The sequence below is a fragment of the Balaenoptera musculus genome, chromosome 4 (assembly GCF_009873245.2).
Source record: "Balaenoptera musculus isolate JJ_BM4_2016_0621 chromosome 4, mBalMus1.pri.v3, whole genome shotgun sequence".
Lineage (NCBI taxonomy): Eukaryota > Metazoa > Chordata > Mammalia > Artiodactyla > Balaenopteridae > Balaenoptera > Balaenoptera musculus.
In genome coordinates, this window is record NC_045788.1 from 67,168,475 (window position 1) to 67,290,370 (window position 121,896).

Below are 121,896 nucleotides of genomic sequence, written 5' to 3' on the forward strand. Positions count from 1 at the left end.
CTCTCAGCTTTTCACTAACTGTATGATGTTAGCGGTGGATTTGTCATAAATGCCCTTTATTATGTTGAGATATGTTCTCTCTATATCCATTTGGACTAGAATTTTTGTCATGAATGGATGTAGAATTTTATCAAATGATTTTTTTTTACAACTATTGAAATGGTCATATAATTTTTATCCTTCCTTTTGATAACATGGTGTATGACTGATCGATTTGTGGATCTTGAACCATCCTTGCATCCCTAATAAATCCCACTCGATCATGGTATATGATCTTTTTAATATATTTTTGAATTCTATTTGCTAATTTTTCTAAGGATTTTTACATCTATATTCATTGGCGATATTGGTCTGTAATTTGCTTTTTTTGTAGTGTCTTTGTCTGGTTTTGGTATCAGGGTAATGGTAGCTTTGTAGAATGAATTTGCAAGCATTCTGTCCTCTTCAATTTTTGGAATAGTTTGACATGTTAGCTTTTCCTTATATGTTTGGTAGAATTCACCTGTGAAGCCATCAGGTTCTGACCTTTGGTTTGCTGGGAGATTTTTTTTTAATTCTAAATTCAGTTTCACTACTACTGATCAGTCTGTTCTGATTGTCTATTTCTTCCTGGTTCAGTCTTGGAAGATTGTATGTTTCTATAAATTTATCCATTTCTTCTAGGTTGTCCAATTTATTGGTATATAACTTTTCATAGTCTCTTATGACTTTATGCATCTCTTTAATATTGGCTGTTATTTCTACTTTTTCATTTCTTATTCTATTTATTTGCATCCGCTCTCTTTATTTCTTGATGAGCCTGGCTAAAAGCTTACCAATTTTGTTTATCTTTTCAAAAAACTAGACCTTGGTTTCACTGACCTTTTTTATTGCTTTTTTGGGGGTCTGTATTTCATTTATTTTCTCTCTAATCTTTATTATTTCCTTCTTTTTTCCCTCAAGGTGTGCTACCAGCTATGACCTTGGTGGAAGGTGGGACTGGAGAGTCTAGAGCCAGAACCAGGTAGGAGCTAGGACTTCTCTTCTGCTTAGTGTCAACACTACCTTATTGGGGGTGGGATTGGGTCCCAAGTTGCTGGAGTAGAAGCCCTGAGGATCTAGTCTGAGCTGTTTCTGTTCCCACTAAGTGTGTTCTCTTTCAGCTCCCAGCACCAGCACCCTCACCCCAGAGGTGAGCAGCGCTGGAGCAAGAGGGCTTGGAGTGGACACCTGGTGTGGGCCAGGGTGTGCATTGCAGTGGTCCCAGCACACCAGTTAGAGTTCCAGACCAATCCTGATCTGCTGCCTTCATGAGCACCAGTAATGGTTGCCCTTGCCCCACTCAGATGCTGTGCTGAGTCCAAACCGGCTTTGTCCCCCTCAACTGCATTCTCTCCTCGGCTGTGGCAGCCTTTACCCTAGTGTGGAGCTGCACTGAGGAGCAAGAGGGGTTGGAGAGGGCTCTAGTCCTGGGCTGGGGTGCACGCTGGGATGGTTGCAGGAAACCAGCTAGAGTCCTGGGCAGTTTTAATCTGCTCCCCCCAGCCTGTTTCTGGAGTAATCAAGTGTGTGTGCACTCCTCATGAATGGAATCTAGACTTCTTACAGTCCACATGTCAGTCCACTGGTTTTCAAACCAGATAAGGGGACTCAGGCTCCGGGTCTCTGACCTATGTGGTTCAAACTGCTCATTCCCCAGGCAGGATCTCTGAGCCTGTGTCATCCTCCTTCTCTTCTGTGTCCCTTACTAGGGGCAAAGGTCCTGACATGATCACTTTTCTTCCCTTCCTACCTGATTCTGTGTGGATCTTTCTTACAGCCTTGGATGTGTAAAAGTCTTTCTGATAGTCTCCAGTTTGTTTCAGTGAGAATTGCTCCACATGTAGATGTATTTTTGATGTGTTCGTTGGAGGAGGTTAACTCTGCATCCTCTTATTCTGCCATCTTGGTCTCCTCCCCTATACATATCTTCTTAAACCATACTTAATCTCCAAAAAAGATAATAACAAAGTCATAGTATCACCTTACATGATACAGCTATCTTGCATACAACTGAAAATGCACTAATATTTTCTCCAGAGGAGGAAGTAAAATCCTTGACTGATGTTTACTCTTCTCCTGCTATCCCATAATTTAAATACTATGATTTAAAATTAACAATACTTAAATGCTGATAGAAAGTCAATAAATCTTACGTTATATGGTAAGGAAATATGAGAGGAAAGAAAACAAGGCTATTTGCTTAATATATGTATAAATACAAACAAAACTTATTCATAACAAATTAGGAGGAAATACTCATGATAGTTATAGTCATTATTTCTGATGCTAGTCACATGGTCACAACTGGTATTTATAAATAACTTCTTCTACTACCCATTCTGTATTTCCTTTACCTTCAGCAAATACCTCAGCTGGTTATGGTCCTTTATGTGGCAGTGTGACCCAAACCTTCATTTCCAAAGGATCTGGTAGTTCTTCCTGGATTATGTTGTTGTGCTTTTCCATTGACCTTAATCACAGGGCATGTTAATACTAAGAGATGCCCTAACGGATCTCCTGTATTTCAGACATACTTTTCCTTACCTCCATTGTGGAGTAGTAGCCCAACTTCTCCTTGATAGTCAGGATCACAGGCAGAATAAATATCTGGCCAAGGAACATCAAGTAGCTGTGACACAAAAACTGCTCACTGCTGGTGGCTGTCAAACCCACCAAATCATAAACTTTAGCAGCCCAAGCAGCAATTATTTATAAAAATGGAAGGGTTACATCTTAGATCAGCCTTAAGCAGTTCCAAAGGGCATAAGTGAGCTGGAAACATAAGTGTCTCAGACTTCCATGTCACCCAGCACAGTCTCAAAACATACCACTCACACAGCTCACAACTGTGGTCTCATGGGGTGATTCTTTATGACCAGCTTAGGAGAAGAAGAAAATAACCCAGACTTGGTCCATGGATAGTTCAGCCTGGTGTTTTAGTTTGGGCCCCAAATGGGCTGCGGTTACAGTACAGCCCACTCAGAGGAAGGCTTGAAAGACAGTAGTGATGAGAAAATTCAAACAGTAGAGAGGGCTTTGGTCAGTATTATTCATCACCCAATTTTGTTGAGAGACATGTGACTCAAAACAAAGATATACAGGAATGCATAGGCAGTGGTGAATGACTTGGTTAATTGGCTGGAGGCATGTAAGGAACAAAATTGGCAGTTTAGGGACAAGGATGTCTAAGGAAGTAGAATGTGAGTGGACATATGGGAATGGACACAAAATAAGAGGAATTTACCATATGTTAACCAGGTATGGAGGATGACTGGTCCAATAGATTATAAACCAACTTCTATGCTTGCTGAATAGACTCATGAATGGAGTAGCCATGATGACAGAGATGGAGACTACCTCTGGACCGAATAGCATGGGTTCCCTTCTCACTGAAGTTGATCTAGCTAATGCCCCAGCTAAATGTCCATCCTATCCAGAAACAGATTCTAATGCTGAATCCCTGATATGATACCATACTTTGATGAAACCAAACAGATACTTGATGGTAATTTGATAACACTGTGCCCTTCTTATCCTGACAAGGGCAATAATTTGTCTTGAGCAGAGTGACACATATTCCAAATACGTGTTTACCTTTTTTCTTTAACAGCAGTATCTCAGTCAGCATAATATGCAAGGGCTCACAGAGTGATGTATAGAATGGGATCCCACATATTGTCTCCTCAGACCAAGAGACCCTTTTAATGGCAAAAGAAGCATGATGATGGGAACATGGCAAATAAATCCTCTGATGTTACCATATATTGAATCATTTGGAGGCTGCTGACCTGACAGAGCATGGAAATGCCCATTTAAGGCACATCTGCAATATCAGTTTGGAGATGATACCCCTTAATGGGGACACTATCCTTCAGAAAGCAGTACCTTTATCCTAAACCAATGGCCATATATGGTGCTATGTCCCGTATTATTCAATGAGTTCAGAAACCAAGAGATGGAGGAAGGTGTGACTTCATTTCACAGTCACTCCAGGGCCCGACTGAGAGAATTTGTGTTTTCCATTTGCTCAACTTAAGACCCTGTGGACCTAGAGGTCCTATTTCCCAGAAGAGGGATGCTTTCACTCAAAGACACTGCAAAAGTCTCACTAAACTTAAGCCATGGCTGACAGCTGATCACTTAGAGTTTTTCAAATTGACCAGCAAACAAAGAAAGGAGTTACCATACTGGCACAATTGTATACACTTGGGTATTTTAACCTGATGATCCTAAGGAGATATGGTTGTTGTTACTTAATAGGAGCATGGAGGAATATGTTTAGTACTTAGGTTAACTACAGGATATTTCTTGGTACTTCCATGCCTAACCTAATTATAAATGAACAAGTACAGCAATCATTGCCTGGTAAAGGTATGGTAATGATGGTATCAAGCCTCTCAGCGATGAGAGTCTGAATCATCTCACCAAACAAGCTACTGAGGCCATCTGAAGTTCTAGGTGAGAATAAGAGGAATTTAGAAGGAGAAGGAGAAGGAGATGATAAGTATCATTTACAAATTTAAAATCAATTGAGTAAAGAAGGCTGCAATTCACCCTACTAATACTTCTTTTACAAGTTTTTCCAGAAATTTAGACCAACCCAAGTTCTACAATCTATGTTCTGAAGTGTCCTATGGGATTAGATTGAACCTAAACCTCTCCTGAAATCACATTTTTGCTTAATTTCATCTTTTGCCTTTTCTCACTCTCCTTCCTCCCTTACAGATTTCACCTCAGAACTTCCTCAAAGATCACTTGCACAAGACTACCTGTCTTATGCTCTACTTCTAGGTTACCTGATCCAAATCAATTGGGTGTGGCAACAACTGCTTTCCTCAACCTAGGGCCACAATCTCATCTGGAAGTCCTTTCCTGTAGCTACAGATCTCTTGCCTGGTTTTGGTAAAGGCCCTCTCCCTTTTCCCTTTTAGAATGCCTTGTGGTAGTGTCTTTCTCTTGTTGAGAGTCCTGAGGTCTTTACCATTCCTTTGACCTTGCTCATATCTTTGAAAACGGTCCCTTCATTTAAATCTTCTCCATTGCCCCATTTGTGTGTGACACTGATTTCCCATCACAGTCCTGACTAATAAAGTAGGGACAAGCACGGAGTGATCTGATCAGATTAACATTTAGAAAGATCAATTTGGCAGCAGTGTAGAAGAGAGTATAAGAAAGGCAAGTCCAGCTGCAGAGAGATTATTTAGTGGGTGATTGTAATAATCCAGAAAATAATTGAAAATGTTTAAATGTCAATATCCATGGAGATAGCATATTGGGGGTAAATTTGAGAGATAAGTAAGCAGTAAAATTTAAGGATTAAAATATCCTAACATCCTGAGAGAAATAAAATTACATATGATGTCTTATGAATTCATTAAACAATGATTGTGTTACTACTTCAAATACATTTACTCTTACCCTGTAAGACTTGTGGTCTGGATGGAGACTCATTCCTAATTTGGTAGTTATTGTAAAAGGCAAAACAAAGTAAATGTTATACTAGAGTTATAAGCAAAAGACTTTGAAGGCACATAATAAGGAATAGCCATCACTCTAAGGTTATAAAGTACAGAATTACCTAATTTCTTTAACTAAATATATGTCTTCAAAGAAATTGCTACATTACCCAAACATCTCTGATTAATTTCTTAAAGTCTTCAAAAGGACATACGTGGATTTTTAGGCATTCATTTCCCAGGGGGAATATTTAACTACCTTAATCATATTCACTGCTACTATTAAAAGAATTACAAAGAAATGCCTATTAAATATTATTTAAACTGTCATTAGCATTTGATGAGTTTAATGTGCATATAAATTGCTAACTCTAAATTTTCATATAAGTATAGTGGAGTAGGGACTAATGTCTATAATATGTATATAGACTTCATAATTAAACATGCTGGATACTTTATTCCTTATTATATATAATATATATGTGAAAATATATTAAAATAATATAATATATTAAAATTGTGTATGATTATATAATTTTAGCCCAAATTTTTATTTTGGCAAAACATTCAGAACTGAATAACTAAATAACCCCTTTCTCCTCCAGACACAAACAAAAATGTGAAAATGTAAAAAATACAGTAAGTCCCCTACGTATGAACAAGTTCCATTCCAAGAGGGCATTTATAAGTCCAATTTGTTAGTAGGCCCAACAAATTTAGCCTAGGTACCCAACTAAAACAATTGGCTATATATTACTGTAATATAATAGATTTATAATACTTTTCACACAAATAATACATAAATAAACACAAAATAATGAAAACACGTTTAATCTTACAGTACAGTACCTTGAAAAGTACAGTAGTACAGTACAACAGCTGGCATACAGGGGCTGGCATCGAGTGAACAGGCAAGAAGAGCTACTGACTGGAGGAGGGAGAGGAGGTGGGAGATGGTAGAGCTGAAGGATCGTCAGCAATAGGAGATGGAGGGCAAGCTGCAATTTCACTCACGCCTGACGTTGATGGCACAGGTTCTCGTTCCTTGCTGGATTCAATTCTATCTACCCTCTTGAAAAAACAATCCAGTGATGTCTGGGTAGTAGCTCTTTTTTTCTCATCATAGATGACACGGTAGCACTGGATTGCATTCTGAACGGCTGCTGCAACCTTTGTGTACCATTCTTCGTTCAGGTCCTGTGCCTCAAAACTAACAGTGCCTCCTCAAGTAAAGAAAATCCCCTTGTCATTTCCTGCATCATGAATCTCTTCGGTTCTTCAGCTACTTCTTCTTCCTCTTGTCTCTCTTTGTCCTTTTTCTGGGCTTCCAATTCCATCAGGCCTTCATTAGTAAGCTCCTCGTGTTGCACAGCAAGGAGTTCAGTGAAAGCGTCCTCTTGCAGATCTATCTCCAGCTTCCTGCTGAGGGTCACTAAGTTGCTGAAGACTTCTTTGGACTCCTCATCCACCTTCTCAAATACACGGAAACCGTGAATAAACTGCAGGCAAAGCTTCTTCTAAACCCTGTTCATGGTGATGGCTGTAACCTCATGCCAAGCAAAGTCAATGTTTTTTATGGCTTTGTCAATGTTATAGTCCTTCCAAAATTGTCACAAGGTTGTTCCCAGTTCATCACTCACCTTTGCTGCCTGACAAGAAATGTGATGTAAATAATATTTCTTGAAAGTCGCTGTAACTCCCTGGTCCATAAGTTGGATAAGCAACGTAGTATTTGGTGGCAGATGCACTACTTTGATGTTGGGATGAAAGTCGTCCATGAATGGGGGGTGGCCTGGAGCATTGTCGAGCAGCAAAAGAATGTTGAATGGGATGTCCTTCTCCAAGCAATATTTCTCCACCTCCTGGATAAAGTGGTGGAAAAACCAGTCCTGGAAAACGGCCTGTGTAACCCAGACTTTGGGGTTACTCTTCCACACAACTGGGAGAGAGCCCTTGGCTATGTTTTGAAGGGCTCTTGGGTTCTCTGAATGATAAACTAAGCGGGGCTTCAGCTTCATATTACCGGAAACATTGCCACCAAACAACAGTTAGCCTATCCTTTGCTGCTTTATAGCCTGGCATCAACTTTTCCTCCTTCCTGATGTAATTTTGGTCTGGCATCCTCTTCCAGTACAGTCCTGCCTCATCTACATTAAAAATCTGCTCGGGTAAATAAGTGCCTTCATCAATAATTTCTGAGAGCACGCTGCGGGGGCTGCCCCAGCTGCCGCCGACCCTGCCGCATTTCTGTCTATGGTTTCTCCCTAGAGCTTTGCCATCGGGGTTAGCTGCTGCGGCTCCGTCCGCCCCGTGTGGCAGCGACATGGAGGAATTCGATTCTGAAGACTTCTCCACCTCGGAGGAGGACGAAGACTGCGTGCCATTGGGTGGAGAGTATAGTGAAGATGATGTAACTGAATTAGTGAAGGAAGATGAAGTGGATGGTGAAGAGCAGACACAGAAAACCAAAGGGAGAAAAAGAAAGGCTCAGAGCATTCCAGCCAGGAAGAGAAAACAAGGCAGCCTCTCATTAGAAGAGGATGAGGGGGACGCCAACGAGGAATCCGGAGGAAGTAGTAGCGAGGGGGAAGATGCAGCTGCAGAGCAAGAAAAAGGCATTGAGTCAGAGGATGCAAGGAAAAAGAAGGAAGATGAACTATGGGCCAGCTTCCTCAATGACGTAAGACTAAAATCAAAAGTGCCTCCGTGTACACAAGTTAAAAGAGGAGAGGAGGCTGAAGAGACAAGTTCAAGTAAATTGTTGGTCAGAGCAGAAGAGCTAGAGAAACCTAAAGACACAGAAAAAGTTTAAATCACCAAGGTGTTTGATTTTGCTGGTGAAGAAGTCAGGGTGGCTAAGGAAGTGGATGCTACATTAAAAAAAGCCAAATCCTTCTTCAAGCAAAATGAGAAAGAAAAAACCCCAGGCTAATGTCCCTTCAGCTCTGCCGTCACTTCCTGCCGGGTCAGGGTTAAAAAAGATCAAGGGGCACGAGCAGCCTTTTGGGGAAAATAGGAGCCAAGAAGCAGAAGATGAGCACCCTAGAGAAGTCCGAGCTGGACTGGGAGGGCTTCAAGGAGGAAGAGGGCATTGGCGAAGCACTAGCCAGCCACAATCGAGGGAAGGAGGGGTACATTGAACGGAAAGCTTTTCTAGACCGAGTGGATCACAGGCAGTTTGAAATCGAGTGAGAGCTCAGGCTGAGCAAAATGAAACCCTGATGTGATGAGGAACCTACAGCAGCTTAATCCTGTTTACAATGTGAGCTTTTTGTGCGTCTATGAAATGCTTCCCGTGTTTCCCATTGATTGTTTCCCAGCAAGGTCTTTTTTTCTACATTGAATTTCTGTCTTTGTATCTTGATCTCATGTGATTTCATTCATTTTACCTTTAATCTTTGTCTTTTAAAAAATAAAAATAAAAAAGTATAGGTTGGTCTTGTGGGGGGAAAAAAAAAAAATTCTCAGAGCATTTCAGGAAATTCCCGGGCAGCTACTGTACCTGCACTTGCTGCCTCACCGCTTACTTTTACATTGTGAAGGTTGGCTCTAGCCTTGAACTGATGAAACCAGCCATGGCTGGCATTAAAAGCCCTCTGATTCTTGGCCATGTTTCTTCTTCAAGCTTCATAAAGGCTTTTGGCTTTCTCTTGAATCAGCATTAAGCTGAGAGGGACTCAGTGCTGATGCTGATTCTGCACCCACACACTGAGAAGCTTCTCCATCTCCTCCATCACTTTTCCACACTTCTTCACTATTATCATTGGCGCAGCAGACTTCACATATTCCATGATCTTGTCCTTGTTCTTTAGAGTTGTACTGATGGTTGAACGATTCATGTTATAAGAGTGAGTGACGTTTACTGTTTTTTCACCTCGCTCCACTATCTCAATTATTCTCACTTTTGTTTCCATCGTTATCACTTGGCGCTTCTTAGCAGTACCACCTACATCACTGCTGCTTTTGTGCTTGCTTCCGGACATCCTGGGCTTGAAGTAAAGATACTGTACTCTCTACAGTACTGTACAGTAAAGTACACAAAAGCACAACCACTTGTAGAGGATGCACGCATGTGACAATGTATGCCAGACACATGAACTAACTTATGTGATTGGACATGAGAACGCATGTTCGCATCTTTCAAATTTTGCAACTTGAAGGTTTGTATGTAGGGAACTTACTGTATGTAAAGATTTCAGAGGACAGTGTGGCCAGAGTATAGGGTATATGAGGATAAATATTTGGAGAAAGGGTTGTAAAAGTAGGCTGAGACCAAGCTATAAAAAGTCATCTTATCCGTGTTAGGAATTTGGTTGGGATTTAATAACTGATTGGACATTGGCAGAGGAGGGTCAGGTAACTATGAGTTTTCCAGATTGGTTGATTGAGTAGATATAAGTCTATCTACCCAGAAGTATAAGTAGAGTGAATAGGAAGACTGGGCTTTTACTCAGAGAAAAGTATAGGAAAAATAGGCAGAATTCCAGGATAGAGGAAGAGTTAACACTGGAATTTGTGGATTTAGGGTGTAAAGGAATCTGACTAAAGACACTTCCTCCCCACCCTGATACACACAGTGCTGCTCTGTTATCTGTGTTAAACTGCACTGTTGGTTCCTAGTTCTTGTTGTCTTATCAATCTGATGACATCCAGGGAGATAGACAGTTGGCGAGAGCTATTAGGGGCAGGTAGGCAGGCAGGATTTGGGCTTGGATGGATACTATTAGATAACAGGTCTTTCATAAATTCTCTGTTCCTTCTGCGGTGTATCTCAATTTAGGGAATTTGTCTTCTCTTCCTTCCTGGATCACACACTTGTTGCACTTCAGGAATTTAATTTATCCTCCCTTAGTTACACATCCTCTGCCTGCACTTAAGGAATTTGAGTTCCTGCCTATCAGTTTTGAATCACCCTATTTGGCAATCTTGGAGTCATTTGAACATATTCTCATCTCATCACTATTATTTCTATCCTCTGTAAACAAGTCTAGTGTTTTCCCCAGGTTCATTCCTTCAGTTGCATTATCTCTTATTCATTTATTTTTTAAAGGTCCCGCATCCATCTCTCTTAGTATAAGCAGCATAATGCTGTGGAAGAACTCTTTGGAGAGGAAAAGGAACACTGGTTCTAGTTTTGCCATTGATGGCTATTCAGCTTTAGGCAAATGCTTTACCTCATTCAGCTTCTGGATCATAAAATACAGGAAGGTGCTAAAATAAATGTGCTTCGGAGGCTTCCTATTCACAAAATTCTATGACTCGCAGTTTGTCCTAGGTGGCCTGAGAGCCTACCCATCTGTTCTCCCTTTGTGGGCTACGATTGTATCTTTATTATTGTATTTATGGCATTGTAATTAAATAATCTTATTCATTTATTTATGTAATATATATTTATTGAATTACTGCTGACTATACGCCAGATACTGGCAAGCACAAAGAAGAGAACAGTTGTGGTCAGTCCTTTTAGAGTTTACAGGGTAGCTAGGAATGTGATATGATGATATATGACTTGATGAAAGTAGCAGAAGATAAAAGTACAGAATATTAAGGGATTCAAGAGAGATCTCTCCTAATCAGGAAAGCCTCCCTTAAAGGACTTTATGCAGAGTCCTAGAGGAGGAGAAAGGAAAGGGAAGAATGCTCCAGACAGAAGGAATAGCATGTTAGAATGCTTGGAGATGGGAGAGCACAAGGGTTTCAAAGAAGGTCAGTATAGTTGGAGAAGAACGAATGAAGGAGAGAGAAGTATACAGAAGCGATCGTCTGGTCAGGTTTTGTTCAGGGCATTTTGAGCTGTCTTAAGGTTTTAGATTCTATCCTGTGGGCAATAGAAAGCCTCTGAAAAGTTTAAAGTAGGAATGTGCCCTAATCATATTTACATTTTGTGTTTCAATCTGGATTCATAATGATAATGAAAATAAAATAATAACTAATTTTTTTGCATGCTTACTGTAGGCACGGCTATAAATTCTTTACAGAAATTGTCCTACTTAATCCTCACAGTAACTGTATTAGTTTCCTAGGGCTGCTGTAACAAATTGCAGCAAACTGAGTGACTTAGAGTAACAGAATTTTTTCACAGTTCTGGAGTCCAGAAGTCTGAAATCAGGATGTCTCCTAGGTCATGCTCTCTCTGAAGGCTCTGGGGTAGAATACTTCCTTGTTTCTTCCTATCTTCTAGTGGTTGCCAGCAATCCTTGGCATTCCTTGACTTATAGATTTATCATTGCAATCTCTGCCTTCATCTTTACATGGCATTCTTCCCTATGTCTCACATTTTCTTCCCTCTGTCTCTGTCTCTGTGTCCAAATTTCCCTCTTCTTATAAGGATACCAGTCATTGGATCAGGGCCCATCCTAGTGCAGTATGACTCCATTTTAACTTGACTACATCTGCAAAGACTCTATTTCCAAATGATTACGTTCTGAGGTTATGGGTAAACATCATTTTGGGGGGACACAAACCTACCACAATAGCATTAAGAGGTTAACCCAGGTTGAGATGTGAGGAAACATAGGAGCAAATGACTGGCATTTATAGAGGTTAGATTAATTAATGGAACCTTTTATTATTGTTGTTGTTATTAATATTACTTCTTGTTTTTTTTTTAAGTGAAAAACGTGCATTAGCAGGTCTGGGCTGAGGACTATCTGTTGCTAGGGAGAAATAGGTATAAAATAAATGGAAATGAAATAATAATCAAGAAACACACTGTATACACAATTAATGCAAATATAAGTAGTCAAATAAATCACAAAGATGTAAGATTATTTCACCTATTAGCCATCTAAAGTGAAAGGTGATATTTGATCCCAGGGTGAAGTAACCTGGCCTTGGTGTTATAGAGACACTGGGGATTGATTTTTCTTTTGATGATGGAAAAATTCAAGAGCATTTAGGTTAAACCAGGCCATCATTTCCCAAGGAAATCAGAATGTCAGAGAGAGGTCTAGCAAGTGCAGCAAAATGTTTTTCCCTGGCTTGAATTATCCCAGTAATTATATACAGTCTACATTTTGCTTAGGTTGAGGGCACACACGTAATTAATGGTCTTAATTTGATAGTGATTACAATTTGGATCATGCTTTACTCAACATTATTTGACTGAAACTGGAGGGCAACTGAAGGTGGTTTTTTTGTTTGTTTGTTTTTAAGGAAAATAACTTAATAAAACTTAAAAGGGGAAAGGAGTTCAGGATTGCTTCTTTCTAATGTCAAACATAATTAAAAATTTTTAAAGAATAAGGAAGGATTACTGAGGGAATTAGTTTTCTTTTTCAAAACACTGTGCCTAGCACATAAATTTTCAATAAGTATGCTGTATTTAATTGTACTGGAATATTTCAGAAACAGGATACAGCATTGGAATCATCTTAATGTAGGTCTGCCCTATATACCTAAGTAGAAGGATGAATGAGATGATCATTCAAGATCATTTCCAGCTTTAGGAATATTTATAACACTATTTTGGAATGTTTAATACAACTGTAAATTCCACTTTCTAGTAAAGTGCTGTTTGAATTACTTATTTCAGACAGAGCTAATCAGGTTAACTTCTAATCATGTAATTAGAAATCAAATTAGCTATGGCTGGGAAAAGTTGGACAAAAAAATTTCTGTATTTGTTTTTTTTTTTCTTTTTTGGGGGCTTATTAGTATAAGTCAAAGCTACAATTCTGGGACATCAAAAAGACCTTGAAATGTTGCTGTTGCCTCAGAAGAGTTTGGGACCCCCAGTGAGCATTTCTTAGAGTTTATCAGGGTTCTGTTGCTTTCCTCATATTAACTCCTCCAGGTAATGAGTAGATCATTGGTTTTAAGCAGTTACAATAGTGCTAAGTTATTTCATATTTTACTCTCCTCTTTTTTCTGTCCTTCATTCTGCCCTTCAGAAATAGGTGTCACACAGACCTGAATGTGACAGCATCTCAGTAAGTAGAAGTTGTGTGTCCTTGGGAAAGGACCTTGACCCCAACTTAATCTTAATTTCCTCCCCAATTCCTAATAAACTACTAAGCCCATAGTAAATACTCAATAATATTTGTTGAATAAATGATTTTGTGAAATGGAATCAACAGTGTATTCACCCCAAATAATTATTATGAGTATTAATACAAAGTCACTGAGACTGCCACACACTTGTGAATCCTGTATGTTGCTAATTATTATATTATTAACTATATTAATGATAGGACTGTGCTACCTTCATTCACAATTCAGTTTGAATGACCTAGTGTGAATAATCTACTCCAATAACCTCTTAACCTCTCCCTGTTTTCTGTCTCTTCTCTTTAACCCTTACTTTCCACAATAATACCAAAAGTTATTTTTTTAATATAAATTTTATTATGACAAGTCCATGACCTGGAGCCTCTAATAGCTCCCATTTTTTTAATGGAAATGGCCTTCAAACTCCTAACAGTAAGAAAACCAAAAACAACAGAAAACTAAAGCTCATACCCCCGAAATATGTATATTTAATTATTTATTTATTATAGCCATGAACCACTAAGTTGTCATACTACTTACATTATAAAACCTAAAAATAAACCTTAAAAAAATTGTGATCATGATTAAAAGGTTTTGCTGATCATAGTGGCTCTGTTTTAATATTCAAGCTACCATATACACTTAGGAAAAGTCCATATTAATAATTGAGATATCAGATTGTCCTCTTAATACATATATATATAATTTTTTTTTTCTTTTCTGACCTTGCTAGACCTGCTTGAAATTACAGTTTTATTCATAAAGTTGCTGACAGAGATCTGGTTCTAGTATTAAAAGTGACAACCCTGCCCTTCTCATGGAGTTGGCCTCTTTGTACATGATTAGTCTTACCTTTAATTCATGGTTTCTGTGTTCATTTCCTATGGTTACTGTAAAAAATTACCACAAACTCGGTGGCTTAAAAGAACAAGAATGTATTTTCTTACAACTATGGAGGCTAGATGTTTGAAATTAGTTTCACTGGGCTGAAAACAAGGTGTTGGCAGGGCTGCATTCCCTCTGCAGTCATCCTCCAGAGGACGATCCTTCCGTTGCCTCTTCTAACTTCTGGTGGCTGCAGGGATTACTTGGTCTGTGACCACATCACTCCAATTTCTGCCTTCATAATTACATTGCCTTCTCTTCTATCTCTATCAAGTTTCCCTCTATCTCTCTTTTATTAGGATGCATGTGATTGCATTTAGGGCCTGGATAATCTACCCATCTCAAGATCCTTAATTTAATCATAGCTGCAAAGTCCCTTTTTGTAATATAAGATAACATTCACAGGTTTCAGGGATTGGGACATAGATATCTTGCGTAAGGGAGCATTATTCAATCTACCACAGTTTCTCTGCAGAAATGTTTAATAAACCTGGGTAGGCAGAATTCTGCAATGGCTCTCAAAATTCCCACTCCCTGGTGTATATGTCTTGTATGAGTCCCTCCCCTTTAGTGTGGGTGGTGCTGTGATAGGATGGATTTCATTCCTATCATTATGTTATGTTATATATGGCAAAATGGATTTTGAAGATGCGATTCAGGTCCCAAATCAGTTTATTTTGAGTTAATCAAAAGGAGGACTATCTGGGTGGCTCCAGCTTAATCAGGCAGAAGCCCTTACAAAGGAAGAAATTTGAAACATGAGAGAGATTTTTCTCTTCCTGGTGTTGGAAAAGGTGGAAGCCATTGTGAGTTCTACAGCCAAAAGGAAGTAAATTCTGCCAACAACTTGAATGAGCTTGGAAGAGGATGGAAAGTCTCAGGTAGGATGGAAGCTCCAGTCACCACTTTGATTGCAAACATATGAGACCTGAGCAAAGAATCCAGCTGACCCATGCCAGACTCCTGACCAATGAAAACTGAGATAATAAATCGGTGTTCTTTTAAGCCACTTAATTTGTGGTACATTGTTAGTCAGAAACAGAAAATAGTAATAGAATAGCAGTACAAGGCCACTTAGCCTTTTCTGAGAATGAGATTAGCTAAACCTAGACAAAATTGTCCACTGATAGGAACCCATGTAAACTGCCACATGTGACTGTACTCTCAATGAGAATAAAGGAGAGGAAGTGCCATTGTCAATCTCTCAGCCGTGTGGGCCTCCCAATTTATTCATCTTAGGATACTTTGTTTAACATGTATTTGACATATAACTGGTGGACAAGTTGAGTATCTGGCTAACAGTATCTGAAATTATCACCATGACATTTAAGGACCTCTACAGTGTGGTGTCAACTATGTTTTGATTCCTCTCCCTCAGTCCACCTCTCATCCTCTTGGTCCATTTGTTAAATGATGCTGGAACACTCACTGCTCTCCCAATGCACAGTTCTGTTTTCCACGTTTTTTAAAACTGTATTTCAACAGCTTCACTATGAATGCCCTGTTTCTCTTCACTTGCTAAACTCTCTTTCATTATTCAAGTTCCAGCTCAAGTACAACCTCTTTAGGAATCCTTTTCCACCAAATACCATATTTGGTAGAGCTAAAATTTGTCATTGTCCATTAGGCCTTTGCACATATCTTGAGTATAACACTCATATTACAGTATTATAGTTCATTTTTATTGCATTTATTGCTAAATTGTGAATGTCTTGAGGCCAAGAACTGCATTTTGTCAATGTCTCATTTCCCTATGGTGGTGGGCATCTCCCTTCTGAAAATAGAACATCCTTTTCCTCGGGAAGCACTTCTTTCTCCATGTGTTTTGTGTTGACCATCATGGTTTTCTTGCCCCATGTTGGCAAGACAGGTGGACCAATCATCATAACTTGATGTCTGAGCCAAAGACTGGGATGGCACAAGACATAAACTGGGCCATTACAAGCCCTTCCTACTTTGTAAAAATGATTCCAATAGGGAAGAGTTCTCTTCTCTTTGTAAGATTGTGGAGAATGGAAGACTAGAACCACCTGAAACCATAAGCTGGGTCTTGTGGAGTTTCTTTCATTAAAGGATGAAGCCAATAGGTAGGAGAAGTAAAGAGAAGAGATGGGAAATCCTAAAGGACCCTGAATGGGGATGTCCCTGAGACTAGATCTAGCCCTGCCTTTTCAGATATCCCTACCTTTTTATATTAGCTCATAAAGTCTTCTTTTTTTGCTCAGGGCAAGTGGGTTTCTATATACTTTACAGAGTTCTGCTTAATACTTCTAGAGTACCTAACAAGTAGACTGGCTCACAGACTATGCACACAGTAGTTGTTCAATAAATAAACATTATTCTAAAGATTTTTAATTTTTTGTTGTGTGTGTGGGGGCACTATTATATTTACCTGAAGAAAAGAGATTAAAAGAATCTCAAACATACATGAAACATTAAAAAGTTATTGTTAGAACTCCATTGTGTTGGCCTTACTCTTGCATACAACAAAGCCTCCTAGTAATCTGGCCTCTGTTTCTTATACCATCATTACACACTTTCAGAGGTAATTAAATGTCTATGATGAGTAGGGATTACCATGGCTAGACTTAGACTCATTTGCTTTTTTTTTTTTTTAAACATCTTTATTGAAGTATAATTGCCTTACAATGGTGTGTTAGCTTCTGCTTTATAACAAAGTGAATCAGTTATACATATACAATATGTTCCCATTTCTCTTCCCTCTTGCATCTCCCTCCCTCCCACCCTCCCCATCCCACCCCTCTAGGTGGTCACAAAGCACCGAGCTGATCTTCCTGTGCTATGCGGCTGCTTCCCACTAGCTATCTATTTTACATTTGGTAGTGTATATATGTCCATGACACTCTCTTACCCTGTCACATCTCACCCCACCCCCTCCCCATATCCTCAAGTCCATTCTCTAGTAGGTCTGTGTCTTTATTCCCGTCTTGCCACTAGGTTCTTCACGGCTTTTTTTTTTTTTCCTTAGATTCCGTATATATGTGTTAGCATACTGTATTTGTTTTTCTCTTTCTGACTTACTTCACTCTGTATGACAGACTCTAACTCCATCCACCTCATTACAAATACCTCCATTTCATTTCTTTTTATGGCTGAGTAATATTCCATTGTATATATGTGCCACATCTTCTTTATCCATTCATCTGTCGATGGACATTTAGGTTGCTTCCATGTCCTGGCTATTGTAAATAGAGCTGCAATGAACATTGTGGTACATGACACTTTTTGACCTATGGTTTTCTCAGGGTATATGCCCAGTAGTGGGATTGCTGGGTTGTATGGTAGTTCTATTTGTAGTTTTTTAAGGAACCTCCATACTGTTCTCCATAGTGGCTGTATCAATTTACATTCCCACCAACAGTGCAAGAGTGTTCCCTTTCCTCCACACCCTCTCCAGCATTTATTGTTTCTAGATTTTTTGATGATGGCCATTCTGACCGGTGTGAGATGATATCTCATTGTAGTTTTGATTTGCATTTCTCTAATGATTAATGATGTTGAGCATTCTTTCATGTGTCTGTAGGCCATCTGTATATCTTCTTTGGAGAAATGTCTATTTAGGTCTTCTGCCCATTTTTGGATTGGGTTGTTCGTTTTTTTGTTATTGAGCTGCATGAGCTGGTTGTAAATCTTGGAGATTAATCCTTTGTCAGTTGCTTCATTTGCAAATATTTTCTCCCATTCTGATGGTTGTCTTTTGGTCTTGTTTATGGTTTCCTTTGCTGTGCAAAAGCTTTTAAGTTTCATTAGGTCCCATTTGTTTATTTGTGTTCTTATTTCCATTTCTCTGGGAGCTGGGTCAAAAAGAATCTTGCTGTGATGTATGTCATAGAGTGTTCTGCCTATGTTTTCCTCTAAGAGTTGGATAGTGTCTGCCCTTCCACTTAGGTCTTTAATCCATTTTGAGTTTATTTTTGTGCATGGTGTCAGGGAGTGTTCTAATTTCATACTTTTACATGTACCTGTCCAATTTTCCCAGCACCACTTATTGAAGAGGCTGTCTTTTCTCCACTGTATATGCTTGCCTCCTTTATCAAAGATAATGTGACCATATGTGTGTGGGTTTATCTCTGGGCTTTCTATCCTGTTCCATTGATCTATATTTCTGTTTTTGTGCCAGTACCAAACTGTCTTGATTACTGAAGCTTTGTAATATAGTCTGAAGTCAGGGAGCCTGATTCCCCCAGCTCCATTTTTCGTTCTCAAGATTGCTTTGGCTATTCGGGGTCTTTTGTGTTTCCATACAAATTGTGAAATTTTTTGTTCTAGTTCTGTGAAAAATGCCAGTGGTAGTTTGATAGGGATTGCATTGAATCTGTAGATTGCTTTGGGTAGTAGAGTCATTTTCACAATGTTGATTCTTCCAATCCAGGAACATGGTCTATCTCTCCATCTATTTGTATCATCTTTAATTTCTTTCATCAGTGTCTTATAATTTTCTGCATACAGGTCTTTTGTCTCCTTAGGTAGGTTTATTCCTAGATATTTTATTCTTTTTGTTGCAATGGTAAACGGGAGTGTTTTCTTAATTTCACTTTCAGATTTTTCGTCATTAGTGTATAGAAATGCAAGAGATTTCTGTGCATTAATTTTGTGTCCTGCTACTTTACCAAATTCATTGATTAGCTCTAGGAGTTTTCTGGTAGCATCTTTAGGATTCTCTATGTATAGTATCATGTCATCTGCAAATAGTGACAGCTTTACTTCTTCTTTTCCGATTTGGATTCCTTTTATTTCTTTGTCTTCTCTGATTGCTGTGGCTAACACTTCCAAAACTATGTTGAATAATAGTGGTGAGAGTGAGCAACCTTGTCTTGTTCCTGATCTTAGTGGAAATGGTTTCAGTTTTTCACCATTGAGGACAATGTTGGCTGTGGGTTTGTCATATATGGCCTTTATTATGTTGAGGAAAGTTCCCTCTATGCCTACTTTCTGCAGGGCTTTTATCATAAATGGGTGTTGAATTTTGTCGAAAGCTTTCTCTGCATCTATTGAGATGATCATATGGTTTTTCTCCTTCAATTTGTTAATATGGTGTATCATATTGATTGATTTGCATATATTGAAGAATCCTTGCATTCCTGGGATAAACCCCACTTGATCATGGTGTATGATCCTTTTAATGTGTTGTTGGATTCTGTTTGCTAGTATTTTGTTGAGGATTTTTGCATCTATGTTCATCAGTGATATTGGCCTGTAGTTTTCTTTCTTTGTGACATCTTTGTCTGGTTTTGGTATCAGGGTGATGGTGGCCTCGTAGAATGAGTTTGGGAGTGTTCCTCCCTCTGCAATATTTTGGAAGAGTTTGAGAAGGATAGGTGTTAGCTCTTCTCTAAATGTTTGATAGAATTCACCTGTGAAGCCATCTGGTCCTGGGCTTTTGTTTGTTGGAAGGTTTTTAATCACAGTTTCAATTTCAGTGCTTGTGATTGGTCTGTTCATATTTTCTATTTCTTCCTGGTTCAGTCTCGGCAGTTTGTGCATTTCTAAGAATCTGTCCATTTCTTCCAGGTTGTCCATTTTATTGGCATAGAGTTGCTTGTAGTAATCTCTCATTATCTTTTGTATTTCTGCAGTGTCAGTGGTTACTTCTCCTTTTTCATTTCTAATTCTATTGATTTGAGTCTTCTCCCTTTTTCTCTTGATGAGTCTGGTTAATGGTTTATCAATTTTGTTTATCTTCTCAAAGAACCAGCTTTTAGTTTCATTGATTTTTGCTATTGTTTCCTTCATTTCTTTTTCATTTATTTCTGACCTGATCTTTATAATTTCTTTCCTTCTGCTGGCTTTGGGGTTTTTTTGTTCTTCTTTCTCTAATTGCTTTAGGTGCAAGGTTAGGTTGTTTATTCGAGATGTTTCCTGTTTCTTGAGGTAGGCTTGTATTGCTATAAACTTCCCTCTTAGCACTGCTTTTGCTGCGTCCCATAGGTTTTGGGTCGTCGTATCTCCATTGTCATTTGTTTCTAGGTATTTTTTGATTTCCCCTTTGATTTCTTCAGTGATCACTTCGTTATTAAGTAGTGTATTGTGTAGCCTCCATGTGTTTGTATTTTTTACAGATCTTTTCCTGTAATTGATATCTAGTCTCATAGCATTGTGGTCGGAAAAGATACTTGATACTATTTCAATTTTCTTAAATTTCCCAAGGCTTGATTTGTGACCCAAGATATGATCTATCCTGGAGAATGTTCCATGCGCACTTGAGAAAAATGTGTGTTCTGTTGTTTTTGGGTGGAATGTCCTATAAATATCAATTAAGTCCATCTTGTTTAATGTATCATTTAAAGCTTGTGTTTCCTTATTTATTTTCATTTTGGATGATCTGTCCATTGGTGAAAGTGGGGTGTTAAAGTCCCCTACTATGATTGTGTTGCTGTCAATTTCCCCTTTTATGGCTGTTAGCATTTGCCTTATGTATTGAGGTGCTCCTATGTTGGGTGCATAAATATTTACAATTGTTATACCTTCCTCTTGGATCGATCCCTTGATCATTATATAGTGGCCTTCTTTGTCTCTTGTAATAGACTTTATTTTAAGGTCTATTTTGTCTGATATGAGAATTGCTACTCCAGCTTTCTTTTGATTTCCATTTGCATGGAATATCTTTTTCCATCCCCTCACTTTCAGTCTGTATGTGTCTCTAGGTCTGAAGTGGGTCTCTTGTAGACAGCATATATATGGGTCTTGTTTTTGTATCCATTCAGCCAGCCTGTGTCTTTTGGTGGGAGCATTTAATCCATTTACATTCAAGGTAATTATCGATATGTATATTCCTATTCCCATTTTCTTAAATGTTTTGGGTTTGTTATTGTAGGTGTTTTCCTTCTCTTGTGTTTCTTGCCTAGAGAAGTTCCTTTAGCATTTGTTGTAAAGCTGGTTTGGTGGTGCTGAACTCTCTCAGCTTTTGCTTGTCTGTAAAGGTTTTAATTTCTCCATCGAATCTGAATGAGATCCTTGCTGGGTAGAGTAATCTTGGTTGTAGGTTTTTCTCCTTCATCACTTTAAGTATATCCTGCCACTCCCTTCTGGCTTGCAGAGTTTCTGCTGAAAGATCAGATGTTAACCTTATGGGGATTCCCTTGTGTGTTATTTGTTTTTTTTCCCTTGCTGCCTTTAATATGTTTTCCTTATATTTAATTTTTGACAGTTTGATTAATATGTGTCTTGGCGTGTTTCTCCTTGGGTTTATCCTGTATGGGACTCTCTGTGCTTCCAGGACTTGATTAACGATTTCCTTTCCCATATTAGGGAAGTTTTCAACTATAATCTCTTCAAATATTTTCTCAGTCCCTTTCTTTTTCTCTTCTTCTTCTGGGACCCCTATAATTCGAATGTTGGTGCGTTTAATGTTGTCCCAGAGGTCTCTGAGACTGTCCTCAGTTCTTTTCATTCTTTTTTCTTTATCCTGCTCTACAGTAGTTATTTCCACCATTTTATCTTCCAGGTCACTTATCCTTTCTTCTGCCTCAGTTATTCTGCTATTGATCCCATCTAGAGTATTTTTAATTTCATTTATTGTGTGTTTCATCATTGCTTGGTTCCTCTTTAGTTCTTCTACGTCCTTGTTAAATGTTTCTTGCATTTTGTCTATTCTATTTCCAAGATTTTGGATCATCCTTACTATCATTATTCTGAATTCTTTTTCAGGTAGACTACCTATTTCCTCTTCATTTGTTAAGTCTAGTGTGTTTTGACCCTGCTCCTTCATCTGCTGTGTGTTTTTCTGTCGTCTCATTTTGCTTATCTTGCTGTGTTTGGGGTCTCCTTATCACAGGTTGCAGGTTCGTAGTTCCCGTTGTTTTTGGTATCTGTCCCCAGTGGCTAAGGTTGGTTCAGTGGGTTGTGTAGGTTTCCTGGTGGAGGGAACTAGTGCCTGAGCTCTGGTGGATGAGGCTGGATCTTGTGTTTCTGGTGGACACGTCCACGTCTGGTGGTGTATTTTGGGGTGTCTGTGGCCTTATTATGATTTTAGGCAGCCTCTCTGCTAATGGATGGGGCTGTGTTCCTGTCTTGCTAGTTGTTTGGCATAGGGTGTTCAGCACTGTAGCTTGCTGGTCATTGAGTGATGCTGGGTCTTGATGTTGAGATGGAGATCTCTGAGAGATTTTTGCCGTTTGGTATTACGTGGAGCTGGGAGGTCTCTTGTGGACCAGTGTCCTGAAGTTGGCTCTCCCACCTCCGAGGTACGGCCCTGATGCCTGGCTGAAGCACCAAGAGCCTTTTGTCCACACGGCTCAGAGTAAAAGGGAGAAAAAATAGAAAGAAAGAAAGAAAGAGGCTATAATATAGTGAAGTAAACTAAAGCTATTATAAAGCAAAGCTATACAGACAAAATCTCCCCCAGAAGCATATACATATACACTCACAAAAAAAAAAGGAAAAGGGGAAAAATTAATATATCCTGCTCCCAAAGTCCACCTCCTGAATTTGGGATGATTCGTTGTCTATTCAGGTATTCAACAGATGCAGGCACATCAAGTTGTTTGTGGAGTTTTAATCCGCTTCTTCTGAGGCTGCTGGGAGAGATTTCCCCTCCTCTTCTCTGTTCGCACAGCTCCTGGGGATCAGCTTTGGATTTGGACCCGCCTCTGCGTGTAGGTCGCCTGAGGGCGTCTGTTCCCCGCCCAGACAGGACGGGGTTAAAGGAGCAGCTGCTTCGGGGGCTCTGGCTCACCCAGGCCGCGGGGAGGGAGGGGTACAGAGGAGGCGGGGCGAGCCTGCGGCGTCAGAGGCCGGCATGACGTTGCAGCAGCCTGAGGTGCGCAGTGCGTTCTCCCGGGTAAGTTGTCCCTGGCTCATGGGACCCTGGCAGTGGCGGGCTGCACCAGCTCCCGGGAGGGGCGGCGCGGAGAGTGACCTGTGCTCGCACACAGGCTTTTTGGTGGCGGCAGCAGCAGCCCCAGCGTCTCACGCCCGTCTCTGGGGTCCGCGCTGATAGCTGCGGCTCGCGCCAGTCTCTGGAGTTCGTTTAGGCGGCGCTCTGAATCCCCTCTCCTTGCGCGCCGCGAAACAAAGAGGCAAGAAAAAGTCTCTTGCTTCTTCGGCAGCTTGCAGACTTTTTCCCGGTCTCCCTCCCAGCCAGCCGTGGTGCGCTAACCCCTTCAGGCTGTGTTCACGCCGCCAACCCCAGTCCTCTCCCTGCGATCCAACCGAAGCCTGAGCCTCCGCTCCCAGCCCCGCCCGCCCCGCCGGGGGAGCAGACAAGCCTCTCGGGCTGGTGAGCGCTGCTCGGCGCCGAGCCTCTGTGCGGGAATCTCTCTGTTTCTCCCTCTGCGCCCCTGTTGCTGTGGGATCCGCGCTGTTAGCCGCGGCTCGCGCCCGTCTCTGAAGTTCGTTTAGGCGGCGCTCTGAATCCCCTCTCCTTGCGCACCAGGAAACAGGGAAGAAAAAGTCTCTTGCCTCTTCGGCAGCTGCAGACTTTTTCCCGGACTCCCTCCCGGCTAGCTGTGGTGCACTAACCCCTTCAGGCTGTGTTCTCGCTGCCAACCCCAGTCCTCTCCCTGCGATCTGACCGAAGCCCGAGCCTCAGCTCCCAGCCCCGCCCGCCCCGGCCGCTGAGCAGACAAGCCTCTCGGGCTGGTGAGTGCTGGTCAGCGCCGAGCCTCCGTGCGGGAAGTGCGGGAATCTCTCCGCTTTGCCCTCCACACCCCTGTGGCTGCGCTCTCCTCCGTGGCTCCGAAGCTTCCCCCCTCTGCCACCCGCAGTCTCTGCCCGCGAAGGGGCTTCCTAGTGCGTGGAAATCTTTCCTCCTTCACAGCTCCCTCCCACTGGTGCAGGTGCCGTCCCTATTCTTTTGTCTCTGTTATTTCTTTTTTCTTTTGCCCTACCCAAGTACGGGGGGAGTTTCTTGCCTTTTGGGAGGTCTGACGTTTTCTGCCAGCGTTCAGTGGGTGTTCTGTAGGAGCAGTTCCACGTGTAGATGTATTTCTACTGTATCTGTGGGAAGGAAGGTGATCTCCGCGTCTTACCCTTCTGCCATCTTCTCTCTATATTCTTACTAAGAAACATTTATCTTATCACACATGGTGAATGATTACTTGTACTACCTGAAGTTCTGCCTACTAGGAGGATTTCTCCTCCCTGCTGTTTTTAGTGCTGTCCTGAATAAGGCTGAAATGTGAAATGATCCACTTTTGGTTCTCAGCACATGTTGAGTCAAACTATCTGTGAATGAAACTTGTCCTTTTTCCCTCTTCCTTCATCCAGCCAGATATAAGGAAGCCCTATGTGAACATACTTTTGGCTCAGAGACAGGTACCAGTATTACAGTGATATATGGGTTGGGAGTCCAGACCACCTGTTCATGTAGCTCTGGCCCTGTTCATGCCATCCTGGATGTACCTCTTCGGTCTAACAATAAATTGCTGTGGACATACATGCCTGATCTTATGACTTTGTGGTTCTGATAGGATATAGTTCATGATGGGTAGCTCTCACTAAATGTCTTTTTGTTGTCCCACGGATAGATACTCTATCTCTACCAGGCCCCAGTAACACAACAGGGACTATTTTCCAAATGCTGTTTACTTGCATGGCCTTTTACCAGAACTTGCTCCATAAATCTAGGGATTTATATGTTATTCTCCTATTGGAACTTGCCATACTTCCAGTAACATAAAGGTTTGCTTGTTCATATGGCTCAAGTGATAAGACTGCCTTCACTAGAGTCTAAATTAGTAACAGAACCCTTTATGATCTGGGCCCTCTCAAAGCTGGCAGACTTGCATATCATTTGGTAAATGAGACAGAATATATTGTCTTCAAAGAGGGCTGCTCAGTGTTTTTTGTTTGTTTGTTTCTGTGAGAGAAGCCTTAGCATGTCTTGCACTAGAGAGTCCCTCAAAACTTCACTGGTGTGGCAGGCCTCTGGATATTTTTAGATGTTCTCATTGGGACCTTGTCTCTCATTTCTCTCCTTTAGCCAATGGGTGCTGGTCTTGAGAACTGGCTCAGATCTGGAAACTAGGACTTTTATTAGGACAGTTGCTCCCAGCCTTCTATTTATCCATCCTTGATTCATTTGGTTGTATAAATTAAGCAACACAGTTTTGGCTATCCAATTATCTTGTGCCTGAGAACACCATGGTCTATTAACCATCTTCGTAGGTGTGCACATCTCTCACCTCCCCTGGCTGCCACTTTGACCTTCACGATAATTACATGTCTTTGATTCGGATGGTGAGTTGCCACCACTGGCCTATGTTCTTTGGGAATCCTCATTATTCTGTAACTGCCTCTCCTGTCATCAGTTTTGATCTACTGATGACAGCCATGACTGATCTTTTCAACCATGCTGATGCCCCACTCATTCTTTATTATATTGGTAAATGGAACATCTTTTGGGCTTTTCCATAGAAAATAATTGGGTGGTGGGCTTCCAGCCTTAGGTAGTATAACTATTCTGGCATACTCATGTCTTTTTTTTTTTTTTTAATTAATTAATTATTTATTTATTTATTTATTTATTTATGGATGTGTTGGGTCTTCGTTTCTGTGCGAGGGCTTTCTCTAGTTGCGGCAAGTGGGGGCCACTCTTCATCGCGGTGCGCGGGCCTCTCACTATCGCGGCCTCTCTTGTTGCGGAGCACAGGCTCCAGACGTGCAGGCTCAGTATTTGTGGCTCACGGGCCTAGTTGCTCCGCAGCATGTGGGATCTTCCCAGACCAGGGCTCGAACCCATGTCCCCTGCATTGGCAGGCAGATTCTCAACCACTGCGCCACCAGGGAAGCCCCATACTCATGTCTTTAAGCCACTTGATATCTCCTGCCACCATCCTCCATGAGAGTTCTAGTATTTTTACTTCACCTAATATGAGCCATTTCTCTCCTCAAGCTTCTTAGAGTCATTCTAGAAGGTTGTTAGTACTGTCTTCTAGAGTCCTTGGTCGAGCATTAAATCCTGCATCATGGAAGAGTGATCCCATATCAATCAATCTTCCTTACAGAGCTTTGAGTTCTGCCCACCCTCTTTCACTTTGCACTCTTAGGACCTCATCCTCTACATACTCTCCCACCTCCTGTCACTGTATTTTGGCTAAATCCAGTAATTTCTTCAGCATTGTGTCTCATTCCTCCCTTATGTGGCCCAGTTCTTCCTAACCATGTTATGTTGTTACTTAACCCTAATTACTGGTCTAGAGGAGAAGTGTTGGTATATTCAAAGGTGGGGGGGGGGGAGGTATGTATTGCCTTGCAAGGCAGAAGCCTCTACATAATTCTCAAGTAGGGGGAAACTAGTCTACAACTTGGAGGAGTGGGGCACTCTTACAGGCCCAGAACATTCAGGTTGAGTTCTTCCAGTTCATAAACTCAGTTATTCCCATTCCAAATCTAAGGATCCTACTCCATCCCAATCAGAGCTCTGATCTTGGCATAGCAGACTTTCCAGGCAGCAGTTCAATACTTTTTGGAGCTCTTGAGTTCTGGTTTGCTCCCTTCAGCTATGAGAGGTGAGAGTCTTTGTATATATTGCCTCTGAATTGTACTTTAAGTTGGTAATTTAAATAGGTAATTTATCACCTTTGGCTTTTTGTTGTTTTTCTTCACATGTATGGCATATTGTACCATCAGGGTATTCCATTCCAACATTATGCCATCCAAGTTAATCACCAGTGAAAGTTTTAACAATTTCACTATTATAGTATGACAATAACTATAAGTACTCCACCAGCAGGTAATCTGGCTTCTAAAATCCCATTTTAAAATCTGTTTTTTAGTCCCACTCTGAATACTAGTGGTCTTAAGTCAAATTCCCTGGGAATGAGGATTCAGAGATGGAGACTAGGAATCAGATTTACCGAGACATACTCATTGGAACATACCTGTGAGTGGTGAGGGGAGAAGATTGGACAGAGGGAGAAGTTGAATTGTGATGCAGTTGCAGCAAGGACTTGGCTAATCTCATAGGGAAATCTTGACTTGGGATGACCAGAGTTGTCCCAAATTTGGGAAAGGGGCCATGAATTTGTTTCCCTACATTCCAAGACGTAAGCTGCTTTCAAGGAGGGAGTACGTGCTTGGGTGAGAAGTTCCCTATAACTGAGAGCAATACTGGAAGAGGGGCTTAGTTAGCTATGATTCAGCAGTATCCAACACTCCCAGAATCTTAATGGAGTGAGTGCTTTATTTTTTAGGGAGGTTTGGGCAACATACCACAGCTTCCACTATATTTGATATGGCATGAGCTGGGGCCTCCAAAACTAAGAATGTCTGAAGATTACAAAAACTTTAAAATTGCTCCGGGGCAGGAAGTGGGAGTGTTCAAGGAACAAGATAAATGAAAACATTCAAAATGTTCATTTCAACCCAAGATTTGAAACCATGAGTTATTTCTAAATCCTTTTTATTGTAAGTGAAGACTATCTTTCATATTCTGCTTCTTTTTGAGTAGGGAGATTAATTTTTTATTCTGAAAGAAAAGTTTTTTTCTTCTTTGTTTTATGACGGGGTAATATATTCTGTCCTGATAACTACAAACATTTGCATTTGACAATGGATATAAAAAGTGCAGAGTGAAACTGTAGAGTGGGATAGAAAGCAGGATAATATATATCATTATTACTTCCATGAAACAATCCTTCTATCCTGTGAGCTTCTGGAAAATTGGTGATGCCTAGGACTTGAAACTATAGGCATAAATTATCTTCCCTCAAGAATTTACTCACACTCCAGCTGAAACCTATCAACTAGTGAATTTGGCCCATGAACTAGAGACTCAGAACTACTATTCTAGTGTGAATTTCTCCAGTGGGGACTTTCACTACACACTTGTTGACTAATCAATGAGTATACAACATATTAGGATTAGAGGGGGATCAAGGTGAAAATTTTCTCCAAGTGTCCAATTAATTTTTGCCAAAGAGAATTCCATAGAAAACAGGGCCCACAGAATATTTTGTTTTAAAAAAGTTTTATTATCCAAAAAGAAACACGTTAGTTTTGTGTTGTTGCCTGAACTCTTCTGGTCACAGACTCCACTTTTTTGTGAAACTCCTTATAATCCATTAGAATTAGTGCTCCATGGGAACACAATGAGGTGTTCCCACGAGGTGTTAGGGAAGTGGATACTGCTCCTGGTTGCAGAGTGGTACATGGATGGGGTAGCCGGCCTCCAAAATAGCCAGCCTCCAAAATAGCTCCCCCATCCTGGTATTCACACCCTGTGTAGTCCCCTCCCACATTTTACAAGTCTGACTGGTAAAATTTGGCAGAATTGATGGTATTTTTGAGATTAGGTCATAAAAATGACTGCAGCTTCCTTCCTGGGAGCACACTCTCTCTTTTTCTCTTCCTGACCACTAGTCTGTGGGAAGTCAGCTGTCGTGTCTTGAACACACTAGGCAGCCAATGGATACACCCCTATCATGAAGATCTGAAGTAATCAGCCAATAATCAGTGAGGACCTAGGGCCTGCCAACAATAGTGGAGTGGAAGCAGAGTTCTAAACTTATTGTGATAACCATTTCATGATGTATGTAAGTCAAATCATTATGCTGTACACCTGAAACTTAGTGCTATAAGTCAATTATATCTCAATAAAACTGGAAGAAATGTAAGTATATATATATATATATATATATATATGATGGATATATTTTAGATTATTTTAATTGAGAGAGTGGTTTACTTATCTAGATTTTCTACTTTTTCTACAATGAACATTCCCTGAATAATAAAAATGATAGAATAATCAAATTTCACCAATCTTTCACTTCATGTTCCTTTATGAACATTTATTTCTCAAGTCTAAAAGATCTCTTATGTATCCTATATACATTTACTGAGCAACTATTATAAAATCAGACCTACACACAATTTCATTTGAATCTCATAATGGCTTCGTGAGTGAGTCAGTTAAAAGATATACTGGACCTGGGACCTTAGTGGTAATCGCCAGATAGAAAAAAAAAAGGTATGGCCAGGTAGAATGGACCTGTAGAATAGACCTGCCTTTAGCCTGGTCTCTCAAAGGCAGTTAATATCTGGATATGGTGTCTGAATTAGAGAGTGGCATATGGAAGCAGGATTTGCTACTCAGTAGACAAATGGGGTGAACAACAGAGTTATGTCGAAGGGAATTCATCTGTTAAGAAACAAGACTCAAGACAGCATAATCCAGAGAAAGCGAAAGGAGAGCTAATCAGGTTGTTAAGCTCTATGACCAGGTGTTTGAGATCCAGAGAATCAGGATATTTTATAAGACTAGTCTTTATGCTCTAATAATACATTATAAGCTAAGATGCTTGTTAAGGTTTAAAGGCATAGTCTTTGCCTGTGTATACACTGAGATATTTCTTTTGGTAGCAAGTTGACAGAAAACCCAAATCAAATTAGTTTAAACAACGAAAGTGTTTGGTTGGCTTGTATAAGTGAAAAGATATAGAGGAATGATGGAAACACAAGCATTTTTTAAAAATCACAGTTCTGGGTATGTCTCCACAATTCTTTATGTTCTACCCTCTTCAGAATGACAGCTTTGTCCTCCAGGTGGCTTTCCTCATCCTGGCAGAATGGATCCAACATTTACATATGCACGTTTTACCATCTAAGAGACAGGAGACTCTCCATGTACTGGAATCCCCACTAAGAATCTTGAAAGTCACCCCAAATGCACTAACTTAGATCAAATGCCCACCATTCTATCACTGTGGCAAGATGAATGAAATGCACTGATTGGATTAGTTTAAATTATTACGTTAGGTATCTAATGTTGTATTACAAATTATCCCCAAATTTAGCAGACTGGAATAACAAACATTTGTTTCCATGGGTCAGGAACACAGGGTCAGCTTAGTTGGGTGTTTCTGATTCAGAATTGGTCAGGGCTGCAGTCTCATTTGGAGGCACAACTGTATATATACAGGAATATTACTCAGCCATAAAAAACAGAAGGAAATCTTGCCATTTGTGTTAACATTGATGGACCTAGAAGGTATTATACTAAAAAGGAACTATTGACTGTTTAAATTTTGGAGTAAATTATCCTAGCCTTTTTCTTACAGAAACTGAACTCAGTAGGTGCAAAATAAATTATTGATTTGCTAATTAATGGATAAGACACTGGATTATTCTGTCCAATTCAACTGGCAGCTGAGATTTTGCCCACTCCTGAACCCTAGTTCCAAGTTAGGCACCCAGACATCTGCCCTCACTTTCTGCCATTCTTCTTGGTTCTATATGTTGCCAGACTCCAGACTCTCTGACACTGGAGCCTACATGCCTGCTGCCCCAGGTGGTTGAATATCTGCCTGGCTGGGCTGCTTCCTGTCCATGGCTACCACGATCTTTTTTTCTGTCTTCTACCTCCTGTGCTGTTTACCTTCATATCTCAGTGGGCTTAGTGTGGCTCTGAGTACCTGCTCTAACATGAAGTATGTCTCATCTCTGGGTCCCAGGCCCTACCTCCTAGCTTTCCTCATTTCCTACTTAGCTCACATCCTGGCAGGACTTACTGTACTTGAAGTCTGGTTAATGATAGATCTTTAATTTTGACAGCATTTGAAGGTTTTTTGTTTTTTGTTTTTCCCAACCTATAGAATTGAAAAGCTTTGCAAAAAGAAACAGGGTTCACTTTCAGCCAAAGGGCTCATCACCAGATCCTTTCAGAATTGACACCCAGCTCTTTCAAGCCCCCTTGAACCTTGGGCCAGTTAGTAACACTCTCTGAACCTCAGTTTCCTCAAAAGCAAGTGGAATTAAAGAGCTAGCATTTGTGGAAATACATAATATGGCCCTTGGCACCTAACAATTACATGCAAATTAGCTCTCTATTCCTTTTCTTAAACAGAAACACAAAGGCTTGGGAATTGGCAAAGACCTACCTTAGTTATCAAGGTCTTCGTAATGCAGGTGGCTTGTTTCTGATCTGTGTATCTGATCTACTTGCCAGGGCCTGCTTCTCAGGCTCCTATTCCTGACTATTAGCATTAGCCTTTGACCGCTCACCTCTGGTATTTTTGGCTGCCTTTCATTCCTTATTGTATATGCTGATATCTGCCCAGTTCTCAAAATGCAGCCCCTTTTTGTTTCTTCTGCCTCCAGTCCCTGACATAACTAACCCTACTCTGTCCCTTTTCCCTGTTTGACATATGTAGGGTTTAGGAAATTCAAATTAGAATAAGACTTTTACGGAGCTGAGAGTTCCCTTCCCTTCCTCCCCTTGCTTTGAAGATGAGTCTAAAGGCAGTGAAATAATTTTCTTAAAATAATGAATATATGTCTGAGTCAGAGCTGAAACTTGGGTCTTGCAGAGTCTTTGTCAATTGAGTCATTCACCTTGCTCCTTGTTCCTTATCCATAACTTACTTCCAACTCAAGGGTGTCACTGAGACTATTAGCTAACAAATTCTTACTTCATACCTATGACAGTAGAAACATTTTATTAGTGATTCCATAAACCATACAGGCAAAGAACATGTATTTTTAAGAGTGACTCATTTATGAAAAAGAAATATGTTCCCTGGTTCCTAGTCTGCTTGGCAAGCTTGAGTAGAGAAACTTTGAATTCATTCTGTTTTTTAACAAAAGTCTTAAAAGAGACTCTTCTTTTTTGAAACTTCTTTAGTACGAGGAATGTATATGCCTCAAATATAGCTGTAACACATGGTATTTAACTAACTTACATTACCCCAAGTGATGCTATTATGCTCAAGGTAGACTGTGAGCTCCTAGAAAACATTCTGTTAGTCATCTTTGATTATCCAATATCTAATGCAGTGCTCAGGCAACAATTTTGTTTGTTTTTTTTTTTATGAATAAATTTCTCAGAGTCTGGCAATGATGTAGAAAATCTATGACTGGTTCTTCAGAACCAATCAATGACATAGAAAATATATGACAGTTCAGAATGTGCCCATACTTTTATAAATAGAAGGCAGTCATAGTACTGTTTTTATAGTCTAGTTAGAGATCCAAGAGATCCTTATACATAGTTACCCTGCAATTAAAAAGCTCTTCTTGCTTGTTAGGAAACTCCTGACTCCCCTTTTCTTCCACTTTTGTAAGGAGAAACTTCCCAGGGGTTATCTCGGGTGCTTCTCATCTCTTATACTTGATGACAGTAAGAGGAGGGATTTTAGGCAGCAGAATTTGAGCTTGTTAGTTTATATCTTATGTAAGCATAGAACTCAGACACAGAAAGGTTCTATAGAGATCAAAATGCAGATCAAGAAACTCCAGATACCGAGAATCTATATTGATGTACCATGAGAGAGGTAGGACCATCCATCACTGGAAGCAACAATAAGAGTTTCTCCATTTTCCCTCAACATTGAAAATAGCCTGTGTGTGTGGGGGGGGGGTGGTGGTGGTGGTGGTGGTGGTTTCCCCTGAGACAGTCAGAGGTCCTTAATGTGTACAGGGTCAAACATGTAAGTTTTCAACAAGTTCCATGAACTGCTTTAGATCTGAAAAAGTTCAGTTTCTGAAGGATGCTATTGAAAGGAGTGGCAAGCTGACTGTTTACTTCCCACTCCTCCTTCCCTTTCTAATACCATGAAACACTCAATTCCCTAACACTTTGCAGGACTGGACTCACAGTTGGCCATCTGTTTGGAAAACAATCTTCTTGTGGTTGAACCTAGTACGTGCAGCATATGCAGTTCAGCATGTAAGATTCATGAGTTCTCGCCCACATCCAGACACCAACTTATCTAGCTAGATCCAGGCACATCATTTGTTAGAATTAATTTTTCAGTTGACACCTATTTAAAAAAAATTCAACAATACCAGTTATTAAACAGAAAAGAGTCTTTTTTGTTGTTTAAAAAAAACTCTGAAGGCTACAATACCTAAAAGAAGATTCTAAAAAGTTTATACATACTATATGCTGAGTTTTAATCTATATTTGCTCTAATTTTAAGTCTATTTAATAAGAATATAACCAAAGAGTAATTAGGTCTATCATTGTATGTGGCATCTTCAAATTCAAAGTAGCAGAGTAGGGAACAGTTAAATAAGTTTAAATGGCATTAGATTTATAGGTCTATGGTTTATATCTGAACCATGTTTCATTATAAAAAGGGGTATATGTTTGCAAACCTCTCAAAGATCTCTTGTGTGTTATTGTGAAGTACTATATTTCTGTTTTTCTCCTCCCTACACCTACCCCTCTTATTTTTATATATTCAGAAGGAATGTCCAAACTCCAGTTTAGTGAATTACACTTTAGGATAAATGGTAAGCAGTCCTACCTTTTCCTTTCACATATAATTCTGGAAGATCAAATAAATGATGTTTGCTTAAAAACTTACTGACAGCATTTTTGCAAATGTTAACTGACCAAGGGGATTTAGGCTATTTTATTTTGTTTTGAAGACTTAGCATGTAATTTTGCTTCACCCTCTGGGCTCTTTGGAATGTCAGGGTTATGAGTATAGCCTCATTATAGGTCTGAGTTGGGTCAGACCGGAGAAAACCCTTAGCCATGCAGGACCTCAGCTGAAGGGAGACCCCCATGATGGGAGTAAGAGAAAATGCTTCAGACATGGATGTGGCTCATTAAGGAAGAAACCAGTTTGTTTTGTGTTGTAACCCAGTTACAGTTGAGAGATTTAGACATGTCTGCTTAAAGAGGATGGCAGAAGTTTCAAAGAACAGAGTGTAATGGTACTACTTGAAATTATGGACATAAATTGAGCCAGATATTCTTTCATGCATTCATTCATTAATTATTTATCTGTTTATTCAACATTTGCAGTTGATTCCCTTCAAGAGTCTACCCTCTACCCAACAAGATATTTGTGAGTTAATCCAAAGTAAGTGATTCAGGGGTTTTCTATTTTTAGACGATTCAGCTTCTCCAACTCAAATGTTACCTTCCCCTGGTCATGTTCCTTCTCTAAACCTTGTCCATTCTTCACTCTTTCCTTAGCTTAGCTCTTTCATTTAAAAAATACTTGATTAGTTACCTAGTTCCAAAATTATGTCTCTGTTGTCTCAGTATCTTGATTTCAGATTTTCACATCTGGAACAGTAAGTCCGGTAACCACCTCCTTCACTTTGTCAAGCATCACAACCATTCTCATTTACTGTTTTACTGACAGGTCCTGCTTGGCATAGCTTGGAACTGAAGGAACATTGGTGTTGGCTGGTTGAGGCACAATTTGCAAACTAATCCACACTGCCTTCAGAATAAATTTTTCCAAAACCATCTATTACAGATTTATTTATTATTAAGAATCTTGTCTCTTTGGAAGAGCTTCAAGATGGTAGAGGAGTAAGACATGGAGATCACCTTCGTCCTCACAAATACATCAAAAATACATCTACATGTGGAACAACTCCTACAGAACACCTACTGAACGCTGACAGAAGACCTCAGACTTCCCAAAAGGCAAGAAACTACCCACGTACCTGGCTAGGGCAAAAGAAAAAAGAAAAAACAGAGACAAAAGAATAGGGATGGGATCTGCACCTCTGGGAGGGAACTGTGAAGGAGGAAAAATTTCCACACACTAAGGAACCACTTCACTGGTAGAAATGGGAGGTAGGCGGGGGGGAAGCTTTGGAGCCACAGAGGAGAGCCCAGCAACAGGGGTGCAGAGGGCAAAATGGAGAGATTCCCACACAGAGGAAGGGTACCGACCAGCACTCACCAGCCCGAGAGGCTTGTCTGTTCCCCCGCCGGGGCGGGCGGGGGCTGGGAGCTGAGGCTCGGGCTTCAGCGGTCAGATCGCAGGGAGAAGCCTGGGGTTAGCGGCGTGAACACAGCCTGAGGGGGCTAGTGTGCCACCGCTAGCCGGGAGGGAGTCTGGGAAAAGGTCTGGAACTGCCTAAGAGGCAAGAGTCCATTGTTTCGGGGTGCGCGAGGAGAGGGGATTCAGAGCACCGCCTAAACGAGCTCCAGAGATGGGCGCGAGCCGCGGCTATCAGCGCGGACCCCAGAGACGGGCATAAGACGCTAAGGCTGCTGCTGCCGCCACCAAGAAGCCTGTGTGCGAGCACAGGTCACTATCCACACCTCCCCTCCCGGGAGCCTGTGCAGCCCGCCGCTGCCAGGGTCCCATGATCTGGGGACAACTTCCGAGGGAGAACACAGGGTGCACCTCAGGCAGGTACAACGTCATGTTGGCCTCTGCCGCCGCAGGCTCACCCCGCATCCGTACCCCTCCCTCCCCCCGGCCTGAGTGAGCCAGAGCCCCCGAAGCAGCTGCTCCTTTAACCCCGTCCTGTGTGAGCAAAGAACAGACGCCCTCAGGCGACCTACATGCAGAGGCGGGGCCAACTCCAAAGCTGAACCCCGGGAGCTGTGAGAACAAAGAAGAGAAAGGGAAATTTCTCCCAGCAGCCTCAGGAGCAGCAGATGAAATCCCCACAGTAAACTTGATGTGCATCTGTGGAACACCTGAATAGACAATGAATCATCCCAAAATTCAGACGGTGGACTTTGGAAGCAAGGGTAGACTTGGGATTTGCTGTATGCAACAGATTACTTTCTGATTTTTATGTTTATCTTAGTATAGTTTTTAGCACTTGTTATCATTGGTGGATTTGTTTATTGGTTTGGTTGGTCTATTCCTTTTAATTTTTTAATTAATTTTTAATTTTTTTATTTTAATACTATAGTTTTGTAATTTTTTAATAACTTTATTTTATTTTATTTATTTTCTTTGTTTCTTTTATTTTTCTTGCTTTTCTTCTGAGCCATGTGGCTGACAGGGTCTTGGTGCTCTGGCCAGGTGTCAGGCCTGAGCCTCTGAGGTGGAGAGCTGAGTTCAGGACATTGGACCACCAGAGACATCCCAGTCCCACATAATATCAATTGGTGAGAGCTCTCCCAGAGATCTCCGTCTCAACACTAAAAGACCCAGCTCCACTTAGAGACCACGAAGCTCCAGTGCTGGACACCCCATGCCAAACAACAACCAAGACAGGAACACAACCCCATCCATTAGCAGAGAGGCTGCCTAAAATCAAAATAAAATCACAAACAGCCCAGAACACACCACCTGACACACATCAGAAAGACAAGATCCAGCCTCATTCACCAGAACACAGGCACCAGTCTCCTCCACCAGGAAGCCTACACAACCCACTGAACCAACCTTACCAACTGGGGCAGACACCAAAAACAACAGGAAAACAGGAACTACGAACCTGCAGCCTGCAAAAAGGAGACCCCAAGACAATAAGTTAAGCAAAATGAGAAGACAGAGAAATATGCAGCAGAAGAAAGAACAAAGTAAAAAACCACCAGATCAAACAAATGAAGAGGAAATAGGCAGTCTACCTGAAAAAGAATTGAGAGTAATGATAGTAAAGATGATCCAAAATCTTGGAAATAGAATGGAGAAAATACAAGAAACGTTTAACAAGGACTTACAAGAACTAAAGAGCAAACAAACAATGATGAACAACACAATAAATGAAATAAAAAATTCTCTAGAAGAAATCAATATCAGAATAACTGAGGCAGAAGAACGGATAAGTGACCTGGAAGATAAAATAGTGTAAATAACTACTGCAGAGCAGAATAAAGAAAAAAGAATGAAAAGAATTGAGGACAGACTCAGAGACCTCTGAGACAACATTAAATGCACCAACATTCGAATTATAGGGGTCCCAGTAGAAGAGGAGAAAAAGAAAGGAACTAAGAAAATATTTGAAGAGAATATAGTTGAAAACTTCCCTAATATGGGAAAGGAAATAATCAAACAAGTCCAGGAAGTGCAGAGAGTCCCATAAAGGGTAAATCCAAGGAGAAACATGCCAAGGCATGCATTAATCAAACTAACAAAAATTAAATACAAAGAAAAAATATTAAAAGCAGCAAGGGAAAAACAACAAATAACATAAAAGTGAATCCCCATAAGGTTAATAGCTGATCTTTCAGCAGAAACTCTGCAAGCCAGAAGGGTGTGGCAGGACATATTTAAAGTGATGAAAGGGAAAAACCTACAACCAAGATTACTCTACCCACCAAGGATCTCATTCGGATTCGATGGAGAAATGAAAACCTTTACAGACAAGCAAAAGCTAAGAGAATTCAGCACCATCAAACCAGCTTTACAACAAATCCTAAAGGAACTTCTCTAGGCAGGAAACACAAGAGAAGGAAAAGACCTACAATAACAAAAACAAAACAATTAAGAAAATATGAAAAGGAACATACATGTTGATAATTACCTTAAATGTAAAAGGATTAAATGCTCCAACCAAAAGACCTAAACTGGCTGAATGGATACAAAAACAAGACCCATATATATGCTGTCTACAAGAGACCCACTTCAGACCTAGGAACACATACAGACTGAAAGTGAAGGGATGGAAAAAACATATTCCATGCAAATGGGAATCAAAAGAAAGCTGGAGTAGCAATTCTCATATCACACAAAATAAACTTTAAAATAAAGACTATTTCAAGAGACAAAGAAGGACACTGCATAATGATCAAGGGATCAATCCTAGAAGAAGATATAAAAATTGTAAAAATTTATGCACCCAACATAGGAGCACCTCAATACCTCAATTAGCACCTAATTGCCTCAATTAGGCAAATGCTAACAGCAAACAAAGGGGAAATAGACAGTAACACAGTCATTGTAGGGGAGTTTAATGCCCCACTTTCACCAATGGGCAGATCATCCAAAATGAAAATAAATAAGGAAACACAAGCTTTAAATGATACATTAAACAAGATGGACTTAACTGACATTTATAGGACATTCTATCCAAAAACAACAGAATACACTTTGTTCTCAAGTGCTCATGGAACATTCTCCAGGATAGATCATATCTTGGGTCACAAATCAAGCCCTGGTAAATTTAAGAAAATTGAAATAGTATCAATTATCTTTTCTGACCACAATGCTTTGAGATTAGATATAAATTACAGGAAAAAAATGTAAAAAATACAAACACATGGAGACTAAACAATACACAGCTAAGTAACCAAGAGATCACTGAAGAAATCATAGAGGAAATCAGAAAATACCTAGAAACAAATGACAATGAAAACACAATGACCCAAAAACTATGAGATGCAGCAGAAGCAGTTCTAAGAGGGAAGTTTATAGCAATACAATCTTACCTCAAGAAACAAGAAAAATCTCAAATAAACAACCTAACCTTACACTTAAAGCTATTAGAGAAAGAAGAGCAAAAAAATCCCTAAAGTTAGCAGAAGGAAAGAAATCATAAAGATCAGATCAGAAATAAGTGAATAATAACTGAAGGAAATGATAACAAACATCAATAAAACTAAAAGCTGGTTCTTTGAGAAGATAAACAAAATTGATAAACACTTAGCCAGACTCATCAAGAAAAAAAGGGAGAAGACTCAGATCAACAGAATTAGAAATAAAAAAGGAGAAGTAACAGCTGACACGGCAGAAATACAAAGGATCATGAGAGATTGCTACAAGCAACTATATGCCAATAAAATGGACAACCTGGAAAAAATAGACAAATTCTTAGAAAAGCACAACCTTCAAAGACTGAACCAGGAAGAAATAGAAAATATAAACAGACCAATCACATGCACTGACATTGAAACTGTGATTAAAAATCTTCCAACAAACAAAAGCCCAGGACTAGATGGCTTCACAGGCAAATTCTATCAAACATTTAGAGAAGAGCTAACACCTATCCCTCTCAAACTCTTCCAAAATACAGCAGAGGGAGAAACTCTCTCAAAATCGTTCTACGAGGTCACCATCACCCTGATACGAAAACAATACAAAGATGTCACAGAAAAAGAAAACTACAGGCCAGTACACTGATGAACATACGTGCAAAAATCCTCAACAAAATACTAGCAAACAGAATCCAACAGCACATTAAAAGGATCATACAGATGATCAAGTGGGGTTTATCCCAGGAATGCAAGAATTCCTCAATATATGCAAATCAATCAATGTGATAAACCATATTAACAAATTGAAGGATAAAAACCATATGATCATTTCAATAGATGCAGAAAAAGCTTTCGACAAAATTCAACACCCATTTATGATAAAGACCCTCCAGAAAGTAGGCATAGAGGGAACTTACCTCAACATAATAAAGGCCATATATGACAAACCCACAGCCAACATTGCTCTTAATGGTGAAAAATGAAACCATTTCCACTAAGATCAGGAACAAGACAAGGTTGCTCACCCTCACCACTATTATTGAACATAGTTTTGGAAGTTTTAGCCACAGCAATCAGAGAAGAAAAAGAAGTAAAAGGAATCCAAATTCGTAAAGAAGAAGTAAAACTGTTACTGTTTGCAGATGACATGATAGTATACATAGAGTATTCTAAAGATGCTACTAGAAAACTCATAGAGCTAATCAATGAATCTGGTAAAGTAGCAGGATACAAAATTAATGCACAGAAATCTCTTGCATTCCTATACACTAATGATGAAAAATCTGAAAGGGAAATTAAGGAAACACTCGCATTTACCATTGCAACAAAAAGAATAAAATACCTAGGAATAAACCTACCTAAGGAGAAAAAAGACCTGTATGCAGAAAACTATAAGACACTGATGAAAGAAATTAAAGATGATACAAACAGATGGAGAGATATACCACTTTCTTGGACTGGAAGAATCAACATTTTGAAAATAACTATACTACCCAAAGCAATCTACAGATACAATGCAATCCTTATCAAACTACCAATGGCATTTTCCACAGAACTAGAACAAAAAAATTCACAATTGGTATGGAAACACAAAAGACCCCGAATAGCAAAAGCAATCTTGAGAAAGAAAAACGGAGCTGGAGGAATCAGGCTCCCTGACTTCAGACTGTACTACAAAGCTACAGTAATCAATGGTACTGGCACAAAAACAGAAATATAGATCAATGGAACAGGATAGAAAGCCCAGAGATAAACCAACACACATATGGTCACCTTATTTTTGATAAAGGAGGCAAGAATATACAGTGGAGAAAAGACAGCCTCTTCAATAAGTGGTGCTGGGAAAACTGGACAGCTACATGTAAAAGAAAGAAATTAGAACACTTCCTAACACCATACACAAAAATAAACTCAAAATGGATTAAAGACCTAAATATAAAGCCAGACACTATAAAGCTCTTAGAGGAAAACATAGGCAGAACTCTCTATGACATAAATCACAGCAAGATCCTTTTCGACCCACCTCCTAGAGAAATGGAAATAAAAACAAAATAACAGATGGGACCTAATGAAACTTAAATGCTTTTGCACAGCAAAGGAAACCATAAACAAGACAAAAAGACAACCCTCAGAATGGGAGAATATATTTGCAAATGAAGCAACTGACGAAGGTTTAATGTTCACAATATACAAGCAGCTCATACAGCTCAATATCAATAAAACAAACAACCCAATCCAAAAATGGGCAGAAGATCTAAACAGACATTTCTTCAAAGAAGATATACAGATTGCCAACAAACACATGAAAGGATGCTCAACATCACTAATCATTAGAGAAATGCAAATCAAAACTACAATGAGGTATCACCTTACACCTGTCAGAATGGCCATCATCAAAAAATCTACAAACTGTAAACGCTGGAGAGGGTGCGGAGAAAAGGGAACCCTCTTGTGCTGTTGTTGGGTATGTAAACTGATACAGCCACTATGGAGAACAGTATGGAGGTTCCTTAAAATACTAAAAATAGAACTACCATACGACCCAGCAATCCCACTACTGGCGTATACCCAGGGACAACCATAATTCAAAAAGAGTCATGTACCACAATGTTCATTGCAGCACTATTTACAGTAGCCAGGACATGGAAGCAACCTAAGTGTCCATCAACAGATGAATGGATAAAGAAGATGTGGCACATATATACAATGGAATATTACTCAGCCATAAAAAGAAACAAGTTCTTGGTAGTGAGGTGGATGGACCTAGAGTCTGTCATACAGAGTGAAGTAAGTCAGAAAGGGAAAAAGAAATACCATGTGCTAACACATATATGTGGAATCTAAAAAAAAAAAAAAAATGGTTCTGAAGAACCTAGGGGCAAGAGAGGAATAAAGACACAGACGTAGAGAATGGACTAGAGGACACGGGGAGGGGGAAGGGTAAGCCGGGATGAAGTGAGAGAGTGGCATGGACATATATACACTACTAAATGTAAAATAGATAGCTAGTGGGAAGCAGCTGCATAGCACAGGGAGATCAGCTCGGTGCTTTGTGACCACCTAGAGGGGTGGAATAGGGAGGGTGGGAGGGAGACACAAGAGGGAGGGGATATGGGGATGTATGTATACGTATAGCTGATTCACTTTGTTATACAGCAGAAACTAACACACCATTGTAAAGCAATTATACTCCAATAAAGATGTTAAAAAAGAAAAAAATAATGTTGTGTCATTGTACTCTTGTACAGATTATGTCCTACTCCAAAGGTCTGAAACCTCATCTCTCTTCTTGTTGGAGATGTGTGTGTGTGTGTGTGTGTGTGTGTTATACATATATATATATGCATACATATACATATGCATAATATATAGATATCACATTGATATGAGTGTGGTCCTCATAAAGCTTGGGAATCAAAAGCTTTGCATATGAGATCAACTTAAGATTATTGGATGTATTTCTGCGTGTTATATGTTATGTGATCATAAGGATTTTATTTACTCTGGGAATATGAAAGATTAGAAACCTAAAGAAATTAAAATTTTGGTATAATTCAACAAGTATGGATAGTGTATATTGATGATTGCTTAAAGAGTCACAAAATTGAAAAAGACTTAGTCTCTGACATCTGGGGTTCAGAATTCAGAGGGATCCATGCACAAATACATAAATATAAATCAGGCTATAAAGTGTTACAAGAGAAAAAGAAATAAAAATATCTGCCATAGTAATATACAGCAAGGAGAGATTAACTTTAACTAAGAGAATCTGAAAAGGTTATCAGAAAATAATGGTGTAGATATGCTCATGTATAGCCAGAGGAAACAATTTGAGCAAAGATGCTGATGATTTGCCCACTTCATTTATTCATCCAGTGTTTATTACTGATCTAATGCCAGCTAGCATTAGAGAAATGGAAGGCATGTCTCTGCTGATAAAGAGCTCTTAACCTGTTAGGGAGGAGAGACACAGACAATAACAGTCTGATGTAAAGGGGAAGTTATCTATGGCAGTAAATTCCCGGAATCTCTGGGAGATATTTAAGAATTTATGATGTTTGGAAATCACAATCTCTGCGGGTATCTACTTTTTGGTAACCACACCCCAGGTGATTCTGGTGAACAAACAGGTTTTAGAGTCAACCAGCTATGAGGTAATGAAACCTGAGTCCAGAAGGAGGCAGAGGAGTTAGTTAAGTGGTGAGGAGAGGGGAAGGGCAAGGATCTTCCAGGCAGAGGGAAAAGCTTTTTCCAGATGCTGGAGAGATAGTCATTGGTTCAAAGGAACATCACTGCATGTTAGAAGTCATAACAGGTGAATCTAGAGAAGCAGAGAAGGGTCAGATTGAGAAAGATCTTGCATGCTATGTTAAACACTTTGTATTTTATCCTTAGAGTGATGGGAATCTTTAAAAGGGTAATGGGGAGCAATGTGGTAAAGGAGGCATGAAGGAATTACTCCTAATGCATTTGATCCCCAAAGAATTTTTTTCACTAATGTTTGAATTTTGTAGTTGGAACATTTCACTAAAATGGAGGAATCACATGATTGGTCTCCTTCTACCATAAGAGTTTCCACTCTTGGGCTCCATTTTGGGCTTTATCAATTTTAGTTAGTTTTATCTCTGTAAATCAGTTTAGCTTAGCAGAATTTAGTTGGTCCCAGGTTAAAAAAACAAAACCCAAACCAACTTTTTGCTCTTCTGTTTTAATGACTCCTTAGATATGCAAGTAAATTATAGTTACTAGTGTGTATTCTATGTGTGTAATTAATAATCATGATATGCTGTAATATCTCAGTATGTTCTAATTAATGATGTCCGATCACAAAAAATTCCAATAAATTGAATTCTTAAGCACTTGCTATAAACAAGATATCTGTGCAATACTGCAGGTGATAAGAGGATGAGGAGGTGCCCTCCATGGCCTTATGAATCTCTCAGGCACTATGTAAAGTGTGAAGTGGAGGGGTTTTGGGTCTAATCAATCTCAGTATCAATTGAGTCACCTAGGATAAGATATTTTCCTGGAGCCTCAGTTTCCTCATCTGTTAATCCAAGGTAGTTTTCCAATTTTAACCATGGGTTTCCAGTGACCTAGTAGAAAAAGGTATGGTGATAAAGCAATGTGGAAGTCTATAGTGCATAGTGATATCAGGACCACCTTCCCTGGCGTCAGGCAGACCTGGGTTTGGATCCTGGCTCCATTATTTGCTAGTTGTGAAAACTGGGATAAGTTACAATATCACCCTAATCATCTGTTTCCTTATCCGTAAAGTATATGTTTATAATAAAACTACCTCTTATGATTGTTGGGAGAATGTAAAAAGATAACACTCAAAAATCAATTAGCTTAGTCCATAGCATGTAATAAGCACTCAATAAATGTTATACAAGCTAAGAGTTAATACTGATTCAAAGGAGAGATTACATAAAAATAGGAGCCTTGCAAAGCACTGAAACAATGATAACATTTGAGAAGATCCTGGAATATGGAAGAGCATCTCAGCAGGTAGGTTTGGGATACAAGAGTGAGAAGAGGCAAGAGTGGGAGGAGAAAGTTTTCCTGAAGGAGGGTAGAACTTCACAGTGTTTCTACACGTACATAAAACAGGACATGAAGTACAATGGAGCTTTCCACCCTTCATGAGTGATGTCACTGCCTCCCTGAGGGCAGATTGGTTGAAACTATTTCACTGATAAATTCAAACAAGTAAAATGACATGCTTCGTAGTTTCAGCAGAGAGCTTTCATCCTACCAGGATGGTAATCCAAATATCACGAGAGCCAGGTCCTGATTCTTTCCTATTCAGTGGTGGTTAGGATGGATCTTACATCTGACTCCTGCTTTAGGATTAAGGAGTCAGAATGTTGGACAGGTAACAGGTGGAGTGGAACTGTCCCTGAACACTTGCCAGGTTTAAGTGGGTCTGCTGTCCTCGGGAGGACTTCCATTTCCCTGACTTACCTCCATTGGCTTTTATAGTTTCCATTGGCTGCTTGCCTCTGCTCCACTTTGGTTGCCTTGGATCCAAACCCTGATTTTGCCACCTTCCAGCTCCATCAGGTTGGGTAAGTAATTAAACAAACGATCCTTATTTTCCTCTTCTGTATGTGTGATATGATGCCTCTCCAATTGTGTCTTTAATACAAAATGAAATAATACAAATGAAAATGCCTATAAACTCCAATTAAATATGATTAAAATTAGGAATGTTGATACAGAGTTTTTTCATAAATTCTTTAAGCACTGGTATATAGACCTTTTTGCTCATTTGATGCATAAGTAGAGAAATATACTTGATTTTTTGTTTTAAGCCTCGGTTATATAGATTGGCTATCTACAATGATCAAATTACTGGACAGTTGTTAAAGGACCTTTTTAACATTTATTTTATTATTTTATTTATTTTGTTTTACAATATTGTGTTAATTTCTGCCGCATAGCAAAGTGATTCTGTTATACATATGTATACATTCTTTTTCATATTCTTTTCCATTATGGTTTATCACAGGATATTGAAAATAGTTCCCTGTGCTATACAGTAGGATTAAATGTCCTTTATTTTCATGTAATACAAGCTAAGAAAATCTAAAATGTACCTTTGACTGAAACCAAGTATATGGAATTCCAGCCCAATATTTTCTATTAAAATGCCCTGCATCTAGAACATAAGATACATTCCAAATAAGCTATATTATAACTCCGCCACTTTGAAGGACCTCTTTAGAATACTCATGGTAAATTTATAGCTTTATCTCACAGAAAAACATCAAATATCTATTAAGAGCCTAAATACTATTGAATATCTTTCCTCCCCTAGAATATTTTGTTCTTTGATGTGTTTCTAGTGCCTAGCATGATGCCTGGCACATGGAACTTATTCATTCACTCAACACGTCTTTATTGGAACCTAGCATTCAATAAAGCTACTCACATAGTTCCTACTTCTATGGGGCTTAAAATTTTAAACAAACAAATAAACATCCCCAGCACGTGAGCTTCTACAATGATGCCATCACTGTACTCGATATTGTGGAGCATTTAAAGTACAGGCAAAAAATGAAATAAAATAAAAAAGGATTCCTGCTTGCTTATTGGTGCTTGTCACAAACTCATTTCTCAATAATGTGATGCACATTCACACACCTCTCTCTTTGCTCAAGGTGTTTCCCTTGTCTGTTCCCTTCCTTTATGTTTAGCGAATTATTATCACTTAAGAACCAAATCAGCCATTTTCTTTTCCATGAAGGTTTTTGTAATGATTGCCTAGAGATATCAATCACTCCATCATTTATGCTCCTAAAACATTTTTCAAAAACATATATTTCAATACAAGATCGATCGATCTATCTATCTATCTATCATCTATCTATCTATCTCTTCATCTCTTCTCCCAATCAACTGCAAACTTCTTGAATGGTGTTTTATTAATATTTGGATATGAAGTAACTAACCCTGTGCCTGACACATACTTTCTACTTGGTGAATTTTGTTTGTTTGTTTGTTAAACATCATCTGGAGACATCAAACTAATGTATAGAAAACTTGAAATGATGGCATGCTAAACTATGTGGTCATTGATCACATGTCAAACAGTCAGAAAGGTGAGTGAGCTAGAGATATCATATAAGGCTTTGTGAAGTTAATATTCATCCCTTGGTTGATGATTAGGATTATAATAAATGGTGAGAAAAATAAAAAGCATTCCATCCAGAAGAGATAGCATAAACATATGTTAAGAGACAGAAGTAACCAGAGGTTTAGAAAGAAACTGCACAATGTCTAGAATGGAAACTCTGTTGAGAAGGACTGAATGAGCAAAGAGAGGTGATATATAATCTTCTTATTAGATGTGTATTAGGGTTCTCCAGAGAAATAAACACACACACACACACACACACACACACACACACACACACTTGATTATGGAGGTGGGCAAATCAAATCCCAAGATCTGCATGGTGAGTAGGCAAGACCCAGGTGACCCAGGAGAACTAGATACAAAGTGCACAGGTCTGAAAACCAGGAAGGCCAATGGTGTAGTTCTCATTTTAAGGTTGGCAGGCTCTAGACCCAAGTTCAGTTTCAATTCAAGGCTGAAGGGAGGAAAAAATCCAAATGCCAGTTCTAAGGCAGTCCAGCAGGAAGAATTCTCTCTTATTCAAGGAAAGGTCAGACCTTTTGTTCTACTCAGGCCTTCAATGGATTGGACGAGGCCCACTCACATTAGGGAGGGCAATCTGCTTGACTTAGAGTACTGATTTACATGTTAATCTCACCCAAAACACCCTCACAGAAATACCCGGTTATCTTGACCAAATATCTGGTCACCCTCTAGCTCAATCAGCTTGACACAGAAAGTTAACTATCACAAGATGTATAGAGGAAACATTAGAAAGATAATTTTCATCCAGCATTATTAGTAAGAGGCTTTATGAAAAAGACATCTTTAAGGATATATAGGTTTGGGATAAGTGGACTTTGGGTTTTATTGGGGGTCATTCCTGATGACAAAGCAGCATGAACAAAGGTATAATTCAGGAAATGATAGGGTATTCGTGGTTCAGGCAATGGTCACCTACATGGAGCATCAGTGAGGATACAGGAAGGGAGTGGCAAAATGACTCATCCTTACCTCTTCTCCCCTCAACAGTCAAGACCTTTGAGTTTCTGTTCTCTTCTCATTCCCTCCTGCTTTTCCAGCTCAAAGTTGACTGTGAAAATACTGCTGGAAAAAATTATGAAGATTTACAAAAATTAGGATGGTGGATTTTTTATAAATTAGTAAAATTTTAGCTCACCTGCCAAGGAATCAGAGGGACAATCAAGCCTTGGAGTTCCTTCCCCTTGGTGGGCAGAAGGAAATAGATCTTGCAAATTAACTGATACAAAGTAGGGTCCCCAGGACCAGAGCTGCAGAGGATGCAATGGAGGTTATTCAGATTGGCCAGGAAGGTGAGAATGAGCTACGCCTTAGGGAGCACCAAAGGTAAAAGCTAGGGAATACAGTCAACTCCCCAAGTCCAAGGGGTCAGTGCTGGGATTTAAATGACAGATAAACTACAAAGGCTCTGGATCCAGGAAGACAGGGCAGTGGTACAGGGTGATGTGCAGCAAAGTGCAAGGGACAGAGTGAAGAGGGAGGACCCGAAATAGTTTCCTAAAATATAATTAGTCGACTAGAACTTGTTTTTATTAGCTTTCCCCACACTTGGTTGGTAGCAGATCTTCTGGTTTAAAGACTAAGGATTAGGGCAGTTAGGAATGAATTTTATAAGTCGTAGTAAAAAGGGAGGCTACCTGACCTGTCTGCTACTTGACCACTCTCGCTCTCTTGTCCAAAACCTTCAGTGGCTCTCAACAAATAGCATGTTAATCCACGCTCCTTAATCTAGGATTGAGGATCTTCTGCAATGTGACTGTAACTTGCCACTCCCACTTTCTTTTCCTCTACTGTCCTAAACATATACTTAACTCTCTGCACAGCAGAGCACTCAGGGCTTATTCATCATATAATTTGTCCTTCTGCCTCTAGGCCCTTTATACTATTATTTTTATCACTGATGTCATCTAGCACCAGTGTATTGAATGAAACCCCAAATTAGTCATCTATTGTCTTAGATAGGGACTTTGTGCAATTTTCATTCCAAATGAGCTGAGTTAAGAATACATCAATTGGGCTTCCCTGGTGGCGCAGTGGTTGAGAATCTGCCTGCCAATGCAGGGGACACGGGTTCGAGCCCTGGTCTGGGAAGATCCCATATGCCCCGGATCGACTAGGCCCGTGACCCACAATTGCTGAGCCTGCGCGTCTGGAGCCTGTGCTCCGCAACAAGAGAGGCTGCGATAGTGAGAGGCCCGCGCACCGCGATGAAGAGTGGCCCCCACTTGCCGCAACTAGAGAAAGCCCTCGCACAGAAACGAAGACCCAACACAGCCATAAATAAATAAATAAATTTTTAAAAAATTAAAAAAAAAAAAAGAATACATCAATTAAGCCAACTGGATTGTAAAGGTGAGCACAAGGGCAATGATAAGGACACAACCTGATAGTTTATAAGAGCATCTCCTACAATTTCAATATTTTCCTGCTCAACGTGGACTAAGTATACACTGAACATTCACCATTCATATAGCCTTCATAATTTACAAAGAAGAACTGAAACTGACTCCCTAAGTGAATGCTTAAATATGCGGAGAGAAAAGAAGAAGAAGGAAATGCAAAATGGTGAGGAAAAAAATCACAATTGTCAAGTGAATGCGCTTGAGTCAAATGAAGAAAGTTCAATTTGTGAAATAAACCCTGATTCTGATAGATTTATTTAATACTAATTTAATAATGAACATAAGGATATATATGGAACAGTGCAGGCCATTCAAGAGAAAAGTTTCATGTTAGAATGGCTTCATGAGTTACCTGTTAACTCAAAGAGAATAACATGCTAACCTTTGATACCAGGTTTATTACATCGCAGTTCCCCTAGAGCACCCTTGATAGCTTAATCATACTGTACCATGATGAAAATCTTGTTTTTCAAGGTGAAGTAAGTTACAGAATGAGTAATGATACATACATTGCTGCTGAAGTTGAGGTGTGATTTTTGACGAATGATTCACTGAGTCATCGTTAATGTTTGCTTAAGAAAGACTCAAATTCTGTGTAAGGTAAGAGATAAATTAGGAACACAAGTTTTCCTGGACCCCATGCTCTCCAAGCATTCTCCAAATCAGAGTACAATTATCCCATCATGAACTGATTCATGAACCCTCTGCCAATGGTAATCCTTTCTCTGTTTGAACAGCTCCAGTATCAAGAAACCCATCAGACCAGACCACTTCCCTTTCAGTCAGTTCTGATTTTTGGAAATTCTTCCTGAATTGAACACAACTTTGCCTTTCTGTGCTTTTACAATATTTTCTAGTTATGTTTTCTGAAGGCTCCTAGGAAGATTATTATTCCTTTCCCATTTGACAACACTTCCATTATTTAAAACCCACTGTCGTGTTTACTATCTCCTTTATTTAGATTTAAAATACCCTCTTCTTCCCAACTTCCTTCAGTTATACTTAATATGAGATAGCTGCCAATCTCCTCACTAACTTCACTAACTGGAACCTTCTCCTCTAGGTGGGCTCCAGCCTTTCTTAAATGATGGTACTCAGGAGTAAACTCAGTGAATCCAGGTGTGGTCTAGCCAGGATGAGCACTAGAGTTTCAGTCTAACACTAAATGAGTGTGTGTAGAGGTTTTTCCATTGAAACCATTTTAGTCCCAGTTTTGACTGAAGTCACTAGACAGTAAATACCACACTCCCCAAGCAGGAGCTGCAAAAGAGGTGTCTTAGAACCAGTTTTGCAACTCTTAGTGGGCCAGCTATCTCCACCCTGCCCACTCTTCCCCATCCCTCGACAAAAAAAGACAAAGTTATCTCCAAGAAAAGAGATGAATGTTAGGAGAGCTTTTTGGAGACTGACATGTATTGAGTCCCACTTCCCTGGCACCATAGAGGAGAATGATAGTTCTAATACCTTACTTTAAGCCCAGAGAAAGGAGTTCCAACTCGTCTACACTGAAAGCCTGGCATTTGTTCCCTGGACCTGGAGAGACATAATGGACTGCTATTCGTCTGGGGCCCAAGAAATCTAAAGGACAGAGACCGTGGCAGGCGCGTTGCTATGAGGGAGGTCTGCACGAAGGAGGACTGGCTACAAAGGGCTTGGCCTCTGTACACTAGTACAGATGTTTACATAACTGGAATGAGGCTGTGTCTTTGTGCCTTGAAATGACCAGAAGAATTTATACTACCTAAGAATGACAGAAATGTCATGGGACCTACCCTAGATTTCATCCTAGAGGCAGGGGAAGAAATGGCCCAAAAACGAATGGATTTGAAAGGATCATGGGAGAGAAAAATGAAATTTCTTCATGGTTACACCTTTTGTTTCCTCTGTGTTCAATTGACTAAGTTGTTTTACTATGTATCTATGTATGTATCTATGACGTCTATGTGTATGTACATATATGCATACATCACGTATACATACCTATACACACGTGTATATATATTGATATATATATATATATGGCACATATGTAGAAGAGCAAGATTGTAACATAAAAATAATAATAGCTATAATTTATTGATTGTTTATTATGTTCCAGGCACTGTATTAAGACCTCTACAAATGTTATTTATTTTTCACAGCCATCTTAGACAGAATTTGTCATTTTCATTTTATTGAGCCAGCTATTAATTAAGTAGCAAGTTGTGTGCCCAAGAGCTCACGTATGTTAAGTGGCTTAGTCTGAACTTGGGTCTGCCTGACTCTGAGGTCCAAACATTTTAACCACTGGTTTATTTTGCCCTTAGTTATAGGCAGTATGGCCTTTGACAACAACAAATGATTTTATTATGTACTTTTTTTCCAGTGAACATTGGGAAATTAAAAAGGAGTGAGAAGATTATTCATAAGATGTGGTATAAATCAGCTTATTCCTCCTAAGGACGTATAATGAACATAGAAGGAACAGTGTGTGACCCTAACAGAAACAACAGTTAGCACAAAAACAACTTGCTGTTTTTCTCAACTGAAAATGCAGAGCTACTTCCACCTGCAGGCCAAAGGGACAACTGCAGTATTTATCCAGCTGAGCAGAGACCGACAGTTAGGGTGCTGGACCGAGGGCACCACTCACTTCATCACCAGGTGGCTCTAATTCTTCAACCAGGTGTAATGCATGTACTGGGTGAGTGGGAACACAGTGCTAACGAATCGACCACGATGTCTTAGGAATCCTGCAGAATGAAAAGCTCTGGAGCTGCAAAGATGACTGAGCCACTTCTGCCAGCCCAGTATTTATCCTGGGGGACCCTGGATGATTCAGAAAGAGCAAGCCCACCTTTACTATCTCTTCTGTCGAACATGGGGGCTTTGAGGATTAAATGAAATTCATCACCTAGTTGTTGAGAGCCTACTATAGGCCAGGCAGAATTTTAAGCATTTGGGGTACCTTGATGAATAAAATAAAGCTGTCTGTCTTCATGGAGCTTAGATGAGATAATGTATTTGAGAATATTTGATAAACACTACTGGGTCACATGCAGAGGGATGATTGTCCTTTGTGTTTATACTATAATGGGAATCCCTGCATCTTTTTTTTTTCTTTTTAACATCCTTATTGGAGTATAATTGCTTTACAATGGTGTTTTAGTTTCTGCATTATAACAAAGTGAATCAGTTATACATATATATATGTTCCCATATCTCTTCCCTCCTGCATCTCCCTCCCTCCCACCCTCCCTATCCCTGCATGTTTTTAAGCAATGTGCCTGTGTACTACTATTGGAAGTCATACTATCACTTGAGACTGTACTCAGGGTTGCCTGAACGGAGCTCTTCACTTCCTCTCATGTGCTGGGCTCTGGTCTACTCACTGTAGCTTCTCAAGGACAGGGACCAGGTCTTCCATATTCTATTTTCTCTGTGTCTCCAGGACCTAGCATAGTGCTGGTCAGAGTAGGCTATAGGTATATGTGTACTGAGTGGAATGGAGCTAAAGTAGGATTGAGTAGATAAAGCTAAGTATTGGAATCTAGAGCATGGGCAGAAAGAAGAATTGATTTAATTACATAGGCTCATGAATGTTTTTTTGTTTTTGTTTTATTGAAGTATAGTTAATTTACAATGTTGTGTTAGTTTCAAGTGTACAGCAAAGTGATTCAGTTATATATATATATATATATATATATATATATATATATATATACACACACACACACACACATATATATACATATATATAATTTCTTTTTTCAGATTCTTTTCCATCATAGTTATTATAAGATACTGAGTATAGTTCGCTGTGCTATATAGTTGGTCCTTGTTGTTTACCTATTTTACATATAATAGTGTGTATTTGTTAATCCCAAATGCCTATTTAACCCGTCCCCTGTCCCACTATCCCCTTTGGTAACCATAAGTTTGTTTTCTAGACTCGTGAATGGTTTATTCTGCATGTGCACCTCCGTGCTCACAGCTCCCAACACATTTGTCTCCTCCTTTGAAGTGCACTCACACTCCACCCACGGAGTCCTTCTTACTCATCGGTTAGTCTGCATGTCTCTCCTTTCTTGGATCGCCTATCATATTATGGCCTCACCCACAGAAATGGACCCTTAAGCATGCTTGTCTTACGTTATTCTCTAAAAGTGCTATACTTTGATTCAGGAACAGCTCTATAGTCACATTAATAGTCTTCCAATCCTTAACCACATAAGACGTCCAGTACAATTTGGGGAATGAAATAAATTAAGGTACAGCCTATATATTTCCTGTGAAGGAATCTCTGATTTCCAGAGATATATGTGTACTGGTGTGTGTTTGCATGCATAGTGTATGCATGGTGCTCAGTGATTTTTTCCTTTACTTCACCTTCTTCATTAAGTCCTGATATTTGGATTTGGGACCTGTTATGGTACTAATTAGGGAAGACTTTGGTACCAAAGATGTAATTCTGGTGTCCCCCTCCTGCAGCTTTGTCTGTGAGCTATAGTATATGAGTCTGTAAAGTAATATGCTGGTTTTAATGCTGATTTTTCTTCTCTTCTTCTTAGTCTCTCAAAGCATGGTCCTCTGGTTCAGAATCAGAATTTTATACAAGACATTTACAAAATGTGAACTCTTGACTTCCGTTCCCAATTTCCCGAATCCAGATCTCTGAGGGTGGACCTCCCAAGTCTGCATTTATAACAAGTGGCTTTGGAGATTCCATTGTGCACTCAAGTTTAAGAACCATTGCCCTGGGGTGCACTCTTAGCAGGAAAAGTACATTGTGGAAGGTCCCTGGGTGGCAAGCTAGCAGCCAAGTCCAGGACTTTTCCTGTAATGGGCATGTGCTTTTGGAATTGGTTTCCCTCCCAGATCAACAGAGCATGAGCATTTTAGATTTTAGGGCACAGGGACAGATTCGCTTTGACTCACCGAAGCAGCATGTGTGTGTTGTAGCTGCCTTACACCATAGGTAGTTCCATTCTTTGAATGAGTACTTTAAGAAATAAGTGTTCTTTTCCCCAATTGTTAAGTGAAATAAGTCAAATAGAATAAATAAAATTAAAAGCAATTGTAATGCCGCTCACAAACTAATGATAATTACTGATAACGTATATACTTTATCTATGGCAGTAAATAGACATATTCCACATATGGTTTTACAAATGATTTTACATTTATATTTACAGTTTATACTTTTGAACACAAATCAATTAAAATTAGAAAACAACAAATTTTAGTCACAAAAGTTTATTATTTTAATATAGACTTGAAGGATGTTTTATCAATACTGATCTTAGTCTTTTACCGTAAATATTATGACTGAATCATTATTAAGTGGCAAAAAGTAATCCCTTCCTGAGCTGTCACTAAAATAACTTTCTTAGTAGATGATTCTTCCCAGAGTAATGACCTATTTCTAATCCTTTTCCCTTGTTCCTCTTTCTCTTTCTCTCTCAATCTCTCTCTCTCCCTCTGCCTTTCTCATTCCCTGTCTTGCATTAAGAACCATGTAAAATATTTTTTATTATCACTTAAAAATCTGTATTTTAGTGTAGAGAGGTCTATCTGATAATGATTAAATGAGGGTATGTATGCTGTTTTAAGTATTTTTTTTTTTAATTCTACTGGTTATGGAATATTTATACTCAATAAGGCTACCCATTCGGGTGTAGGTAAAACTCTAGTTGCCCCTGCTATATCACAGACTTAAAAAAATCCTTTTATTCTAGAATAAACAGTTTCTTTTTCAAGCATATTTTCAAACATTGGTTCATGGGGGAAAAGTAATCATATAGGGAATTCTTGGCCATGTTAATATTTACCATTTAGCTACTTTTGTCAGACACTGTTCTAAGTGATTTACAGACACAGTATCATTTAATTTTCCCAAACATTTCATGATGTCTGTTTGTATTAATATCCCCATTTTACAGAAACCACAGCCCAAGTACCTTCAGCCTGTAAGCTTCAGAGCAAGGATTTATACCCAGAGCTCTTTGGGTTAAAATGCGCACTCTTTCCCACTGAATGATGTCGAAAGGTTAGGAGCCATGGCTCTACCTGGGGCCCAGGTGCTTGGAAACCCTTTATGGGCTGTTCTGCCCAGCACTTTGGAATGCAAACTCCCTTGAGCAAGCCCTTGTTAGCATAGTTTCACCAGTGGCCTGTCTGTCTAAGGTAGTCAGCGAATATTAAAATAGTCCTAATAATAAAAGCACTCAGTCAACCATATAGACCCCTTACTGAGGGGAGGAGGAGAATAGCTCACTTTCTCTGGAGGGCCTGAGAAAGATCAGTTTACAGGCGTCAGCATGGGGTGTGACCCTTCTTCCTTCTCTCCATCTTGACGCTGGCACGTGCCTCTGGTGACCATCATCTCACATTAGCCCACGGTCTGGGCAGAAAACATTACCGGGGCTCCTTTTCTCCCCCACCCAAAACATTCTCAGTCCTTTCACTGACCTGGCTTCTGATTGGAGGCTCGTTGCTTCAGATAATGACCTCCAGGACCCCTCTGTGGGTTACAGCCTGTTCGTATTACTCTTACCGCAGCTTAAGACTCCTGCAGTGGGGAGTAAGGAAAAGGAAAAGACCAGCATTTTCAACATCCCCAGGTACCAGAAGCACAGAAGACTGACGGCATTCCAGCTACCTGCATGGGTCCAGGGCTGACAGCTGCCCATGTGTCCCTTGCAGACAGGCTGTTCGTTAAGATGAGGGATCTTTTTCAGTATGTCGCCTGCTTCTTTGCATTTTTCTCTACTGGGTTCTTGGTTGTGGCCACCTGGACAGACTGTTGGACGGTGAATGCAGATGACTCCCTGGAGGTAAGAAGTCAGCAGCTTCTTTTACTGACCCGAGCCTGTCCAACTTTTCTCTAAGCCCCACTGGCCCATTACATTCACTAGGACTAAGATAGTAATAATAGCCAACATGGTTGGACTTGCTTCTTACTTACTATTTACTGAGTCTTTACATTATTAGCTTATTTAATCCTGACAGCTCATCTATGAGGTAGGCATTGCTGTTATCCCATTTTACAGATGAGATAACTGAATAAGCCCTTTTTTCATAAAGGTAAATTTACACAAGCGTAGTTATATAAGCTTTCCAGAAATTCACCTCTTCCATTGCTGCATATACCAAATTGAATAACATTCCATTAACATCCTTTCTCACAAACAGAAATTTGCTAATCTTGAAGACAGCATTAAAAGTAGTATGATAGACTTTCTTAAGGAGTGATCATCTAAATGATGATCAAGTGATCAAACTCAAGTCATATAAAACCTACCCAATTACTGTGCAATGGAGAAATGTCATTGTAAGGAGTTTCCAAGTAGGAGAAAACATTCTGTGGGAAACCAAGTTTTTCCAGTGTGTCCCAAAGTACAGGAGACAGATATGGGTTTAAGAAACCCTCTTTTAAAAATGAGTTGCTCTTGGGAACCTACTGTTCATGTACAAGATGAGTGAGTGGTTCATATTTGAAAATTTTATTTTTCTCACTGGAGAAGCTCTGAAAGAAGTAATTTTCAAATTTAGAATTATTTTCTGTGGTTATAGGAATCTGAGAGAGGTAAAACTAAGTAAAAATCAATTCTTCAGACTCAGCAACTATTCATTTGTAAGGTTTCAAAAAGTGTAGGTGAGAAAAAGAAAGAATATATCAGGAACTCACTGAGAATATACAGCAACTCACTATGTTCTCCTATGTACATCCTGAATGGAACAATTTACTCTAGCAAATGCTATACCTTTATGAAGTTTAAGAAAGATACCTGAGGGCAAGTTTTTATATTTTTTCTTCTAATTTTATTTATTAAACTCCCAAGTTGGAGTTTCGAATGGAAAGTAATAATCTTTTATTTTTCTGTGTATTATTTTTGTGTTTTATTTTTTTCTTGCTTTTAAATTTCCTCTGACTCTTACATGGTATTTCAAAACCAAGAGAGTTTTAAGTACTTCTTTAGCACTAGAAAATTATTTTTCTGAAAATTGTGATAGAATTGAAATACTGTAAAGGATGTCTGCTATATGTTAGTCCAGTGATGCATTATCTGGCCATGCACATAAGTGGTGAATGAAAAAAACAAACCCAAACTGTCCTTTGAACAGTACTCAGAAAAGTGCAGATAGAAATGTTCTACTGCCATTAGCTTGCTAGAATATGGGCTGCGAGTAGTAGGTGATGAATACAGAAATATGTTGGACTTTAGCTCACTTAAAATTATGTTTTTAAAAACATGTGAAATCTCATCTAAAAGCATTCTTAAAATATTTTCCAAAACAATTTGAAAATCTTTCTCCTTAAGCTGATGGAACTGCTAACTTCATTTGATAAGAAATGAAAGTTTAGAAAGGGTCAGACCTTGCTGAGGCAGATTGGGAGTTCTGGTATTTAAAGTGCCTTCTTGCTTTCATCTCAGTACATACAACCAATCTGCCATCTGTTCTTTGCCAAGAACACTTCTAGGTAAAATGAGTGGAATGAGTAGTCTAGTTTATTCACCTTGAGTAAATCCTTGCTAACCTCAGACTATAGTTAATAGTTCTTAGCTTCTTTCATATTTCCCATACTTGAGATGTATTGCAATAAATCTTCCCCAAGAAGCCTCCCCATGAAAAGAAGAACCCTTTAGTCATTTGTAGATACGTGGATGGATCTAGAGACTGTCATATAGAGTGAAGTAAGTCAGAAAGAGAAAAACAAATTTTGAATATTAACGCATATATGTGGAACCTAGAAAAATGGTACAGATGGACCGGTTTGCAGGGCAGAAATAGAGACACAGATGTAGAGAACAAACGTTTGGACACCAAGGGGGCAAGGGAGGGTGGTATGAATTGGGAGATTGGGATTGACATATATACACCAATATATATAAAATAGATAACTAATAAGAACCTGCTGTATAAAAAATAAATAATATTCTAAAATTAAAAATAAAAAGAACAACCCTTTAACAAATGAGGCCCCCTTCTCTCCAACAGTCTCTTTATTTGCCAGTATTTTTAAAGGGACATGGATCTCTCATAACAATTACTCCTTCAGTTGGCAGATAAAGTCATAATATTATCCATAAATGTCAAGGTTCTGATACTCACTGACTCAATTTTACTGTTCTGTCTCTTTGCTTCCTTCCTTGTGTATATATCGTCATTGGTCCATATTAACAGCTCACTTTAAACAACTACTGGACAAAAATTGACAAAATAAAAGGGCTTTTAAAAAAAAGCATACCCATAGAAAATTTAAACAAAAAGGAATATAATGAATTTTTCGCTTTGTTAATCTTTGAAAGTGATGTAGGCATCAGTGTTGGAAAATGGATTCTGTAGTTCAGTTCAACGTAACAAACAAGAAATGTATGTCATTTCAAAGGTGCCGTGCTAATCCTCCAAGGGGAGTCAAAGCTAAAGCAAGAGCCATTCCTGCCTTTCATGAGCACACGTTTAGGGAGGAACAAAGATGCACATGAAACTCTAATAAAGGGTGTAGGCCAATTCATATCTGAGAAAGAAATGAACAAAGTGCCACTGGAGGAAAGAAGAGAGAACGATTATTTCCTGTCAGGGACATTGAGACAGGCCTCAAGGAGGAAAAGACATTTGAACAAAGCGTCAAAAAAGATGCCAAGGATTTCAAAAGGTAGAAATGGCAGCAGAGGTCTTCCAAGAGAGAGGACAAATAACAAAACTACAGGCTAAAGGTGAGTAACAGGGAGTAAGAAGCAGATAGAGCTCAGATATCCTTTTGCCTTGCTAGAGAATACTCAAAATACTACAAAATAGTATTGGGCCTCATTTATACCTGTCTTGAAGAGGAAAGTTCTTTGCGTTAAGTAAAAACATTAGAAAAAAGAAATAGCACACGGATTTGTGCACAGCCCCAAGTCAGGGACCAGGGGTCCTGAGCTACCATGCTGCCCCTGTCATTCTTGATTCATGTGTGGCTTGGGGAAGACTGATGTGTGAAGAGAACTTGGGTTTTGAAATTATTCCAGCCTGTGTTCGCATCTTAACTGTCTTCTATTGAGCAGTCTCAGCTCGTGTCTTTGGCTCAGTTTCCTCAATTATAAAATGAAGTTGAACTCAGTTGTTTTAAGGTCCTTTTTAGTCCTCCATTCTCTAACATCAGAACTCCTTGACTATGACTATTTCTAGAGACATGACTATGTCTTCTAGAGAGATGGCCAGCCGCTGGAGGACTGATGGCATCTAGAGCCTCCCTAGAAATTTCCACTAGGAAATCTAGTTTGAACAGTCTTCATTTTTCTGTTAACTTTATATGCTCTTTCTTCCTATTCCTCACTCTACTTCTCTCCTTACTTCTTTTCTCCCTTCCTTTCTTCTTTCCTCCCTGCCTCTTTCCTCTTTCTTCTTCTTCCTCTTCTCCCTTCCTTCTCCCCTTCTCCCTTTTCCTCCCTTTTAAAAAACCTTTTATCCCCCACTTCTCTTTTATTCTTCTTTTTCTCCCCCCACCTTTCTCCTTTTTCTCTTTATCTCTCTTTTTTGTGCTCCCTTTTTTTTTCTTTTCTTTCTATAATCTTTCATTCCACAAATGCTCTTTGATACCTACTATCTACTTGGTATTGTGGTGGGTACAGGTTATGAAGGAGGAAGAAACTTGGATCTTCCTTAGGTTTCTCCCAGCATATTGGGGGAGACAGACAGGTAAACTGATAGTATGATATGACCAGTGCTATGATTACAGATAACTCTGAGTGGCCAGCTCACTCAATCGTGTATAATCAGTGAAGGTTACCCAGAAGAAATAGATAAACTAGGCTTGAAGAACAAGTGAAAGGGGCAGAAAAAGTAGAGAGTATTGCACGCACAGGACATGATATAGGCAGAGATCTAGGTATGAGAGTGCTGTATGTTTATCACTTTGGACATATTGGAAAAAGTTTCCAACATAGGGAGGAGAATATAGGGGCTGGATCATTGAGGGCTTGTGTTCATGTAAAATATAGATCTTATACCATAGACAAGGGTGGTTCACTGTAAGCAAACATATATGTGTGTTTTAGAAAGAGCAATCATTCTGGCTAATGTGGGGAATGATTAGAAAGGATAAAATGAATTATAGGGAGATCAGCTAGGCAGCTTTTCCCATAAAACAGGAGGAGAACATTGATGGTCTGAACTAGTGTGGCAGCAAACTTAAAAAGGGTACAAATGAACTTGTTTACAAAACAGAAGTAGAGTCACAGATGTAGAAAACAAACTTATGGTTACCAGGGGATAAGCAGGGAGGGATAAATTGGGAGACTGGGATTGACATATACACACTACTATGTATAAAATAGACAACTAATAGGAACCTACTGTATAGCACAGGGAACTCTACTCAATACTCTGTAACAGCCTGTATGGGAAAACAATCTGAAAAGAGTAGATATATGTATGTGTATAACTGATTCACTTTGCTGTACATCTGAAACTAATACAACATTGTAAATCAACTATAATTCAATAAAAAAATTTTAAAAAGGCATAAAAAGGCATAATATGGGAAACTAAAGAACTCAAATTGATGAGATTAATAATTGATTGCATGTGGGGAAAGAAGACTGATGGAGAAGGAGAAGTAAAATTTGAAATCTACTCTACTGTTTCGGGGTAATTGGAGGAAGGTTGGAGCCACTCACCTAGAGCTTAAATGGAGGAAAATTAGTCTCTATACAGAAGTCATTAAGCAGCAATATCCCTGGACCATGCCACTATTTTTTTCTTACTTAGATTGTTGCACAGCACCTTGAGGGGGCCAGGAAGGGAATGCTTTTCAGTGTGGATGTTTACAGGTTGAACTTGATGTTACAGGGACCTGAGATTAAATCCCACCCTGCCAGGCAGTAGCTGTGTGAATTTAGACAGATGTTTAAGTTGTGTAAAACTGCATTTCCTCTTCTATAAAGGGAGAGTAACAATATGCACATGGTAAGTGTCTTGTGAGGGTTAAATGAGCCTGTGTATCTAGTTTACTGCAGTACCAGTCAAATACAAATCAGTCAATAAATGTTAGATATATTATCGTCTATTTGCAGTTTATTGTTCTGTTTTTGTTCTGGAGGAGGAGATGACATTTTGTACAATGTTCACTGAAGGGAGAAATATGAGATTTAAGTTTTGTTCCTATTTTCTGTATTGATTCTCTTGGACAAATTTTGTTTACTTCTCTGAGCTGTTGTTTTTTTCCATTTTTACACTTATGACTGTTCCCTTTTTGTCTAACCAGGAGAATAAGGCAGAGAATAGAGACAAAATAGCATAAGTTATATATTAAATACATTTTAAAAGAAAATAAATTATGAATTAATAACATAAATATGCTAATAACATCATAAAATGTGTAATTCTTCATTATCCACAGTAAAATAGAAAAGTAGCTTCTTCACAAAGTTACTGGTCTCTCAATTATCAGAAAGAAAAAAATGTTTTAACAAGTTTATTTCATTTTTCAGTTCAACTTTTGTTAATTATTTACTGAGAATTTGTCATGTACCAAGCACTGTTATGATTAAAATTTTATGACCTCAAATGAAAGGTAATCCACATTTGGATTTATTTTATCTTCATTACTAGGTTCTCCCCTGGGATTTCTATTTTAATTAATGATGCTACAATTCTTTCATACATAAATATTGAAATTATTAGAGCTAGCATGTACTCTGATTATCTATACACTTGCTTTGCTTTCCAACTGATTTTAAACTCCTTTAGCAGACATTTGAGCCTAGAAATATTCTTTAATTCACCTCATGGTCTCCTACAGCTCCTAGCACCCCCTTCTACATAATGGGAACTCAGGATGCATTTGTTAATATGAAGTGAATGGGTACCTATTATGATACTTGACATACTTACTAAAAGAGTGAATAAATGAGTGAAATATAATGTGACGTGATATTTGGAAATCTCACGTTGAACACTAAATAAGAAGTATCTCTGTAGAAAGACCATCACTTTTTCTTAGGGAAGATCTTTCATCTTGCTGCAGTTTAAATTTTTTCAAGATATGGATTTGGTCTCTCTTTTTAATCAGATAGGAAAAAAGAGCCAATCCCCTGAGATGTATAATAAAGTTGGTGAAGAGTGTATTCCTACCTAGAAAATATAGCTTTTCTTCCTGGTGCTTCAAAGAGGGAAAGAAATGAAGAAAAGGAGAGAGAGAAAAGGAAATTAATATTTTGTAATAATTCACTCAACGTAAATTGTGATCTCTGACACTGGCCAGTAATCTTTGCAAAGTTGTGATTCCATACTTTCATAAGGAAAACATTCTAAAATGATTAAATGTATGACTTAAATTAAATAATAAATATTAAAATTGAAATATTTATATAGTCATATATGTAAATTAGGTAATATGGCCATGAAGGCCACAAACATTATCTTAATACTTACTAGGTTTGCATTATCCCATTCTTGCCATTTATACCTTTAGCCAGTGCTCCATAGCTAAGCAAGAAGAGTTAAACCAAATATATTTTAGCAAATAAACTCACGGTACATAAATGGAGTAAAAAAGAAAGGTGACATCTATTATATTTATTTTAATCTTGCTTTCTCATCCTTATAAATACCTGTCTTGAGTTCTTTTAGGCCCTGGGATAGTGAGAAAAAGAAAAGAAAATGTAAAAATTAAAAGTTCAGAACTCTAGTATGAGAAAATTCAAATGCTTTTTTGTTCAAAGTGAAAATGTTTCATGTTTTAGGAGTAAAACATTATTTACTATAGTATTATTAAAACTTTTGCACCCCAATAAATATATTCAATTAAGTACTGGAAACAAGTAAGTTGCATCTTCAACATTAAAGTACACTAGCACAGGGATGGTAAAGTGATGTGAAAACTATAAATCTCTATTTTATGCATATGCAAGGTGGTTTTTAAAAGAATATATCTTCATGACTTATCCCATTTTTCTTTTGGCTAATGATTATTCTTCCTATATATATTACATTTACACATAAATCCCAATGCATATGCATTTGTAACATAATGCATAGTGACAAAGAAAAATCTTGTTTAATTGTGGTCAACCAAGAAAAAACATTTGCTAAGCCTGCTGTGTATAATTACTATATATATTGGGTTGGCCAAACGGTTGGTTCGTTTTTTTTCCATAAGATGGCTCTAGTAGCACTTAGTTGTCTTTTAAATTCATTCAAAACAATTTTGTTAGATTGTATGTGACAGCTGTCATATCAGCATGCATTTAAAAAAGATCAAAATTGGTGAATTTTTGTGTAGCCATTTTAATATTGAAGACGGAAGAAGAAAAGCAACGTTTTCAGCATATTATGCTCTATTATTTCAAGAAAGGTAAAAATGCAACCTAAACGCAAGAAAAGATTTGTGCAGCATATGGAGAAGGTGCTGTGACTGAAGGTGTCAAAAGTTGTTTGCCAAGTTTCGTGCTGGAGATTTCTCTCTGGACGATGCTCCATGGTTGGGTAGAGCAATTAAAGTTGATAGCAAACAAATCGAGACATTAATTGAGAACAATCAACGTTGTACCACATGGGAGATAGCCAACATACTCAAAATATCCAAATCAAACACTGAAAATCATTTGCACCAGCTTGGTTATGTGAATCGCTTTGATGTTTGGGTTCCACATAAGTTAAGTGAAAAAAACCTTCTTGACCATATTTCCGCATGCGATTCTCTACTTAAACATAATGAAAACACTCCGTTTTTAAAACAAATTGTGACGGGAGATGAAAAGTGGATACTGTACGATAATGTGGAACAGAAGAGATGGTGGGGCAAGCGAAATGAACCACCACCAACCTCACCAAAGGCCGGTCTTTATCCAAAGAAGGTGATGTTGTGTATATGGTGGGATTGGAAGGGAGTCCTCTATTATGAGCTCCTTCTGGAAAACCAAATGATTAATTCCAACAAGTACTGCTCCCAATTAGACCAAATGAAAGCAGCACTAGATGAAAAGCATCCGGAATTCGTCAACAGAAAACGCATCATCTTCCATCAGGATAACACAAGACCGCATGTTTGTTTGATGACCAGGCAAAAACTGTTACAGCTTGGCTGGGAAGTTCTCATTCATCCACCATATTCAACAGACATTGCACCTTCGGATTTCCATTTACTTTGGCCTTTACAAAATTCTCTTAATGAAAAAAATTTCAATTCCCTGGAAGATTGTAAAAGGCACTTGGAACAGTTCTTTGCTCAGAAGGACAAAAAGTTTGGGGAAGATCGAATTATGAAGTTGCCTGAAAAATGGGAGAAAGTAGTGGAACAAAACGGTGAATATATTGTTCAATAAAGTTCTTGGTGAAAATGAAAAATGTGGTTTTTATTTTTACTTAAAAACCGAAGACACTTTTTGGCCAACCCAATAGATATACACATAAATTTCTCCTATGTAACAGGAGGAGAAAATGACAATTAATTAAAGTATTTTTAAGTTTCTCTCTTCTCAAAAGATATATAAAATATGTGGAGGCATGACAGGCACACTCAAAACTGCAGAAGATAAGACAATGCAGGCAAAATTGTGTGTTGCTACTTGTAAATATTTTCAGAGGGATAAGAAAAGGGAAATTGGCAAAGGCTACGATAGAGAAACCTTAATTGGAAACTGCTAAAGAGGTTAGAATAAGAAATCCCAGGATTAAGGAATTAATTTATGCCATTATAAACTCACCTAGGAAGAGGGACCATCAGTCCCTCTTCCTGAAAGTATACTGAAACTATTTTTCTGTGTGGTATCCTGCTTGCTCATCCTTAGTATTGTGGTAAACACTTTCCAGAGCCAGTTGAGTAGATAGGGTCCAGGCTGACACCAAATCAGCATAAACTCTCTGGTCTCAATAATATTTCTTTAACTCCTGGATTTAGACATTCTAGTCTTTTCAGTCAAGTCAAAAGGACATATTAAGCATCAATTGTGTGTACAGTATATCAGTAACTATTTTCTATGCCAAATGAGAAATGAGAGTTAATGTGTATGAATTAGAAAAATTGACAAATATTTTCCCTCAGTAAACATCTATTGAGCATCTATTATATACTGAGAAGGAGGGTTTGTAAGCTCCTTGAAGCAAGGTGCCATGCCTATCTTGGTCATTGCTGTATCCCCAGCACTAGGCCGGTTGACTGACACACGAGAGACATTCAGTGAACATAGTCTGAAAGGCAGACTTGGGAGAAAGATGCACATAAATGCACATAAAAAGATAATGCAATATTATACATGCTATAGAAATATGGACTAGTTACTGTGGGATCCAAGAAGAGATTAACTCCAGCTGGAGAGACTGGGAGAATCTCATGGAAGGAGGAATATCTTTGAGGTGAGATTTAAATGAGAGGTAGAAATTTGAAGATCCACTCAGCTCCTGCTAATTGCTGCTATGTGAAGCCAGGGAGTCCAGGTGGCCAGACTGACCAAGTTTCCAAGGGAAGCCAGAAATCTGTACTCTTCTGTAAACTCTCTATGTTTCACTGTCGGCAGGTAATTAATATTAAGAAATTTAAGTTGGCCTCATGTTTGTGACTTGCACTTTTATTGCCACACCTTGGATAAACTGACTTCTTCCCAATTCAGGACCAACAGATATTTATTGAAATGATATAAAAATTCCCTGAGTATTATTTTATATGTTATTTGTTAATATATGAATCACATGTTAAGAGTACAAAGCTTAAATTTGTAATCGTCTATTTTGGACAACGCTGTGAGATAAAATTATTAGTTAACATTGTTTTTACCCGTTAAGTAAGGTTAACCATAATATTTTAAGCATGAGTCTGCTTTGTAAAAACCTTGTCTTAAAACTTTAAAGAATGTAGATTTGCTTGTTTTAGAGAGTTCTTAATAAGCCATTGTATAACAGGAGGATAAGTGAAGATTCTAAATTATAGGCAAGGAGGGCTTTCCTAAATGTGATAAATAACGAACAGTCTTTTAACCTTGTATTTTGTGCACAAAGGCACCTTTAAGGGTGTCTCCAGTAAGTGCTATATTAACACAGAAGTTTAGTTAATTACAGCCACTATTCTCACGTACCTTAACTGAGTGTGAATACCAAGCAATCTAATATTGTGCCCCTAAGCATTAATACCTAATGAAATTGGATTCCTTGTTTCCTTTAATGAGCTCATTGCTTTTCTAAATATGGTCATTGCAGGTAAATGATCAATAGCCTTGAAAATGACACCACTACTGGTTTATTTTGGCAAGAAAAAAATACTCTTTTTAGTCTAAATATCCTCACATATATAGCTCAGCTCATTTTCTAAATAACCTCACATATAATGAGAATGACTATAGTAGGTTTTATTTGTTTGTCTTAGTGGCTGAGTTAGACAGCAGGAAATTGGGGACAGTCACTCTCTGATTATAGAATAGTGACTTCAGGTCCATATAACCTAGCTCAAATGGGAATGAACTGGATCCAGTGTGTTCCTGTTAATTGAGAGACTGAAGGGTAATAGGCTATGAGAAGGCTTGTCTTCTGTTGTGGTATAATAGTTCAGTACAAATCGTCTCTACTATCCATTTCCTAGGGCTTCCATAACACATTGCCACAATTTGGTGGCTTAACACAAGAGACATTTTTCTCTTACAGTTCTGAAGGCCAGAATTTTGAAATCAAAGTTTTGGCAGGGCTACACCGCCTCTGAAGGCTCTAGAGGAGAATGCATTCCTCGCCTCTTCCAGCTTCTGGTGACATAGGCATTCCTTGACGTGGGCCCACGTCACTCCAGTGTCTGTGTCTGTGGGCACATTGCTTCCTTCTCTTCTGTCTGTCTCTCCTCTGTGTGTCTCTTCTTATAAGGACACGTCATCAGATTTAGGGCCCACCCTGGTAATCCAAGAGGATCTTCTTATCTCAAAACCCTTAATTTAACTACATATGCAAAGTCTCTTTTTCCAAATAAGGTCACATTCACAGGTTCTGGGGATTAGAACATGGATACATCTTTTGGGGGGCTGCCATTCTACCCATTACATCTGCCTTTCTCCACTTTCATATGGTTAGTTAGTAATGCTGAACTTAGTCACTACTCAGGTTACTATGCTGTTTAAGTACTTTACCAGTATTATCATTTATTGAGCAAATCATTTATGTTGTGTGTGTTTGTAATTTTTAATTCTTATAGTCACCCTAACATTAGCTCCTTTATAAAGATAAGGAGATTGAGGCTCAAAAAAGGTAAGGCCTTGCCAAGGATGCAACACAGCTAATAAGAGTGTCAATTTAAAGTCTGTGTTTTTTCAGTTATAGCTTAAATTTCATGTGCGTGTAAGTTTAGATATTCACATCCTTCTTTAGAAATTGATATATTAGGTTTCACAAGATGGTTTTTCTTTATTAATATTTTGGTCTCTGTGGTGCCTCAGGTCAGATAATATTCCAACATTCTAAAACATCACTACTAGATTTAATCTTAGGAAGAGAAAGCCAAAGTGGGGTTTCATAGAATAATGGCCATAGGATGAGATTAAAGTTAGGGCTTACTACTTCACCCAAAACTATCTTCCAGTTTCCAATTCTGGAGTACTTTCACCTGAAGTAAAATTGGAATTAAAAAAAATAGGTTTTAAGTATACTGCAATGCTTAAGAGCGTACACACAGACTGCTGTGTTTGAATCCTATCTCCTCCATTTAACTACACTTTCTGGGGTTATCACTTAACTTTCCTGTGCCTCATTTTCCTTATTTGTAAAATGGACAGTAGTAATGATAGATCACAGGATCCTTTAATTAATAAGTGAGGTGATAATACACTTAAACAGTAACTGCTTCAGAGTATAGATTCAATATAGAATTATTAATTATTACCAATTATAAGCATTTTACATACAAAGTGAAAATAGAAGTACAACATTCAAAATTGTGATGGAGTAGCCAGTAGTAGAGTTTTATTTGGTGCACAACACAACTTCAAAGCAGAACATGGGTCAAAGAGTTTCATAGAGCAAATATTCTCTGATATCATTTTCTTTTGCAAATCAAAATGTTTCACGTTCCTTCCTTTCTTCTCCGCGCCAGTTATAATCTCCCTGTCTTTGCATTTCTCTTCCCACTCTGCTCTGTTATTTATTCTTACTTTAAGGAAAACTTTAAGCTTTCATTTTCCAAGATAATTTGTGGTTAAATCTTACTAAACTATTTCCAGATTGCCAAGGTAATGTGAATCTGTAATCAAATCAGAATAAACAGTCATATTAGTTCTGTTCCATATGTATGAGCTCTGTCAAGAATACTTGAAAACATTTTCTGTTGGCATGTTTCCAATTCTAGAAAATCTATTTTGACTTACAGCTTATAGGTAAAGTATGAGAAGGCTCAGGACACTTGTACCTTTTAGCTCTAAGTGGATACTTAGAATCATCTGTACAGCATTTCTAAGTGATTTACGACTGCAAGGTTGTACGAAATTAATGTTCAGTTTGTTTACATCCATCTCATAGCTTAAACATTGGTAGTCTGTCAGTGGAGCAAGGAAGAAGTAGTATGGTCTTTATATTTCATTTATGGTCGTCTTTATGTATAACTTTCTTTGACCATTATTTTAAATTTATGAGCCTCATATATAATAACATGTTTCTTCATGGGACTCATTGTTCATGATGAAGAAAAATTAATGTACATTCCTAATAGACTCAAGATGTCAACAGTTATCACCTATTGTTATATTGATTTTTTTTTTTTTTTTGGATAAGTAAATGTCAGCATATGGTAGTGAAATGAATTGACGCCCTATTAAACTGACTTGATGATAGAACCAGCCATAGGCATTTGCATATGTTTAATTCTGATTTTATCCATCTTAGGCATGACTCCTTCCTGCCCCCCACCCCCAAATCAGGAAGTGATTTTACTTCCTGGTGGTGAAAGCCTTGAATTGTTAGTGCTTAAGGGAAAATACTCTAAAATGCATTGTGTTTGTTGTAAATGAAATTCCGATCATGCTTGTAACCACTGTACTTTGCTATCAAACTCACAACAGCCAAGTTCTTCCTTTGATCAAGGTGAATTGAAGTGTGTCTGCCTGAATTGTTTCACACAGTGTCTTCTCCAACATCTAGGTGAGCACAAAATGCCGAGGCCTCTGGTGGGAGTGTGTCACAAATGCTTTTGATGGGATTCGCACCTGTGATGAGTACGATTCTATATTTGCTGAACACTCCTGTACGTATGCCTTAGACATCACCCTTGTCAGGGAGGGAAGACCAAAGGAAATTGAACTCAGGTTTCCATTATGTGTTTTTGTTTTTTACTATTCTATATTAAGGTTCTGTCCAGTTTTAAGTGTTTCAATTAGAAATTTAGTTTATTTCTAAAATGTGAATTGAAACATTTTTAGCATATTTTATCTTTTCCCATGTATTTATAAATTCCTTTAGGGTAAAAATATTATCTTATTCAGTTCTGCTCTCCCACGAAGGGTCTGGTATAGTGTCTTATACACAGCAGGCTTATAGGAAACAATTTTTAAATTGAAATGAAATCTTCAGAGTGCAGTGATTTTATGATTAGAATTGACCGGTCAGATGAAAAGCATTTCGGAGAGGTCTTTTAGCTATGACTTAGGTCAGATAGAAAGTTTACAGTATTTCAATGGATGACTTGTTAAGAAAGAGAGACAGTGGATATAGAGGGGCAGAGACAGAGACAGAAAAACAGATAGGCAAAGAGAGACCAGACTGTGGGATCAGGGAATGAAAAACATTAAAATATGTGACACATTCTTAGCAGAAATAATAAAGCCATCTCCTTCACCTTCCCTACCTTTAGCTTTAAATTATAATTAGGTGTTAACAAGGCCCATGTTTCTATGAATAAAAGATTTCATAGATTGAAAAACCTTATTACTGATTCTCTCAACTCTTCTCCATACCATTTATTTATTTATTTATTTGTGTGTTTGTTTGTTTATTTATTTACTTATTAGACCACCCAATCGTGCCAAGAAATACTGGTGCTGTTATTAAAGCAAATTGGTTTTAGTCTCTTTCAAATCAAATGATGGGTGGTGGTACAATATCACAACTTCTTTTCTCAAGATAAATGAAAAGTAAACCTTTAGAGTGTGACTTTTCCCCTGAACAGCTATTTCAGTCCAGGGAAAAGCACTTAAAAGGAGCTGTGCTCTACAAATATCTTTCTCTGCCATTTAGGATTTGAGTGCCTGAAACATTTTTTAATTCATAAAGCTTTTACTCCATTTTTTAGAAAAAGGCCTTTTATGTTTTCCTCTTTTTTCCCTTCTTGCACTAACCTAGTTCTATCTACAAAGAGGCACGATTTGGTCAATAGGAATGGGCATTCATGTTCATGTGGACCCTAGGCTATTCCAGAAATACAGTGCTATGGTTAGAGTTGAGAAGAAAATAGAAAGATGACATATTTCAAACTTTTAAATATTTGTTATGTACATTTATGTAAGAAGAAAATAAAATTATTCATAAGCCTACTACACAGAAAAAAATCACTGTTTATATTTTAAAATGGTCCTTTATCTTTTGCCTATACTATCTCACATTTGTCTTTTGATATATTTTTACCTATTACTTTCAAATAATATACTAAAAATCCATTAATTTTCTTTAAAAAATTCTATCATATGCTTAAAGACAAGAGAGATGAAAATGTGTTCTAAGAAAATAATATAACTGTACCCTCTAAGTTAGGATGTTACCTGTAAGAGAGTAGGATTTTATTTTTAGTCTTTGGTATCTTTTATACAATCACAATTAGATCACCTTTCTCATTACCTTGTATACTTAGAGTATTTAGACCCAGATGCCTTTTTTAGGGTTCCTGTTGATACTGTTAATTTTAACCCTTCTCCACCCCCCAAATCAGGGTATTTAACATTATTCTGGCAGCCAAATCTCAGATAATCTCCAAAAGGAAATTCCTGGCTGGCCAGCATTAGCAATCTCTTGCAGAGCTGCCCTCTTGGAACTGGGCTAGCCATGTGGCCCCTGGATGACACCATAGGCATGAGTCCTGTAGTTCCACAGACCATCTGAGACACACTTTGTATGGGAGCAAGGGTCAGAGAGGGGAAGACCAGGGCCCACAATGATTTCAGGGCACCCCATCCAGATAGCAACCCTGGCCCTGTTGATCCCAGGTTCCAGAAGAGGACTTAGAAAATTTCAAGGGAGGCACTCCAAAATGTGGGACCACTTGGTTTGGGGTGCTGAATAGGAAGCCCACTTATATATAACATTTGAGGATCAAGGAGATCTGCGAAAATATAAAAACTGATATCACCTAATGAGTTACATATTTTTCTCTTTCCTTAATTTGGAAAAAAAAAAAAAAAAAGAACCTTAGATTTGGCCTAAATTTGAAATTTGAGCCTAAATTTTAAAAAATAATGTCACATTTTGAGATCTTAAATATTCACCTATTAATAAGGTAGAAACTGATTTTATGCATTGATTTCCTCTCTTAGATGGATTATAAAAATATTTTATATTTGAAATGAGGAAAATTGGCCACATTTTTACAAGCCATCTATAACTAAATAGCCCCTAAAGTTGTCTCATCATTGGGGAAAAATTATTTCAATACAAGTAAACTCCAGATCACTATGAAAATAAAACATAATTATGATACCATCAAAGGAATAAATTTTATTACTCCTCTCCAGTAGCCAGCTAAAGTAACAATAGTTCTGACTTCAGATAATTAACCCTCTGTTTGTGACAACATTATTCTAGTTTTAATTTAGTGTCACTGGGACTCACAGGTGAGGAGGCTTTTACAGTTGATGGTGCTCCCATTGCAGGTGACTGCTACTATTCTACTTCTATTTACCTGATCTTCTCTTTCCTGGACTTTCTACCACATATTCTCATTGGCAATAGCTTTAAAATATGCTACGTTGACAATGCAAGGTTGAAGGATTAATGCAGGGTGTTGGCCGAGAAGGGTCACAACCTGAAGGAATAAAAGAAAATAAATAGTCTTCTGTTTAATAACGGAAGCTCCTTCTCCTTCTAAAGATCTGCTGATGGCTCCTACCTGAACTGGCATGAGATGTCTTGAAGTATTTTATTCTGCTCCCCTATTTTAACCAATTTGTTACATTTTTTTCAATAACACTTCAAACAAATGTAGTGATTATTTATTTATTGAATATTTATTGGTTGTCTTCAGAAGAAGAGATACTCTACTTTCAATTCAGCATTAAGCTAATACTTGTGAATGAGACTCATTCCAAAACAGGAGGCAAAAAGGAAATAGTTATTTAGTCCCCACCATATGGCAGGCATTTTACTAGATGGCCAACAAGACTATAATAAACAGTCCTTAACCAAATAATACTGTTGATAGTCTCATACTATTTTTGCATTTTATGAAAAATTAAGGGTATTTATTTTCAAGTTCATGCATATTTAAAGTCTGATTTTATTCAGTGGGCATGTGTTAATGTACGTGGTTGTCTGTTATTTGGTGTACCTCTGTGTATTAACATGTCTCCTTCCTCTGATTATGCTGAAACCACATGCTCTTATCTTCTAGTGAAGCTGGTGGTAACTCGGGCACTGATGATTACTGCAGATATTTTAGCTGGATTTGGATTTATTACCCTGCTCCTTGGTCTTGACTGTGTGAAATTGCTCCCTGATGAGCCATACATCAAAGTCCGCATCTGCTTTGTTGCTGGAACCACATTACTTATAGCAGGTATTGGTCTGGACTAGTGATGGGGATAAAGATACTCAACTAAGGTCTTGGGATGAAGAAGGGTGCTGTTCTGAAGTAGTTCATTTTAGTATAATATTTGACTTGTTTTTCTAGATTGAAGGAATAAGGAGCACATCCACCAACCCTGCTTTCCTTAGTTTTGGAATCAGATAATTAATCTTTTGTTAATATCCCTGGTCAGGGTTTATTGATGTCCTCGAACTATTTTTTAACTATTTAAAAAGTTATATAAAGCTTTAAATTAAAAAAAAAAAATTTGTGATTATTCCTGAAGTTAAATCCTAAAATAAGCCTCCAGCCGCCACCTTCTTGCCTGTACACACCCTTACCAGTTCTTCGTGGCAATGAACTAAATTGTACCAAGTCCTGTGTTAGACTTTTCTCATGTGCCAACTCACATGATCATATCTGTAACAATAAACAGATTATGCTATTGTCTCTACTTAAGAAGCTGGTGGATAAATGGAGTTCTGAAGACATAAATCAAGCATGAGTAATAAACAATAAATCAAGAATCACTTTATATGGTGTTTATTAGTGAAACAGCAAAATTGATATTTTACTGAGGTCTGTCATCAAATTCAATTTAGTCTTCCTTTATCACCATGTCTTTTTTGGATCATAATACAAGTTGGGAGGAAGTACACTGTGAAAGAAATCAAAGTGTAGGAAGATTGAAAACCAATGTGTCCACCCTCCAGAGAGAAAACCATCTTCTTTTATGGTAGCAGCAAAAAGTTAGCAAATGCTTGCATATATATATATATATATATATATATATATATATATACACACACACATATATAAAATGTGTGACCTTAGGCCAGTTAATCTGTCTCTTTTTCTTGGTCTGCAAATTAGGGTGAAGCCTCAGCAATAATATTTACTCCTAATTGTTGTTGTAAAGATCCCAATGTGGGCAGAGTAAGCCCATAGCTGAAAGTCTCACCCATCACATAGTCAAGAGTGGGGCCTCCCTGATATTTTCACACAAGGCCCTAAGGATCCTTAGGTTGTACTAAAAAGTCACAAGAATTTAGTACTTTTTTTTCCTTTTAAAGATATTCATTCCCATATCCAACCTAGTGATAACATAAAGCTTTTGTATGTAACAACGTGTTCATGTAACAAATTTAAACATCATTTAATGTTTTGCAATTTTATTCTAGAATGCTTTTTGAGACATCACTAATCTACTCCATTTTTTGTAAAATAGCAAAACGAATTAAATTTAAAGAAAAATAAGTCACTGAAGAAAATCCCTGCAGGAAGGGCTAAAGAGATACTAAATTAAATTGCCAGAGATGGCCAAAGCCTTGGAATCATCATTTGAAATTAGTATACCATGTATATATTTATATATATACACGCACACACATATATATATACACACACATAGATATATACACGTAACTAAAAGTGGGGTCTTGTTGCTCGCCGCTCAAAAGCCAATAAAGAGGTAGAGATGGTGGAATGGAAAGTTTGCTTTATTTTGGATGCAGGCAACCAGTGGGGAGGGCAGACACCTGTCCAAAGGCTCACCGCCCCCCCCTTCCCCGACAATCGGGGGGCAAGAGCTTTTATAGGTGGAGGGAAGGGGCTACATGTAGAAACAGCACAGTCAGCTCTGACAGCCATCTTGAAATCGTTCATTGGTGGTCTGACCAGCATCATCTTGATTGTTTTAAGTACAGTTAATCTTCCGTTCCAGGGTCAGTTTGTTCCCATTTCTTTGAGGCCAGTTCTCGGAATTGTGGCAGCTTATGTCATGGCTACAGTCTGCTCATCATGTAGTTAACTTCTTCCACCTGGTAGGGGTTTCAGTATCTACAAAACAGCTCAAAGGATATGGCTCAGAGTACTATCCATAGTCCTTGAGAAGGAACTAAAGGTCCTTGACTTTGCTTACTGACTAAACTATCATTGTTTTGTCCTGTCTGACTGCCTTTCTTTTCTTCTGCATTTTCTCACATCTCTGATTAAACTTATTATTTGGCTAAAGTTTTTCCACAGACAAAAGGCAGACTGAGGACATGGGGGAGAAAGGACCATAGGGTCCTGCTCCGTTTCACACACATACATATATATGTGTGTATATATATATGTGTGTGTATATATATATGTGTGTGTATATATATATGTGTGTGTGTGTATATATATATATATGCATATGTTTATATATGCACACATATATATATATATATATATATGTATATATACCGTGATCTGTTTTTAAGTTTCAAAAAAAGAGTTTTCATCCTAAACCTATGGGTTACAGTATTATGGAAAAGGTGTGGTAATTTACATCCTGTTTTTTAATGGTTACTATGTGTTCATGATCTGGTCCTTCTTAAACTTCTTGCATTAAACAATTGGGAAAATAATGCAATTAAATTGTGACTTCAATAGATATCACACACAGACTTATTAGAGAAAAAATGTGAGAGTTTCTTGGGGGTTACAGATTTCAGAAACACCATTTTCATATAGCCTTTTGTCTCACAACTCCCCACTCTTTTTTCTTACCTCTGAGCCCTGACATGAAATGTATACCTTTAAAGCAAGAGGACTCTAGTGGCATCGTTCCAAGACAATCAATTTTCAGAAAGACTAATCTGTGAGGATTAAATTTTATTTAAAATGAACAAAATTTCTTAGTCTATCTTAATATGGTGTGGGAGTGTTAGATAAATTTTCAATTTCTGCTTTAATTATTTGTTTTTAACCTCAAAGTACTAAAATGAAGGACTTTAAAAACATAGTTTCCATATGAGTGCTGATTATGTAGCTGACATAACTTCAGTCATGGGTCTGGGGAGCCATAGAATACTCTTAAATACAATACAATACAATACTCTTAAATCTCCTTGGATTTAAATTTTTAAAAGGCCTGCATTATTTTTAGCAATTTTCATCTCCTTCAGGTGCCCCGGGAATCATTGGCTCTGTGTGGTATGCTGTTGATGTTTATGTGGAACGTTCTTCTCTGGTTTTGCACAATATATTTATTGGCATCCAATATAAATTTGGTTGGTCCTGCTGGCTTGGAATGGCTGGGTCTCTGGGTTGCTTCTTGGCTGGTGCTGTCCTCACATGCTGCTTATACATCTTCAAAGGTAAGAACAAAATAAAATAGCACACTTCCTTGCCTCCAGTATCATTCCTCCCAACCCAATGGAAACACATCTCACCAGCTCAAAGTAAGGTTGATAACTTGATCCCTACCTATTACCATTAGAAATTTCAGTTGTTCAAGGACAACTGATTTGCAATACTAGAACCTTACTATCCTGTTAGTGGTATATTTGTTGAAAAGAAAAAAAAAAATACTACAGCTACAACTGTATCTAACATTCAAATATATAATGGTTATTTTGACGTGTCATAATCTTATATATCTCACTTCACCCAATCAACTAAATTTATATCTAGAGTTAAACAGAGAAGTAGACAGAAAGCCAAGTCAAATGCATACTTGTTGTTAAAGAGTGTAATGTGTTACTATTGGGTTTCTCAAAATGTCACTGAAAAAAAATAAGGAAATCCCTCTTCCCATAAGAAAGAAAAGAAAAGGAAATTACTTGACTGAATTTTAAATGTAAAAATAACTTCAAGTTGAAAATCTTAGAGTTTCTTCTAGGTTCTTAGATGATTCCTTCTTATAATATTTATATTATTGCCTCTTTGGGGGAAAATGTAATTTTATATACTCTTACCCAAAAGTTTACTGAGCCATAATTATTTTTATATCGCTATGTTTATTTCTTCCAAACAGATGTTGGACCTGAGAGGAACTATCCTTATTCCAGGAGGAAAGCCTATTCAACTACAGCTGTTTCCATGGCCCCGTCATACGCAGCCCCTCGGACACAGACTGCCAAAATGTATGCTGTAGACACTAGGGTGTGAAGTGACACATATCAGTCTGTGTGTATATGTTGTTTAACTAACCAATCAATATGTTCAAGTTAATAAAATAGCTGGCCAATCCAGGAACAGTTATCTAGACTTCCTGTTCAACTAAATTAATTGCTTAGCTTAATCAAAAAGTTTGATTCTCCTATCACTTCTCCTTCTCAATTATTCTTATATTCTTCCACATTCTTTTACCCTCTCTCTCTCACATATATACACATGTACACTTTCACTGTATTTTAAGATAAGGTTGCTGGGATATAAAACTGTTTGTTGTGATATTGCTGCTAGAGATAGTGACATGTTGATATTAAAATTAAATGACACTTTAAGAATAGAAAACAGGGCTTCCCTGGTGGCGCAGTGGTTGGGAGTCTGCCTGCCAATGCAGGGGACGCGGGTTCGAGCCCTGGTCTGGGAGGATCCCACATGCCGCGGAGCAGCTGGGCCCATGAGCCACAACTACTGAGCCTGTGCGTCTGGAGCCTGTGCTCCGCAACAAGAGAGGCCGCGATAATGAGAGGCCCGCGCACCGCGATGAAGAGTGGCCCCCACTTGCCGCAACTGGAGAAAGCCCTCGCACAGAAACGAAGACCCAACACAGCCATAAATTAAAAAAAAAAAAAAAAAAAAAAGAATAGAAAACAACTTTCAAAAGAGGTCAGAGATTCTAATCTTTGAAAGGATTGACAAGCTCTTAGCTCTTTCCCTGGCTTTTGGCTCACTTTTTGTATTCTCAACTGAGTGAGTTATTTGATAACTTTGAAGAAGATGATTCTTCCAAATTCAAACCAGTATATCAAAACTTACCATTGCTCTGATACTGTTAAAATAGAAAAAGAAAATAACAGCTTCATGTACCAGCCACTGGTGGGAGTTAAAGATAAAAAGGCCCCCCTCCAAACTCTAAATGTCAAAAGCAAATGCTAAATTAATACCAGAGTCAGTGCTGACCTTCTTCCTCATTAACCACATTAAAGATCTGTGTATTTTTTTAATCACTACTCCAAGTTTGCCTATATATTTTCAAATATTAAACTACAGCAGTTAATACCTAAACCGGGGAGTTCACTTAGTATTGATTGAGCATCCAAATGTATCTCAAGAATGTACCATATTAGAATTTGCCAATTCAGGTGTTCTCTCACCACTGGATCCTCAGCACCCAGCAAAATAGCTGACATATGATAAAATGTAAAAAATATTTGTTGCTTGAAAGCAATAAAGGCTCAACAATTCTCTACTGAAAAAAATCAATTTTCCTCACAAAATATGTGCTTTTTTGAAAAAATAGAATTATATACACACTGAAAGAAATCAATGAATAATTGCTAATGGGATTTTGTTCATATCCATAATATAACCATATTTCAATTTTTTTAATTGTAGAGGTTTTTTTTTTTAAGTTATAAAATTTAACCTCAGGTTTTCTGGTTCCTTGAAACTCACATGAATAGCATTAATAGCCATACAGTACCTTAACAGACTATCAACTGAACTAAAAATTAGTTCTTTGGAAAATGGAAATTTAGTTGTGAACATCTGAAGCTCCCAAAAGAAGTGTTTCCAATTTAAAAAGCTAAAAATAATGTGAAAACGAGATGATGGAAACTGGTACATACATTGCTGAGAATGATGTTCATGACTTCATACGACATCTCTTTACTAGTATCTCAGGAGAATTTATAATCTAATCTTAGAATTAAGAGCAATTGATTCACTTTTATTTCATGGATGTTATTAACTGTAACTGACATTTAACAAAAGTAATTGTAGATTATGTTTACTAGTTATATGGGTATTATTCTAAGCATTTTAAAGCTTATTTTGTGTTGTTCTTTTTTCTCAACCTGAGCTTTTAAATTTTTTATTCCCATATTTATTTTATGATATATTGTCTGTCATGTTTTATATATTCTAATAAGTCTCTTGAAATACTTCTGGGGAATGCCAAGGTAAAATTAATTAAATAATTAATTAGATTTTAGAGATACAAATTTTTCCCTCCTTAAAGGTTTCATTTCTATGAGGAAATATTTCAGAGGATTATGGTGATAATCGAAATCTATTAATGTTTTGAATATTTTTCTCAATAAAAACATTTTGCATATCCTGGGAAGAATATTAGTTTTTTTTAAAAAAAAATCCCCTTGAGAATTTTCATTCCTAATCCACTGTAATCTAATGAAGCATTCCAAAATAAAGCATAACAAAGAATATACTTTGTATAGCAACTACAAAATATATATGTTGTATAGTGAACAGCAAAATAAATATCAAATTGTGAAGAAGCAATAATTGACATAGTGGTAGCTCAACATACTCAGAAAGAAAAAAATAACATAAGCCCAAAGTATACTCATATCTGGTTATTAGGTTGAATCGTTAAAATAGCCCACAAAATTCTGAGTACTATAATTTAGTCATGTCCTGTTAATTGCAATAGGAAAAAATAAAAATGTATAAAATGGAACAATCTTATTTACCTATCCCTTTATTAATCATGACTTTCTAATATCACATTTTTAACTGAAATTAGCCTTTTGTTATTATAAAAGTTATATATGTGCATTGTAGAAAGTTGGAAAACAAAAACAACCAAAAATGTATCTTGTTTAAATATCATGGGACCATATTCTCTCCACCTATATCACTACTCCTAAAACCCTATTGAACATCTGCACATTCTTCCACATATTCTGTTTATACACATACACACAAAGACTATATATTCTTCTTTAAAAGATCATTCCATATCTGTGGCTTTGTAACCTAATTTCCCCCCATTAATTATCATTGTCTTTTCATAGCAATAAATGTTCATCTTATTGATAACCAATCCATGTTTAAATTTACCCAAGTTTCTCAAAATGCACCATACTACTGGTTTGTTTAAACCAGTATTTGCATTTCCTCTGATTATTATGCCCCTTAAGTCTCTTTTAATCAAGCTACATTTTTTCATCATCCCTGATTTATTTTAAAAAAAAGCAAAAAAAAAAACTGAACCAGTTTTCCTACAGTTTATTCCACCTTCTGGATTTGTCTGGTGATGTCACTTAGCTTGTTTCTCTATACCTTGTATTTTAAGTAAATTGAAATTTAAATCAAAAGGCTTTGATGGAATCAAGTTAAATAGTTTCTAAAATAAACCATAGGTGATGTGAAGCATATCTGGAGACCTAATATCTTGTTGATTTAGCCTTAATTATGATAAAGTTGTTCACTGGATTAGGGTGATGCTAATCTGATCCCTCCATTCTTCAGTTGTACATACTTCTCCTTTAGTGACAAAAACAAGTGATTATTGTGGTGTTATTTTGGAAACCATAGGAATATCTTATTCTCCATCAACCATAATAATAATTTTAAAATAATACTTTTAACAATTGATAATCTTTATTGGAGTCAGTACATTTGTTACAGTTTGTAGAAAGATGGTTTTCTAATTCTATTTTATCTTCATCTGTAGTAAAAACTCTTCTGTAAAATAAGCCTTGGTCTCTTCATTTGAGTCTATTTAGTTACCCTGAAAAGGCAGGATAAATGCTTAAAATTCTTCCCCTTCATTTATCAATTCACAATACAAAATAAGGAGCTGGCTTATTAGTGAGATAATATGTAATTTATCAGCCAAACAGGGACAATTTGAGAGTAAAAGTGGGGCCCATTAATAATTAAATCCTGGGAAAGTAAGGAGGTACTGTCTTTCTTTTAGCTCAAAGAGTGATGCATATTATTTTTCAATATTTCTTTATATTTGAGTGTCATTGTGAACCTACAGATTACCATTGATTCAATGTGCTTTGATCCATAATAACTATTATTATTATGGTACTTAAATTGTTCATCTTTGGTCTGTGTGGGCTTTTTTAAACCGGCTCCTGTGTTTTCTTGATACAGTACTTAAAAAAAATTTTTCTTTGGTAATCATAATGTTGAGGTACATCCAGAAGAGTACATGTTTACAGCTAGATGAATTTTCACAGAGCGAATATACCTGCATAATCTGCATTCATGTCAATAAATAGATTATCCTTTCCCAGAAGCTCCCTTTGCCCCACCTTCTTGTCCTTACCCTCACCGTTCTGTGGGTAACCACTATCCTGACTTCCAAAACCATAGATTAGTTTTGTCTGTTTTCGAACTACTGTATATTTAATTCTTTGAATCTAACTTCTTACCCAACATTATGTCCTAAGATTCAAAATTCATCTATATGGTTTCATGTAGTTTAGTTCACTTATTTTCATTGCAGTACAGTATTCTATTGCAGAGTATACCACATCAAAATGTTTAATCCATTTTACCGGTAATGGACATTTGGTACGTTTCCAGTTTTTAGCTATTACAAATAGTGCTGCTATGAACATTCTTTGTTTCTGTTTTTTATTGAAGTGTAGTTGATTTACAATATTGTGTTAGTTTAAGGTATACAGCATAGTGATTCAGTATTTTTGCAGATTATATTCCATTATAGGTTATTACAAGATATTGGGTATAATTTCCTGTGCTATACAGTAAATCATTATGCTTAAACGTTCTTGTACTTGATTTGGGGAGAGCTATACCTTCCCTTCTCTGATACCTAGGAGTGGAATTGCTCCATCACAGGTGCGCTTGGGTTCAGGGGTAGTGGATATTGCCAAACCATGTTCCAAAGTGCTTGTACCAATTTACACACTCACAGCAGTACATGATGTTCCACATCCTTGTCAATGCCTAATATTATCTATGTTCTTTCATTTTAACCATTCTAGTAGGTATGTAGGGGGTCAAAAAATAAAAATTTGTAGTTTTTAACTCATCTTCCTAATAACTAATGAAGCCATACACATTTTACTATGGTTATTATCTATTTGAATATTCGATTTAGTGAATTATATGTTCAATTTCTTTGCCAATCATTCTATTTTCTTTTTTCTTCAAAGAGTTCTTTATATATTCTTGATCTGAGTCCTTTATCAGATATATGTGTTACAAATATCTTCTCCTAGCCTGTGGGCTGCTTTTCCACATTATTAATGAAATTTTCTAATGACAAGTTATTTTTAATGTAGTCCAGTTCATCATTTTTTCCCTTTATGATGATAATTTCTTTGTATCCTGGTTAAGAAATTTTTGTATGCCCAAAATCGTGATGATATTCTCTTCTGTTTTCTTCTAAACTATTTTAGTGATCCCTTGTATATTCTTTTATGTATTTTCTTTCTTGTATTTAAGTACAACATATATACAGAAAAGTACACAGAGAATAAGTGTATAATTTGATAAATTTTTACAAAGTGAGCATACTATGTAATCAGCATCCAGATCAAAAATAATACTATGCCGGAATTTCAGATTTATTTTTAATATACTTCCTAGATGATTCCTATGCAGCTTGCATCGTCCCACTTAACCGACCCAAGGGTGAAAATCACTTTTAGAAAAATATCTAGGTAAAGATAATTTCCATAAAAGGAGATAGGATAATACAACTGTACAGATTCCCGATTATGTCCTTCACCATATAATTTCCTTGTTCATAGTACCGTAAACTTTAAAATTTTCAGATATACTGATATTAGAATGATCAATATATAATTCACAATTGATTGTGCATGCACACGTGCACGCACGTGCACACACACACACATCCTTACATACACAATACTTACCGGGAGTAAAATCAAGTAGAGCAATTGGAGTACAATGTTGAAGAGTTTTTCTTAGGTCTCCAGAGTTTAAGTCCTCTAAACATAGGTTATATTTCATGGGTGCCTGGGATTCATAAAGATTCAATCTTCCATTTTGTTTGAAAGCATGAACAACTGTTTCTTTTTAAGTACAACAGGAATCTCTGTCACTTATTCACCTTGGGGATCAAGTTTGCTACTTAATTTAAATATGAATCCAAGTGTTTTTGAATAAATTTAAAGAACAAAATAAATAGTATCCATAACCAGCATTTTATTGGAAGATTAAAAGAGTCGAGGAAAAACATCTTATACATATCTCCAATGAGTAGGTCAATTGGCTTTAACAAATTTCTTATAAAAATGTTAATACATTTGGTTAGAATTTGTTCCCAGACAACTGAAATGAGGTCCTGAAAATACAGTTCTAAGATTTATTTTTAATTTGACAATTACTCAAACTAATAATTTTAAAATAATTGATTCTTTTCAGTTTTTCTTCATAAAAATGTATATAAAAATATAAAATATAAAAAAATAAAGAAAGGGTGAGGGTATTCCAGAAAACTTTATAATAATGCAAAATATGTGAAAAATAATAGGATGTCATCTAGATTATTATTCTATTTGAAAATTAGCCTTCCATAGTGACACCTATCGGTTTAATTATTCATATCACCTTACCCTCATTTAACTCTCATGTTAGAGAGAAGTAATCATAGAAATGGAAATCTAAGTATCACAGGGTATCTTAACTAATTCTCTGCATAGAACTAGAAATTCACACACACACACACACACACACACACACACACACACACACAAACACGCACAGAGTGATCATTGGGAATATGGCTATTTTCTTTCAAATTGTTTTTTAAAATATAAAAGAAAAAGTTTAATGTTAGAAAGGAATCACTACAATAATGATTTAGAAGTAGAGATTTAGTCCTAGAATGAATTTTTGAGGTCATCTTGTTTAACTCCCTCATTCTATAAATGTGCTTACTATTTCAATTACTTTTGATAATAACATGATAGACGTAAAATAGGGAAGTGGTGTGGTGGTGGTGGGATGAATTGGGAGATTGGGATTGACATATATATACTAATATGTATAAAATGGATAATTAATAAGAACCTACTGTATAAAAAAATAGATAAAATAAAATTCAAAAATTCAAAAAAAAAAGAAGTAAAATAGAGGATTTTTTTAATGTAAGAGGTGTCATACACCACTAGACACAGTATTATTCATTAAACATAGTGTTACTATTACTATATAATATTCTGTAAAAAATATTCTTAATCTATGAGACTCTGTTGTTAGTTCATTCAAAAACATTTATGTTGTTCTGTGGGCTAGATACCAGGTATTTTATGCTTAATAGAAAAATGAGAAAGTTGTCTTTGTCTCTCTTATTACCTTCATTTCTTATTTTATTTTTTTTAATAAATTGCTCAGTTTTCTTTTTTTTTTTACTATTTGAAATGCATCCTCTTTATTTATTTATTTATTTATGGCTGTGTTGGGTCTTCGTTTCTGTGCTAGGGCTTTCTCTAGTTGCGGCAAGCGGGGACCACTCTTCATCGCGGTGCGCGGGCCTCTCACTATCGCGGCCTCTCTTGTTGCAGAGCACAGACTCCAGACACGCAGGCTCAGTAATTGTGGCTCACGGGCCCAGTTGCTCCGCGGCATGTGGGATCCTCTCAGACCAGGGCTCGAACCCGTGTGCCCTGCATTGGCAGGCAGATTCTCAACCACTGCGCCACCAGGGAAGCCCCTTACCTTCATTTCTACAGCCAGCTGAACATTAAATGTCCTTAAAAGCCCTGTAAATCATTGTTTTGTTTCAAGTCATTATCTCCATCCTAGTCCAAATTGTTATCTTTTCTCTCTTTGATGATGGTGGCAGCTTCCTCTTTTCCTTTTTCCAATCCATGTTTACACTACAGCCAGATAGAGCTTTTGAAAATACATATCCAATCATGTTACCTCTTTGCTTAAATGTCTTCCTATTTTTTCTAGGATAAATTAACAAAAATTTTAACATGATTTTTAAAGGTCAATCATGACTTGGTCCTTGGGTACCTCTCCTACTTCTTTTAGCACTCTCTCCTTTGCTCCACCCTCCAACCAGACTGCATTTCTTTCTCTGCCTCAAAAGCCCCATGTTTCTCTTGCCTCTGGCTCTGGAACAGCTTCTTCCTTTTCCAGTTCTTATCCCTATCATCCTTCCTATCTCCAGTAACACATCACATCTTCAAGGGAGGCCTTCCTGACTTCCACTGGGCTAGGTTCCCTAACACCTGAGGGCTCTGCTTTCATTGCCCCCATTGCACTTCACTTATGAGTGCGTGATCTCCTGCAAGTTTGCAAGCTCTAAAAGGGTAAAACACTTTATTCTTTGTATACTGCTCTGTTCCCAGCAACTGGCACAGTGCCTGATGCATAGTAGACCTTCAATACATATTTTTGAATAAATGAGTGAGTGAATGATGATAATACCCTAGCCTGGAGAAACTAAGCATTTTATTTGTATCCATTGTATGCAATTATTTGTTCATTGGATTATTCCTTCCATTATTAATGCATACATTTGTGCAGTTTTATTGAAAGACCATCTCTATGTTTTCAAGCAACCAAAGACACAGAGAGGACAGAGGCATAAAAAAAGAAGAAACTTAGAGTACAATAAAATAATTGCTATAATGTGGGTATGTATGGAATGTCATGGAAAAAACAATCTCTGCATCTGCCTGTGGAGTCAGGGAAGCCTTCATAGAGGAGGGAAATTTCAGTTGCATGAAGCAAGATGACAGGCATTTTCAAAGAAAACAAATTAGGGGAAAGAATTCTGTGTAAAGAGGAAAACATGCACAAAGAAATAGAATCAAGAGAGGGCAAGTAATTTGCTGAAAATTACATGTAGTTCAATGTCCTCAGAGCATAATTGGGATAAGGAGGTTTTGATATATTCATAAATTAACTTTAAAATGAAAACCCTAGGAAGATAGTATTTCCTTCTTTCCAAGTAGGAAAGTGGAGATGAAGATGTTTGCTAAAAAGCCCTCAGTGCTACCATCAGAAATGCAAGCCAAGGTCCTAAGGTGCTAGTTTTATTCTGTAGGATAACTATCCTGGTTTCCCTCCTACAGTCAGCCGCTTTGAGGCATGACCCAAGGAGCAAAGTCTTATTAAAGACAACCTTCACCATCACAGATAGAAGTTTCATTCCCAAATTAATATTCCTACCATATCTTCTCCTTTACACTTTCATCTTCTTTCAAATCAGTTCTTTTACCTTTTTGGTTTTGTTTCTTTATCTCAACATCCTCATGCTGGAGAGAATAGTTCCTATTTCATTTTAAGGAGATAAACTGGGGATTATGTGGAAAAAGCATTCCTAGAGCAGGTTCTGCAGCTTCTGAGCTACAAAATAAATGCTCTCCAGTGAATAATGTTGGCCCTTGATATGCTGTAATTAATTGGAAAACAATATAATACACAGTCCTATATTGGTTACTCTATGTTTCCATTCAAAAAAGCTGGTGATTTGTCATTTAAAATTTTATTGAAGTAATCTTTACTTTTTTAAAACAGAAAAGAATAAAGAATAAAACAAACAAAAACACCATTTATCCCTGTACCCAGAGAGTGTTTGTTAACATAGAGGAAAATTATACATGCATAAGATTTTTCAGAAATTAACAGTACAGAAATGTAAATATTAAACAATGTCTCTCTTACCCATCTCCATGGCTTCCCCCCACCACCTCTCTCCCAAGAGGTGTACCTATCACATATTTCTTATGTCTTTATAAAGAAAATAAATTTTATGGCATATATAGATCCTTTGAAAATGTATACACCATACTCTTACTCTTTATCTTCCCTTTAAAAATAAAATTAATAGTTAACTGTACTTATTGGCATTTTCCATATCACCTTATTCTTTTTAATGGCTGCATAGTTCTTTGTTCATATGTATCATTATTTGTCTAATTTGTCCCCTTAAATGTCTCCATTGCTTCCTCTGCTTTTTGTGTCATAAGCACTGTGGCAATGAATATTCTTTTAAAAGCATCTTTGCCTTCTTATAGGATTACAACTATAGAATTACTTTCCAACTGTGTCTAAAAGTAGAAATGCTGAATCTATGAGAATATGTATTAACATTTTTGATACACATAGCCAAATTGGGTTCCAAAAAATGTTATGCTAATTCACACTTCTCCCAGTGGTATATAAAAAGGCTTGTTTCCTCATATCCTTGCCAACATAAGATATTAGCAACGTTTAATATTGTTACCACTTTTATGGGTAAAAAAATGATATCATATTATTGTTTTGATTTGCATTTATTTAACTAAATTGAGTACAGTTGATAAACTTTTAAAAATAATCACTAATTGTTTGAATATTTATTTCTGCAGATGGAAATTATTTTTTTATTGTTTTTACTACCCTGCTATGGTCTAGTCCCAATTTCAAAACATATATTTATTTTCTCAAAGTGTGTTATACTTCCTACCCATCATATTTGAAATATTTTTAGGTGGTACATTGAATATTTTTATTTTACAGCCGTCTATTTATTTTTATGTGGATATGAAAAACCATGTTTTCCACTTAGAATACAATTTGAACTTTTCATTTAAATACATTTAAGTTTGAAACTGCGTTGATTTTAAAATACATTAAATAAAAATAAGTAAAAATGCTTTTTGGGTTATCAAAAATGGGTAAGTCCATATTTGGCTGACTGAATTTTGGTATACAATGGGCTAATCAACGTAATATTCTTAAAATAAAATATATGCTAAGCAAAAGGTTCAGTAGTTTATTAAGTTTCATTGCTCAGGCAAAGTAGAGCCACAGGTTAGAATTAGAGTTAGCAAGTGAAAAATGGACATATGCTCAAATTCAACCTATAGGCTTTCTCCAGAGCCAAAAACTAAGAAAATAAGAGTATTTATTTATTTGGTTATTTAAAATAGATCTCAGAAATCAAATCATTTCACTCATAAATACCTTATTATATATATATAAATAACAGATAAAGACTTTTTAACAATGTAACTACAATACCATTATCACAGTCAACAACATAAACAATTAACAGCTCCTTAACATCATTCTTTCCAATGTCTATTTTGTTCCAATTGTCTGAAAAATGTCTTTTCCTTTTACTAAATTTAAACTACATTATACTGTGCCTTTGTTTTCTAAAACTATGGAGCAAGAAGTATTGATTAGAGGAGGAAATCAGAGGGGGGCTTTATTTTATTGGTGAAGGGAAAAGCTTCAAGTTTAGTAAATAAAAACAAAATAAGCTAATTTGGTTAATATAGCAGCAACTGAAGCAGTTAGCAAACCTTGTCTAAAACAGACAAAATAAAGGTGAAGGAAACTAAGAATAAAATGCATTATTGGAAAATAAAAATTGGAGGCTAAAAACACAGTGGAGGCTTAATCACATGGAGTTAATGTTCCAGTATTGGCTGTTCTGAGCATATGTCAATTCTTGTTTTCTTCTTAATGGAATCCTCTCCTTATGCTAATAAATTTATAGTAAAACTGTACTTATAAAGTAGAAAAACTCTCCTCTGAAGCCTTACACAGTTTAGTTTTGGCCCCAAACACTTAAACCTTAAACAGCAAAGCAGAGTTCCTGGGGTTACACAGACTTACCCTTTTTAGTGATCATCTATTGTTACTTGAATGTGTCCCTTGACTGGCTTACACAGCTTATCAAAGCGTTCTTTCAACCACAAACTCTCCTTTAAAAAAATCCTTATCTCCAGAAAGACCTTAGAACCTCAGTAATGTTTTGGTATCCTTGAGAGATTGGCCTCCCAACCCTTCATCCAACTCTCCTCATATAGCATCAATCTATTTTGTTGGTCATGTCACAGGTGACAAGCATTCCACATGGTATCAGGTAAGCATGCAATCGTCCACTGATTGTTTAAAATCAGTCCCTAGGCTTTCTTATTTTGTGTCTCTCAATACTCTTCATGAAAAAATAATAGCTCCAGACCTTCTAAATCTAAAAGGCAATTAGTCAGTGGTACCTAAGGCTTTTTAGCAGTATAAATTTATCCAGATTTAGATAAATAAATGAGAGAATAATCTGAATTGACAGATGAATTCAGGTTTCATATTCGATGAAAAAAGTTAAAGTTGACAATTTACTAAATATAAAGAGAGACAAAATTATATTAATTACTAGTGAAAGGGAAATTCTCTTAGTTTTGCTTACTGCATCCCATAAACAGATTTTCCAAAGAGGAAACTTTTCCTCAATAAACATGAGAATGAAACTAAGACACCTGAATTCTTTGATAATTTCAGTGCTTCTGAGCAATACCATTTTTCATCTTACTAATATAAAAATATGACATCTTGATTGATATACATTGCTTGCTTCATGAATCGGATAGATCTAGGCTGGCATAATTTTAGAAGGGGAAAAATAACTATTTCCAAATGCACAAATATAAATTACATTTTGTTTATCACCAAATTATATCATTTTGTAAAAGGATATTGCTTTCATTTCATTTTCCCAGAACTACATTTAGTAAAATAACAAAAAAAAATATACTATTTTTCCAAGATATAGTATTAAACAGGAAGAAAAAAGCTTGTATTGTTATTTTGTACAAAATCACAAAGCAAAATGGATTTAAAAGTGAAAGATTCCTTTGGAATGTATACTCTATTTCCTTTCTTTGTTCTGATTAAAAAAATCTTTATTGAAAGTGGAGCCTTATAGCCAACACATTTTCATGGTGTCATTTTCTCTTATTCAAACCTGAAGTATTTCACATTTTGCCTTAAATATAATATTCTGGTTGAATTTCATTTCATTGTCCAGCTGAATGCTATTCAGTCTTATCCTAGCTCTATTTCATGTCCATGAAAGATATTGAATTTTATAGTTGTCTTTTATAAAAGTTGTGCTCCTAACACAAATGAAACAAATTGGAACCACAAAACTGAAAATTAAAGGGGAACTCATGGTCAGGTAGAAAAGTAATAGACTAGACCTATAGGGTCAGTGCTGTAGATGTTATAGACCACATAAGGAGCATATACACAAATTACCCTGCCTTTTTAGGCAACTCAAACTTACAAGTGTCACCCGCAGAAGTACAAGTATATTTCAAATTTTCTAGACTCTCTGATGGCAGGCATCTCACCTGATGCTCAGCTTCATTGTGAGCAACACGAGCTAAAGTACTAAATTCCTCTTTGCAAATTTGAACCTCATTATTATTCTATTCTGCTAGAGTGTGTCAAAAACCTAGCTTCATGGTTTCCCTTAGCCATTAAATCAAATCTAGCTATTGGGCTGGAATCATGGATAGGCTTTCATGCCCTCTGCTGGACATTCAAAGAAAAAGCTACACCCTTCAGCAGTAAGAAAAACCTCCTTTTAAAAAAATGAATGCTCTTTAACATGGGAAGAAAAAGAAAATCTAGTCCTATCAAAATTAAAGTCTGAGATGCCAGGTTAAATTGAATTTTAATGACTTACTGATGAACTAAGATGCAGGCAAAGATTTTCAGAAATGAGATGACAGAAAGGAACACAGGTTTCTTTTTTTTAATTTCTATTTTAAATATCATGATAATCTTATAACCCAAATTAGTTTTATCGTTTTATTATTTGCAGTAGTTTTCAGTGGACCATAAAGGGCACTTGCTACGGAACTTTCAAGTCTCTGTCTGGAGGTCAGATTAAAGTAATGGAAACTCTAGTATCATGAAAAATAATACTAACAAAGTTTATCAGAGAAATACATCCAGAACCTTGTACAATACTTGACATACAGCAGTCATTCAGTAAGTATTTCTAAGACATTAAATTAAAATGTGACTTGTGATATTTGATAAAAAATCTTTGTCAGAAAATTTCTCTGAAAACAAACTATTTTCTCTCAACCCTACCCACCCGCTTACAGCCTATTCTCCACACTTCTTCCCCAGCCCCCAAAAGTAAACCAACCAACCACACACCAAGCATGAACTTTGCTTAGACTTGCACTGACACATAAAATTCAAGTCACTTAAAAATGAATTCTGATGGCTTCAACCCTGACTTTCACTAATGTCTTCATCAAACTCCAGCTGCTGAATCACTAGCCCTGTTTCCAGATGTGAAACAGGGCTACTGTGTTATACTTTTCTATGTGTTAATTATAACCTCTGCCTGTTCTGTAACTGGAATGGATTTTAACATACGTAGCTTATAGGATATGACCAAAATCTCTTTTGTTAGAGTTACTTATTTGAAATAAATGTAATTATAACCCACATTCTCTGATGTTTATTTCTATAACCACTTTTGAAGATAAAAGATCATAGTGAAAAAATACTTGTGACAGGAATTAAAAGATCAAAATAGTCTCTAGTTTTGTCTAATTAGCTAAGGTACTAATTAGCTATGTACCTTGAGTAGTCAATTATGTTTCCAAAGCCCATTTTTCTCATCTATTAAATGAAGGCAGTGTTTTGTGCTTTTTTAAAATAGAATTTTGCTGAGATTTTCAATTATAAAAGTAATGTACACATGTTATTGAGCAATTAGAAAAATCCAAAAAAGTGAATAAAAAACAAAATCACCTGTAGCCCCACCACCTAAAGACACTTATGTTTAACATTTTTCCTTGTGATATGATTTCCTCTGTTTGTTTGCAACTGAAAAGTATAAATCTGCCAAACCTTTATTTGTGTAACTTTATTTTTATTAAAGTAACACTTGCATTCAGTTTTAAAAGTCAAATAGTACTATAGGCTCATGATGAAAATCAACACATCTCTGCTCTACCTGTTCCCACACAGCATTATCTCCAAATATTACTTCTTGAGGAAATAATTTTCAACTCTTTGGCATTTTGTTTCAGATATTTATGATATTTCCACATGATGTACTTTACTACTATTTCTTGATTTTTAAAAAAATTTAGATATTATTCATTGATTCCACACAATCTGAGATTAGGATATACTTTCTAACCCTAACCCACCTCCCCTCATCCAAACTTTCCTCCTCTGCCTACACTGTCAATATGAATAACCCTCATTTTATAATTCAACATCAATTATTTACATTATTCACAACTTAACCATTTGGGCCGTTAATCCAACTTTTGTTTTTCATAGATTTATAATCACCTTGTTTTTTCAGTTTCTTCACTTTCTATTTACCAATCGTTAGTTTATCACCACATTTTCATTACAGATTTTTCCTTAATCTTACCTCTTATTCTCCTATAGCTATTCACTGTCATGTTCTGACTGGAACTGGCTCTTCTCTAGGCTGCTTCAATGCTATCTTCCTGTAGATGAAGTTCATCATCATTCCCAAAATTCTCTTCACCTCTCTTGCCTCTAACTCTTGGGCATTTCTGCATTGGTACAGCAGGAATTTGCTTGATTATTCTGTTTCTTTCCATAAGTCCTTTAGCATAGCGGAGAAACTTGAAACCCCAGTCAGTTATGATTTATCTATCTTTATCTATCTTAGACATCTTTCCATGTACTAAAACTTGTTGCTAATTTTCTTCATCATCTTCTTGCCACTCTCTTTGTTCTTGTGAATTCAAAAGCCCTTTTACTCCTTTACTATAATCTTCATGGGTTTAAGAAGAGAATGGATATGTTCAATCTACCATGTATAACTTAAAGTTATACAGCACTGTCAGCTGTCCCTGGCTCTTAGCCACAGTCACTTTTGTAAGGCTTCATTCCCGTCAAATTCCTGTCCAGTTATTTTTGGAAATTTCGAGAACTAGTGAGCTTTCCTTATAAAATTGTTTGAATACATACTAAGTGCCAGGCTGCTTTAGAGGCTTGGGATATAAATTAGTGTATGACACAAAGATCCCTCCCTTCATGGATTTATGTTCTAGCAAGGGAAGGCCGACAGCAGATTATAAACAGAATTTTACTATGCAGTATAGTAGAAGATGATAAGTAGAAGACAATAGATGTTATGGGAAAAGGAGTAGTGTACCTGAGACAAGGAGGTGAAAGTGCTAGGGTTGGGAGAAATTGCAATTTAAAGTAGGGTAATCAGGGCAGACCTCACTGAAAAAGTGACTTTCAAACAAAGATTTACAGGAGGTGAAGGCGTGAAGCAATGTTGATATCCGGGAGAAGAGTTTTGCAGGCAAAAGGAACAGAAAGCGCTAAGGCAGGAAAGGTCAGATGGGGGTCAGGTACAGCCTGGCAGGTTTGAGGGCAGGGTTCCTGGAGCAAATGAGTAAGGGCGAGAGTCACTAGAAAGGAGAACTGAGAGGCATATGGATCCTCTAGGGCCATGTGTCGAGGACTTTTGTCATTTTCTGAGTGAGATGTGTTGTCATTGGAGTTTAGTTAAGGAACATGATCCTCCTTATGCTATAAGAAATGCTACTCTAGTTACTGTGTTGGAAACAGAATATAGGAGGGCAAAGCTGGGAGCAAACAGACCCATTTAGATGCTATTACAGTAATCCAGGGAAGAACTGACAGTACATGGCTCACACCAGAGATGGAGTAAGAAATGTTTAGAATCTAGAACTGTTCTGAAGGTAGAGCCAAGCTAAGGCATTTCCTGATGTAGGAAGTCACATAAACGGAAAATTCAAGGCTCAAGTTATTTGGTCTGAGCACCTGGAAGGTTGCTATTACCATCAATTGAGATAGGGAAGGTTTGGATAAACATGTTTGGGAAGAAATTAGGAGATAAGCTTGGTCAAAGTTAAATTTGAAAGGTATATTAGACTAACAAGTGAAGATGTCAACCGTTCCGTTCAACAAAGACCATATGGCGTCTGCCATGGATGTCTTTTCTGGACCCCTTGCTCATGGCCACTGCAAAAATGTCACTTGATGATATCTCACTGCTACTTCTGTAGGTAGAGTCCTCAATGGGAATACTGATATCTATGCCAAGGGTTCTTACCATGGTTTGCTAAGAAATGTCAAGTCTTGAGGCACCGGTCTTGGGCTCTGGAGTCTGCACTCACTCATATAAAATGGGAGCCTCTGCTTCTCCACACTGTGGGATTACATGTGCCTCACAGCTTAAGTGGTCTCCTTCAGCTTCAATCAACACTTTCTCCCTTCTCAGACTGTGACATACAACTCCTTGAACTTTTAATCTTCCTCTTCATTCATCCTTCACCCTTCAACTCCAAATGGTCCTTCTTCCTACTCTCTCCCCTCACCCTAATTCAAATATTCTCTTTCTGGTTCTGGGTCTGGACATGTATGCATCTCTATTTGGGTCACTGTTAAATTATGATAATTTTATTCACTCCGTACTAGGGAAGAGGTCAAATTAAAATAGAGATTGAGGCAGAAAAATTTGTGATGTGTACGACAGCGGAATCCTAAACTTAATGGAAGCCACTCCTTGAGTTAAGTACTGCCTATTTGAGTACATGGAGAAACTTGATTAGGAGCATAAAAGTATAAAGCAGCAGTGACATACCAAGAGTCCACTAATTTACTACGGAAACATCTCCATGCCCCAAATTCTTTTCCTACATTCATGCTTTTGTCTATTTGTCCTTTTTTAGACTACATTAATTGATCTTTAGGAATTCCCACTAAATGAAAGAACTGTTCTTAAATTTTATGTTTTGGAATTAAAAATATTTCTAATAGTTTCAATTAATCATCCAGATCTAAAATCGGCTTGATTTTAGAATTTTTTCATATGGAGGTGGGGGGCCTAAAGCACCAAAACATGGAACATGATACAGTTCAGGATTTTGAGTTTGAAGGTGCATTCCAACAGTTGGATTCACAGCTGCTTCTGTCCCTGGAAAGAGAAAGGTGGAGACATAATCTTTCTAGTCAGCATAAAACGGAAGCACATGAACTGCCTAATAAAATCTGGCATTTCTTGGATCACTGGAGCAACAGAAAATTGTTTTTTCCCTTGAGAAAAAATTTACAACCATATCACTCTCTGCCATGATAGTTTTAGTCATTACAGCAAGAAAATTTGCTCTCATGAACCGATTAGACCATCATTGACTAAGTCATCAAGAAGCATCTACAACTTAACAGCTGAAACTAGAAGAAATATCCCTTTTGGAAGATCAGAAGACAAGATTCCTGTAAACATTAATGGCATTTTAGCTAATGCTTCCATCATGAGATATGCGAATATCACTAGAAACGTTAAAGTATTACCTCTGAACTTCATTATTTTATATGTATGCTCTGTAAACTGCAACTAACACAATTAATTAATTTCAACATCTCTATGATGAATAGTAAAAATATCAAGTTGTGAAAAGTTTGCAATTAAAGTACACACATGCAAAAATGAAAGGCACTCTCAAATTTTAAATTTTGAAATCAAAGCTCTTGACTTTAGATTATGCACACTACAAGCCATTAAATATCAAAAAACAAACATTTTCTTCCTTAAACTGATCACCTTGAGAGATCATGTACTTATTCCAATAGTTCTTTGGGAAGTCTTCTATTAGTATTGGCTTGAAAGACTGTTTTTGAGTTACACAGGAAGTCAACAGTAATATTTTATAGCCATTTCTCTCTTTATATTTTTTCTTTTATTCACAGGGGTATTTACCTTTCTGGGAATGATTTGGCTTCTTTTTCCCAAAACAATAATAACAACCATAAATTCACCTTTAAAAAAGAAACTACACCCTTAAACTAAATCTGGCCCTTTGACTGTTTTTGTATATTAAATTGAAATAGCACAAACATGTTCATTCATTTGCATATTGTCTCTGGCTGCTTTTTCTACTATAATTGCAGAAGTGAGTCGTCCACACAGAGACCATACGCTTGCAAAGTCAAACATATTTTGGCCTTTAATATAAAAAATGTGCTGACCTCTTTCTTAAAGGATTAAGATTCAATACCATTGAGAAGATTCCAAAGAACATGCCACAATTATTAAAATGATTCCAAGTGTAGTTACATATTAGGCAATAGCTGCTTCACTGGAATCCATATGTAGATTACTCAAAATTATTACTATGGAGTGCATTCTATTTATTTAGAACCATGAATTTCCATAGTATAATAATTCAAATATTATTATACTATGTGAAGGGTGGGGTCATATTTAGAATATAAATCTCACCTCCTGGTTCAACACTTTTCTTAAGGGGTTATTTATTTAATTGAATAATCTACTCCTAGGTCATTACACAATTTTTTACACCTCAGTTTGCTGTTGTGCCATAAAAATCTAGTGATGGTATCTACATCTATAAAAACAAGGCTAAATGAATGTAAAGTGCTTAAAACAAAGCCTGACACATATTAAAATTGATTGTCACTATTATTAGTAGTGATAATAGTATTAGCATTACTACTATATAGCAAGAACTGTACTATGCTAGGAGTATGATGCATTTTCTTTTATTTACAATAGTATTTCCCAAACTATCCTATCTTAATGGTTAAATAATGATTTAATCATTATCCTTACTAATGTTACAACACAGAGATTACGAATGAAAACTTTCTTGGAGCTAGAGCCTTGAATAGTTAGGAAGTTTAGGATGATGTAGGCTAAGTCCGAGGGTCTTGATAAAACAGAGTTAACACTGGCAAAGTGGACTTGACTCAGTACTTCCCTCCGTATGGATACCAGTAGTAAGTACTATCCATTTTCCAGATGAACTGCTCCTGGCATATCCAATACAAAGTCAGAGGTCATTTGGCTATCATTGTACCTGGAGTCGTTGACCAGATTGACTCGACACAATTATTAGCTCACATTTATTTCCACCACTACCATTATTAATATCATGCTCCAAGCAACAAGGTATTGACACTTGCTCTATGTGATAGAAAAGTTTTACTGTTATTTCCTTACTACAAATTTGCCCATTGCTCTTAAACTTGTGAAAAGCACAGGGCGTTCATTTGATAAACAGAACTAAGCTCAGAGAGCTTTTGTAAAATTGAACATATAACACTTTTCAATTTTTTTTCACAGCATGTTTACATACAATATCATGTGATTGTGAGGGGGACAGGTATTATTTTTATCTTTTGACAAATTAAGAACCTGAGAGAGCTCAGTTAAAAATGCCTACAAAAATCCTATGGTTCTGACAGAGCTGTTGGTAAAGATATTAGAGTTTGTTTTTTAATTTTGTAAAATACACTCACTGCCAAGTTTTTACAACCAGGTTTCAGATTCCCCAAGTCATTAAGAATCACTCCAATGGACTTAGCTTATTTTAACATGCCTGTCTTCCTCTTTCTGCTCTGTTCCCTTCTCTGTGTCATTCTGTTCTCTTACAGGGGGGTGGCTAAGATTGCCTGAATTTGAGTCACTATTCTACCATCTACTCTGTTGCTTAATCTCTAAGTGCCTTTGTTCCCTCATCTTTAATGTTCAGAATGTTAGTGAACCCCTCACGGAGTTGTAGGGAAGAATAAACGAGATGAGAGATGTCAAGGGTTAGCCCAGCGCATGACACATGAGTGCTCAATAAACGTGAGCCATTACTATTATCATGCCCGTGCATGACAGTGTATAAAGGAAATACTCTCATTCCTTTCCTACAATGAGTCCCAGAATATTTACATGAAGAACACAAAGTACATGAAAATGACATTTCAAAAAGGATCCTAAAATCAGACAGGATCCTGGGAGAGGGGAAGGTAGATGAGAGCAGAGTGTGTAAGGACCAGCTTTTTGCCTGACTCTGTCCAGTCCTCCTTCCCCTCTGCAAATTGGAGCACTCACATTTAATCATTGCTGGAAGACTAGTGTTTCTATTTGCCCTGAAATAAGAAAAAGGTAAGATTATTTCTGAAATTGCAGAAGAAATGGGGTCAGGGAGATTGGATAGTTGAAAGGCAGCATTATCAAGGAGATCAGGCCAAGGAGGAGCTCAGCCAGGATGAGTCCCAGGAGGGGCGTCTCTGTGGCTCTCACCTTGCTGTCTTCTCAGGAAAGGCATGGGACCTGCCTGCTGCCTCATCAGGGACCCAGCTCTGATCCACGTGAGGTAGGAAGAAAAGGATTCCATGTAGATTTTATAGTAACTTATTATTTTTTGTTAAAGCTTATCTTTTTTTAAGACAGATAATGGTTGGGACCCCTCTCCTAAGCTCTTAAATTCTCTCTTCTCTAATGAACACTAGATTTTTTTTCTGCTTCAAGCCTTTTGTTCTTCTGTCACCTCCTAAACCCCAAACTTCTTTCTCTTCATTATCTTTAAATGTCATATTCTTCGTAAATAAGGGCTTTCATTCAGCTTCACAACCTTATTTCCAATGAAAACTTATTTTCATCCATATTTTTGGTGAATTTGGAAAAAAAAATTGTTTTTAATAAATTTTAAAACTCCTCTGTCACGACTTATTTTTAAATACAAATTAAAAAAATAAAGCAATTAATCTAATAAACCCAAAACATTTTTTTTTTAAATCACTTGTATTTTCTACCTCTTCACCCTGCCTGTATAGACTTATAAAGTGGAGAGCATTGATCACAAATAATAGATATTTGGGATATGGATTTTTGTGTGAGAATTTTAATAATTTTCTCCTTTTCTTTTCCATCTTTACTAAAAATTTGCATACATCCTTTTAAAAAATCACTTTCTATGGTCCAATATGTGTTCTCATTCTCCATGTATACATTTGGGGAAAGAAAAAAGAAAATCTCCTATGTTTTCTGTTGAATTATCAGAAAGGAGGTTGTCCAAAGCATCATTAAAGTAGGAAATATAATGAGATAAGAAAGCTTTGAAACACTAAATTATTTTTACCCCTTAGATAGGTGCTAAAAAAAATGAATTATACCAGAACTGTTAGGCTCTGATGGTTGAGAGAAGAGAGCAAGAAGGTCTCAGAGACTACTTCATGGATGATCCCATTCAGAAAGATGGAGAGCACAGAATGGATCCCTTCTGGGCTTAGAGCAGAGATGGTAAGGGAAAACTGGATTCAGAAGATGAGCCGGGGGTAGGGGCAGGAAAATAACAGAAGAAGGAACTGTTTAGGAGACCCTGGACCTGGGTCCAAGAAGAGGAGGTGGGCCTGAAGAAGAAAAAATAGCATAATTTTAGGGCTTGTATAAAATAAATAGGTTTAATTTCTGCCTTTAAAATATCTCCAACTTCAAACTGTAAGTTCCTTCTCCTTTAGCTCTTCATTCTTCCCCTCCTCCTGCACTTTCTTGACCTTATTTTGGTCTTCCTCCTTCTCCTTTTTCTCCACCAATACCTCCCCTTCCTCCTTAACCTCCACAGGAATATCAGAGAGATTAATTCTCCTTTTATTGGTGCATAAAGAGCTTCATCATAACGTGTTATGACATGGAAACATAGATCCTATAAAAGGGGAAGGAAAACTGAGAGATCTGATCACCGAGCCAGCAGAGAACTGTGAAAAGGCATGATTCTTGGTCCAGGAGATGCTCTTGAGGTCTGGGTGTTTGGCTAAGATTCCTAGGGACCTTTCCCAGAGAGAAATCTCATCAGACACTGTGATGGGCTGGGCTGGCAAGGCTTTCCTTAAACACATTTTACAAGGATTCCCAAGCCAAGTGTTTCCCTTTCTCTCTTTAATATTTCTAATCAAGATAATTGCCTACCTGAGCCATGAAATATTGTCAGGAATTCCAAGTGAAAGAAATTTCATATTTTATATATTTCAACATCAGTGAAGTTCACTCCATTCCAGCCTCTGATAATCAGTCAAAATTCTCCTCTTTGCTCTTCTCAGTTGAGGGCAGCTTTCATGGGATCCTGGGGGTCAGACTTCTGACCCACAGGTCAGAAGAGCAGAGCTATTTCAACTAATATATTCAGCAAATAATGGGAATAACATGAAATAACTTTTGAAGAAATAAAACGAAGGTCTCGGAGGAATCTGAGGTTTATATATCAAATCTAGTCTCACCTTTAAGATGTTTTAAACGACTTATTTCTCATATTCTGTATTCAGGAGGGAAGGTCCTATCTGCCCCTTTGTGCTCAAGGGGTGGCAGGGAGTCCAGAAACCCTATATTCTAATATGTCACCAGTATTTTTCAAACGAGTTCTCATTTTCCTTTCCTGCTTCTGAACAGAGGCTATAGGGAAGACTCAGAAGTACAAACCCATAAGCTGCAGTGTAGACGGATGAATCCAGCAGTAGTGGACTCAGCTCTAAGCTGGGAGCACAAACTTTTTCAGGGCTGTGAAGGTAGAAGCTGTGGTTCGACCCTTACTTTCCTCTGTAGCCATAAAAAGATCCCGTAGTATTTCCCTCACTTCTCTTTTGGAGAGCACCTCCTTTTATGGAAATAGTAGGTAGGGAGGATCGTTTGTCTGGAGAAGTAAACGTGTAATGAGAATCCAGTGTGGAAAGGAAATCCAGTGTGGGTCTGGGTTTCAGACTACCTTAAAATATTGGTTCTCTAGAGTTTACTTCCAGAAATTACTAGCTAAGAAGAGGTGACTAGAGATCACAGAGAATACCACTTCCTAAATTACTCTTTTGTGTTTTGTTTTGGAGGGCAGAAACAGGAATGGCAAGAAGCACAGCTCTGAGAGCCATATCCACATCAAAGATGATGTGAATGGCTCTTCACTGCCTGTACAGCCACCCTGGGTTTCCATAGGACAGGATGGGAGGTGGACGGTGGGTGGGAGAACCCAACACTGATCTCAGCATAGGTGAGGATAAAAATAAACGCGAAGAGGCCACTGAGGTTGTATTCTCTGAGATGAATATCAACAGAAGTGAACTTGGTAATGCAATTTAAGCTGAGAAATAGTTAAATGTTCCTTGCGCAAAAGAAGAGCCAGAGCTATACCCGAGGGATTAGGGAGGAAAGGATAGAATGAGGAAGGGAATGAGGGAGGAAGTGAGGATTCTGGAGAGCAATACCTACCATCGCGGAATCACCCAATGGAAATGTCTGGAGGTTCAGGATATAGAGCCGTACTTAGTGTCCAGGGGTAATGTGGCTAAGCCATGTGTGCCCTGCCTAAATTTTCATTGTTCTCTACCCTCAATTCTGGACAATCTGTAGTTGGACTGCAGCAAAGATTTATGGGGTATATTTATACAGTAGAGTGAGAAAAGTAGATAACATCCTCTATCGGAAGTAAAAGCCACTTTTCTGAGTTGGTATTTAGGAATTAGAGATAATATCCGAGAAGCCCCTGACCTAGTGCCTAGTACTTGGTAGGTGTGAATTAAATTGTGAGATATATATATATATTCTAAACAATTTCTTCCTACATATTTTCTTCTGTCCATAATGACTTCAGGGTAATGTAGAGAATGTGACTCTAATGTAACTCACTGCACTCAGTGCTATTACATGCAGATTATTGAAGTACTATCTCAGTCTTGACTCCTTTTCTCACACTCATATGTGTTCAGGGAAATTCAGACAAATTCAAAAGCATGTATGTAAACCACCATCCAGGAAATACAAAAACATTAGATAAATGGGGATTTAACTGTGGCACATAAACTGCCTGAAAAGTTATAACAGTCTAACTGGGTAGCTTATTTACTGAAAATTAAAAACAAATTTTTTTATGCTTCAAGGCCATCTAGTGAAAGAGTCTCCCTCAGAATGAGAGAGGGCTGAAAAGACCACTGTGGATTTTCCTCTTTAGGAACTCAGGTCAAGTTGGAAGAAACATAATTGCATTTATTTATTAAATACCTCTTGTTAGATAAAGAAAAATAGACCAGTGTGACCATGTTGATCCCTTTGACTAACGTATTTTGTTAGAAGGTCAGTGACCCTATTTCCCTGTACGCTCAGTGGAAAGTGTTTTTGATTTTAGGAGAAAAAGCTATTTTCATTGGAGACTTTAATTATTCTTCCCCAAATAACCATTTCTCAAATTGACAATGTGTTTCCCTGTTAAATAATAACTTTTAAAAAAATCTAAGTACTGAATTTTGATATTAAAACATTTTAGTTTATTTTTACCCCACTTCCTATTTAGCTGTTAGTTTTCCCAGGACATCTCCTGCTCTGTTGAAAATCTTATGCTGATCCAAATTTCTGAAGGGCAGCTGTTAATCTCTACCAAGCACTCTTGAGGCAACTGTAGTATACAATGCAGTGCCTTAACTGGAAAGACTCATAACAGATGGTCTCTGGTTGAGGACACTGCTTAACATGAAGAAATAAACTATCAATTGTCACTTGCCAGAAATCAGAAAATTATCATTTCTCTATTTACAGCTGAGGCTGGCAATTACAAATAACTCAAGACCATACTTTCCTCCATTTCATACCTCTTAATGCAGACTGGAAAATAATAGGAAAGGCATGGCTTGGGGGGTGGGGTTTGGGAGAAGACAGGATCAGGATGCCGCCAGTATGTCTGGGGAGAAAGGACATGAGTATTGACACTCGCCTGTCCTATTCCAGTATTTCAGGCTCTGCAGTGGCAGCAGACAATCTGAAAATTGTTGTTCAATATTACTGAGGGTAAGTGAGACATGGAGAGCTTTGTAAATGAGACTATGAACACGGGGTAGGATAGATGGATATCAAAAGCCCAGAGATGCTCTTCTGTACCTTAAACCTTACCATTCACTTGGAGTGGCCAGCCCTGTGTATCTTTTCCCTTCTGCTTGTTGACTGAATGACATGTTTAGGTTCTATCCCCATACTCAACTCTGAGTCACTTCCCCAGGACACATTTTTTTTTTTTTTTCTTTTGGGGTCTTTTTCTTCTGAAGTTTTCTCATTTAGACTCTCTCCCCAGTGCATGCCTTTGAGTCTTCAATAAACCATGTCTTGTTCTATGTTTACAAATCTGCTTTTCATAGATTAGCTTTTCAACCCACACAAAACTATAAGGTTTCCAAAGAGGAAGTCTAGAAGTGTGTAGACAGCTTACCATAAACAGGGTCCAAGTCTCCAACAGCAAAAACAGCCATGGTGCGTCTTCGGGGACCATTTTGGAGTTTCCTCAGCCACCACTGGAGGCAGAAGAGCACTGCTCCACAGAGAAGAGCCACCAGGAAAATCAGCAGCAAGAACCTTATGGCAGAAGAAGAAGGGGAGGAGTGAGCTGGAGCATGGTGGGAAGTTAAGAGCTCCTGCTACTTCCCAGAAAGGGGCAAAAACTCAGCAAGACTGGATGCAAGCCATCTGGGAAGCCAAATTCCTTAAGCAATCCCCCACCACCACTCATACATTTTCACTGACTCTGGAATGTTCTCTGAGCTTAGAGGGGGTCAGTCTTGCCAGGTAATCTTAACTGTTTTCTCTTTAGAAATTGGAGAGTTGTTCAAAGGAGCAGCATCTTGATTCCTTAACTCATTCATCCATTATTCCTTCTATTCAGCCATCCATTCATTCATTCAACTAATACGTAAGTGACCAAATAGATTTTAGATGTTGGAGCTGGGGATTCACAGGTTGACAAGACAGGGTCTCTGTCTTTGAGGAGCTAACCATCTAATTGAGGGAACTGGTAATGTTTAGTTTTGAAAATACAGAAGCCAAGGTTTAGGAAGTTATAACAATCCTTTTTTGTCATATTCTGAATGGCTTTTAAGGTCAGAACTCAAATCAGTGGAGGAGTCATTTTGGGAGATTTCAAGATAAAGAACAATGATTTTACCTTTAAAAATATCCAATTTGGGAATAAACTATTATTCTTAAAAATAGTAAGTTCCCTGTCATAGGAAGTGTTTAAGTAAACACTGGCCAACAACCTGAAAGTGATGTTTCTGTTGATCTACATGAGCCCTAAAGTTTTCTTATGCTCTGTGATGTCATATTTTATCTCAATTATTTAGGAAAAGGAGTGTCATATACCACCAAAGGTTTTTTTTATTTTTTTAATTTATTTATTTATTAAATTAATTAATTAATTAATTAATTTTTGGCTGTGTTGGGTCTTCGTTTCTGTGCGAGGGCCTCTCTTGTTGCGGAGCACAGGCTCCAGACGCGCAGGCTCAGTAGTTGTGGCTCATGGGCCTAGTTGCTCTGCGGCATGTGGGATCTTCCCAGATCAGGGATAGAACCCGTGTCCCCTGCATTGGCAGGCGGATTCTCAACCACTGCGCCACCAGGGAAGCCCCATATACTACCAAAGGTTTTATAACACAAATTGAGGATGTCCTTACCAGATATACCAGCCACTTGTGTACTGATCTTTATAGTTTGTGCACCTGGTAATAAAGGAAGAGCAGTTAGTGCTGGACCTCTAGATGGACAAGGATTATTCTTCTGGACCATAGTATTTGTTCTGACCACACTTGTTTCCTCAACAATCACCTACTCACTGCACTCCCCATAATTAAACACATGTTTACTGAATGTCCACTTCATTTAAGGCACTGAGAATACAGGTAAATGTGAAACTGTCAGATATGTAAGCAGATAACTGCACTGTAATAGACTTGATTCTAGAGTTACAAATACTGTTGTGCATTGAGAAGGTAGTGACTAACTTTTCAGGGCTAACGTGTCATAGGTGTTAGGCATTAGGCAGATAACCATCGCAGTATTCTGTTTATTCAGAGACCTAGAGTTTTTCAAAATGCAAATTCTCCAGGGAAATTTCATAATCTCTATTATCCTTTAATATCTTGGTAAGGAGGATTTTACTAAACCAGGCCTGTAACCTGGTTGGAGAAAAAAAATTAGAATAAAAGGAAAATGGGTGTGTGTGGTCACACATACCATTTACCAAGGAGTTAGAAGTTGATCTTCCATTAGGATGGTTAAACCATTTTTGTATCTAGGCACAACTCAGTCATTCCTGGGTTTAGGTTAAAAAGATGTCACAAAAACAAAGTTCACAGTGTAATTTTCAGGAGGTTTAACTCCCCAGGGATAGATACTCAAGTGCTATTCATTCCAGAGACCCTCACTATATCAGACACGGGCACTAAATGTATGTTTGCTGATGGAACTTTTTCACACCTTGCTGTATGGGCCGCTGTTAAAGTATTGTAGCATTAAATAGTGGAAAACCATTCATCACAGCCTGATAAACTTCTGAGATGGAGCTGTGCTTAATCATGTCTTCTTCAGCCATTGCTAAAATAATACTTAGTACTTTTCAGCTTGAAAGCATTTTTAAATGTCAGCTAATTTATTGCTCCCAGCATCTCTAAAGAGGCAGTGTGTCATGTTTTTTATTATACTAGTCAGAAATGACTTTTTAAAATATGTGAAGTATCAACTTAAAAATTTTACCACAAACATTTAAGACAAACATCAGTCACCCAGATGACAAGACTTTTTTGTGTGTGTGCACCTAGAGCGTTTAACCAAGTACATAGGTACAAATGGCAGGGGGAAAAATGGCAGCTGAAGTATAAATTTCAAAAACATCCTAAAACAAGTGATCATCAATAAAGGATTATAAAGATAATTAATGGAACATCCTTATAAAGGAATATTACCCATTCATCAAAGAGAATATAGATTTATATTTATAATTAAATAAAATAATACAGAGAACTCAATTCTACTTTGTATATTTCCTTTTATGTAAATACAATGATTTCACTACATAGGTGTTATACAGTTAGTATGTATATATATATACCAAATTACTAACAATACTTGCTTCTCTTGAAGATGGTATTGTGAGGCACTTTATATTTTCAGTATTTCTATATTGTTTGAATTTTTATAATGTACATGCATCACCTTTGTAGTCATAAAATTTTTACATAGTATATTATAAATACAAAAAATCTTTAAAATGTAGTATGCCACTTTAAAGATGTATGTAAGGAAATTCTCCTGGTGTCCTGGCTCAATAAAACAGCTCAAGGTTCTTGGTTTTGAATCTTGAAATCTAAGCTTATGACCAGAAAAAAGTATGGATTCCTTTATCTTCCTCCATATATAAATCTCCGCTTCTCTTCTTTACATTTAAAAATAAACCATATACTTATTAAAATGTCAATTCTAAATATTAACTACCTTATATCATTTCTTTTTGACACTCAATAAGTGTCAATTATTGAGTGGCTCTTATTGAGCCACTCAATATTTTTTTCAAGTGCTAACAATTATCCAAACTTATTTACTTTACTTCCTTTTTCTGACCCTGTGCACACACTGGTGAAGTTACTGATATGCAATAAAATGGCCAGGAAGCAGTTAGCTGGAGAAATGCGAAGTGGTCATACAATTTCAAAACTGCAGGCTCCTTTGGTATCATTTATTTCACCTTTAGGATTTTGCACACTATGCAACAGACACTCACAGTGGGAAAGGAAATGGGGAGGTCACTACCTGACCAAAGAACTTAAACTAGAATAGAGGTCTTCTGACTCCACGTCCACTCCTTCTTCACCATTGTTTCCATGTCTTTCACAAGTTCAATTTTTAAACAGAAATTTTTTGAGTTCTTAAAAGAAATTAAAAGTGTCTGAACAGTATCAATATTTTAAATATTCAAATTTTAGGTGCAAGATCTTCAGTGTAGAAAAAGTTATTTACTCAGAGATTTACTTATGCTTGATCAAATTAGGATGAGGATGCCAAAAAGATTAAAAAAAATCCAGAAGTGAAAGCTGAATATAACATTTAAGGAAGACATTTCCAATCATCAGAGCTCTCTAGAAGTAGGTGTCGAAGGAGATAATTTCTGTCCCTTCCAGAACAACCAGTGCCCTACTTTGATGTATGGAGATAATTCCTGCTCTATAGGGATGGTTAAACTAGTTGATCTTAATTTTTTTTCTCAGTGCTGAGAATCTGTGGACCTAAGATTAATTGAAAATTCATTACTTTGATAAATAGAAGAAGAGTGCGAAGTTGTTTCATTGGCTTCTCTACTAGAATTATCCATAATTTCCTGTGCTGGGCATTCTTCTAAACCAGTTGTATAACTTCATATGAATTAACTCATTTTCAAACTTAAAATGCTATAAAGTGGGGTCACACTATTATAATCCTCACTTTACAGTTGAGACAATTCGGTCATAAAGAGGTTAAGTAACTTGTTCATGATAACATGGCTGGAAGTGGCAGAGACAGGCTTTAAACCCAAATGGTCTGGCTGTGGAGTTCATGTCTCTTACCACCATGCAGCATCGTAACTGGGGAGAGTAAAAGTCATCTCTAGCCTCATATTACTACGTGGACTACTGCCTGAATGGATTCAATATCCTGTGTTCCAAAATGCTTTAAGAAAATACTAAAAATACAAAAAAAAAAAAAATTAGAAATGAGAGCACAGAGAGTATCAGACAAAGAGAATAAACCAAGAGTGAGATCAGTTTGTAAACTGAATATAGTAAATCCCATATATAAAATTAGTACTGAACTCCAGATCTGGCTTAAGCTTTCTAGCAGTTAATAGGATGAAAGAGAGAATTGGTTATATAGTATCCTCTAAAATTAACAAAAACAGGCAGCATTATTCACCAAATGCACAACTATTCCAGCTATAGAAACGAAAGACAAATTCAAACTATGGGGCTTCATAAAGAGGCTGTCTTTAACAACAGAAACAATGTTTCTCACAGTACTCTTAGAATAAATGCAATAATAAATTTCATGGGTCCTTTTTGTAAAAATTACTCTTAACAGAAGCCAGAATGCAATTCAGCTACAATAATTTGGGGGAGGGATGGGTGCCAAACCATATCATCCAGAGACTAGTGGCCTGACCTAATTATTCTGGGGTGGGTAAATTGTACAGTACCCAGAAGGATGGATGGATTGTGTATCCCTAGGTATTTCACCAGGTGTGTAATTTTATCTAAATATTGGACATGCAGTGTGGATTTGTAGTGAAAATCCCAGGCTCAGGAATCAGTCATAGGCCCAGATGCAAGCTCTGCCTTTTACTTGTTTACTCTTGAGCAAAATACTTAACTTCCCCAAGCCAGGTAATATGGTAGACTATCATCAGCAATGTATTAATGCAATTAATTTACAGAATCCCATATGTGTATGATTTTATTTATGTTTTGTAAAATACCCTGTTTATGTACATACATGTACATCAGTGTACGTGGTTATTTCTGGGGAAGGGAAAAGATTAAAGGTGTAATTTTTCAGAGGGACTCTGACATGTTTGATTTCATACACTAAATTTCTTATAATATCTAAATTATACACAAAAAGTCTAGCAATGCATGGTTTATACTAAAAATGCTGTTATAAAAATAAATTGATCGGCAGCCGCATAGCACAGGGAGATCAGCTCCATGCTTTGTGACCACCTAGAGGGGTGGGATAGGGAGGGTGGGAGGGAGATGCAAGAGGGAGAAGATATGGGGATACATGTATATGTATAGCTGATTCACTTTGTTGTACAGCAGAAACGAACACACCATTGTAAGGCAATTATACTCCAATAAAGATGTTAAAATAAATAAATAAATAAATAAATTGATCGGGTTAGAGCAGAAAAAATTAGTCTTGTGCTGGAAAAAAAATGTAAATAGAACTAATAATAGATCCCACAAACACCTTCCTGTGGTGGCAAAATATTTGAAATATTGTGTCTGCCTTCAATATATTTACTTACCTTATCCGAGTTCTCCACAAAATCAGCCACTTTCTTGCCTTCTCTGTCTTAATTTTCTGTTAATTTGCATTATATTTGAGGTGGTTTCTTGTTTTTATTCAAAAGCAATTATATTAAATAATGACTGATATAACAGACATTTACATGCAAAATGATGTAGCCAAAAAGTTTGTACCTAAGTACTAATTTAAGTCCTGCGATTAATTTGTTACTATCTCTCTTTGGGCCTCAATTTCTTCACCCGAAAAAAAGGCCAGTAGCCTCAGTGACTCTAAAGTTAGCTTATAAAGTTCCTCAATACCATATTCTCCTGTCCTGTTGATTGGGGAATTAGATTCAACATTTCTGATCCTTTCCAATTATGAATTTCTTTATTCTATTGTTCTGGGTCAAAGGCAGAAGATGAAAGGGCAAGATGAGACAGCCATGAGGTCCAAAGTTAGGTAAGCACACCAATAGTCAAAAGTCCATTATGTCACCAACACCAGAAGACAGAGAAAAAAACAAGTCCAAAATCCATGCAAAGAAACAGCAATGGAGAGCCATGCAGTAGCTGAAAGAGTGGCACACGTTTAATAAGCAGATGATCAATAATGGGATGATCCATCAGAAATAGGTGAAGGATTCCAGGGCCAAGGAAAGCATCCCACCCAGCATGGCCTCGTAATCTGGAGACAATGCCCGGAGACCCCGGCCTTGAGTGTAACAGTCAATGATAATTAAAAACAGCTAGCTGGCAATGAGGGCTGCTCCCAGGAGAAGATAGGGCTTGGCAGAAGTGCTTTCTGACACTTGTACAAAGTCTCAGTACATTACAGTTATCGTTAATCATCAGCAGCTTTATTAATGGCACCTTCTTCCCATCTCCCGAATAGAATTCTGAGAAGAATTAAGCCTACAGTACGAAAAGTGAGAAAATAGTGTCAATTATTCACATAACATATCAAAAGCAGTTGGAAAGGTACACATAATACAGGTTAGATCTTTGGTAGTTTGCTTATATTTGAAACCAAATTATCCAGAAAATTGTCTCCCATCATCCCTGTGAGTTACACATGTGGATGGAGTCATAGAGGAAGTTATGATTCTTTCATGAACTTAAAGGACGCTTAAAACTTCAAGGGTGGAGAATGCAGTGAGCAAAAATACCTAGAAATCAACTAGGCCCCTTATTTGTTTAACAAAGCTGATCATAATGAAAGTGCATCTTTTCTGCTTTTAGAAAAATTGAGCCATTTGCATTTAAAAGCAATTTACTTTTTATTTTTCTTGCATGATCATAATGATCATTTGAAACTCATTTGGGGCTTCTCAAATGACTTGAGACATTTTTATTCTTTGAATTTTGAAAATGCTGAATAAAACCATGGGGCCTCTTGTTATTTACTTACATTTTGTTTTCTTCACATGGTGAGTCCAATAGCACCAACTGAAACACATGTTTAGAACAATGAAATCCAAACATCTCATGTCTAATCCTTTAATACAAACAGTGCCTAGAGACAATGCGGGTTTATATTATTTCATTTGTTTTTCTTTTTTAATTAAAAGCTCCGCAGCAGAGTCTATTGGTGCACAGAATTGTAATTGAAAAAAAATCTCTGGGTGGATTCTCCAGCTCAGCAGTGACAGGAGATATATACTGGGAGCCAGATTCCTATCCTACACACCGCCATAGGTGGGTGTGGAAACACTTTGTTTTTTCTATAGGCAGAGTTTGCTTTATCTAAAGAGCTTTTGTGCACCTTGCAGTTTTTCTTTGTTTTCACATATTAGCTAGAGGAAGGAGCTTCATTACTTGTGAATATTATTTTCACGCAAAGGAATCAAGTTCCCTACATGAAAACTGAAGTCCATTCTCTTAGCGTTAGTGGATATTAAATACATGCATGAAGGAGGGAGTGATTTTAACCTGCTCTAAGGCTAAGGTCAACCTAAGATCCATTGACATTCCTGTTGAGATTTACATTTTTCTCTTTATCAAAGAAGAGGGGAAAACTAATAACCTTGATTGCTTTGTTTTAAAAGACCCGAACCATAAGTATTCTAACACAATTATCTTAGTCCTCTGTGTCGAGCCTTATAGGTTACAATAACTCACGTCACACGGGAAAGAAAGTACTCCTATCTAGAGGACTTGCTTGTAGGTTTGTTTTTCTCTTGAACTGAGACCCTTTTCATGTACAATGAGAAAAATTGTTGAATATTATTTATATGTAGCCCTAAAAATTGTGTTGATAAGGTCAGTGAAGTATTTATTTTCCTGGACCCTACATACAAATATCAATACAAGTAAGAAGTTACAAAATTTAAAATCATAGACTTGGAAATTTTGTGTGAGATATGTTTTTTTTCCCTTAAGCCCAAACTCATCTTCTTCAGCACCTCATATTTATTACACCAAGTTTGTCTGGGCAAAGAGATTTGTGGAGTTGCTGATGGAGTCATGAATTGGCCATCAGAGAGCGTGGTAATGAACAATTTATAAGCACAGAAAATGAGTTGCACTCTCTTTTGCTAGAATGCTGCAAATAGACTTGCATACTAACTGAGAGGAAAATGAACGTTCAAATTTTGTCCATAAAGAAAGTTTATTTATGAGCAGATGAAATCATTTAGGATCCAGCTTAACAGATAAACAAATAAAGCCAGCATTTCACTTTCAAGTCACTTCCTTGAAACCCTAGCAAGAAGTACACAGTGTTACATTATTACCACCTCACTTCCAATGTCAGACTTTGGAGTTATCAAGAAATGGGGAGTGAAGTCTTAATATACTTCATACCTAAATCTTTCAGATATGCTGCATTCAAGAAACACAGATACAGAAATGCAGGGATTAGTCAGAATGAGATACTAGAGCAGAGGAATCAAAATAGACTCTAAGATGGTTCTGTCTGCACTGTTCAGCACTGAAAAACTGTTGAACCTCAAGTATGTCTTTGGGCAACAGTAAACATGTCTTAAATTAATCCTGCCACAGCATTTTATGTCAATAGCACTTCTGATTTTTAAAAATTTTACAGCATAACAAAGTTAAAAAAAATTTAATCACATCATATTTCAATAGCAATAGAACTAAATAAAGAAGACATAGGACTAAGGTCATAAACCATTTTGTTATCTGTATGTTTAACCAATATATATAATGTCATAAGATTCTGGTAACACATTCTTAAAGGAAATCTTCTAACTGTCAGAGTCATTGTTACCCAAACCACAAATCTATAACAAATCAGATCCTTAGAGTAGTAGCTTTGAAAATCTTTTCCCAGAAAGAGAGATGGTTACCTGGAATAGTGGCAAACACAAGATTCCTGTTTTTGAGACCACCGAAGTGACACTTAGAAGTCTGGATCTCGACATATCTTAAAGGACAACAGGCTCAAAGATAGTGGTTTGCTGCCTGTGTTTATCTCCGTCTTTCTCAGAACTTGTTAGCTTCTCTATAAGTTCTGCTTCCTGCCAGGGCACTCATTAATGCTGGCTCCTTGTGACTGGTAAAGTGCTGCCAGGAGCAGGAATTTTAGGTGCAAGCTCACAGGTACTGAAAGTTCAAGGATTTCAGTTTAAGCTCAGAACACTGATAATGTTTCTCAAACCCTTAAAAGCCAGGGTAATACATGCTGACCTGCAAAACTAGCTGGCTGCTGAAATAGCTTACAACATTCAAGTGAATGTTTTATTCCAGGGTACTTCTGGGTTGTTTGTTTGTTTGTTTGTTTTGTAGAATTTTTTTTTTGGAAAATTTATTAGTTTTCTTCCCTTTGTTGGTCCTCTTTGCTCTTCTTTTCCAATACATCATTTTCAGTCCCAGGTGTAACCCAACCTTGGGCATAAAGCTTTCCCTGTCTCATAATAATTGCAACTTACTTTTAAACAGAGTATATTTCAGTATTTATATAAATAAAACAACTCCAACACAACTGCCAACAAAAAAGTTACCAAAAATGTCTAAGGAAGTTCTGAAAAAGAACAATTAAAGAGGCACTAAATTACTATATATTAAGACATTATAAAAGTATAAAAATTTACAAAAATCGGTACTGACACATGTAAACAAAAAGATAGATGGAACAGAATAGAGTTCAGAAATAAATTAAAATACACATAGAGATTTATTTCAGCTACCATTTTATTTTATTTTATTTTTTTAACATCTTTATTGGAGTATAATTGCTTTACAATGGTGTGTTAGTTTCTGCTGTATAACAAAATGAATCAGCTATATGTATACCTATATCCCCATATCCCCTCCCTCTTGCATCTCCCTCCCACCCTCACTATCCCACCCCTCTAGGTGGTCACAAAGCACTAAGCTGATCTCCCTGTGCTATGTGCTGCTTCCCACTAGCGATCTATTTTACATTTGGTAGGGTATATATGTCAATTCCACTCTCTCACTTCATCCCAGCTTACCCTTCTGCCTCCCCGTGTCCTCAAGTCCATTCTCTACATCTGCGTCTTTATTCCTGTCCTACCCCTAGGTTCTTCAGACCATTTTCTTTTTTTAGATTCCATGTATATGTGTTAGCATATGGTATTTGTTTTTCTCTTTCTGACTTGCTTCACTCTGAATGACAGTCTCTAGGTCCATCCACCTCAATACAGATAAATCAATTTCATTTATTTTTATGGCTGAGTAATATTCCATTTTATATATGTGCCATGTCTTCTTTATCCATTCATCTGCTGATGGACACTTACGTTGCTTCCATGTCCTGGCTATTTTATATAGAGCTGCAATGAACATTGTGGTACATGTATCTTTTTGAATTATGGTTTTCTCAGGTACATATACCCAGTAGTGGGATTGTTGGGTCATATGGTAGTTCTATTTTTAGTTTTTAAGGAACCTCCATACTGTTTTCCATAGTGGCTGTATCAATTTACATTCCCACCAACAGTGCAAGAGGGTTCCCTTTTCTCCACACCCTCTCCAGCATTTACTGTTTGTAGATTTTTTGATGATGGCCATTCTGATGGTGTGAAGTGATACCTCATTGTAGTTTTGATTTGCATTTCTCTAATGATTAATGATGTTGAGCATCCTTTCATGTGTTTGTTGGCAATCTGTATATCTTCTTTGCAGAAATGTCTGTTTAGGTCTTCTGCCCATTTTTGGATTGGGTTGTTTGCTTTCTGATTTTGAGCTGCATTAGCTGATTGTATATTTTGGAGATTAATCTTTTGTCAGTTGCTTCACTTGCAAATATTATCTCCCATTCTGAGATTTGCATTATTGTCTTGTTTATGGTTTCCTTTGCTGTGCAAAAGCTTTTAAGTTTCATTAGGTCCCATTTGTTTATTTTTGTTTTTATTTCTATTTCTCTGTGAGGTGGGTCAAAAGGATCTTGTTTTAATTTATGTCACAGAGTGTTCTGCCTATGTTTTCCTCTAAGAGTTTTATAGTGTCTGGCCTTACATTTAGGTCTTTAATCCATTTTGAGTTTATTTTTCTGTATGGTGTTAGGGAGTATTCTAATTTCATTCTTTTACATGTAGCTGTCCAGTTTTCCCTGCACCACTTATTGAAGAGGCTGTCTTTTCTCCATTGTATATTCTTGCCTCCTTTATCAAACATAAGGTGACCATATTTATGTGGGTTTATCTCTGGGCTTTCCATCCTGGTCCATTGATCTATATTTCTGTTTTTGTGCCAGTACCATACTGTCTTGATTACTGTAGCTTTGTAGTATAGTCTAAAGCCAGGGTGCCTGATTCCTCCAGCTCCGTTTTTCTTTCTCAAGATTGCTTTGGCTCTTTGAGGTCTTTTGTTTTTCCATACAAATTGTGAAATTTTTTGTTCTAGTTCTGTGAAAAATGCCATTGGTAGTTTGACAGGGATTGCATTGAATCTATAGATTGCTTTGGGTAGTATAGTCATTTTCACAATGTTGATTCTTCCAATCCGAGAACATGATATATCTCTCCATCTGTTTGTATCATCTTTTTTTAAATTAATGAATTTATTTATTTATTTATTTTTGGCTGTTTTGGGTCTTCTGTGCGAGGGCTTTCTCCAGTTGCGGCAAGCGGGGGCCACTCTTCATCGTGGTGCGCGGGCCTCTCCCTGTCACGGCCTCTCTATTGCGGAGCACAGGCTCCAGACGCGCAGGCTCAGTAGTTGTGGATCACAGGCCTAGTTGCTCTGCGGCATGTGGGATCCTCCCAGACCAGGGCTCGAACCCATGTCCCCTGCATTGGCAGGCAGACTCTCAACCACTCTGCCACTAGGGAAGCCCCCTGTTTGTATCATCTTTAATTTCTTTCATCAGTGTCATAGTTTTCTGTATACAGGTCTTTTGTCTCCTTAGGTAGATTTATTCCTAGGTATTTTATTCTTTTTGTTGCAATGGTAAATGGGAGTGTTTCCTAAATTTCTCTTTCAGATTTTTCATCATTAGTGTATAGGAATGCAAGTGATTTCTGTCCATTAATTTTGTATCCTGCTACTGTACCAAATTCATTGATTAGCTCTACTAGTTTTCTCATAGCATCTTTAGGATTCTCTATGTATAGTATCATGTCATCTGCAGACAGTCACAGTTTTACTTCTTCTGTTCCAATTTGGATTCCTTTATTTCTTTTTCTTCTCTGATTCCTGTGGCTAAAACTTCCAAAACTATGTTGCATAATAGTGGTGAGAGTGGACAACCTTGTCTTGTTCCTGATCTTAGTGGAAATGGTTTCAGTTTTCCACCATTGAGAACGATGTTGGCTGTGGGTTTGTCATATATGGTCTTTACTATGTTGACGTAGCTTCCCTCTATAACTACTTTCTGGAGGGTTTTTATCATAAATGTGTGCTGAATTTTGTCAAAAGCTTTTTCTGCATCTATTGAGATTATCATATGTTTTTTATCCTTCAATTTCTTAATATGGTTTATCACATTGATTGATTTGCATATATTGAAGAATCCTTGTATTCCTGGGATAAACCCCACTTGATCACAGTGTATGATCCTTTCAATGTGCTGTTGGATTCTGTTTGCTAGTATTTTGTTGAGGATTTTTGCATCTATGTTCATCAGTGATATTGACCTGTAGTTTTCTTTTGTTGTGACATCTTTGTCTGGTTTTGGTATCAGGGTGATGGTGGCCTCATAGAATGAGTTTGGGAGTGTTCCTTCCTCTGCAATTTTTTGGAAGAGTTTGAGAAGGATAGGTGTTAGGTCTTCTCTAAATGCTTGTTAGAATTCACCTGTGAAACTATCTGTCCTGGGCTTTTGTTTTTTGGCAGATTTTTAATCAAAGTTTCAATTTCAGTGCTTGTGATTGGTCCGTTTATATTTTCTATTTCTTCCTGGTTCAGTCTCGGGAGGTTGTGCTTTTCTAAGAATTTGTGCATTTCTTCCAGGTTGTCCATTTTATTGGCATATAGTTGCTTATAGTAATCTCTCATGACCCTTTATATTTCTGAAGTGTCAGTTGTTACTTCTCCTTTTTCATTTCTAATTCTATTGATTTGAGTGTTCTCCCTTTTTTTCATGATGAGTCTGGCTAATGGTTTATCGATTTTGTTATCTTCTCAAAGAACCAGCTTTTAGTTTTACTGATGTTTACTATTGTTTCCTTCAGTTATTTTTCATTTATTTCTGATATGATGTTTATGATTTCTTTCCTTCTGCTAACTTTGGGTTTTTTCTGTTCTTCTTTCTCTAATTGCTTTAGGTGCAAGGTTAGGTTGTTTATTTGAGATTTTTCTTGTTTCTTGAGGTAGGATTGTATTGCTATAAACTTCTCTCTTGGAGCTGCTTTTGCTGCATCCCATATGTTTTGGGTCTTCGTGATTTCACTGTCATTTGTTTCTAGGTATTTTTTGATTTCCTTTTTGATTTCTTCAGTGATCTCTTGGTTATTTAGTAGCATATTGTTTAACCTCCATGTGTTTGTATTTTTTACAGATTTTTTCCTGTAATTGATATCTAGTCTCATAGTGGTGTGGTTGGAAAAAATACTTGCTACTATTTCAATATTCTTAAATTTACCAGGCTTGATTTGTGAACCAAGATATGATCTATCCTGGATAATATTCCATGAGCACTTGAGAAGAAGTGTATTCTGTTGTTTTTGGATGGAATGTCCTATAAATATCAATTAAGTCCATCTTGTTTAATGTGTCATTTAAAGCTTGTGTTTTCTTATTTATTTTCATTTTGGATGATCTGTCCATTGGTGAAAGTGGGGTGTTAAAGTCCCCTACTATGATTGTGTTACTGTCAATTTCCCCTTTTTTGGCTGTTAGCATTTGCCTTTTGTATTGAGGTGCTCCTATGTTGGATGCATAAATAGTAACAATTTTTATATCTTCTTCTTGTATTGATCCCTTGATCATTATGTAGTGTCCTTCTTTGTCTCTTGTAATAGTCTTTGTTTAAAAGTCTATTTTGTCTGATATGAGAATTGCTACTCCAGCTTCGTTTTGATTTCCATTTGCATGGAATATCTGTTTACCATCCCCTCACTTTCAGTCTGTACGTGTCCCTAGGTCTGAAGTGGTTCTCTTGTAGACAGCATATATACAGGTCTTGTTTTTTTTTCCATTAGCCAGTCTATGTCTTTTGGTTGGAGCATTTAATCCATTTACATTTAAGGTAGTTATCAATATGTATGTTCTTATTTCCATTTTCTTAATTGTTTTGAGTTTGTTATTGTGGATCTTTTCCTTCTCTTGTGTTTCTGCCTAGAGAAGTTCCTTTAACATTTGTTTTAAAGCTGGTTTCATGGTGCTGAATTCTCTTGCTTTTACTTGTCTGCAAAGATTTTAATTTCTCCGTCGAATTTGAATGAGATCCTTGGTGGGTAGAGTAATCTTGGTTGTAGGTTTTTCCCTTTCATCTCTTTAGATATGTCCTGCCACTCCTTTCTGGCTTGCAGAGTTTCTGCTGAAAAATCAGCTGTTAACCTTATGGGGATTCCCTTGTATGTTATTTGTTGCTTTTCCCTTGATGCTTTTAATATTTTTTCTTTGTATTTAATTTTTGTTAGTTTGATTAATATGTGTCCTGGCGTGTTTCTCCTTGGATTTATCCTGTATGGGACTGTGCTTCCTGGACTTGACTGACTATTTCCTTTCCCATATTAAGGAAGTTTATAACTATAATCTCTCCAAATATTTTCTCAGTCCCTTTCTTTTTCTCTTCTTCTTCTGGTACCCCTATACTTCGAATGTTGGTGCGTTTAATGTTGTCCCAGAGGTTCTGAGACTGTCCTCAATTCTTTTCATTCTTTTTTCTTTATTCTGTTCTGCAGTAGTTGTTTCCACTATTTTATATTCCAGGTCACTTCTTCTGCCTCAGTTATTCTGCTATTGATTCCTTCTAGAGAATTTTTAATTTCATTTATTGTGTTGTTCATCATTGTTTGTTTGCTCTTTATTTCTTCTCGGTCCTTTTTAAACGTTTCTTGTATTTTCTCCATTATATTTCCAAGATTTTGGATCACCTTTACTATCATTACTCTGAATTATTTTTCAGGTAGACTGCCTATTTCCTCTTCATTTGTTTGGTCTGGTGGGTTTTTACCTTGCTCCTTCATCTGCTGTGTGTTTCTCTGTCTTCTCATTTTGCTTAACTTACTCTATTTGGGGTGTCCTTTTTGCAGGCTGCAGGTTCATTTTTCCCATTGTTTTTGTTGTCTGCCCCCAGTGGGTAAGGTTGTTTCTGTGGGTTGTGTAGGCTTCCTGTTAGAGGGGACTAGTGCCTGTGTTCTGGTGGATGAGGCTGGATCTTGTCTTTCTCATGAGCAGGACCATGTCCTGTGGTGTGTTTTGGGGTGTCTGTGAACTTATTATGATTTTAGGAATCCTCTCTACTAATGGGTGGGGTTGTGTTCCTGTCTTGCTAGTTGTTTAGCTTGGGGTGTCCAGCACTGGAGCTTGCTGTTGATTGAGGGGAGCTGGGTCTTAGCATTGAGAGGTAGATCCCTGGGAGAGCTCTTGCCGATTGATATTATGTGGGGCCAGGAGATCTCTGGTGGTCCAGTGTCCTGAACTTGGCTCTCCCAACTCCAAGGCTCAGGCCTGACACCTGGCTGGAACACCAAGATGCTGTCAGCAACATGGCTCAGAAGAAAAGGGAGAAAAAGTAAAAAGAAAGAATGAAAAAAATAAAATAAAATAAAATGCAGTTATTAAAATAAAAAATTTAAAAATTGTTAAAGTAAAAAAAAAAAAAAAAGAGCAACCAACCAATAAACAAATCCACCAATGGTAACAAGCGCTAAAATCTATACTTAAAAAAAAAAAAAAAAAAAAGGACAGACAGAACCCTAGGACAAATGGTAAAAGCAAAGCTATACAGACAAAATCACAAAAAGAAGCATACATGTGCACACTCACAAAAAGAGAAAAAGGAAAAATATATATATACAAAAAATAAAGCAAGAAAGCAAACTCCAAGTATACCGTTGCTCCCAAAGTCCACCACCTCAATTTTGGGATGATTTATTGTCTATTCAGGTATTCCACAGATGCAAGGTACATGAGGTTGATTGTGGAGATTTAATCAACTGCTCCTGAGGCTGCTGGGAGAAATTTCCCTTTCTCTTCTTTGTTTGCACAACTCCTGGGGTTCAGCTTTGGATTTGGCCCCATCTCTGCATGTAGGTCACCCTCTGGTGTCTGTTCTTCACCAAGACAGGAGGGGGTTAAAGGAGTGGCTGATTAGCGGGCTCTGGCTCACTCAGGCATGGGGGAGGGAGGGGTACATTAGTCATGATTGGAACGTGGGGTGAGCCTACGGCAGCAGAGGCCAGTGTGATGTTGCACCAGCCTGAGGCACACCATGTGTTCTCCTGGGGAAGTTGTCCCTGGTTCACAGGACCCTGGCAGTGGTGGGCTGCACAGGCTCCCAGGAGGGGAGGTGTGGATAGTGACCTGTGCGTGCACACAGGCTTCTTGGTGGCTGCAGCAGCAGCCTTAGCCTTTCATACCCATATCTGGTGTCCACGCTGATAGCTGCAGCTCGAGCCCGTCTCTGGAGCTCGTTTAGGCGGTGCTCTGAATCCCCTCTCCTCGCGCACTGTGAGACAATGTTCTCTTGGCTCTTAGGCAGGTCCAGACTTTTTCCCGGACTCCCTCCAGGCTAGCTGTGGCGCACTAGCCCCCTGCAGGGTGTGTTCACGCAGCCAACCCCGGTCCTCTCCCTGGGATCTGATCTCTGAGGCCCGAGCCTCAGCTCCCAGCCCTCACCCGCCCCAGCAGGTGAGCAGACAGGTCTCTCAGGCTGGTGAGTGCTGGTTGGCACCGATCCTCTGTGTGGAAATCTCTCTGCTTTGCCCTCCACACCCTTGTTGCTGGGCTCTCCTCCATGGCTCCAAAGCTTCCCCCCCCCCGCACACCCCCTGTCTCCACCAGTGAAGGGTATTCCTAATGTGTGGAAACTTTTCCTTCTTCACAGCTTTCTCCCTGAGGTGCAGGTCCTGTCGCTATTCTTTTGTCTCTGTTTTATCTTTTCTCTTTTTCCCTACCTAGGTACATGGGTAGTTTTTTGCCTTTTGGGAAGTCTGAGGTCTTCTGCCAGCGTTCAGTAGGTGTCTGTAAGAGTTGTTCCACATGTAGATGTATTTTTGATATATTTGTGGGGAGGAAGGTGATCTCCACATCTTACTCCTCCACCATCTTGAAGGTCCCCCCTCAGCCATCTTGAAGGTCCCCCCTCAGCTGCCATTTTAAACCAGTAAGGAATAGATACTCTTCAGGGAATGATGAAGAACTGAGTGCTTAGGTGGAAAGAATGCAACAAATGACTTTTAAGATGCTTAAACATGTTCATAATTAGATAAATACAACTTACCATTATAATCAGATCTGCAAGTTCAAAAAATCAATAGTAAATTAAGGAGAGATCGATATGGGAAGTAAATCCTCTCTTATATGGTTGGGGAAACTGCACAGCCTCTTTGGAAAGTACTTAGGCAATATCTATTAACCTAAAAACTGAATATACCCTTTGGCCAAGAATTTCCCTTTCAGGAAAGTATCTTACACATACTACTTACACATGGCACAAATCATTACATGCAATGATGTTCACCGAAGCGTTGTTGGTAATAACAAAATATTGGAAACAGCAAATGTCCATCAAAATGTGACTGATTAAATACAAAATGATTACATCTACTCGACAGAATACCATGCAGTTTAAAAAAGTTGTTTAAAAAGGTGGAGGCAGATCACAGATGCTGATATATTGTAGAAAAACTTCTAAGATTTATCATTAAGTGAAAGGAACCAGTTTAGAGCACTGTGTACATCTCCTATCTTCTATGAAACAAATAGGGAAGTATAGCTTATAGTGTTTTCTCTCTATATAAAATCTGCATATATATGCTTATACATGGATAGAATGTCTTTGCCTAAAACTATTAACAGTAATATATCTGTATGAAGGAAATGAGAGTCTGAGGAAACAAGAGTAGGAGGGATTTACTTTTCACTGTTAGTGTCTAGTATGTTTGATTTTATTTTTATTTCTTTCATCTAAACATTTTGTACACACAATGCATTTCTAAGGGCCAATTTTGAAGCCAATCATCTAGAATTCAGAACAAGATATTGTAGGTCAAGCCCCAGCCAGCATAATTCATGAAATCCAATTCAAATGATAATACGTAGATTCATTTATGATCACATACATACACTAGAAACAAACGAGCCATGTGAGTTATCTAAACTACTGTTCTGAATTGGCCATTAAGGTATATGGATTAGTTGAGCTGCATCTGGACGGGCTGAGCAGGCTGTGTGTGGGCCTCAGTCTGTTTAGTATGCTGCCACAGACACAGCCATGAATTTCAAAGCAGAGGAAGGGCTTGGTGCCACTGCCAATGAGGGATAAGTAAACCAAGCCTACAGTAGTATTTGTCTCTAAGACACCCTCCATTTTGAGTGTCTCTGAAGCCTGTAATTAAACAGAATGAAAACTAGGCTTTTCACTGGTGAACTTATTTATTAGGCGGTCAGAAGCCTGACTTCCTTCAGTGGAGTCAGTGATCTTAAGAATTCCTGGGAAAGGAAGGGAAAGCCAGATAACTAGAAAAGAGATGAAATAGAAACATGGGCAGGATATTTGGTTTAGCCTTAGAAACTGGAACTATGACTAACCAGATACATAGATTAAATAATTCTCATGAAACACACACACACACACACACACACACACACACAGGATCCCACAGCAGGTGGCTGACTGGGAGTATGGCAGCTAATTGGAGGTGGAGTCTATCTTCACAATAATACCACAAGTGCCATTACTATATCTGATGCTAAAATAAGGTTCATACTCATCACTACCTTTCTCTTCACAGATTGCTATTTATCTGTTTAATTCTGGACTTTCTCACAGCACTCTCAAAGGCCAGCATGGTAGATTTTCCTAAGACAGTAGTTTTCCTAGAGCATTCCCTTCCCAGCTGCATGACAGTTTGATGGTCTTGGAAAAGGAAGTGTGCCCATGAATGTCTTTTTACATGTATATTTAAGCTTTTTATTTTGAATTAATTGTAGACTCACATGCAGTTTTAAGAAATAATACAGAGGTCTCATGTACCATTTACCCAGTTTTCCCAATGGTAACATCTTGCTTAACTACTGTACAATATCACAAGCAGGAAATTGATACTGATACAATCTACCATCTGCATGATCTTTGTACTTTATGTTTTAACATTTAAAAGTTGTGATTAATCGAATAATTTTGTTCAACTGCATGCTTATGTGCACGGACTTGTGGTAGTGAGTGAACATCCCTAGGAATTCAAGCTGAAGATGGATGACTGCTATCCATAACAATACAATCTCTTATGTCGCTAAGATTCTATGGACTCCTTATGTTTGGATGTACGAGTGGAAAGAAGCAAAACTCTTGGAAAGAATCAAGAAGAAAAAGAAGAAAAAGAAAGAGGATGTGTACTGTGACGATATATAAGATTACACTCGCAAGATTTACTGAATATTTGGATGTTGGACATATAATTCTTATCTTTGTAACAAGAGAATGGGCAGATATATGTTTAATAATGCAGTGCTGGTCATTTACCCAGCCTTTTGCCCATGCTAAAAGGAAATAAATCCTACAGAGAAGGAGGGACATGAGAGCATATGAAACTATTCTCTGGATTCGGAGCCTGGCAGAAGTTCAATTTCTCTGAAGCTCTAAAGTCATATTGCTGTTTGTCCTTAAAGGTCATGGAATGCACCTGTTCAAAAAAAAAAAAATCTAAGGACCAAAATTCAAGGGATTAATAAGAATAAATAGAAGGTATGAATAGAAATGGGCAATGCATAAAGGAAGGTCCAAAGAATAAGCAAAAAAGCATCAGCCACTCTCTTTATGGAAGTTAAAGGAGCACGATAAGAAGGCCTGGGCTGAGTCATCACCTTGCCACTAACCAGAAGAGTGACAATGAAATGTTTACTTTCTCTAAAACCTGTGTTTTCTGCAAAACTGTGATAGTAATATTGACTTATCTCCTTCACGTAATTTTTTTAAAAAGATCAACTTGAAAATATCAACATGGATTCAGATAAGGCACAGAGATAAGGAACTAATTACTGGAGCATAAAAAAATAAAATGAATTCC

At 37.6% G+C, this 121,896-nt stretch overlaps 2 protein-coding genes and 1 pseudogene across 4 annotated transcripts; 2 read left to right on the plus strand and 1 right to left on the minus strand.

The window, feature by feature from the left end:
• The first annotated feature begins 7,800 nt into the window (after window positions 1-7,800).
• On the plus strand, window positions 7,801-8,699 carry LOC118894685 (annotated as a pseudogene).
• A 46,209-nt stretch (window positions 8,700-54,908) lies between these two features.
• CLDN16 (claudin 16) lies at window positions 54,909-76,476 on the plus strand. 2 transcript variants are annotated; one of them, XM_036849585.1, is made up of 6 exons: window positions 54,909-55,115; window positions 55,198-55,328; window positions 68,505-68,583; window positions 72,038-72,202; window positions 75,148-75,339; window positions 75,999-76,476. In XM_036849585.1, exons 1-6 carry the CDS (start codon window positions 54,998-55,000, stop codon window positions 76,130-76,132), a joined length of 819 nt encoding a protein of 272 aa, XP_036705480.1. In that variant the 5' UTR covers window positions 54,909-54,997; the 3' UTR covers window positions 76,133-76,476. The 2 variants fall into 2 exon arrangements, with proteins under 2 accessions (XP_036705480.1, XP_036705479.1); XM_036849584.1 differs by lacking the exon at window positions 68,505-68,583 and adding an exon at window positions 68,584-68,686.
• Window positions 76,477-90,602: 14,126 nt separating this feature from the next.
• TMEM207 (transmembrane protein 207) lies at window positions 90,603-110,805 on the minus strand. Of its 2 annotated transcripts, XM_036849579.1 has the most exons (6): window positions 110,602-110,805; window positions 108,702-108,739; window positions 108,164-108,205; window positions 102,932-102,976; window positions 101,695-101,837; window positions 90,603-93,641 (listed from the first exon to the last, which is right to left on the minus strand). In XM_036849579.1, exons 1-6 carry the CDS (start codon window positions 110,674-110,676, stop codon window positions 93,505-93,507), a joined length of 480 nt encoding a protein of 159 aa, XP_036705474.1. In that variant the 5' UTR covers window positions 110,677-110,805; the 3' UTR covers window positions 90,603-93,504. The 2 variants fall into 2 exon arrangements, with proteins under 2 accessions (XP_036705474.1, XP_036705475.1); XM_036849580.1 differs by lacking the exon at window positions 108,164-108,205.
• Between the last annotated feature and the right edge of the window lie 11,091 nt (window positions 110,806-121,896).

Excerpts from the sequence above, each read along its gene's own strand:
- CLDN16 (XM_036849584.1), top strand. The coding sequence starts at position 54,998 with ATGACCTCCAGGACCCCTCTGTGGGTTACAGCCTGTTCGTATTACTCT. Across the intron at positions 55,116-55,197 it reads AGCATTTTCAACATCCCCAG|ACAGGCTGTTCGTTAAGATG; the intron begins GTACCAGAAGCA and ends TGTCCCTTGCAG. Across the intron at positions 75,340-75,998 it reads CTGCTTATACATCTTCAAAG|ATGTTGGACCTGAGAGGAAC; the intron begins GTAAGAACAAAA and ends TCTTCCAAACAG.
- TMEM207 (XM_036849579.1), bottom strand. The coding sequence starts at position 110,676 with ATGTCGAGATCCAGACTTCTAAGTGTCACTTCGGTGGTCTCAAAAACA. Across the intron at positions 101,838-102,931 it reads ACAAGTGGCTGGTATATCTG|GTTCTTGCTGCTGATTTTCC; the intron begins GTAAGGACATCC and ends TTCTGCCATAAG. Across the intron at positions 93,642-101,694 it reads AGACTTGGACCCTGTTTATG|GGACAGAAGCAGCTGTGAAT; the intron begins GTAAGCTGTCTA and ends TTCTCTTTCCAG.